The sequence below is a fragment of the Zeus faber genome (genome assembly GCF_960531495.2).
Source record: "Zeus faber genome assembly, chromosome: 10".
NCBI lineage: Eukaryota > Metazoa > Chordata > Actinopteri > Zeiformes > Zeidae > Zeus > Zeus faber.
The window spans coordinates 19,131,510-19,272,032 of record NC_137199.1 but is presented as its reverse complement, the minus strand read 5'-3'; the positions used below and the strand labels follow the sequence as shown (position 1 = coordinate 19,272,032).

At 47.6% G+C, this 140,523-nt stretch overlaps 11 protein-coding genes across 20 annotated transcripts; 6 read left to right on the top strand and 5 right to left on the bottom strand.

Annotated features, from left to right (window-relative positions):
• Window positions 1-9,969: 9,969 nt before the first annotated feature.
• Window positions 9,970-13,230, bottom strand: LOC307235824 (uncharacterized protein). Of its 2 annotated transcripts, XM_080008057.1 has the most exons (5): window positions 13,145-13,230; window positions 12,397-12,579; window positions 11,384-11,473; window positions 10,898-10,960; window positions 9,970-10,549 (listed from the first exon to the last, which is right to left on the bottom strand). In XM_080008057.1, exons 1-5 carry the CDS (start codon window positions 13,164-13,166, stop codon window positions 10,542-10,544), a joined length of 366 nt encoding a protein of 121 aa, XP_079864183.1. In that variant the 5' UTR covers window positions 13,167-13,230; the 3' UTR covers window positions 9,970-10,541. The 2 variants fall into 2 exon arrangements, with proteins under 2 accessions (XP_079864183.1, XP_079864182.1); XM_080008056.1 differs by lacking the exon at window positions 9,970-10,549 and having other exon boundaries at window positions 10,569-10,960.
• A 7,181-nt stretch (window positions 13,231-20,411) lies between these two features.
• pcdh20l (protocadherin 20-like) lies at window positions 20,412-23,887 on the top strand (the record flags this gene model as incomplete). Its single annotated transcript, XM_080008180.1, has 2 exons — window positions 20,412-20,459; window positions 21,362-23,887. The coding sequence occupies 2 exons, from the start codon at window positions 20,412-20,414 to the stop codon at window positions 23,885-23,887; spliced, it is 2,574 nt and encodes an 857-aa protein (XP_079864306.1).
• Window positions 23,888-28,733: 4,846 nt separating this feature from the next.
• Window positions 28,734-33,024, top strand: plp1a (proteolipid protein 1a). Its single transcript, XM_080008053.1, has 7 exons — window positions 28,734-28,785; window positions 30,648-30,834; window positions 30,940-31,096; window positions 31,660-31,828; window positions 31,918-31,991; window positions 32,085-32,150; window positions 32,569-33,024. The coding sequence occupies exons 1-7, from the start codon at window positions 28,782-28,784 to the stop codon at window positions 32,647-32,649; spliced, it is 738 nt and encodes a 245-aa protein (XP_079864179.1). The 5' UTR covers window positions 28,734-28,781; the 3' UTR covers window positions 32,650-33,024.
• Window positions 33,025-35,138: 2,114 nt separating this feature from the next.
• rab9b (RAB9B, member RAS oncogene family) lies at window positions 35,139-39,679 on the bottom strand. Its single transcript, XM_080008054.1, has 2 exons — window positions 39,616-39,679; window positions 35,139-37,938 (listed from the first exon to the last, which is right to left on the bottom strand). Exon 2 carries the CDS (start codon window positions 37,823-37,825, stop codon window positions 37,217-37,219), a length of 609 nt encoding a protein of 202 aa, XP_079864180.1. The 5' UTR covers window positions 37,826-37,938; window positions 39,616-39,679; the 3' UTR covers window positions 35,139-37,216.
• A 170-nt stretch (window positions 39,680-39,849) lies between these two features.
• Window positions 39,850-43,295, top strand: pofut4 (protein O-fucosyltransferase 4). 2 transcript variants are annotated; one of them, XM_080008050.1, is made up of 5 exons: window positions 39,850-40,191; window positions 40,454-40,765; window positions 40,929-41,309; window positions 41,414-42,036; window positions 42,229-43,294. In XM_080008050.1, the coding sequence occupies exons 2-5, from the start codon at window positions 40,454-40,456 to the stop codon at window positions 42,377-42,379; spliced, it is 1,467 nt and encodes a 488-aa protein (XP_079864176.1). In that variant the 5' UTR covers window positions 39,850-40,191; the 3' UTR covers window positions 42,380-43,294. The 2 variants fall into 2 exon arrangements, with proteins under 2 accessions (XP_079864176.1, XP_079864175.1); XM_080008049.1 differs by having other exon boundaries at window positions 39,850-40,765; window positions 42,229-43,295.
• Window positions 43,296-43,468: 173 nt separating this feature from the next.
• On the bottom strand, window positions 43,469-56,835 carry znf185 (zinc finger protein 185 with LIM domain). Its single transcript, XM_080008179.1, has 33 exons — window positions 56,709-56,835; window positions 55,771-55,838; window positions 55,339-55,462; window positions 55,128-55,235; window positions 54,996-55,022; window positions 53,758-53,823; window positions 53,608-53,658; window positions 53,428-53,508; window positions 53,239-53,319; window positions 53,053-53,115; window positions 52,975-53,000; window positions 51,889-52,444; window positions 51,726-51,791; window positions 51,526-51,585; window positions 51,177-51,251; window positions 50,840-50,914; window positions 50,537-50,590; window positions 50,343-50,396; window positions 49,898-49,963; window positions 49,075-49,125; window positions 48,923-48,967; window positions 48,643-48,702; window positions 48,397-48,462; window positions 48,192-48,248; window positions 48,010-48,075; window positions 47,610-47,708; window positions 47,250-47,297; window positions 46,747-46,782; window positions 45,579-45,623; window positions 45,414-45,488; window positions 45,237-45,302; window positions 44,581-44,686; window positions 43,469-43,674 (listed from the first exon to the last, which is right to left on the bottom strand). The coding sequence occupies exons 2-33, from the start codon at window positions 55,778-55,780 to the stop codon at window positions 43,573-43,575; spliced, it is 2,565 nt and encodes an 854-aa protein (XP_079864305.1). The 5' UTR covers window positions 55,781-55,838; window positions 56,709-56,835; the 3' UTR covers window positions 43,469-43,572.
• Window positions 56,836-57,844: 1,009 nt separating this feature from the next.
• On the bottom strand, window positions 57,845-61,755 carry nsdhl (NAD(P) dependent 3-beta-hydroxysteroid dehydrogenase NSDHL). The gene is made up of 7 exons (XM_080008051.1): window positions 61,540-61,755; window positions 61,183-61,344; window positions 60,895-61,041; window positions 60,658-60,786; window positions 60,360-60,502; window positions 60,164-60,266; window positions 57,845-59,261 (listed from the first exon to the last, which is right to left on the bottom strand). Exons 1-7 carry the CDS (start codon window positions 61,558-61,560, stop codon window positions 58,929-58,931), a joined length of 1,038 nt encoding a protein of 345 aa, XP_079864177.1. The 5' UTR covers window positions 61,561-61,755; the 3' UTR covers window positions 57,845-58,928.
• Window positions 61,756-62,411: 656 nt separating this feature from the next.
• cetn2 (centrin, EF-hand protein, 2) lies at window positions 62,412-66,519 on the top strand. Its single transcript, XM_080008055.1, has 5 exons — window positions 62,412-62,624; window positions 62,785-62,949; window positions 65,051-65,179; window positions 65,369-65,506; window positions 65,600-66,519. Exons 1-5 carry the CDS (start codon window positions 62,622-62,624, stop codon window positions 65,687-65,689), a joined length of 525 nt encoding a protein of 174 aa, XP_079864181.1. The 5' UTR covers window positions 62,412-62,621; the 3' UTR covers window positions 65,690-66,519.
• Window positions 66,520-66,933: 414 nt separating this feature from the next.
• ogt.1 (O-linked N-acetylglucosamine (GlcNAc) transferase, tandem duplicate 1) lies at window positions 66,934-84,453 on the bottom strand. Of its 8 annotated transcripts, none has more exons than XM_080008035.1 (22): window positions 84,086-84,453; window positions 82,359-82,539; window positions 79,712-79,955; window positions 78,889-78,957; window positions 75,345-75,461; window positions 75,168-75,247; window positions 74,093-74,288; window positions 73,828-73,968; window positions 73,630-73,730; window positions 73,365-73,518; window positions 72,389-72,490; window positions 71,998-72,195; window positions 70,921-71,079; window positions 70,633-70,722; window positions 70,403-70,528; window positions 69,889-70,059; window positions 69,571-69,687; window positions 69,186-69,356; window positions 68,935-69,087; window positions 68,579-68,831; window positions 68,126-68,249; window positions 66,934-68,028 (listed from the first exon to the last, which is right to left on the bottom strand). In XM_080008035.1, exons 1-22 carry the CDS (start codon window positions 84,120-84,122, stop codon window positions 67,848-67,850), a joined length of 3,165 nt encoding a protein of 1,054 aa, XP_079864161.1. In that variant the 5' UTR covers window positions 84,123-84,453; the 3' UTR covers window positions 66,934-67,847. The 8 variants fall into 8 exon arrangements, with proteins under 8 accessions (XP_079864161.1, XP_079864162.1, XP_079864163.1 ...); XM_080008036.1 differs by having other exon boundaries at window positions 72,016-72,195; XM_080008037.1 differs by having other exon boundaries at window positions 82,359-82,509.
• Window positions 84,454-106,504: 22,051 nt separating this feature from the next.
• On the top strand, window positions 106,505-115,206 carry fhdc2 (FH2 domain containing 2; the record flags this gene model as incomplete). The annotated part of the gene is made up of 10 exons (XM_080008043.1): window positions 106,505-106,891; window positions 106,994-107,055; window positions 108,907-109,009; window positions 109,286-109,371; window positions 109,804-109,904; window positions 110,629-110,699; window positions 110,946-111,053; window positions 111,805-111,875; window positions 112,269-112,386; window positions 112,490-115,206. Coding segments are annotated over 10 exons (3,237 nt in total), but the record flags the coding sequence as incomplete, so codon positions are not given.
• A 1,189-nt stretch (window positions 115,207-116,395) lies between these two features.
• rhogd (ras homolog gene family, member Gd) lies at window positions 116,396-120,012 on the top strand. Its single transcript, XM_080008748.1, has 2 exons — window positions 116,396-116,421; window positions 117,028-120,012. The coding sequence occupies exon 2, from the start codon at window positions 117,054-117,056 to the stop codon at window positions 117,627-117,629; it is 576 nt and encodes a 191-aa protein (XP_079864874.1). The 5' UTR covers window positions 116,396-116,421; window positions 117,028-117,053; the 3' UTR covers window positions 117,630-120,012.
• The last annotated feature ends 20,511 nt before the right edge of the window (window positions 120,013-140,523 follow it).

Genomic DNA, 140,523 nt, shown 5'->3' with positions numbered 1-140,523 from the left:
GCCCGGAACGGCCCGGCGGGGTTTGTGACTGCCTCGACAGCACCGAGGAGGAACGCGTGCCAAATTATACTGTGCCACCCGGTGAGAGCGCAGTGCAGGTGTGTGTGTGTGTGTGCGTGTGTGTGTGTGTTTGTGTGCCGATGCCGCCGCCGAGAAATCTATTTCTACCGGTCGTGCGTGGTGTTACCTATATTTTCTCTCATCCTCTCCTCTCACTTCTTGTCTTTCATCCTCTCCATCTCTCCCGCGCGCGCTCTCTCTCTCTCTCGCTCTCTCCCTCCCTCCTTCATGTGCTGGGTTTTCACCTTCTCTCTCTCTCTCTCTCTCTCGCACGCACACACACACACACACACACACACACAGAAAAACACCGCCCGCCAAACTTCCGCCGCTCTCTCCTGGTTTGTGTCGATTCCCTCTGTTCCTCCTCCTGACGCTCGAAACATGTTTTTCCCTCTCGTCGCTTAACGTCCAATCTTCTCGTGTTGCAGTCGGAAGGAGCCGTCGAGTGGTGCTGGAATACTTCTTGAGCTGCGGTTTGAATTTGAGGAGTCATACCACAATTTGACAAAATCCAAAATAATCCATTGTCCTGTTATATATATATATATATATAGATAGATATATAGACATATATCATAGATATATAGATATATATCAAAAAATATATAGAATTTTTGCATCGTCTGGAGGATTTTTTTTAATATATATTTTCAAGTCTTTGCCATTAAAAACAAAGAAGGAAATCAGTCGAGGGCTTCTAGTCAATCTGATCTCAGCGCTGTTGTAAGGAAATACGTCGTATATAGAATGTACTTATAACTGTGTAACATAACAGAAATAAAAACACATCTATACCTGTTTTCACATCTTTTTGTGGCTGTGATGAGCGTGAAAAAAAACATTCAAAAAAATACGGGGCCCATTTTGCGACCGGGCGACGAACCAAGGGGCTCCTATCGAAACCTGCCAAGTCCTCTGTTTATGATGGCGTTCCTTGTGTTCTCCCCCAAAAAACTGGAGAGCGTCCCTTTGTAGCGAGTTCAAATGACTTCCTCGGCTCCGGCGGAAGCGGAGGCTCATCCCCCTTTATTGCGGTTTTCCCACCCAAATCCCAACAATGTTGCCGTCGTGACTGCCACGCCGTACAGTAGAACGCGAAAATGTAAAAGGTGACAGTGAGGGATGCCCGTGGGGTCCATGGGGGCGCCGCCTGTCGACTCCATAATGATCCGCCCTGCGTGAAGATGGATGGCCTGGAGATATCAGTGGGACCATTGAGACTGACCCCCCTCAGGTAACAATACCGGGGCAACAACAACAACAAAAAAAAGAAAACCTCTGAACCGCCACGGATCATTACTCTCGTGGGCGTTTATTTTTTTTTTGTTTGTCGCAAAACCCCTTCAAACCCGACGTTCTTTCGGTCTCTCCTTGAGGCCGAGGGACCCAAAAATAAAGGCGCCGGTATCTCCCGACGAAAATCCCGTAAAATCATCGACGGCGTTTAACTCGCAAATTGAAGAGCGATTTCTTTTCCAGATTACCGGAAGCCAGTCCCTCGCGGCTTATCTCCGGGTTGCATCAGCGGGCGGAGAACCAGGGGGACGGCGGCTCCGCTAAACGCCTTTCCCGGATCTGAGTTGCTGGTGGCTGGGGGGAGGTTGCGTCAGCGGAGCGGGCGGTGTCATCATCGCTCGCATCACAGGCTCCGACCGGAGAGAGCGGAGTGTTTTAGTGTTTCCAAGCTGATCTCCAGCGCTCATCTTTTACGTGATGTTCTCTGAGTTCAAATCAGATTTTTTTTTTACTTTTTTAAAATTAAATATAACATTTTTTTTACGTCTTTAACTTGCTTCTCCACAAACCCCCGATTCCTGCCCGAGCCCCGCGTGTTTCTCTCTCTCTTCGTAAACGTTCACGTGAAAGCTTGGGAACAAATAATATTCCACAGCTTCCTTTGGGGGAAAAGCGTCAACTTTTAGATCCCGCCTTAGCTGACGTCCGCATTCTCCTTTGCTTCGGGGGGTTTCCTAAAGAATTCCGCCATTTTTTCCCCAGGTTTTGGGTGCTCTTTAGCTTAAGCCCGATTCGCATCGAATCCGTATACGCACCACACCGTCGCTGTCTGTTGGATGAACTGCGTCTGGGTTCGTCGCGTCGCGAAATATAAACAAATGTAAAACGGGAGAGCTCGCCCTAGCTTTTCGCCCGCGGACTCCGACTCTCCGTAGGATTTGAGGGACTTCTGGTTTGTTCTCGTCGTTTGTCGTGTTTGGTGTGAAGCAAGCTGAAGCATCATGGGACATGGAGTGGTTAAATGGTCTGCCACGTGGAGGTGGGCCGCAGGAAGAGAGCTCCTTACTTTAAATTCTCACCCCCAAAAAACAGGGCTCCAAAATGGCCTCCGTCCTCAATGTACCAAATGATCCGTTTTTGAAGACTAGGTTAATGGCTTTGTTATTTTGCTTGATTTAAAAGGGACGAATCCAGTTTCCCGTCCAATCCTCCAAAACGGCAGGGAAACAGCTCGAGGCGACGTCAATCCATCTCCGTCTCTGTCTCTGGCGTTCGTGCGTGATTTAAAACGCTGGACATCTTTTACGGCCTGTTTTTCTGCTCCTTCTCTCCGGCGAGGCGGGGAAATTCATAACTTGCGCTCCGAAAAGTTTCGATTGGAAATGCATGCGGCACGGAGCAAGAAGGTCCCGGGTTCGATTCCTCGCCTGGGCACCGCGATCTCCCGATCGGGCGCCTTTCTGTCAGTAAGGACCCCCCACACACCACCAAAAACATGCAGAACATCGTTGTCTGACCAGCGATGGACGTTTCTAATTGGTCCCCGGGCGTCGCCGTGTGCCGCCCCCTGCTCCTGGCTGCCCACCTCCCGGAGAAAGGACAAGCCGGGGTGGGTTCCACGCAGAGAATGAGTTTCACCGGCCGCCATTTGAAGCCCGTGTGCGCTGGTCGCCGTTGTTGTGGTTGATGAACATGATTAATATGGGAGATGATAAATCAGAGAGAATATGACGATGATTTTTGACAATGATATTTTCAGCTCTTTGACACATTTCATCTGGTTTGTTTGAGTCTTTGAAAGGAGTTGAGGAAACACGTCTAGCCCGACTTGAAAGAGGAAGAGGGGGCGAAGTGGCGTCTGGAAATCTCCAGACAGCGGCTGATGTAATGCGTCATTTGAAGTCCAGAGGATGACGGTGGATAAAGCGCATTCTTTGAGAATGAGCATCTCTGAAAGGAACTCCGCTGGCTTCCTGTTCCATACAATGAGAGCGGCGGGTAAACAGGAACTGGCGACCAGTGGAAGCTCAGACAGTGCTATTCAGAAGAGTATTAAAAAATGTTCCAATGGTGTCACAGGGTTTAGAATTAGCAATTAGTTTTAATATAATGGAGGGTGACGGTCTCACACGCATACACACACGCGCGCACTCACACACGCGCGCGCGCACACACACACACACTTATATATTTTCTATATAAATTATAATCAAATTTTGTGACAATGGTGAATAATAAAAATGAAAGCGGTGTCAATAAAAACACGCGGCGCACAATTGGGGCGACATTATTCTGTTCAAAGTACTTCTTATTTGATATTCATCCCGCATTTATTTAGCTGGCACTTTATAAGAAACAGCCATTCAATAAACAGAATTTGTGTTAAGCTTGTGCTTCTCTACATGCGGTCTCCACTGTTGTGCAGGGGTCCGCCGGTGATCGGGCACACGCGAGCAGTTACAGGCAGTGGCGGTGAATTTCCTGGCGAGTCGTGGTCAGAAACATAAACAAGAACGGCGTATGAAAAGATGACGCAAACATGTAAGCATGCACGCATTGTTGAGTGTTTGTGAGTGCAGCCCCGAACCGCCCCCCCCACGCATTGTTGAGTGTTTGTGAGTGCATCCCCGAACCGCCCCCCCCCCCCCCCCCCCACGCGCCCAATCCCACCATCTGAGCGGATGGAGGGCAAGTGGGTGTTCAGCCCATTCGGCCTCTCGGTGTGATCTGATTTCTTCCCTCCTGTTGTGTCACCTTGTGAATGGAACCCAATCGCGCTTTGAGAAAGATGTCACATGGAGATACGCTATCATTTCATAGCTCCTTTTATGCTCCCATTTCCTTTTCTCGAGCTCTGCAACAATAACAAAGGAGAGATCTGAATCTGATTCTAGGACTGGGAGCCGTAATGTGAGTTCCAGTCACGATTGGACAGTACAGTGGGCAATGTAGTGTGTGTGTGTGTGCGTGTGTGTGTGTGTGTGTGTGTGTGTGTGTGTGTGTGTGTGTGTGTGTGTGTGTGTGTGTGTGTGTGTGTGTGCGTGCGCGTGTGCGTGTGCGTGTGTGTGTTGCGTTGAAATCCTTTGGAGAGCGTTGTTAAGCAGACCATTTGGTGCAGCTCTTGGGGGAGCGATGCTGCAGCGCTCCCTCCGTCAGGACGCCGGAGCTCATCTGGCCGGCGCAGTCTCGCTGAACCACTCTGTGATAATTGCAAGTGTCTCCTTTTTGCTATAGTCAATTGCGTCTTCATTAGGGGTTGTTAACTTGCTTAAAACAAACCGGCGTTGTGCATAGAGATATTAATTCCGTCTGACATTTATTACCTAGGAAGCCCAGAGTCTATAGGTGAAAGCTCCAAAGGGCACAGTGTGATCTTTATTATGATCTCATTTCCCCCAAGACCATTCCGCTTGCCTGCGTGATAATATCAATTCATTTCAATTTCTCAGTTAATTAACTCGGTTCATCCATCATTTTGGCTGTCTGCTCGCCAGATAAACAAGGCCACCGCTTGTCACGTCGGCCGCTCACCTTCGCGCGCTGCCAATCAAGTGCCCCCGCGACGTCGTAATTAGAAGATAAACAACGCGCAGGGCGTCCCGCGCGCCATATCAGATCACATCAACAAGCAATTTATCTAAAGATGATAAGAGTGCAACATAAACGGATGACGCCAATTCAATGAAATAACATTATTGATCAGGTCAGGGGAGCGCATGGTGGTGTCAGGCGTAAATATATATATTTTTATTTTAAATGAATGCCCCTCAGTTACGAAATGCAAACCAAACAGAGATAGTTGGAATCGGTGACATAATCCAAAAAAATTTGAATGATTTAATCGAAATACGTAAAATCTCTCCTGGATAACTTACTATTCTAAATTTAACAATTCACATTTTGTCCTCGGAAGCTGCAAAAAAAAAAAAAAGAAAAGAAAATGTCACTATGTTGGTGTAGTCTTGTAGCCCTGTCTTGTAGAAGGAAATTAAAGTGAAACGTCTGAAAACATTTGTCAAGCGCTTCAACAAAACCCTGTAGAAAAAGCCAGGCAATCAGAAGGGTTAATGTTCTGTGGTTCCCATCCGGGGGGGGAGGAGGAATGCTCCTTCCATTATGAGGGAAATGAGACAATAATGATCCTACAGGGTGACGCCTCAGATATATCTTACCAAGACATATGCGCCTGCACAACGGCAGCCATTAAAGCCCCTGCCTCTGTCATCCATTCAGCGCCGGGGCCCCTCGGACGTTTCTAATCACACGTTTCCGCGGCGACAAAGTGGAAGAAAATCCGAGAGGTGCGCGGCGTTTCCAGCACTCGGAGTTGCCAGTCCGCATGCATTCATCCAGATAGGGCACTTTTCTGTAGCGGGCGGGCTGGAAAAAAAAACGTGAACGACTTTAAAAAGCACTCAGGCAATCCTCAAAATAACAAATAATTGAGGGATAAGGTGCAGCCAGCCGCTCGTTATCGCAGAATTAACCCCCCTCAACTGTCCTGAGCACTCTGTCGGGGGTTAATTTAGGGTAATGTCCAGCTGGCTGCACACTATACCACTTATTACGCGGCTATTTGCCAAATACAGGAATACGTTGAGATGGGATTATTGATTTGAAGTGATTTTTATAACCAGTGCGCCGGGCCGAGCACGCCGCCGCAACAACGCAGCGTCGTTTTTTTTGTTTTGCGTTTTGGACGACATCGTGCCGGTCGTCGTGTTTGCGGCGGACAAATTAGTTTTCTCAGGAGTTTTGCTTGGTACCACTTTAACTGTGGCGTTCGCTCCCGGGGCGCTTCTCCTCCCAGCGGGCTTCGCGTTTGAGCCGTCCTGTATGTGCGTATGTGGTCCCGTTTCGGATCTCCGGCGGCCTTCGTTCACCATCCAGTTCGTTAGTCCCGTGTTTGTTGTCTCAGTGTACGCTGGAGATGTTATTATACTGGAAATGTTATTATATCGGGAATCTCATGGCTGCTTAAAAACGCTCACCATCTCTGCAGGCACTGCTGCTTGCATTTCACTGCGTACCTGCACGCGTGTGACTGAGACGAATCTTGAATGTTGTTGTAGTCGGAAAAAGATCCTTGTCGTGCTTAACGATTCCAAATTTTAAATGTCACAACGCTCGGGCATTTTGTAGAACGGTAAAACCGCTTTTTTTTTTTTGATAAAAAAAAAGTTGGAGGTCTTACCTTAGTCCGGAATCCCACCTCTGACACCAAGTTGTTATGATCATTTTCTATTAGGCCTGAGTGGTTGGCGTACGGTTATTATACATTTGAGGGAAGCAGTGGTTGAACAAAGGAGTGGGTGTTTCAAGCGGAATACACCAGTCTTAAGAGAAAGCGAAAACTTACACGGCGGAAAAATACTGGCTGGAAAAGTACAGACGGAGAGTAATCCCAACACTTAGTGTCCAACACTGCAACAACGTCGTTGAGTATTAGCCCTGCAAAAAAACAAAACCAAAAAAAAACAAAAAAACCCAACCTATTTACTGTTATTAATGTTAAATTGAGCATATCTGCACTCGTCTTTTCAAGTGTTCCGTTGCAGCTTCTGTGTCGTGTCACAAGATGCGATAGCCAGCGCTAGCATTAGCATGTGGGGAGGCGGCCGCCCGTGACGACGACTTGACCACTTGACCGCCGCTATCGACCCATCAGAATGCGGTATTCACGGAAGCCATGCGTGAATGCGTGATACGCTTGAACAGAACAGCCCCACCTCATCACAGATCACTGGAACTCCAGTATTACCGATTACATGTAAATGGTCACCGTCGAAACGAGGCAAAAACCGCCGTCGCGTTCCCGAACGGCCGCACCCTCGATGGCTCACCATTGGGGTTTGTTGGGAACCCCGCGTCCCCCCCCCCCCCCCGCCGTTCATATCCTTGATTCACCTTCTTTTTTTTCCAATTCATCCCGTAATCCCGTCGTTATCACTCTTCCATCTCACGTGTCGTTTACACAAGCGCGGGTTTGACTCGCGACGAAAGGTTCGGACCTTTTCTCGCGAGTCGGTCGCCGCCGAGTCGCTCGGTGAAAAGATTCATCCAATTTCCGATTTTTATTTTAACGTGTCGATCTGTCACACATTCAATTTGAATTACGTCAAAATGACCCGACCCTTTTTTTTTCCCACATTAATTTAATCCTCAATAATTAGTTTCAGTTGGCGAGTCGAAAATTCACTCACTCTCTCTCTCTCTCTCTCTCTCGCTCTCTCTCTCTCGCCCACTCTCCGAGTCTAATCTTTAGCAGCTTTTTGGGCACGTAGCCGAAGCCTGTGAGTCGCGACCCCCGAGTCCCAAACAAGAAGAAACAAACAAACTCAATTTTTTCATTTTATCTCCCCCCTCCCCCCCGCGCTGTCAACAGGCTGGGCGTACACATCCTATTTGTCTTCGATCCCAGCGCGCTTCGATCAGCTCAACATCCAATAATCACGCGTCTCCGAGAGGGGGGCGAATCACCACGGGTGAAACAAATACTGCATCTGTAAACATAGAACACGTATTTGACAAAACATAATTAAGTGGATGAAAATTGGAACGGCAATTACGGCACGCTGCCTCTTCCCGTGATATTTATAGCAAGAAAGGAGAAAGATGGAGAAACATGGGCTGTAATCAAGTGGGTGTTCAGGGGAGCGTGTGAAGCAGATGCTGGCGGTATGTGTGTGCACGTGTGGGTGTGTGGGTGTGTGTGTGTGTGTGTGTGATGTGTCCACCCGTGAGTGCACGGGGATTGGTCCCAAATAGTTCTGGCGTATGAGGTTTAGAAATACATCATAGTGCCTCCAAGCAGTCAGGAAAAGGCTTTGCAGCCACCCAAGGAGCCCGAACACTCCGGGCCCGGGGCCACAGAAGAACCAGGCGACTCGTTAGACGGAAGGACTCCCAACACCCCGACACTCCTAAGCCATTCAAAAGATTTGTTCCCCGTGCGCTTCGGATTCTTGCGTCGCCGATCGCGAAACCTGACTAAAGATGGCGGGCGAGTGAAATCTTTCCCCGGCAAAGAAGCTCCACCGCAACCTCCGCCCGCTGTGTCAGAAGATAACGCTGAAACCTGGCTCCATTGGAACGAGGCTCACCCAGCCGTGAAGAAAGCTGCCTTCACGCCCGCCATAATTGGATGCTTATCAATATTATTGCATGATTTGACACTGAAAGAATTGCTTAATCAATGACAGTGTCTCTCTCTCTCGCTGTCTCTCCCTCTCTACCTTCTCTCCTCCTCCTCCCCCTCTTTTCCCCTTGGCCCTTCCTAAGCCGTTGCCAAATCCTGTCCTGGTCCAGAACTTATGTCTGGCCAGAGAACAGAGGAGGGGCACAAAGTGTCTTCTAATGAGACATAAACCGACGGAGGAAAAGTGCATAGAAAGTTCAGCCCTTCCTTTTCCTTTGGATTGTCAGATCTGGTCGGGTCGTATAAACTAGGATTTTGTAAAACGAAAATATATACAAAAGTCGGTGGAAGGGATAATGGGTTGTATCATTCCGAGTGTTGATGGAATTTGAGCAAAATAAAACAATTTGCCGTTTGTCTGAACCGGTTTTTCAAAGCAGGAGAGAGAGACCGCATTTCTTTCGGACATCCGTCGTAAATAATGAATAAAGCTTTTCAAAAATGAAAACAAGGCATCGCAAAAAACGCCCCAAGAAAGTGTCTGGAGGGCGGCCGCCACCGCCAGCCTCTCAGTTGCCAGCGCCGGCTAATCATCGGCCAGATCAGTAGCTGGCTTCGGCGGGGACATAGCCTCCGCCAACTTCTCAGGAGTCTTCATTTTGCCCCTCACCCCGCGCCCTGCCAAAGTGGGATAGTGCGCCTTATGTTTCCCGCTGGTGAAATTCAAAGCTATCTCCCGTGTCATCCTTCAGAGGAGAAACGCGCAGCCTCGTGAAAACCAAACGGCATCTGTTCCACCTTGTGCCGCGCTAAAAAAAACAAAAAAAAAACAACGCAGAACATTAAACAATAAACGCAAAGCGCCATGAATATAAAATGCGCATTGAACTCCCAAGACGCTCCTTTTACGGGCAGGGAAGACAAAGGCAAACAGGAATTTCCTTCCGTCATTTGAAGGCAGTACTTGATTAACTACAGCGATAAAGTCAATAAAAGTCAAAGCCCTTGCGGCAAGAATTTCACAAAAAAAAAAAAATATATATATATACTGTATATATATATATACATAACAAAGAGTACATGAAGCATTGTATCAACCTGACCACAAATGACGCACTTCCTAACCTTCACTCTCTTCAGATAAATATGTGGATTTCCTGAAAATACAAGGCATTATCCTTTCATCTGAAACATACACGTGGAACATAAATGTCCCTGTGAGGGACTCCACATTTACCAGGTTTTCAGAACAGAGGGTCCTGCATAGTGGACAGTAAGATTTCAATTCTATTTTATTTAAACTTCCCCTTGAATGAACCATACAGGGGAAGGAAAATGTTTATTCATCTGAAATTAGGTTGTTTAGTTGGAAATTATTATAATAGTACAAATAATGAAATATTTAATAATGTATAATAATAATAATATCCTTAATAAAAATATATTATTATAATATATAATATAATAATAATAATAATAATAAAAGGCAATAATCATAATAATAATAACAACAATTAAAAGCAGTTTTAATAATGTTTGTTTTATTTAATATGTACACTCCTCAGTCCACTGTGCATTGTTGTGTCAAAAGCATTGTCTGCTTGGCAACAACTGTACAAAACTATACAATATAAAACACCATGAACACTATTGACCGACACAACACAGGATCCAAACATCATGTAAAACAGTCCGAAAAACAAGCTGGAAGATTGAGACAAATTCATCTCAAAAACATGGCGGCGGAGGGACTTAGGGGCAGATTTACTGGCACGGTATTTAAGCGAATTTCAAACAAGGCGTAAACAAATCCTCGCTCCTCCAGACGCTCCGTCCTCCACTCAGACGCCCTGGTGCTCCGGCGCCTGGATCCCTTTCTCTCTCCCGTTCCTTCTGAATATTATGTTGCATTCCCCCGGCTTTGACCGCACGAAAGGGTGGCTTTTCTTGACCCACCCCTCCCTCCAGCCGGGGGTCTGGCGGTGTTATTACGTCGGGGGAGGCGCCGGTGCCCTTTAATTCCTGGACGTTAACCTTTTCCTCCCGGAGCAGCCAAGGGGGTCCGCTCCGGCCCCGATCCCACCGCCCCGCCCTCGGCCTCCGTTCACATCTCTGTCGGATGAGACACCAGAATTAAGGAAGCGAGGACACCGGCAAAAACCCACAGTGGGCTCCACATGGGAGCATACAAATAACCATTCCCTCCGCGCTCCGGGAACGCGGCGTCCCGTGCGATATTATCGCTGTGCAGCGCGAAGATAGCGCACGCCGGGTCTCCAGACATTTCACTTACATACGAGAGGGTTAGTTAATAAAAGAAAAGAAAGATAGAAAGCGATGCGCTGACAGGGGGTACCACCGGGAAACTCGCTCGCTCCGTGGCGTCAACGGGGTGAGTGAGGAGATGTAGAGTGATAGAGGTGGTAATCCTTGAAAAATAAAATGAAATAAAATACGCACCGCTGAGCTCCTGTTCCAAGCTGTCGATGAAGCTCTCGAGTTCCCCGGTGTCTCCCGGCTTGGCTTGAGGAAGGAAGGAAGGGATATTAAAAAAAAAAAAAAAAAAAAAGAAGAAAAAAAAAAGATGAAATAGGGCGGGGGAAAAAGCAGCTAAGTTCGGTGGTGTTTTCCCGAAAAAGCTAAACTAAATCCCAGGATTACATATCAGCCAGATTGCTTCAAGAGTAGAAAAAAAAAAAAGAAAAAAAAGACATTGAACTGATTCGGATGAAATCACTCGATTCTGATAAATCCAGAGGCATAAAGATCCCCCAAGCAGCCTCTCGGGATCTGTTTTGCAACTTAATGTGCGGATATAAATAACTAAGAGTCCTGCAACATTTGGGGCTTTGTTGTGCTAAGCATCAGGGGCTTTTAGAGGGTCGTTGATAGCAATCTCTGCGGAGTCAGGGCGACCGCAGATGGACGGATGGAGACCTGGAGTACCTTTTGGTGCCGGGATTCTGCCTCCCACGTAGAGCTCCTCTTCACTGGTACTCAAGCTGTTTACCAAAGACGAGCCGTTCCCCTCGCTGCCTGAGGGAAGACATGGGGAAGAAACGCGGGGGTCAGACCGTGGGACTCAAACACAAAAACAAGGACGACAGCGACCACCACCACAACGACGACGACGACGACGACGACGACGACGACGACAACAACAACAACAGCGACGACAGCAGCGGCGACTGAACACACCGCGAAAAAATAATAATAATCATAATAATGTGCAATAAAAATCAGGGCCAGCCGTCCCGCTCGCTGTTTTGGGACTCCCCAGCGTGAGCTTTACACAAGCCCGGGCTTCGCCTGACGAAATGGGGAGAAGTCGAGCGAGCTTCCATAATGACTACACATGGGAAAAAGGGGGAAAACACAATTGCTTCTTTTATATCATCACGACTGCAGACAAACACCAAACAAAACCACAGTAAGGAATTTGCCCGCCGAACAGCGGCAGGTTACGGACCCTTTGATAATTGCGGCTCGTTCGGGCGGAATCGCTATTGATTACGGCGAGCAGGGCATTGTGATGGAGACGTCCTGGGACGTGTATGCCGTCGCGCTCCTAATTGTATGTGATGTGATAATGAACAGGAACGGTGTGGAGCTGCCGTCGCGCACCCTGATAAGGCGGCGCGCCGGCCCCCCCGCGGGGACCGAGGCAACGAGTGTGACCTGTCGAGCGAAGTGACTCTCAACAAAGCAGACTTTAAAGCTGTGATTTAATACGTAAAATATATATATATATATATATATATATATATATATATATAAAAATAGATTTCTTCTGACTGTCTGTCATCCTCTCAGCTGTGGGTATACAAAGGGAAAATGCGCGCGTGTGTGTGTGTGTGTGTGTGTGGGGGGTTATGCAGTCTACAGGAAACGCCGCCACTGAACTCGATAATCCTTTCACCGAGTTGTTCTGTTATGGAGTGATTTGTGCGGCTACTCACTGTAATCCCAGTCACCGAAGCCGGCATCGCTGAGGGCGTCGTCCTCGTTTTCCCTGCTGTGAATTTGGGTCTTTTTCAGGAGGTGCCGGTAAGCGTCCGGATTGTTTCGGGGATTTGACGGCTTCAGCTCCTCCGCCACGTCTCGGAACTCCCGGAGCAGATCTTCCAGCTCCGTCTCAATGTCTGGTGGAAAAATGGGAGATTTGCTCGGGGTTGATAGGTCACTTCATTATATTGAAAAAATAAATAAATTAATTAAGCTATGTCAGCAATAAAGACAATACAAGATAAGATAACCCTATTTATATACTATACTACTAATTCAGGGAATAATAATAAAAAAACACTAGGGAAATAATATTTTCAGAGAAATGATATATAAAGGCACATATAGAGACAGAAGATGGTGAATTTCTTTCCTTTGTTATTTATTTGGCGTTGTATTTGTATTTTCTGCCACTTGTCTATGGAGCACAGTGTCACAGTGCTCTTTCAAAACGTGTTTTACTTACTTAATTACTTATTTACTTACTATATAAAGAATTCATGAAATTGTGATGAATGTAAAACGAATTTGTTTTATAGTTTTGAGTCTAGCTCATACATAATAAATACCTCTGATAAGGTTGGGGGGAAAAAAATAACAAAACCAATCATTAAACATCAAATATCAAACATATATTTGTTTGAAACAACTAAACAAGTACATTTCTATATGACACATACTAGGTGACTAGGCTGCACTCACCTGCGATGCATGTGGTGGTCATTTCTGAGCAGTGGAATGGAAAACAACACTATGAGCGTGAACAAGTTTCCCTCTGGAGGTCGAGGTGAAGAAAGGGCCCTCTGCGAGCTCTGCGCCGTGATTGGCTGTCGCAGAGACGCTCCTTCCGCTCCCAGCCTCCCAGCCAATCGGCGCCCGGAGCGCGGAGCCCCGTCCGCGGTCGGAAGCGCAGGAAGTTTCCAGGGGGAGGAACGTTCGTTCTGCCGCAGCAGCCCCGACGCGCACAAACCCACACACAGCGTCAGATGAATTGGCTGGACGTGAAAAGTTGACAGTAATTATAACCGTATGATACACTGAGAAGGTAATACACAAGAGTATGATGTGATACAATATGATATGATATTTATTACAGTCATTTTTTGGTTTGCTTTTTAATATTCTTCATGATTTATCCATTTATTATTTATAAGTTAATCTCTTCATGCTTCTTACTTAAAGTAATCTAGTAATAATAGTACTAAAAGTGGTAGTAGTAATAGCAGCAATAGTAGTGTTGTAGTAGTAGTAGTAGTAATAGCAGCAATAGTAGTGTTGTAGTAGTAGTAGTAATAGTAGTAATGGTGGTAGTAGTAATTGTAGTAATAGTAGTATAGTAGTAGGAATAGTAGTAGTAGTAGTAGTAGTAGTAGTGGCAGAAGTAGTAGTAGTAGTAATAGTAGTAGTAGTAGCAGTAATAATAATAATAATAGTATAGTAGTAGTAGTAGTAATAGTAGTAGTAGTAGCAGTAATAATAATAATAATAGTATAGTAGTAGTAGTAGTAATAGTAGTATAGTAGTAGTAGTAGTAGTAGTAGTAGTAGTAGTAGTAGTGGCAGAAGTAGTAGTAGTAGTAGTAATAGTAGTAGTAGTAGTAGCAGTAATAATAATAATAATAGTATAGTAGTAGTAGTAGTAGTAATAGTAGTATAGTAGTAGTAGTTGTAATAGTAGTAGTAGTAGTAAAAGTAGTAGTAGTAGTAGTAGTAATAGTAGTTTGGTAGCAGTAGTAGTAGAAGTAGGAGTTGCAGTAGTGGTAGAAGTAGTAGTAGTAGTAGTAGTAGTAGTAGTAGTAGTAGTAGTGGTAGTAGTAGTAGTAGTGGCAGAAGTAGTAGTAGTAGGAATAGTAGTAGTAGCAGTAATAATAATAATAATAGTATAGTAGTAGTAGTAGTAATAGTAGTATAGTAGTAGTAGTAGTAATAGTATTAGTAGTAGTAGTAGTAAAAGTAGTAGTAGTAGTAATAGTAGTTTGGTAGTAGTAGTAGTAGAAGTAGGAGTAGCAGTAGTGGTAGAAGTAGTAGTAGTAGTAGTAGTAGTAGTAGTAGTGGTAGTAGTAGTAGTAGTGGTAGTAATAGTTGTAGCAGTAGTAGTAATAGTAGTCCTTTTTGATTCTATTAATGTATAACACTATGAGTTGCATGTTATGTATGAAAGGTGCTAAACAAAGGTTAGGTTATATGGGTAGAGTATAGGTATAGGTTATGATGATGATGATAATACTAGTACTACTACTACTACTACTACCACTACTACTACTACTACTAATAATAATAATAATAATAATAATAATAATAATAATAAAAATAAATATAGCTGCAGGCAGCAATACACAGGTCCAGTTTTGTTGTGTTAGGTACAGTACATATGACAGTTTTCCAGATTCTTAAAAAGTTTCCAGTTTCTTAAAAGTTAAAAAAATGTAATTTTTACAACCACTCCACGAACCCTGGATTTATATTGCTTCGGTTCATGATGTCACAAAATGACTGTGCTCTCACAATTTTTCGGCGAGTTTGTAAAGTTTTACCCATATTTCCTGATACAAAAGCAGATCGGCGTCAATCAAACTTGTACAAGACGTATGAAAACGTTCCCGTTGTTGTTCGGGGAAAAAGAAGCGGGAAAACCTACAGCTTCATTCATTTCGTGTCCAGTGACGGCGCAGGGCTGTTGCTTCTGCTGCTGCCACAGACAACATGGCATCAAAGTGCTGCTCTCCCCCTTCCTGTGCAACGTCAACTGCTAAGCATTCCACCGTGTTGTTTATCACTTCATGTTTCATCAAGATTTTCATCCTCTCACGATTAAATCCGCATTTTCAATATGATCAATGCAAATACATTCATTAGTGTTGATTGTGGTTTTTGGATCTTCTCCTATTTTGTAAAGAGGATTATTCCATTCATCGTTAAATTCTGCCTCCTTATTCCGCTTGTTTTGTATTCTCAAATACGCCAGCGCTGTTTTTATCTTATCTGGATGAACATATTGATATTTATAATGGCCTTTGTAAGTTAGCTACCTCTTCAATTTGACATGAATCACAAGGTGATGATCATCAGATCTTGGAACTACATTGATTACATTGGTGATATTTGATATACTTGATACTTGATATACTTCACCTTTTGGTGAAGCCAGTATTTTCAGGAATGGAATAGTCCTCGCGGATACTTTTGCATTCGATGACCTCGACCGCGTCGGCGATTTGGGTCACATTTGTCGGTTTTCACTCATTTCTTCTCCGTGTGTGGATCGATTTGGATGAAAGTTGACCCACGAGATGTCTGTGACAAACATCAAACCAGACGTAACTTCTGCCGTTGTTCTGTTTCAAATAGTTTGAGTCTGAAAAAGTCTGAGAATTTTTCCGGAGCAACTACAATGGGGGATCCAGCCTTCAGGCCTGGACCCCTAATATAGCCGCAGGCGGCAATACACAGGCTCCGGTTTAGTAGTGTAAGGCACTAATTACAGTTTTCCGAGTGTCCGTAATGCCGGGATCAGACTACACAAATTCAGCCAGATTTCAGCGCAAATTTCCAGCATCGGGCTCGAATAGGAACGTCGGGAATGACGAGCGGGTGTCTTTACCCTGTGTCCTGTGACTTGATCAGAAGAAAGGTCTAGTGTTTTTTGTATTTTCTATACTTTTATCTAGTCTGAGCGAAAATGAAATGAACTGTCTACAATGGAAAACAATCTCGTTCTAATGGCAGGAAATATGGCTTTGACTATGAAATATAATGCTTATTGTAGACTTTGTCATTTGACTTCATATCAAAGTAAAGATATAAATGTATGTAACCGTATTCACAGACGTGCATTCTCTCGCGTTGTCCTCTTCCTCGTCGCCACTCTCAAATGGCCGCCTCCTTTTTGAAACGGGCCCGTTCGCCCGTGGCTGTCAACCAGGCTTTGCCGTTGCTCTAACTCCCCGCGATGCGTGTGTTCACACAGCCGAGCTCCCAGAGGCAGATGTACGACGTGTCTGCGTCGGCCGTCCACAGGTCCGGCCCAGGCCCAGGCTGTGCCGCGAGGTCCTGGATGCTGCCGTGACGGTGACGCTCTGGGTTCTCCCCACGTCCCGGGGGGGGGGGGGGGGGCGCGCGACTCGGTCGGGTCGCGCCAAGGCGAAAACCTGCGGTGATAGAGGGCCGCTCCCAGTCCCGCCGTGTCCACGTTTTGGTCGGGTGGAGGGATGCTGTTTTTGTTTTTGTTTTTTAAATGTCGATTTTATGTTGTGGAAAATAGACATGTTTACGTTAAATGAAGCATCTTATCTTATTACCACTTATGTAAATGCACAGTGATATCGACTAACGGCAACTATTAGGCTGGAATTAAGTATGTGACAAATTGGGCGTGCGATATAGTCTAAGAGCCATTCTAATCAGTTCATCATCTATATTATCAATCCATGGTTGTTTGTCATTACATCATGCTTACTTTATTAACTGATCAACTGTTTTCACTTTTATTTCACAAATTCACATTTTTTTTTTTTTTGTTAAACCTGGATAAGCTCTTGTCCCAGGTGATAATTTCCTTAATTTATGTGCCTTTCTTGGGAAGTCATCGTTCAAGCAATTTGCAATTTCCTTTGGGTTTTGTGATAAAGGTGCCTCCACACCCAATAACCGTAGGCTGTGAAAGGGTCGTTTCTTCCCGTTGTATTATCTAGCGCACCCCAAAGCTTTTTCCCATCACTCTTTGTTCCGCTGACGTGTGGAGCGCAACATCGTTCCTTTTTCTTTCGATTGCGTTTCGTAGCATAATACCTCGGCTGACTGTATTTTTGTCCGCACAACCACCTTGCCGTGCCGCTTCCGTCGCCTCGTTCCCCTGACACGTACGGCCCCACGTACGGCTCGACGGGTCGCCGCTGTCAGTTTCCCGGCAGGCGCGCGTTTGTCTTTGTCCGTTGGTCGACACCTTTGACGAAATAGTTCTGGTGCTCCACCTGGTTCTTTTTCACTGTGAATGTCTGACCGACATACAGCATATGACTGGCGTCCTCCGAGAACGCATCTTGAGGAAGCCCCGTATAGGACCTTCCGTACCCCTTGCGACCGCTACCACATCGCGACCGGCTGCACCCTGCTGGGACTGATACGGCCTCGGTACGAAAGCCCCCCCCCGCTCAAGTCAACACGATCGACACGAGATGATGCGTTGATACCGTCGCCGTTCGCGCTTAATCTAGTTGCTTGTGTCTGCGTTCGTTTCAAACAGCATCAGCGTCAGTTATAATCAGTTGATGTTTCAGGGGACAGTGATGTAATAGCCAGTCAATATTTAAGTCTCTCCGTAAAAACAACTCCCATATTCAATTCACATATTTTATCCGGCATCTCACCCATAGCTTCTAAATAATTACGGTTGGAGCTTGGTGGCCTATGGCAGCGGCCCGATAAAATAGATTTAATGTGAGGTAAGTTAACTTGAAGCCATAATACCTCAATTTCATTACCCATAATATCCCACCTAACTTTCACCGGAATACGATTCGGAACATAAAAAGCTACACCGCCCCCGATGCATGGCCCTGTCCTTTCTGCAGAGATTAAACCCTTGTATGCACACAGCCTCCTCATCAAATGTCTCATCCAAATGGTTTTCAGATATTGCAAAGATGTTGACCGTGTTTGAAAACAACAGATCGTTGATCCCACACACGTTGTTCCTTAAACTACAAATATTCAAATGAGCAATCATCGAGCTTTTCTCCAAGATGTAAAGCGGCAATAGACAGGAGACACGAGATGTATTTTCTACCCCAATTTTACCTTTAATGCCGTTTGTGGATGATAAGCCCGTCGTAGCTTAGAAAAACAATGTCCCCTCTTCCTCTGGCAGCTTTCATCTTGGGAAGCAGCTCTTTTCTCCTCTGCCGAACTGGATCGGGACGGTCCTCATTTATGAAAAATGTTTGATCCTCTCAGCTTTTTTTTTTTTTTTTTTTTTTTTGCATTGCTCGAAACTACGTTCCCGTACTTAAGCCTGGGAAACGTCACCATTAGCGGTGGAGGTCTACCAGAGATGCCATCTGCTGCTTTAGACACTTTTCCAGCCCGCTGAACCCGTCCCGTTCCCAGTGGCGTGGGGATCCAGGTCCGGTTTGTCCTTGAAGAAAGTCAGCACCTTCCCCTCTGATTCTGACCACCCCTCGCTCTCAGCCTCAGGGATGGCATCGATAAAGGCGTTGTGACGCCTGGACCGACCATCAAGGGAGTCCGCGTTGACATCTATTTCAATCATTGATTCTGCCAGTTTGCGCTGGAAACAGCTTCATTTGATTCATAGCTTGATGACAGACTGGTACTGGCAGCTTTCGGGTCATCCCCCTGCTTTTGTGTAAATTGGAGGCCGACTTTTGATTCCTGCGGCTCTTTCAAAACGGCATCCGTTCTTGTGGTCGTCGCATCCATGAAGATGAGGTGAGCCCAAGTTGCTTTCCTGCTGTTGTAGTAGCTCTTCATGAAAAAGCTTTCTCAAGTAGTTCGCGCAGCTGTTCCTGTGCGATGTGTATCGGTGATCCAGCGTGTTCTCCTCTCTCCACTGACAGTTAATAAACTCCTTGTATTTCAGGAGTTCGTGTTTTAAATTCCCTTTCCCTTAAAGACCCAAAGAACGGTAACTTGCTGCGAGTCGCTTCCGATGTGCCGTGTCGCGAAATGATGATGCAGTGACACAAGGGCGCAGTGACAATTCACTGTGACCAATCAGCAGTCTACAGAGTTTCCACGTGACCTTTTGGCATTTCCAATGGAGACGAGAAAACACAGTTTTTTACCAAGTGGAGACCGTTGTAGATCAAACTTAGACAACAGTGTATGTGGACTGCCCCGAATACAAATCATATAAAATAAATATATATATATATATATATATATATATATATATATATATGATGGAAGGCCCATTGACGGCCACAGGAAATACATTATTTTTGAAGCTTTCTTTGCTTTTGTACAAACAGTCCCTTTGAGTTGTTATCGAATCACGTTCAACTAATTTAAATAAGGATTTCCCTGTCAAATCAACAAAGTGCATTCAAAAAAATTGAAGGTCGAAACAAATCTTGGTATTTAACGCAGGTAAATACTTTGCAGTCCCTTAATCAGGCGACAGGGGGCGCTGGCACAGTATGGTTAACTGACAGCATGGACGGTTAACTCCATTTATTGTCACATCTTCCGCCTGCCTGCAATACAATCATTTTAACTCAATAGTACTTTTTAAATGCTATTCATCTAGAGAAAGATTTATGCCGTGCTTCACAATCAGCAGCTAAATTAACATGGAAATGAAAGTGGGTGTAAGTGAGTGATCTAATATGGGGGGGGGGGGGTAGGAAAGGGGTAAGGTTATGTCAACAAACCAATTTATTTTAAGGTCAGTGGAGAGATTAACATCATTAGAGAGGAGCACGTCTGTCTAAATATAGTCTTAATAAGTGATTGAATTGATGATTGATTCTGAAAGATATTGCCCAGAGACAATTCACACTACAAATCTTTTTTCTTTTTAATTTATTGTTCAGACTTTAAGGTCTAACTGATGCTCCCCAAGATATTGAGGCCAATTCTGACAGAGAGCTTAGCGGTGGGGGGTGTGATTCCACCCGCCAAAGATATCTGTACAAGTCCAAAATATCAACGTTAAAAGCATACCCCAGTCATTCTAAGTTCATTTGAATTGTTCTAGAGGCCTCCGATTTGAATGACACTTGAGCAGTAGTTGATAATTCCACGGTGTGAGGTTACTTTGAACTCTGGACAAGAATGCAGGGAAACCTGCTGGGCTGATTTGCCCTGCAGTGTCCGATCGCCATGAAAGGGTAGCTATTTTTTGGGGGGGGGGCGTGTTTCCAGCCGTACAGGTGCAGGTTACTGCCTCCGTCCACAGCAAACGCTCACTCCGTGGAAGGAAACGGAGGTAACATGCTCAAAGGAAGGCTATGGGCCATGGGACACCTGATAACATGAAGTGGGCTGGAGTGCTGCAGGTCAGTGGTGAAAAAATACAAAATATAATCTTATGGTGTTAAATAATTTAAATACATTGATATTCCTGTTTTTACATTTGTTTGGTGCCCAGGATTATAAAGTACAGAATGCAGAAAAGCCAAAGAGTTATTAGAGTTACAATAACAACACACTAGGGCAGTGTTTCCCGACCTTTTTTTCTGTCACAGCAGACGTTTTACAATTAAATAATCCCACGTCACGCCACTCTCCTGTTAACCACAACAAAAACTTCACAAGCACGTAGAACTGTGCTTATTATTGTGGCCTACTCATAGTTCTAACGTTCAGTGCGCATCTTGGGCTAATTGTGGTGAACACAGAGCTGCAATTCTGGCTGGGACGGCAATTGGTATAGCCTTGCAATTTTGATCTTGCAACACAAGAGCTAATTTCCGTTATCTATTCATTTTAATTGGAATTTGAAAATCTTTCACGGCACACCTGGTGAGCTCTCACGGGACACTACACAGTGGTTGAAAAAACTCATACCCTCTCTGGACCTAATAGGTAATTAGGAAAGAGATGTAATGACAATAATTGCCCAAAAATGTGTGATTTTTTTTTTTTTTTTTTTTTTTTTTTTTTTTTTTTTTTCAGAAACACGAATGACATTCTGTCCTTGGTGCTGCGGGATACAGTAATTGGTCTGTGTAACTGATGGGATTCACATTCAACTCTGCACAGACCCAGCTTTTAGAAATGCTCACTCAAGTATGAATGTTACAATTAGAACCATATCACTATCCAGGGAATTTACCACGACACATTTCCGTCCAAGTGCAAATACTAGAATGTTTAATCAAGACCAGTAGGTACCGTATGCGCTGCTGTGATTACATTAAAATAAATGTTTTGCCATATGTTTTTCCCCCCTCTTTAGAATGTCCTTGTTCTGGTTCATCTCGGGCAGGTCCTATGCGATCCTTTCCGCTTTTCCGTTCCAGAGGAACAGGAGGCTGGCACTCAAGTCGGAACACTTGGTAAACACTTTCCCCCTCCGTTCATCCTCCTCAATGGTGATTATTTGTGGATGGATAATAGCACGGGAAATCTCTACACCGCCGAGCTGAGGATGGACCGCGAGGCGCTCTGCCCCGAGCAGACAGCCGGGGAATGTATCATCCCACACAACGCCATCGTGGGGCCCTCGGGAGACCTCATACAGATCCATGTGATCGTAGAGGACATCAACGACAACGCGCCTCATTTTGAAAACAAAGAGATCCACCTGAGTGTTCCTGAGGACACGGCGGTGGGGACCGGTATCCTATTGGACGACCAGGCCCAGGACAGGGACGTTGGACGCAATGGAGAGTTGAAATACTACCTACAGGGTTCCGGTGGGTTTTTTAGTTTGACGGTGGATAAGGGTGCTGTGGTTATGTTGGTGGTGCAAAGAGTTCTGGACAGAGAGACTCGCGAACAGTTCCGCATGTCTCTGGTGGCCACCGACCGCTGCTTAGACCCGTTGAGCGCGACAGCAACTGTGATTGTCAACGTGACGGACGTGAATGACAACTGTCCGCGGTTCATCTCCGACAGCCCCCTCAGCGTTATCATCGGCGGGGAGACTCGCAGGGACACGGTGGTGGCCCGGGTCAGAGCGGTGGATCCGGATATAGGCCCGAACGCCGCCATCGTCTACTCCCTCAGCCCCAAGGTCTCTGAGCGGGCAAAAAAGCTGTTTAGCCTGGACAGCGACAGCGGGCTCATAACACTGACGCAGGACCTCCTGAGTGACAGGACCGAGGACCTGGTGCTGCAAGTGTTAGCCAGCGGCTATCACTGCCCTCCAACAGACACTCAGGTAACCGTATCCGTGCACCCCTCAGAGAACCAAGTCCCGGCGATTGAGATCGGGTTCATAGCGGAGCATCAGAACCAAAGTATAATGTTACCTGAGAACCAGCCCCCTACTGTCTTGGCTCTCTTGGACCCGGGGGGGAATGGTGGCTTTAAGGGCTCATCTCTTATCATTGAAGGTGAGGGGCCTTTTTTGTTAAGCCCACAGAACGGCAAATATCTCCTTTCCACATCAAAGCCCTTAGACTACGAGATGAAAAGGGAATATGATCTTTCTGTGGTGGTGTCTCGGCCATCAGCAGGGGGCTCTGCGAGCACCGGCTCTAGGCGAGAGATCAGGGTGCGAGTGGTGGATGTCAACGATAACGCCCCCCAGTTTCCCCAGTCTCACTACCGTCTGGAGGTGGAGGAAAATGACCACCCAGCAACCCCTCTGTTGACGCTCCGCGCTTCAGACGCAGACAGCGGGCACAACGGCAGGGTCACCTATAGGCTAGACAAAGACACGGCTGCCATATTTAGAATGGACCGCCTGACCGGGCAACTGTCGGCAGCGGTCCCGCTGGACCGGGAACAGCAGGACGTGCACACCATCACAGTGTTGGCGAGCGATGGAGGTTCCCCTCGACTAGAATCAATGACCACCATATCAATTTACGTTCTGGACCAGAATGACAATGCACCTTTTTTTATGACTCCTCACTTCATATTCTTTATATTTGAGAATGTTCCACCACTGGCCCAGGTGGGTAAGGTGGGAGTGACGGACTCAGACATAGGAGAGAATGGTATTGTGGAGGTGCACGTTGTAAACAAGAGTGTACCCTTCGTTATGGACAATGCCCAGGGGGCGCTACGATGCACCGCTGACATAGACAGAGAGAAGGAGGACCGCTACGAGCTGCAGCTGCTGGCCAGCGACCACGGCCACCCCTTCACTTTGACCTCCGTCGCCAGGGTGACTGTCTTTGTGGAGGACGTCAACGACAACCAACCAATGGTGATTCTCCCCAACAGCAACCTGTCCTGCCTTACCGTCTCTCTGGCCACCGCAGCCGGCACAACGCTAGCAAAGATCTACGCCACTGACGAGGACACGGGGCTGAACTCTGAGATCACGTACACCGTCGCTGCGTGGGAGCCGCCCCGCCTCGGCGGCCCCTTCCGGCTGGACCCTCGGTCGGGGAACCTCACCCTGGCGCAGCGTCTGGTGGGGAAGGACCTGGGAATGCATCACCTGTTCATCGTCGTCAGCGACGGGGGTAAGCCCGTACCGCTGCACACCACCATTTGGGTTAACCTGCTGGTTAACGAGAGCGCCGAGCCCTGCCACCTGGACAGCGTGCCCCGGCCCCTGCCTAACTGGCTCGCACACACCCCCTCGCAGGCCCCCATCTGTGAGAGCGAGGAGGGGCCCGCCGCCAAATATGCTCAGCTGATGCTGCTAGCGGGCCTGGGTGCAATGCTGGCGTCCATCTGTCTGTTTGCGGGGACAGCTGCTTTATACTTGAAATGGAAGAAAAGACACCTGCGACGGAGTAGGAGAGGACTAGTAGAAGAGAACGCCATTCCACTCAGGCTCAAAAAGAACTCTGATGAGTAATATGAGACAAGAGGGAAACTGGTTGTTTTGATTCTGATTTGACAACCTTGTTGTAAGAAGCGAGGGGATTCATTGCGTTTTTTATATATACGTATATATTTGCACTTAAAGTTCTTGTCTACTGTTATATAAGATCGTATCAGTTTTTTCGTCCCTTGGGTTGGGGAGTTCATCATGTCTGGCATTGTAGACCAACCCCATGTTCACATTGTTTGTACCGAGCAACACCACGACTGCAGAATGAAGATTACATTTATAAATCCATGAATATACATACATACATAAATACATACATACATACATACATACATACATACATACATAAAAGATAGACCCAATTTTCAACTGGCACTTAAAAAAGACAACAATAATAGTGCACTACACTGCACTTTGTGGAATATATACACAGTTTTAGTCACCATACGAAAACATATTCCCTCATGTAGAAATTGCAATACCACAATGATAAAAATACAAATTTTTACAGACATTTTTCAAAAGAGACTTACAAAGCGCTTCACAGTCAAAATAGTTAAGTAAAAGCACAGATCAGTAAAGCAGAAGCAAACTGCACAGTAGTCGAAACCAATTGTAGTAGATATAAATGTAAAATGAGAAAAACAACAGGTATAGGATGACAAAGACAGCCCAAGAAAATAAGTAGTCGGTAACTTAGCCTCTCATCACCGACGATTACTCTCCATGCCCACGGTGGAGAGGAGAATTAAACACTGAGCTAATGGTCTCGCTATAGTTGATTGGCTCTTTCTCAGGTTTCCCACTCTGGGTGATGGAGATTCTCAGGTATTCAGCGACGCAGGGAGGGCTCTAATGTTCTTCCTGCAGGGTGGGCAGGTGACGAAAGCCGCCGAAGGAGCAGTTTGGAGAAGGAAGGGGAGAGCGGGCACACCGGCTTCTCCGGCCTCGGCCTCTCTCCCTCTCGTTCTCTCTCTCTCTCTCCGCTGTCACCCGATCGCCTCCCCCCTCACGCACATCGCGCTGGATCCCTCCCGAAGGCACAGAGCCTATTGTACCACGCCACGACGCACACTGTACTTAAAATGAGATCAAAGGCACTTTAATTTCTCCCCGAACGCAAGCTGCGATCTCCAATTTGAATTTAGGAATGCTTTATATGAAAAGCCCCATCCCCTAAATTTCAAGGGTAGGCCAATAAAGAAATAGCCATTAGAATGTAGTGTGAGGGTTATTCAACTGCATTCTGAATTCTGATGGGGGACAGATTTTCAACCTGTTACTGACTTCCTGTAAAAGAAACCACCTTCATTTTTTGCAAATTATCTTCATCAATTCTCCAAAATTCTTTAGGGCGTGCATTTCTAGATAACATTCTTAATTTCTCTGTGTTTATATGTTTAAAGCAACACTATGTTACTGTTTTCTTACCTTAAAATAACAGCCCCAGCATCATTTTGACGGTACACTGACTTGTAATATGGGGACCGGCGCCACAGGGTTTGTTTCAGCCTCTGACTCTGAATCGCGTGCGATTCCAATCTGCCGGGCCGAGCACATCTTGTACCTACACCGGTAGCAGGGCGCCGATCCCTGCGCCCTCCCCTAGGAGCCGCGGACTGAGTGCTCGCTGACTCCGGGAAGCGGCGAGGTCCGTGGAAGGGGCGCTGTACCCCGGGTGTACGTTATATCTGCATTTGTAACATGGACTGTTAATGAAACATAACCGATAAGGTTCAAATTTGTCCAGTAAAATATATATTTTTACAGACACCCGAGCGAGTTTTACGCCAGTGGTATAAAAGTGCAAAAAACTGTAGGGGCACAAATACCAAAAGTTACATAATGCTGCTATAAATGAACGTAATTACATACCATTGTTACCCTGCTAATTAAGTCAAAGGGCCAGTCTGCATTAATACAAAGGCCATAATTGGCCCCCAGGCCATAAGTTGAATAGGCCTGTACTACAATGCACATGAATTTAAGGGTAGGTCTGCCATTTAGAAACTACATTTATAAAAAATAATTTTTAAAACATCCTTCTAGCAATATAAAGTCAGCTAAAATTTGAGAAGATCACTCACAAAACTGACAAAGATACATCACACATGCAACAAATGTGGTTGAAATGTGGTGAAGTCTCCACATCAGGATCTAAATCAATATAATTTCCCCTTTTTTATTCCCTCTCTAGCGTTGCATTTGTAGGCATGGCGGTCCACGTCCCCCAGCTGGGGCAGAAGCTGCTCTCCATCTAAAAAGCGACGTTACGTGTCACAATTAATTGATGCAAAAATTGACAGGTCGTCAGTCCGAGAATAAAAGTAGGCTTTCGATCCTCGACTTCCTGTCAGCAAAGTGCAGCTTAATTGCGGATAATATCGTTATGGAGTCCAGCCCTTCCCCGGCCTGCCGTTGTGCTGGCTGTGCAATAATAAGCACATCGAGATTAGACCACTGCACTGTAAAAATGCTTTATTGTCTCTCCATGTGCATAAAGGCTAAGTAATATTGAGGTTGTCATGAAGCCAGCCACGGAGCAGCGCCGAAACACAGCGACAGTAATCTCACAATAACTATTTACGTATTAATTTTGCACTATCACTTCTTAGTTCATTAAGTATATGTACTAGACAAACCGCATTCCAGGCCGCAAATAAAACCCTCTAAACGCCGCCTTGTTCATCACCGTGCCGCCTGGATATGGATATACAGTGTTGTTCTGACGGCGGCCTGGGGGGCGGACATAAACGCACGCATGGATGTGAAACGATGGAGCTCCAATAGGCGTGTCGTTCCTGATGGGAGGCGATAGGCGGCTCAGGTGTTCCGCTCTGGGAGCGACAGCGATCTGCTGCACAGCGGCTCCTGGTGACGACTTTCTCCGCAGCGCTGCTTTCTGCATTGTCGTCCGCGCGGGCATCTCAAAATGGCGTTGCCGAGAGGCCCGCCCGGCAGGAGCCTCCGCAGCGGGCGAACCGCAGCAGGCCCTCAGGCATGCACAGGGGGGGCCCAACGCCTTTGGGAATGGTCGGTTGTTGGAAGGGACAACGTGTACGTCGGCGTCCAGTGCAGTTCAAGTTGGATCGAGTTACTTGGAGACACTTCCAATATGGAGCTCGGCCGTTAATGTGGCCGCGACCAAGGACATAAAACTTTATTCCTGTTTTGAACAAACTTAAATACTGGTTAAAATCCATGTTCTCTTAATTGGTTGTTAAAGCTATGACATCAATATTTTCGATTAACAGTTGTAAAATGGAACGGCATAATATTTGACATTATTATTATCAAGCTCATTGTGACAAAAGAATATAATAATAATAATATTAAATGATCATAAAATGAATAAATAAATAAACTAAAATTAAATAAAAACAATCACAATATAGCATGGCTCCGGTGTCAACGTGTGTGCCTGCAGATAATAGCGCAATCTCGAAAATAAAATCCTAAAAAAATTGTTATTTAATTACGCCAGAATTCAGTTCTACATGCTACTGCTGCAGCACTTACATCCTACACTCGTCATGCACAGTGAGGTCGTGTTGTATCGAGGAGGGAAAAACAAGTGATAAGAGATCAAATAATAAATGATGTCTCAATCGATTCAACGTGATCTCGTTTATGTGCAAAACTTCTTGGATGACAAGGTTTTTTGATGTTAAACGTAGAATGTGGCGCCATCACCGCAGCGCTCCCTCCGACAGCCACAGGCTCTCTACTGCCATCTCCTGGTCAAGGGCGGAAGTCATTCCATTCCGTTTCCGGTGTTCGACCGGAGGAAGGGCAGGATATAGATTTATATTTATTTATGTCGTTTTTTGGGGGTTTTTATTTACATCAAGTTCCCCTTGTCAGACTTGACACCCCACCCCCCCCCCCCCAAAAAAAAAAAAATAAAATAAATAAAAATATATATAAATAAATATGAAATAAATAAAATAATTAGAATTATCTACCGATGATAAAGTGTGGAGAGTTGGTGGAGAGCAACATCAGATGAGCAAAAAATAATAATAATAAATGAATTCACTTCATTGGTGAGGGTGATTTAAAAATAAATAAAAAAACAAAAACCGAATAAACTAATTTATTTTTATTTATTTATTTATTTATTTATCACTGCGGATCCCCTGCAGTTCCTCCACGCTCCCCCTGGGGAACCGCGACGCCGGATTGGGAACCCAGCACCCTGCAGCTCTTGCAAGCCTGTAGAAGTGCACTTTTCCGTGTGTGTGCCCGTTTTTGTCGCCCCACACGGAGCAGACAGACAGGCAAATGGATAAAAAATAAAAAAATAAAAATAAAATGATTCTACTCAATCCCCATTGCCTGCATCCACAGGTTTAATTTAGTTCCACAGCCACAACTTAATTCACGTCATCCAGTCGAGAACACACAGAAGTGAGGTCAATGTTTGACGCTCATTCAACAGAGCTTTTGTTTTGTTTCGTCCCTTTTGTAAGGCATTTACATCGCGAGGCCTTGAATGCAGCCTTGTTTGGGCAGCCACGAGCCACCACCGGCGCAGGGAGACAGCTGTACATTAAATGGACTCGCCAGTAACGATCACATGCAAATGAAAAAAAACACCCAACGCGCCAACAATGAACTGAAGTGCGTCTCGGCCAGCGCCAGAAAACCTTGACCCTCCTCGTTCATTCTCAAGACTCGGAGCCCGGGGCCCCGCGGTCGGCTGAAAGGCCGCATTGTTTCTTTAAGATCGGACCTACGGCCATAAGCAGCTCTGTCCATTGTGGGTGGTGGTGTTAGGAGAGGTGGGGGGCAGAGAGAGAGAGAGGGAGAGAGAGAGAGAGAGAGATAAACAGAGGAGAGACACCACAAAGCTGCCCATTCCACCAGCGGAGCAGCTGCAGCGCGGGTCTCCATCATCACATCCGTCCGTCCAGACATGGGTGAGTACGTCCGGCCTCTCCGGAAATCCAGCTGTATGTGGGCGCGATGGAACCGCAAGTTTATTATTATTGTTGTTTTTAAACACCCGATGCTGATAGCCTAAGTGACTGACTTCCAGAAAGCCTCGTCAGCTTGTCTCTCCTTTCTGCCTGATTTTCAGCCGACTTTCAGAAAGAAAGTGTTTGACCTGCGGGTAATTGATGCTTTTCACGGCAGACATTTTGACGTACGTGTGTGAGGAGGGGTGTGTGTGTGTGGAGGTGTTCAAACACAGCTGAGGTTAATAACACTAACCGTGACCCACAATTAACATGATCGACTTCAGATGCGTGTGTGTGTCTGTGTCTGTGTGAGAGAGAGAGAGAGAGAGAGAGAGAGAGAGAGAGAGAGAGAAAAAACAAAACTCGGTCCATCGGCTGTTTATGCTCCTGGACCGGTCACTCACGTCGTCGAAGCAAAGTAAAAAAGAAACAAAAAAAACCCTCCGTATCGGTATTTGAAGCGCCCATAAACCTGTTTTCCGAGACATAACTGACCTTCATGGATCAATGTTAATCGATATGAACTTCACGCTTTTAGACATGTCGCGTCCGTGTGCTACAGGTGTGATCGTCCTCTCTGCAGGACAAACAGTTTTGAACACTGAGGCTCGCGCCGTTCAGTCAGTCAGTACGTGGTGTCTAATTAAAGCACCGCCCGGCCGCCCCCTCCCGCCGTCTGTGCTGCGCCCGCTGTAATGGTACCATCCAGTCTGCCCGGCGCCATTGTGCACCCGTACGCTGGCACACCCGTGTGCCTGTGTGACGGCACGCCGTGCGCACAACTACGCCGCTTGTAAACATGTCCGTCGCCGCTGCGTCCGTTTCCAGCGGCCGTCCTCGGCGATCGTTTCCTTACACCCCCGAAAAACAGTGTTGTGTGTGTGTGTGTGTGTGCGTGTGTGTGTGAGGCGTCAAGCTCCTTCTGGCCTTTGTTTGCTTGACATTGGTGGCCCTTGTGTCCCCAGGACGCTGGGAGACAAAGCCTGTTGTCCCTGGAGTCACAAAAGCAGCCTCTCTCTCTCTTTCTTTAACTCACCCCCCCCCCCCCCCCCCGCCCCCGCCCCCCTTCTTTCTCACACTCGGCCGAGGAGGTGAATGGAGTCGGGGTGAGAGCCGGGGTCAGTGCAGGCACACACCCCCGCCACATGCCTTTGGTACTTGGCGTCCATTGGCGACTCCCGGCTCCTAAACTTTTTCGTCCCGGCGGATCCAGAGTTCTTCCTGATCTCCAGGTCTACGTAGAGACGGGGGTCGTGTGGACGTGACGATAAATCTATAATCCCACGCCTTTCCACTGGACACCTCCGCGCTTTACATTTCAACGCCTAAAATCCGAGTGTCTTCCCTTTTTAAATATCTGATCAATTTCGGATGTGGCTCTTGGTATCCTGTTCATGGGGATGTTGGCGGACGTCCCCTCTTGGGACCGGTGGTTCTCAACACGGGGGGGCTACGAGAGGTACCCGGGGGTCCGCCAGCCAACACGATCGATAGTTAAACTTGACGGTTGTTTCATTCCCAAGACGTTAGCGCCACTAAATCTTATCTATCGATAAATATCGTCTCAGATGGAGGGGCCCTCGAGACGAAATATTATCCAATTGGGGACCGTGCGTATCGAATTGAAGGCCCCTGATGTGGGGATAAAGGTTGAGAACGGCCGCTTTAGAGCGCGTAGGTTATCACATATTTACCAGGCGCGGCTCAAGTTTCTATTCTCTCCAATGACGCCCCCACCCCAACCCCACTTGTCCCCGAGCCGACGTGGGGCGGTGCCCGCGCCTTTTTGAAAAAGCGTCCGGTTGTGACGGCTCCCGCAGGTTGCTACGACTGCTGCATGCGCTGCCTCGGCGGCGTGCCCTACTGCTCCCTGGTCGCCACGCTGCTCTGCTTCTCCGGCATCGCTCTGTTCTGCGGCTGCGGACACCAGGCGCTCACCGAGACCGAGAGACTCATCGAGAACTACTTCGCCCGTAACCTGCAGGACTACATCACCCTCGCCTACATGTGAGTGCTCCGGTGTCGAGAAGGAACCGTGTGTGTGTGTGTGTGTGGGTGTGGGTGTGGGTGTGGTTCTCTGAAAGTCGCCTCGTTTGCCTTGTATTCTGCCAGAATCCAGTACTTCCAATATGTCATCTACGGCCTGGCCTCCTTCTTCTTCCTCTACTGCATCGTGCTGCTGGCCGAGGGCTTCTACACCACCAGCGCCACCAAGCAAACCTTTGGGGAGTTCAGGAGCACCACATGCGGCCGCTGCCTCAGCTCTACGGTGAGCGGCGGAGTGGTTCCCAGATTTAGCTGTTTGTTTTTTGTTTTTTGGGGGGAGGGGGGGTCACGCGGTGTTGCCGCGGGGTGCGGTTCTGCGTCTCGGGCGACGGTGCAGCTGGGGATTCTTTGGAGCTTTCACGTGCATTTGGGAGGAAAAAAGGCGTTCTAAAGCCGCAGATTGGGTTGAGGGGGAGGGTGGAGATAAGGAGGATGTGGACGCGGTTGTCGGCGATAACGAGAAGGTCTCCAGGGCAGGTGTCTCCGGTGTACGTTTGCTGTCAGTAGCTTAAAGGAAATAACCCGGCACAGCAAACAAAGTACTCTACCACGATATTAGTTTTCACGGACTTACTGCGATTCCCCGCTTCACTCACATTATAAACTAATGGCAGTTACCATAATAACTCTGACTCTGCTAATCGGCTAATTTTACTCGGCTTATTTGGTGAAGTATTAAGAGTACATAATGGATCTAAACGCAGGCTCAGACTTTGCCCTTCCCTTGTTACATGTTTGTTCTGCTATTCCCGGTATCAGTTCGGCTTCTGTTTCCTCTCCGCGCAGTTCATTGTGGTGAGCTACGTCCTGTCCGTGCTCTGGCTGCTGGTCTTTGCCTTCTCCGCCTTGCCCGTCTACTTCTTCTACAACATGGACGCCACCTGCCACACCATCGAGGTCCTGACCGAGACCCCGTCCAGCATCAACCAGCTGTGTGTGGACGCCAGGCAATACGGTAGGGGAGGGGCACCCGGCGGGGCCGCTTCTCGTTGGGAAACCGAAATGGGACGGGCGGCGATAATGGCGGTGCCGTTCTCTTATCAGGACTCCTGCCGTGGAACGCCGTGCCGGGGAAGGCCTGCGGAATGACCCTGTCCAACATTTGCAAGACCAGAGAGGTGAGTGTCGGGGTTTTTGTTTTTTTCTCCCGGGTTCCCAAAACGAAACGGCCTGTCCCGTTGATAAGACTGACTCTGGTCTCATCCTTCCAGTACCGAATGACCTATGAGCTGTACGTGGCTGCCTTCGCCGGTGCGGGCATCACTTTGTTGGCGCTGGTGAGTGACCGCCACTTTGGATTTTGGAGCCCACGCTCGATTACAATGGTGTTGTGACCCCGTGTGGCAGCGTGACGCTCACCGTGTGGGCGGCGAGGCATTCCAGGCCCCCATGACTGATGACTCCGGCACTATCGCTCTCTGTTCCCTCAGCCCGGGGCCGACGCGCGGCTTCACAATGACGCCGTAATGTCTTGTTATTTTTCCCGGACGGGCCCGACGCGACGCGCCCCGTGGTTCTCACGCGCTCCCATCACGTGAAAACGCGGCGTGGGCGTCCATTTCAGATTGAGCCGTCAGGGTTGAGGGATCGATCCGCATTGGTTTCACTTTCTTTTTGACGAGTTGAGTATAATTCGTTTTTCTGTCAAGCCCGGTCTCTCTCTCTGACTCTTTGCCTCCTTCTCCCCATCTGCAGCTGACCTATATCGTGTCCACCACCTATAACTTTGCGGTGCTGCGGTATTTGGGCAGAAAGGGCATAGGCGCGCGGTGCTAAGCTGGTCAGCGCCCCCCACCACCACACACCCTGCTCTGCACTTCAAACACGGGGACCCGAGGGGACACTCTCTGCTACCACTTCTCTGCGCGCCGCCACCTGTGGTGCCGTCTCCCGGGGCCCATGGACTACGTCACTTCTTTCATCTCTCTTGTCTTTTTTCATCAACTTCATTTTTTTATTTTTTTTCCCCCTCTCTTAAAATGTTCTGGTTGCTAGGCTCACGGTTCTGGAGTTCAGTGCTTTTATCTATTTTTTTTTTTTCTCCCCATCACACCTAAAATGTGTGTAAATATTTGTCGTGATGTGGTTGGTGTGTAAAATCTATTTTGTTTCACCGTCATTCAAAACGCAGGTGACGTATCGCTAATGAAAATAACGGTATGATGTAACGTAATAACCAACAAACCGTGAATTTTTCTTTTTTCTTTCCAAACGAAAAAAATCGTCAGCGAGTGGATCACAGGTTACCATGGCTACTGTGCTTCACATCTGGTTGCCATGGTGGCAGACAAGCATGCATTTTGCAGTCTCACTTTGACCTCAGGACTTTTTCTCACGGGCAGGAGAAAAAGCCCGGACAATAGCGGGCGAGTCTTTCTTTAAAAAAAAAAAAAAACATGACCTATCGGGGGCCGGGGGCCACCTGCGCCGTGGTTCTCTGCCGGGAGGGGGGTCGTGTTGCGTGTCCGCGGAGAGGGTCCAGACAAAAGAGAGGGCGAGGCTTCTGGGACGTTTGAATACGGCCCCACAGTGACGGCGGCCAACCACGTCAAAACGCACACAGATGCGTGACGCCCCCCCGCCCCCGTAATGGTACGGACAGATTTGAAGCAACAAGTGATGGAGTTAAGGAATCCCAATATTTGACTAGTTTCTTTGCGAAATGAGACGTACTTGTAATGATCTAGAAAGGTCTGAAATTGTTTTCTCTCTTCATTTTGAGATGGCCCGGGTACCGTGAGGTGCTTCCTTAGGTAGCAACCTCATTATTAGATTATTAGAACACATTCTCGAAGCGTAACTCCCTGACTGGCCCACGCTCGCCGTTACCGCACGGCCCGAGGCGCCGCTACAGAGACAGGACAGCTTGGTTTTGTCTCTTCGTTCTCTAGGAGTTTTGTTGTAGTTATTGTATAACACATTTTTACTGACTGTAGATGGAACTAATGAAGTGCGTTACACTTTGGATGACTACTAACCGACCTATCGTAATATACTTTGTAGAGTATTTGGTTTGGTGGAAGCTTTACCCAGCAGCAAGGCTCAGATGGTTAGACTAGCTGCTGGCTGTGTTTTTTTTTTTATTATAATTTTTTTATTATTTCTTTAGTAAATGTTCTTTTGTCATTTTATAATAAAATGGAAAAAAAAAAAAACGCTCTCGTTGCACTTGCAATCTTGTACGACTCAATGCAAGTTAAAAGTGCGTTTACCGCGCTCCACGGGGGACCCCGCTTTGGCCCAGCGCCGCCTTTTCAGGGCCAAGGTGTTTTTGAATTCTCTCCCCCTCCAGGTGCACTACTGCCTACTGTTGGCCGTGGGCCACGTGCACGGCAAGGAGCTGAGGCACAGATGGGAGGATGAGAGGAGAGGCTGCGACCTGTACGGGAGGCTGCAGAGGGACCGAGCGGGAGCACTGTGCTCTCCCTACCCTGCATACTTATCTGAAACGCCGCAGCCACATCCTGAGGAGCCTCCGTAGCCACGGGCGGGGCCGGAGGGCCCGTCAAAATGAGACGGCGGCCTTTAAGCGTACCAATTTATCGGTAATTGAAGCGGTCTTGTTTTGTGTAATTTTTTTTCTTATTTTTTCTTGTTTGGTCGACCTTTTTGGCTTAATTGTGTTTAAATGTAGGTCTTTGAAGAGAGCCCATTATAAATGATCAAAAATTAGTGATTGTACAGAATGGGCCTTTTTGGAAAAGAACAGACGGATCCAGAGAATAGTTTCTGCGTTAAGTTGGCATCTAGGCCAACTAGTAAGTCAAATCATGCATCGACCCCGTCGAGGAGAAGACATTTTTTGTTACTGCGGTTTTGTCTTTTTGTTTCCTCTCTGGGCCTCTCTAAATAAACTGTGAAGCTTGATATTGTTTTGATGATGTTCGGTGCTAATGTCTCAAACGAAAAAGAAAAACTCAAGACCAGTCTTTTTGATGTTGTTTTAATAATAGTACCATATTGGAAATTATGACATTGGTCTTTTGAACCAACCAGTCTTATTGTCCATAGTGCAAAGAGGAAGGTGTAAGGGACGAGGAGTAACCAAACGCTCTGAATGCAACAGCAGAAAAAATGGGAAACAACCTCCCATACACACTGCTAAAGGCAAAACAGTTCAGTGATTTGTTTTTGTTCAGTGTCAGTTCATACAGTATTACAGATTTTATTATTTTTATTTATATATATATATATATATATATATATATATATATATATATATATATATATATATATAAATAAAAGATAGATATATATGTGTGCGCGCCACCTGCAAAATGACATTGTTTGTTACAGTGAAAAAAGACGTGAAATGAATGTTCATGTGTATGTTAAACTCAGAAAAACAATAATATACATACATGTGGAATTTATTTTCCCTTCAGGTAAATTGCAGGCTATATTGTGTTAAAATTCCCTACTCGTTCACATTTAGTAGATCTTAAATACTTTAAAGGTACCTCGACCCAAAACATAATACATAACTCCTGTAAGGTAATACTAAGAGTGACCTGCCACCGTGCGTAACTAAACCTGACAGCCACACCTGCTTTTGGTTCCTCTGTGAAAGTGAACCTCTTGTGATGCGTCCAGTTTCTTCTGAAATAAAAATAGTCGCGGACAGGGGTTTCGTTGTGACAAACAGGAAGAGCAGAAGAGGTAAGAATACATATAACTCAACCATGAAAAATGAGGAACGACCCAACCGCGTAACACAACAACCAACGAAGTTGTTCAAAGAAACTGATGACCTCGTGCCGTCTAGTTATCAAAATACTGAGAAATGAAATGTTAAAAAAAAAAAATCTGTCTGGGGTTCCAAAAACGGGCCCCGGTTTTTGCTGAGCCCTTAAATCCAGATTTATCACAGAAAAACCTCCGGCCAACGGCAATAAATAGGCAACAGGACAATGGTCTAACATACGTGTGGTGGTAGGTAAACATGTATGCACATATGACATGAAGTACCTTTCACCTGCACACAGTTAAGCCTCAGAGATTTTCTGATAATACACCACTGCTACATAGAGGAGACGCAAAGCACGCGGCACACACGCCGACGTTAGTTTTGTGCTCAGGCGCGTTCACATTCAGTCGACACTGAAGGATGTGCAAACTGACAGCACAAGGCAGACGCTGCATACGTCACGCTGACAAACATCGCAAAAATGCTTAAGGGGCCGATTTCAGTATTAACGACAAAACTTCCTCTCTGTGTCAAGAAGGAGGGGGAAAAAAAAAGGCCCCAAATAGAACACTTGACTCAATGCTGCACCCCCAAGTGCTGTTGTTTAACACCGGGGGGGGGGGGGGGCTGGTCGCAAGCAAACATGTTTGATAGGAATGAAGTCCCCAGGACTTTGACCCAGTAAACAGGACCGTTGCGCCTCATACCGAGTGAATTCAAAATAACTTAAAAATGGTATGCGTGCACCTACAACGCACCGTTCAGAACTCGCGTCCGCGTGCCCTTGTAAATACATATAAATACCAACCTGTCTTCCCTTTCATTATTTCCATGAGGATTTATACCACCTCAAAAATCGTACATGTCAATTTACGTGTATTTATGTGGTAACAGGAATCACGGCGATACAAACGGAGTACCGCGTTATATCGTACCTACCGCTTTAAAGCCAAAAAATATACAACAAACATGTTTTCTTCCCTTTATGAAGCAGCAATAAATGATCCTCCCCATCTCTGAATACGTTAATCATTATATGGATGTTGTCCATTTGCAAAGCGGCGTGCCTGCCAGCAGAAGAGGGCAGGACTGCGTTCCATTAGCTATCAGATGACTGGGGAAAGGTCTGGCGGAGAGACGGACGGATGCGGCGGCTTACGGTTAAAGAGTGCCCCGCGCACACATCACGAGAAATACGAGGCTGTGCTTTGGAAGAGAGAACGGGAAGAATTTTGCCAAAGAATGTTCTCTGGTCCACTGGATTAACAAGAAACAAATTTAAATAATTACTGTAGGTGGGCTATTTAATAAAAAAATAATAATAATAACCCGTGCAGGCAGACAAAGCTTATGCTGGCTTAAAGTGTGCATTTCATGTGCAACACTGCGGTAAGCAGAGAGTGGGAAGGATAGCTGTGCCAGTTACAACGTACCTTGGCTGGATCCGTAATCCAACCATCTGAAATGCCACCTGAACATGTGGCGCCAAACTGCTTAGGGCAGCGGTTACAAAACCACATCATCTTGAGGGTGTGCTGTTCTCAGTAGCTCGTACCAACATGTACCGCAGACAAAAGCTACAGCGGCTCGGTAAAACTCAGAGAGCCGGGCTCCGCCGGGGGGCCCGGGGGACGGAAGCGATCCCGGTGAGACCAGTCAGCAGCAAGGGGAGCGGGGCGCTTTGCGGTTACCGTGCAGATCGATGGTGCTGCTGAGCAGAACGTGGTCGATCTGGTCCTCGGCCGCCAGCACCTCCCTGACGGCCGCCTCGAACGCCGCCGTGACGTTGGTGTCGTCCTTGGCGCTGGTCTCGAAGTAGGGGCAGCAGCTGTTCTCCTCGCACCAGGCCCGCGCCTCGTCCTCCCCCACCTCCCGCGTCTCCTTGTCCACCTTGTTGCCCAGAACCACGAAGGGGAAGCGCTCCAGGTCCTTCACGTCAGAGTAGAAGATGAACTCCTTTTTCCAGCAGCTCAGGTTCTGGAAACTCTGGACGTCGTCCACGGCGAAGGTGAGCAGGCAGCAGTCGGCGCCGCGGTAGAACGGCGTGCGCAGCGACTTGAAGCGCTCCTGGCCCGCTGTGTCCCATATCTGGAGGGTGACAAGACGCCCGTCCACCTCCAGGTCCCGGTTGAGGAACTCGACGCCGATGGTGTGGAAGGACTGGGAGTCAAAGCGGTCGGTGACGTAGCGGTTCATCAGGGAGGACTTGCCCACGCCGCCGTCCCCCAAGAGGATCACCTTCAGAAGGAGGCTCTTCCCACTCATCACGCCTCTCCCCCACCCAGCTTGGCCCTGTCACTGGGTTACTGGCTGCCAGGACCAGGCCTCCACACCGGGCGGCGGCTCACCAGGGTCCAGTCAGCCCGGGGGAGGAAGGCCTAGAAAAGAGTGATTGGGCAAGAGGTTAAAAACAAGGCGAAGAAAAGGCTTGCTTTAATGATATACTAGTTATGAGTTTATAATATAAAATACCTTAATGGAAAGTACTTACTGCACGAGCAATGCCAAACAATTGCGTACGTTCTGATGAATCGGCGACTCGAAGTACATAAATAATAATGAAAGGCGCACAAGGCAATTGTGGCGATATCTCCGCCGATCACAGGCGAGTCCTGATCCCCACCAGAGAGAACATTCTGACGTCTGACGCCGTGCCCCGACCGGTTTTAGCGACGCACGGACAAGAAGGGTGAACGACCCAGAGCTCTGCCCCGGCTCTCAGCTACGCCGCTCACGGGTTTTGGCAAGTCATGATGCAGATATGAGTTTGAGATAGAACACGGGTGTTTTCCCTGCGCGCCGTGCCCCCTCCTGGGCTGACAGCGTCCCAACACGCCACTAAAGACATGAATAATGGCCGGATCGCTGTGGTGACTGAACGCATCACTGAATGTGCAGCGGTGCCATGCGGTCTTTGTAAAAGAAAAGGTTGGTTTTTTAAAAAGGGAGAGAGAGAGAGAGAGATCAGTGGCGGTTAGGGATGAGTCAGGAGCACCTGACTGGAGGACAAGCTAGTGATGAAAGCTTTGACTCTTTTTTTCAAGATTCAGTTCCTGGCAAGTGACTCAGCAAAAAGAGGAGTTCAAATTTCAATCCCCCCCCCCCCTTGATTCAGTTGTTATAATGCACTGCGAGAGAGGGAGGACCAGCTGGTGATGAACCACAATCAGGATGGAACTGAGAATGGAAGGCAAATGGAATTCTCACAGGAATCATTTAATTCTGTGAACACTATTTGTATCGGCAGCAGAATGCAGACTGTCGATCCAAGGAAATCGCATTTATGCATGATGATCGCATGATTTATTCAGCACATCGTCTAATTCTTTCTAAATTGTTTATTTTGACAGAGAAATGATGACTGTATTATAATATATTATAATAATTGTGATATTATAGTTTATAAATTATACATTTTGATGGGACGAAAAGTGTCAAACCGTCACATTCAAAATGACGTGCCAAATGCCTCGGCCTTTTCCCCCACATCGATGTGGTCTTCAGTCATAATGTTTAGTTTGTGGCGACTCCAGATTCACGAACTTGACTCGGGCCGTCTGCGAAGTCGGACGAGCGAGCGACTCGTTCCCGGCGAACGAGTCGCTCGCTGGTCTGCCTTCGCAAACAACACTGCGCCTGCGCAGGGAGGGAGCAGCTCCCAGCTGGGCTTGCTGTTGAACGTGGCCGTGCGCAAGAACCGCAAAGACACCGTGTCGAGGTCTCTGCGCAAAACGCACACACAACCCACGGCGCCAACGCGCAACCCGCTAAACACAGTTGCCCGCCGTCGTTAACAAGCAGAACGCGTGTCCGCCAGTTTTGAAGAAGCGCACAAAGAACGCGCACAACCGGCGCCGACATCACTGGTTGTTGACGTCTTCGGGTGAGGACGCCGTCCAGTTATCCACGCCGATTAGTGGATATACCGGTCCAACGCCGAGCCGAACAAACCGAACCCGCGGGGGAAACAACGCAACGCAACGCAGCGAATTCCCCCCCCCCCCGCGGCGGCTCGCACCGGCACGAAGTGTGTAAATGTTTTGACTGTACTTTACCAGTTCACGACGCAGCGCCGCCCGCCCAGCGCCCCTGCCTCTCGGGGTGAGTGACCGCGTCGTGGGCGGGGCTTATTCCCCGGAAGCGGCCCGGGAGGTCCCGGCGCGCGCCAGCGTCGGCGGAGCCCGCCGGGAGCTTCCGGGCGCAGGCCCCGCCCCCGAGGAGCGACTCGGGGTCCAGGGGGAAGAGCGTCCCGTTGCCTTTTCCTTTGTTTTCGCCCATTTTAAAGACAAGCTGCGACTGTTTCTCGGCGCGGCCGGAGCTGTGATCGCGACAACGCGCGTCCTTCCCACAACCGCGCTGCGTCCGTAGACGAGTCGCGTTCGACCGCCGCGGAGTGACCGAACGCCACCGCGGACCGCTCCACTCCGGTCCGGCGGGTGGCGCCGGAGAGCGTGCGGCGTTGGCGCCGATCGGAGCCGCTCCGGCCGTGTCCTCTCTCCGCGGCGGCCGCGCCGCGGGTGAAACCGCCCCGCAGCGGCTCGCCGCCCGGAGGGTCGTCATGTTTGGGGAACGTTGGAGCGGAGCGCCGTGACCGCGCGCGCCACAACACGCGAGCAACCGCCCCGATCACGGTAGGAGACCGTTTGTTTCGGACTGTTTGGATGTCGATGCACGGAGTAACAACACCGTCAGCCGTAGCGGGTGGTGTGTTGTTGAAGTTATTGGCACACCCACGAAGCAATGGCTTCCACCGTCAACTACACTAGTTTATCACTGGGAGCTTTAAGACAAGGTCGGGGAGTGAAAGGCGAAGCTCCTCCCTCCCTCCGTCATTGTCACCCTCCCTGTGTCCGAGTGATCACCTGTGACTCTGCCCTGTGTCTCCGTCCCCAGATGGCGGCGAAGGGGAGACTGGTGCCCTGCGCGTGCCTGGGGCTGCTGGGGCTCCTCTGCTGGGTGTGGGTCTCCTGCGCCTCCGCCCCGGACGCCGGGGACCTGGGGGCCTTCCAGCCCCAGAGCGCCCTGGCGGACATGGAGTTTGCCTCCGTGGCCACGTACCGCGGCCCGGGCAACGGCGACGCCCGCGGCAGCGAGGAGCTGCCCGTCCTCCTGTGGTGGAGCGCCGGGCTCTTCCCCCATTTCCCCGGAGACACGGAACGCATCGACTGCGCCGCCTCCTCCTGCCTCGCCACCAGCAATCGCAAGGTACAGATAATTAAAAAAAATCTGGCCGGGTGGTGCCGAGGTGCGTACACACAGTGACGACGATGTAAATCCACGGCTCCTGTTAGTGGGGTGGTTTCAGTGCGGAAGACTGATTTCCCCACCGGGATTAACAAAGTGTATCTTCTCCCTCTTCCCCTGAAAGGTCCAGTTTTCTAAGCGTACGACGTCCATCATCTTCTACGGGACGGACTTCCGCGCCTACGAGGCGCCCCTCCCCCGCCTCCTGCACCAGACGTGGGCGCTGTTCCACGAGGAGTCGCCCATGAACAACTACGTCCTCTCGCACGCGCCGGGGATCCGGCTCTTCAACTACACGGCCACGTTCAGCAGGAGCTCAGACTACCCCCTGACCCTGCAGTGGCTGCCGTCCCTGAGTTACCTGCTGCAGCCCGTGGCTGTGTCCCTGGAGGAGAAGCAGCGCTGGCGGAGGGGCGGCCTGGCCCCGGTGCTCTACATGCAGTCCCACTGCGACGTGCCGTCCGACAGAGACCGATACATCCAGGAGCTGATGAAGCACATCGAGGTAGTTTCTCTCTGTGCTCTTTCAGGGCGGTGTTTAACCGCCTCCCATCCCAACCCCTCCCATCCATGTATCGTCCTACTCATCTCTGTCTCAAATCTCTCTAGGTGGACTCGTATGGGAAATGCTTGAACAACAAACCGCTGCCGGAGCGCCTGGAAGACACCGCCACTGCCACCGGCGAGGATTCCCAGTTCATGAGCTTCGTGGCGCGCTACAAGTTCCACCTGGCGCTGGAAAACGGCCTGTGCCCCGACTACATGACGGAGAAGCTGTGGCGCCCGCTGCACCAGGGCTGCGTGCCGGTGTACCGGGGGTCCTCACTGGTAGAGGACTGGATGCCCAACGACCACTCTGCCGTCCTCATCGACAAATTCCCGTCCCCGAAGGACCTCGCCGACTTCCTCAAGTTCCTGGACGGGAACGACGAGGAATACGCGCGGTACCTGGAGTTCAAGGATCCGAGCCGCATCAGCAACACCCGCCTGCTGGAGCGCCTGAGGACCCGGGAGTGGGGGGTGAACGACATGAGCAAGCCCAACTACCTCAACGGGTTCGAGTGTCACGTGTGCGACCAGGAGAACGCTCGACTGGCGGCGGAGCGGGCCCACCGCAGAGCCCCAGAGCTCAACCCACCGCCGACACCGAAGATGGCCAATAACTCTCACATGGGATGCCCGTTGCCTGGCCCAGGGTATGGCGATATCCGAGACCTCCCCCCAGACGACGGGTAAATTTGTCTTGAATTATTAACCGCGCCAAGTGTGTAAATGAGAACAAATTGCCGTCCAATTTACTGTGGGATTTTTCACTCTCGGGGACATAATTTCTCCCCTCGTAGTCCTGATTAATTGCCATTCTCATTAAAAAAAAAAAGCCTCTGATTTGATGAGCCTAATCTGTTTGCGTATCTGTTTCGCAGATGGTTGCAAATATGGCCCCAGGATTACTGGCAGAGCCTGGACCAAGCAGAAGGTCTGGAGTCCCTGATAAGACATAATGAGTCGGACCCTTCGCTGCTGTGGCAGCACATCCAGAAAATTGCTGCGACGAGAGCCAGAGGAAAACACTGACTCCCAGACAAATGGACGACGGAGCTCGGCCAGATTTACAAGGGTGTCCCGTACAATTACGCCCTCTGTGAAATGATGTATCCCCTCTGCTACATTGAGGACATGTCGCGGAAATACCTTTTTTTTTTTTTTTTTTTTTTTTTTTTTTTTTCTTCTTCGTGAGCCAATATATTTTTATGCTGCTAAGAAATGTAAATATTTGTTTGTACATTGTATTCAGATAGAAAGCCACTCGGAAAAGTAGCTGAAAGGTTTAAGATGTCCATATAACTTCACCGAAGCAGTATTACTCAACCTGACATACATTTCCCAACTCCACTTTCATATCCTTGTTAGTTGCATGTAAGTACGGTTGTTTCAGGGGATTATGTTCAATAGAGCGTCAGATTTTAATTTGATTCGACTACCAGTCCACCTGTGTGTAATAAGATCATCGAGGCGCAGATATATATTTTTTTTTACCTGAAGTACATTTTCAACTCCTCCAAGGGTGATGTTTCTGCAACGAAAACACCGTTTGACATCGACATATTAGGAAAGGAGTAAATGTAATATTTTAAACGCCAACTCCAAATTTCCATTACTCGTTTCCCAAAATAGCGTGGAAGAGCAGCTCAGTACATTTCTGTGGCACTGAACTATGTAATATCGCCCCGAAACAATTTTTCATTTGGAGATCTTCTGCTACTCTATCCGTAGTTCACCATCTGTGCAATATGTTAATTTCCAAATTATGTCTTGCCTCTGAAACTGGTAGCCTGTAGAGATCTCAAGTCTCGCAGTACACCCACTTTTATATCACACATTTAATTCCACGTTTATATAAATCATTTAATTTTAAAACAAACCTTCCAAAGAAAAACATTTTGTACTCAGAACAATAAAGTGTAACATTTTGAAACAATTGTGTTTTTGGTATCCCATTTTTTCATATTTACCATATTGTACCCGACAAGCAGTATCATTGTATTCACAGCCCCTTTTTTTCTTTTTCTTCTCAATCGTATAGTTTTACGAACAAATCCTTCATCGTTTACTGATACGGACACTACATTTGGAAAAAACAAAAGTCGACTAGAACTCGCAAAGATTCAGCATTAGACATCGTTATTATCATAGTTTTGTTTTTTGATAACCCCAGAAGACCGTCGCCTAGGTTCAAATATGATGCCGGTCCGAGGAATGCGGGGCGCTCAGTCGAGGACCTTGTTGTAGCAGCTCTCACAGTGGACAGTCCCACCGTGGAGGAACATGTTGTAGAGGAGGTCTCCCATCGGTTGGCTGCATACTCCACACTGAAGAAACAGGACAGCAAGAGTAGAAGAACGCAGACATACTGTTTAACGGACAATAATGATGAGAATAATATTGATGCATTTTATTTACAGAGTGCTTTTCTCAACTCAAAGCACTGTATGATCAAATAAAAGCAGATCCTAAAAACAACCCAGAGACGAGGTCAACAACTGACAACTCATTTACACAAGCATCAAAAGAGCAGATCAGGCAAAAGAGACATGGAGAGTCAGTGGCGGGTGTAGGTGAGGGGGTTGGGTCGTGTTACTGAAACATGGTGATAAAAAAAGTGAACGCGCTTCACACCGAATGCGTAGTCACAATCTGACAGTTGGATCCCCCCCCCCCCTCATAGTGGCCGTTAGGAGAACTGCGTCTGAGTTGCGCATCCCAAAATACAGTATGTCAGGGAAAGTGGGAGAGCGGGTCGTTTTCAGCTGGACATTTACCATGTTCCAAGAAGGAGAGTTTACAACTCCCTTTATATATTATATATAAAAACAGATGTATTGATTGTGAATATGGTCAACATCCGCGGTTAACTTTAATAATAATAATGTCATTATTTTGTAAACATGACTTATTAGTGACTAATTTGTTTCAAACACAGTTCCACTAAAAGACTATACTGACGGCACTTCCTGACGTGCTGTCGGACCAAAACTTGTCGCATGAGTTAAAAAGTTAAAAACTGCAATTGAGCGTTGAATGGACGAGGCGGGCGCGGTATCCAGCCATCTACATAGGAATAAATGGGCGTATGGTTTGATCTTGGCCGTTTCTGGTATTCAGTGTGAATCAGGCTTTAAGGGCTGTTATAAAATTGTAATAGCATGTAAATGGTGCAACACACTTTTAAGTTTGTATCAGAAGTACTACTGTGAGAGGTGAGACGGGTCGGGTACCTTGAAGCAGGCCGAATGGCAGTTGATGTTGAGGTGCTCGATGGTGATCTTGGAGTCTTTGCCCACCGGCTCTCCACAGTAAGTGCAGGAGGACGACGGGGAACCTCTGTGGACACGGAGAGACCATTATTGGGCGGTTTCTTCTGATCTAAGACCAAATCACACTTTTAAATCTGGACTAACTGAAATGGCCTTTCTCGGGCTTGGTTTTGAAAAAAATCGTATTTCCAGAAGGAAGATTGGAGCATACGTCCAAGTGAAGGCTTCAATAAAACCCGGCCAGAGGCAGGTTTATCTTTGGATTAATGGATGTGGCCTCGACCTTGACATTAGAGGAAATGGATGATCTGGACTAAGGCCGGCACCGAGACCAGAAAGGAGGAGCTGACTAGTCCTTCATCACTAGTCTGGAACTAGTTCATCTTAAATGAAGCAACATCTCCGAAAGGCATTTTTAAATCCTGGATTCATTTAAGTAGGATTATTTAAGTCCCGATAATTAAAGGCACTATGGCCCCTGTGGCCCCTAACTCTCTTTCGCCAAAGCTTATTTCTGAGGCCGGAGAGGGGCTTTGGATGAACGTCCGATGGGCCCGGGCGCCAAAAATTAAACATGTTTTTTCAAGCGCGGAAAAAAGGAAAACGCAGGGCAATACCTGGAATACGCGGGGGCGCTGCTGAGGCCGTAACTGGAGGAGGTGGAGGTCAAATACTCCGATCCGCTGTGGGGAGGAGGGCAGCGACGGGGTTAGTAGTCAGTCGCTTACGACACAGCGCGTGAATCATCTTTGGAGCGACGTGGTGCGGAACGTGTCCAAAAAGTCAGCCCTTGCCTTCCGTTGTCGCCTCGGGCGTTGTGCAGGGATGTCTCCATGGTGTTGACGTACTCCTTCACGTACACGAACCCCCTGGTGCAGAGGGTGGCGTGGTTAGGAGCGGTTAGGAACACGTAAAGTGACACCGCGGGTTTTGGTTCGGGGGGGGGGGTTTGGACTCACTTTTTGGACTCGGGCCCCGGCGAGCTCTCGCGCTGCTCCTCCTCCCTGGAACAAGTTTTAAGAACACAGATAAGGCGACTACTCCGGCAAGTGGGCGGGTTAAAGACGGAAATGAAGAGGTCTACATCTGTTAAACGTAGATTAGGAGAGGTAATGACTTGCTCTCATCACTTGTTAATAGCGCGCCGCCTTTTAACAGCCAGCGATTCAACATCAGGGAAGACGACTCCAATATACATCATTAATTTAACATATGGGGACTGGCGGCATTGATGATGAGGGAGGGAGGGGAAACGGGAGCTAATTGAAAGATAATGGGGTTGGGGAAGATGAGGTCATTTGAGATCAGTGGAGAAAAAAAAAAAAGTCCGCTCCAAACTCTTCCCTTGCAGGTAACTCTATATCCACGCCGGGTGTGTTCATCCGCCTTCCCACGGGGCTTTGTCCTAAACCTCTTCTTAGTTTCACCCTCTCAAGGTCCACAGATCGGGCGGGGGTGTAACGTGGGTAGGAAAGACGAGTTCAGAAAAATACCCAAATACACAGCACGCCTCGCCTTCACTTGACTTGCACTAATGCAGTTCATTAAACGCGGATTTCGATGTCCATTCCACTCGTGTTACAATAGGTAAGGACAGCGGTGTTAATTATCAAAGCATCACGGTGTGATTATTTATGTATAACATTATGTATGACACATTATGTTTTTAAGTCTCATGTGGCATAAATAACACATGAGGGAGGGAGGGAACGAGCGCGCCGTCGAAGAAACGGGGCACGGCGCCACGCGAGGGAAGGTGAACAAATAACACGACACGCTTGCAAAGAAACCATTGGTGAAATTCATATACGTTTTACTGTGTTAGGGAATCACTCAAAACAAAACGCAACATAAAAAACATATAACATAATAATAATAGCTGTAATAATATAATAATAATAATAATAATAATAATAATAATGATATAATATAATAATAATAATATAATAATAATATAATATATAATATAATATACAATATAATAATAATAATAATATAATAATGATACATAATATAATATTATAATAATAAAATATAATTATAATATAATATAATGTAATTATAGTATAATATAATATAATATAATAAAATACAATACAATACAATTTAGAAATATCATAAACTCACTGCTCCATAATGGGCTCCGGCTCGGTATGGGTCTCCCTGGAAAGAGAAAAGGTAGAAGAAATGCTTTAGTTGTATGGTTTCACACCTCTGCAGAGTGCCTTTTGAAGCAGGTGAGTGGGTCCCTGAACTTTTTACTTGACTAGGTGTGATCAGGTCGCCTCCCTGTAAGCCCTCCTCCGATTCCATTTCATCGAAGTCCCCCCCTTTTTTTTTCAGATGTGAAGTGGTTTTTAGGCTGTCTTTCTACCTATACCTTATTCATGTATATATTCAGTCATTCATTCTATTTTAGGTTATAGTTATTCAAGTCTTTGTCACTAATCCCAAAGGAGCCCAACTCTAGGATACATATCGTATATTCTATGTATATCCTCTTCTATTCTATCGTATTATTTGTATTATCTTATTCAAATATGCAGAGCAAGGCATTCTGATGTGGGTTGTTAATTCTCCCTCGTCCTCCCTCTTTCCCCAACTCTTGAAGGGGTAGGAACTCTCTCTACCTGACGGTGGTGACGGTGGTGATGGTCTGCGTCTCCGTGTCCTGGGGGCTACAAGGATCAGAACATTCTGGCATCGTTATGCCGAACACGGAGCAATAAGAGTGGCGCTGAGCAGCCGGGCGTGCTTGAGAGCGTCCATGGGGCTTCGGAGGAAGGGGCTCGACGGCAGGACGTAGTTTAAAAGTGAGCCGAGTTTGGTTTGATATATATTCAAAATGACAGATACTCAATTACAGGGTTCTGTAGAAACATGTCACTCAGTTCTATACTGTGTGCATGTTAAAAGGATGTGGGTTTTATTTATTTTTTTTTCGTTTTTTGGCGGGGGGTGACAAGTTGATAAGATTTGAACGGTGATACCTCTCCTCCTCCTCCTCCTCCTCCTCCTCTTCAGCGGTGGTGATGGTATAGACGGTAGGTGATGTCCATCTGTCCCATGGAGAATCGTTCTCAGCGGATCTAGGTCACAAACATGAAAAGTCAACCCCACCATTGTCCCGGTGGCTCCCGGTTTCACGGCATTAAGCCCGTGGACCCCCACCCCCACCCGCGCGCGCACACACGCACAAACAGCAAAATCGGGATCCGTTCGCCTAAGAGAAATACACACAGTATGACCTATTTCCAACGGCTCGGCTGCACAATGTCTTCCGGCCCAACGAGCCCAGAGTCCACGTCGATTACTTCACCGTGGAAAAATAGAACAGGGAGGAGGGGGCGGCGTGTCAACCCAGAGCTTTTAAACAAAGACGTGACTTACTTCCTTTCAAACGTGACCAGTGTCTGCGGGTCCCCTACATGGCCTGCAGGTACGTGGTCGTCCTCTCTGGGAGGGAGGAAGGAAGGCAGGAACACAAAGGGGAAAAACGGCTTTTAGCGAGGAACGGGTGGGGGCGGGCGGCCCGGCCCCATGTGAACAACATGACGCGAGTGGGCCATTACCCGGGGACTGCAGACACATCGGTGTCCCACGTGCGCGTCCACGTCCGGCGAGAGAGGCTGAGGGTGGGGGAGACGGAGCAGAAGTTACGAACGAGCGGGAAGTCAGGCGCCTCCGTCAAAAGCGTGAAGGGAAAGACGGACGCCGTCGTGCCGTCGTCTGGAGTCGCACGACAGATCGCCCGGCCGCCGGTTTGCTTTTTAGTACCTGGTGGTGCCGGTGTCTATCGGGATGACGTCTTCGGCGAGGGCGTCCGGCGCGTTGCCGCCGTCGCTGTCAAACACATTCGCGAGACATCATGAATAATTTGCGTCACCTTGCTAAGCCCACGGTCACTTAAAGGAAATGGGGCCACCTCCACGTAAGGCCGAGCGCACTATCACGCTGTGGATGACGGAATAGCTCAAGGTGTTAAAAGCAAAAAAAAAAAGTTCCCCCGGTGCCGAGCCTCACCTGATTCCCGGGTTTGAATCCTCTTGCTCAACGGCAGTGGGTGTCATCAGATCTACAGAGCTGGGCGACGTAACGTCAACAACATTATTAGACAATGACACGTAACGTCAGCGCCTCAGCAGCTGCTATGTCAATGTAATAGCCACTGATAGTCATTTATTGCCGAAGCCGCGCGGCGCCGCGCTGGCAGCGACGGCCGCGTCGGCTTGTAGCCTATCAGCGGCGCGGGAAAATGACACGACGCAGAAAGCGGGAATTTGCATTCCCGTCCCCCCCGTACCTGTCGATGGGACGGGCCGAGAGGGGCGGGAGCAGGTCAGGGGAGCTGTGATAAAGAAAAGAGGCTCCTCATCAGAAAGCGCTGCATTATGCATGGCGAGATGGCATCTGGCTCGCTGGGAAACAGTGACAGCTCCAAACCAATATGATTACCTGTTAGGGGATGTGCTCCCTATCGGATATGGATCAAACGGATCAGCCGAGCTGAAAAACAATTTCACACTGATTTCACTCTCAATTGTCGGCGCGGCCCCGTCATGTGTCGGAGGAATTCTGATCACACTGACTCGCGCTGGAAAGATTTAATGCACTTTGAATGGCAAACAGGAACACAGAGGGATCCCGAGCCAAGCCCAATCCCAATCAGGGGCGCGGGGGCGTCTTTGAGAAATGCCAAAATAATTCCTTGGCTGGGTGGTGAAAGCTATTACTTTTCTTTACACACCATGATCGCTGGTCAAAGTCCATGATTAACAATTAAACTCTTCGTGAAACGTCGATATCGCCCATTTGATTTCTGTCTGTTTTCGCCCTTCTCAAGGTTATTTCAAGAAAACAAGCCCTCCATTCAGGTCATTCTGCCAGAGTCAGGGAACGTTATCTGCTTTCGAAAATAATTCTTGACGGATAAAAAAAAAAAAAAGGTTTTATTTTCATCCAATGTTAATCCAGGCAATAATGATTAATTATTCACCAAATAAAAGAACTAACAGACAAACAAATAAACAAACAAACTACTAAATACATTTTCATAAATTTTAATAAATAAAAAAAACCCTCAAGACTCAAGAATAAAGACGTATTTCCTGAGGCAGATAATGTTTGCTGAAGTTGTCAGAATAACCTGAATTGGGGGGGCGTTCAAACAACCTTGAAACGCGGCGGAGACAGACAGGAAGTGACACAATTAAATCAACAAAATAATGAAATATGGCTTGGCACAGGGTTTGAGAACAGTTTTCCCCACTCAAATGACCTGGATTCGATGACCGTGGCGGTGGTGGTCACGTGTGAACTCTGCGTCTCTGGAGAGTTTTCCAAGCTGCACGTGGGGGGGAGATTTACAGCACCGTGGGGGGAGGAGAGGAGGCAAACAGGGGTCACGACGGTGGGGCTCCTCATGCACTATTTAAGGTTCCATTTCTGTATAGAAGCTCGTAACCCACTAAACTACTGGTGAGGGTGAGGTGCATCAAGAGTGTGTGTGTGTGTGTGTGTGTGTGTGTGTGTGTGTGTGTGTGTGTGTGTTTATGATTATGTGTATTGTATGATGGGTCCTTCCTGCTACATGATGAAGCTGCTTCATTCAGCTCTGTGTAAAAGGCAGGGACTACAATTACTTTTTTTTGAATATATATATAAATAAAAGCAACACTGTCCTCCAATATGTCACTTCCAGTCTAAATGTGTGTTGTTTGTACCTTGTCTCAGTGATGACCCTGTGTGTGACGGTAGTGGTGATCATCTCTATGGAGCTGGTGGAGAAATGGACAATACAAAGTTTATCACGGTGTTGTTACATTGTTATTACAGTGTTATTACAGTGTTATCATAATAGAAGCCTTATCATTAGATCTATTGATCAGGAACAGCCCTCGCCACTTCCTCCTCATACCTCTCAGGGTTTGGAGCTGTCTCCTCTTTCTCTTCCGTCGGTTCGGCGCCGAATCTGGACGGGGGCCCGAAAAACAAGAAAATATGAATCAGAACGGGAACCCGCCGCTCGACCCCATTCGGCGATGACGTTTGACTTGCTGCGTCAAAGCGCTCTGTTCGCTTTTCCCGTTTGGGCTTCGGTCACAGGGGGTTTTAGGGGATCCTTTTTAAAGTGCCTTAAAGGCGGGGACTGTAGGCGAGGCCTCGGAAGGTCTGCCCCCCGTGTCACCCAGTGACATTGAGGAGGCGGCTTTCCTTCTACCTGTCCGGTCCCCCGAGCAGATCCTGACTCCAGCGTCCCGGGCTGAACGGGGCCGGCTCCACCTCCTCCTCCGGCCTAAAGAAGGTGGATACGGGACGAGAAGAGGAGGAGGAAGAAGAAGAGAGGAGGACGGAGTCAGGATGTGAAGGACTCAAAGGGGCATTTCAAAGGAGAGTGGAGGTAAACCGGGGGGGGGGGGGGTTTCATTCTAGATTCAACAGCGCCACCCTGTGACCCCGGACAGGCAGACAGGACGTTCCTTGCTGCTGTCATTGATACACAGGAGCACATTTTTTTTTGTTATTGAACAATTGATGAGAATGCATCTTCCACAAACCCTTTGGCGAGAGCGACCAGGTCGTCCGTCATCACGAGGCAGTCGCTGATCTCCGGGGCTGGTCCTCGCTCGCCGCTGCAGAACAGGAGAAACAGAAACGGAGACGTGAGGTTCACCTCATCGAGCTTTTCTTTCCGGAGACGTCATCAGGTGTTCAAGCTCGCAGTGTGACTCAGTCGGACGTGGCTTATTTCCAAGGGGGGTGGTACTGGATAATGGATTCCGTCAAAGTGAATGAGGAAGTAGGAGCTTGTTTTTTGTTCCCTTTCAGCCGACCTGCATTGTTGCAGACCGAACGGATCGGCGCGTGAGGGTTTCGAGCGTGGCCGCAGGTTCAAGAAGGTTTTACCTGTGTGCGACCGGAGCGGCGGCTTCAGGCGGATCGTCATCGTTCCGAGCGTCCAGCAGGCTGCGGGGGGAGAAAAAAACGAAACAAAAAAAGTAAATAAAGGCGTCAGAATGTCTGATTAACGACGCGCCGGTTTCCCAGTGTTGGCCTCAGAGCGACATGCTCCTCAGAGCGACATGCTCCTCCGAGCTCCGCTGTACCTCGTCGAACTTGGGCCGAAGGAGATGAGCGTGTCGGACAGGGCTGCCAGCGTGTCGGCGGCGGAGCTGCGAGGGACAGACGGTGGGAGAGGAGACACGTGACGGGAGGCGGGTCCTATGCAGATGTAAACGAAACAATCTTTCATCGGGGAGGGGTTCTAACCTCTGGTTCGGGGACGGCGCCGCTTCCGGGTGGGTTTCTGCGGCTTCCTCCAGGGACCCGGTGAACATGAGGAACTCGGGGGCCGGCGGTTCTGGGACGGGCGTTTCCGCCCTGGGTACTTCTGGTACTGGGGATTCTAGGACCGGTGCAACTGGGTCCAGAACCACTGGGTCCAGAACCACTGAGTCCAGTACCACTGGGACCGGGGATTCTAGAACTGGTGCCACTGGGTCGAAAACCACTGGGTCCAGTACCACTTGGTTGAGTACCACTGGGTCCAGAACCACTGGGTCCAGTACCACTGGGACCGGGGTTTCTAGAACTGGTGCCACTGGGTCGAAAACCACTGGGTCCAGTACCACTTGGTTGAGTACCACTGGGTCCAGAACCACTGGGTCCAGTACCACTGGGACCGGGGATTCTAGAACTGGTGCCACTGGGTCGAAAACCACTGGGTCCAGTACCACTTGGTTGAGTACCACTGGGTCCAGAACCACTGGGTCCAGTACCACTGGGACCGGGGATTCTAGAACTGGTGCCACTGGGTCGAAAATCACTGGGTCCAGTACCAATGGGACGGGAGACGACGGGACAACAGGCGACGGCGGGGGTGTGTTCACCTCCTCGGGACCCTCCCTGTCTTCGGCTTCGGGTTCGGGGTCTCCGGAGACGTCGACGACGACATTCCCGGGGACGAGTTGGGGAAGAGGCGTGTCCACCTTGGTGCACCCGGGTTCCACGTGGGCGAAAGGGACTTCTTCTAGAGGTGACGGGGCGGGCCCTGGGGCGGCGTCCTCTTGTTTGGGAGGCGCCGGCTCTTCGGTTTTGACCTCGACCGCCGTTGTGATGCTCGTTTCCGATCTGCACGTCACAGAAACGCATGGGGATAAAAAAAAATAAAATAAAAAAAAAGAGAGAGACGGGACCGAAATGCCTTGGCCAAATTCGGTGCAAAGAAGCATTTTACCTGGTCTGCGCGGTGGGCTCCGGGGAAGAGGCGGCAGCAGGAAGATCGGCGGCGACTGAGGGAATCTCGTCATCATCCGTAATCTCCACCCTGGTGGGGAACATTATTTATCCGTGTACCTTGATACATGGAGCCACGTGGAGCGCTACGCACACAGAAACACACATTTGGTCATCCTCGGTTCCGGCGCCTTTTACCTGGTGGCCACAAAAGACGGACTGGTGTTGACGGACGGGAAGTCGAGAGCCTTCTCCGCCGACCTTGAGGGGTTTGACACAAGAAGAGTGAACACCAACCTGGAAGCCAGTTCTTGATGCCGTCGCAGCTTTTTTTTTTTTTGCTTTTTTCCCCCATTGAGCAGGGTTCATAAAGGCGCTACCTACTCAAATTTTTTGGCGGCGGAGAGCACATAGGAGCGCTGTCGGACGCTGGATTTCTTCAGTATGTCGCTGGCGGCTTGCCTGCTGCGGAAACGAAGGACGGTTTCAACGCGATGTGTGACCGTCTTCCCGTGGGGGTTCACAGACGGGGGGACGGGGGCAGGGGGTGGGGCATGGGGGCGTCAGACTCACCGTCTCTCCTGCTCCTCCAGGCTGAGCGGGGCCTCGCTCTGCACCGGACTCTCTGAGGCGGGTCGCACGGTGTGAGGGGCTCTGAGGGACGTAAACACAAGTGAATAAAACACTTAGACACACGCGCGCGCACACACACACACACACACACACACGCCGATTTATCTGCATTGCGCTCACATATTCTTGTAGCTCGCGGAAGGTTTCTTGGCGGTAGCGTTGGCTGTGCTGCTGGGAACAGATGCAAATAAGAATGAGGGAACCTGAGAGGCGACTCTGACAGATTTGCAAACGATCGTCCAGCGCGTGAGAGGAACATTTCCCCCAAACCTGAGGCCGTTCGGTGTCGAGGTGGAGGGGGAGGCGGGTTTGCTGTCTGTTTTGGTGAAAACGCCCCTGGGAAGAGAGAAGCATTTAATACAACTGCTCCAAACACAACTTCTGCAAATGTAAAGAGCTTTAGATCACACTTGCTTTATTTGCTGTTTTCTGTTGACTAGTCATTGGTTTCAGTTATTTCTACTCCTAAAATCAGATCATTTTGTATGCTCAAGGGTTATATTCAATGTCGGGTTTATTGTACATTCTTTCTGCTTCACTGTTTATTTCATACGTTATTTTACAGGACCGGTTATTTCATTTTTGAACATGACCTTTTATTTTTCCGGTCTTTTCCATTTGTATCTTTTATCTTTATTGTTTTTTTTTTTTTAGGTTATACAGTGGTACCTCGACTGACGACTGCATCTACTCACGACTAATCCAAGATACGAGCAGCGATAGTTGCGAAACTTTGTATCGACTTGCGACCCACTGCTCCAAGATACGACCGTGGAAATTGCAGTTGGCGCATCGGCGGCCAGTCAGCAGTCAGTCGGCAGTCAGTCAGCAGTCAGTCAGCAGGCGACCTACATGGTGTGTGCACGTAGTTCGTGGCTTATCGATATTTTTTTCATGTTTACTGTGTTTGTGTGTATTTTGTTTATTTTCACCGTTCATGATTTCATAATTTATATGGGAAAAATTACCTCGACATACGACTGTTTTAACATAGGACCGTTCTTATAGAACCAATTAGAGTCGTAAGTCGAGGTACCACTGTATCTGTTTATCATTCGGTTTAGTTTATGGTGGCCATTTTTCTTTTATTGTGTACACTTGACTGTGGCAATACATTTTTCCATATATTGCCATTTTATTTTTTCATATTTTTATTGTATTTGCTTTATTATTATTTTGCCTATTATGTTGAAGTGAGCTTCTGGGGCATTGCAATTTCCCTTTGGGGATGAATGAAGTATATCTATCCATCTATCTATCTGTCTATCTGTCTTTCTATCTGTCTATCTATCCATCTATCCATCTATCCATCCGTCTATCTACCTATCCAACCGTCCGTCTGTCCGTCTATCTATCTATCTATCTATTCATCATCCATCCATCCATTTATCTATCAATGTATCTAATGGTTAACGGTTTCCTTATTTTTAGAAACCGCCCAAGTTTGAGAGTTCCCTGAGTTTCTGAGGGTTGTGTGATCTTCAAGACCCTAGAATCCCTTTTCTTACCTGATCAGGTAGCCCGAGGAGGGCGCTCTAGATGGGGGTTTGGGGAGAAGATGATACTACCGTCAGCATATTATCACAGTTTTGGGAAGTGGGCTCAAACAATGGAAATGAAGAGCGGAATCCGCGCCTCACCTCTGTGGTGTGGCGTTGTCGGGCGAAGGGTCGGCTTTGGTCGGGGAGGAAACTGGACTTTCCTCCTGGGAGGCCGAGTTCAGCTGGCGGGCCCTCACCTCTGCCATCCTAGGACGGACAAGTTGGGAGGAGTTCACAGAAGCCGAAACCGGGCGGAGAACGCAGAGCTCTCCTCGTACGCGAAACTATCAACTGGTCAGGCTGCTCCTACCATGGTTTCTCCTCCTGATCCTGGGGCTGGGGCTGGGACTCGCTGCGGAGCTGCATCCAGCTGCAGTCGCCCTTCAGCTTGGTCCGCACCTTGGTGGTGCTTAACACAGTCGCTCTGGCCCCCTCTGCGCGCACACACACACACACACACGCACACCAACACGCACGCACACACACCATCACATCTCGTCCTTTTTACGTGCATCGTAAACCACCCGCTCTCCCCGCCAGCCATCCATCTGCCCAGGTGTGTGACAGGCACCTCACACCCACGGTGACGAACTAGGCTCGAGTGATGGGAAAGTGGCAGCGGGCTCTGTGGAATCCGGGGCACTCATCGGTGTGGAATGAAGCCGCCTCTTTTTTTGGTTTTTATGGGCGGAAACACGTAATTTCACATTCAGATCTGCTGATTGCATCGGGGCCTCCTCACCTTTTGACATGGCTGCTGGAGAACTTCCCCTCTCTCGTCTCGGTCTTCTTTCTTCGATTTGAATACACCTATATTAGACAACACGAAAGCAGAACCGGGTTAGAGGCCTCCGTCCAATGGAGATTTTCGGAATACACAGCGATTCGTTCAACGGTGAGCTGGAACGAGCCAGGTGTCTGTGCCCGCCCCTGCGATGAGGAATTTGGGCTTTGTTAAGCATTCCTCAGGCTCATCCTTGAGACATGTTGAGGATCCTGTCCTGCTACTTTCTCACAAGTACCACCGTGCTCAAATATGGATTGATTTGGTGTGTGTGTGTGTGTTTGTGTGTGTGCGCACAACAAAGCAATTAATGATTTTAAGCAGCTCCACCTTAAAACCCAAGCACAAGTCATTGGTCATAAGCCTCGTCCACTGCGGCCGGGAACAGCCCAGTGGACAAGACTGGATGTCGCTCTTCCCAAGCGAAAGCCTCTTTTCCACAGGAGGGTTGGGAAGAGTAGGGAGACCACCAGCAAACCGTCGGTGTCAGAGTAGAATGCATGCAAAACTGCCGAGAAGCTGCCGAAATTCAAAATATAAACACAACTTGTCAAAGCGCCTTCGGCTGTGCACTCGCTCCTTCTAAAAGCAAAAAAAACGAGGTTTCGCCGCGTCATATCAGGAATGCTGGAGCGTAAACGAGGACTTTCATCCTTGACCCCTTTATCCCGTACAAGGGTTATGTTTGGTGTTAGGCGGTGGTAAATGATTAACCCGTGGCGGGGGAACAGGAAAGGTGACTCTCCTGTCAGGTTCCCATGACATGGAAACACAAATGAGTGGGCAAACACGTTAAATCCTCGACCTGTCATCGGCAAACAGCGCGCAGGTGCGTTCGAATAACCATTAGACATCAGACTACAGACCCAAGAGAGCCCCTCGGTGAGGGCACCTACCCCACGTCCGGCGAGGCGTCTTCCTGGCTTGTTGGAAGCACGACGTCCCAACAGGTGAGTGCGGAGAGGAACCGTCTTTGGGGAGTGTGTCCTGTAAAGTGCTGTCAGAGTGAGAGTGAGAGTGCGAGTGTGTGTGTGTGTGTGTGGCGGAGGGTTGTCAGACAGGAGTCTCCCTCCCCAGGCGAGGCGACAGGTACGGGCGTAAGCACTAACAAGCCTAGCCAGTCACAGAGGGAGGGTAGGCGTGGGACGTGGGGGTGTGTCTGTATGTGTTTGTGTGTGTGTGTGTGCATGTGTGTGTGAGCCTGAGGAATCGTGGTTGCTGGTAGGAACTGCCATTTATTTACCACATCCGTGCTTTTGTTTTGTGCGGGTGAGAAAACATAACTGCCATAGAGCGACGAGTGACTCAGAGTGAGAGAAAGGATTGAGGTAAAGTGTGCGGTGTGCACATAAATTAACTGAGTCACCACATCCCCGCCCCCCGGGACATCATCAGCACACGTTGTCAGGACGAAACCACATACACACAACACACGCACACACACACACACACAGTTGTTATAGCAAACACACACAGGGAAGAGATATCGAATTAGATTAAATAGATTTAAAAACACATTCAATAGATAGACTATAATTTTTCAATGACAGAATTTCCACAGCAATAATGATTATGATAATAATAATAATAATAATAATACGATGATAAGGCCCTAGCTATTTTTTTTAATAGACAATTTTTTATTATTTCATTTGTATAAGTTATTTAAACATATAACTTCTCAATGGCAAAATAGCCAGAGAAAATAAAAAGCTGGAGTTAATACTACTTCAGTGCTAATGCTAATGCTGACTTTGGGATACCAATCAATCCAAGCAAACACACACACAGGGGACTAGACATTAACTTGTTTCATATTGTTCAATTACACAGAATTTCCACACCAATAATAATAATGGCAATAATAATAAGTAATAGTAATAATAATTATAAAAGGTCGACATTGTTTGAAAATAAGGGCAACTTATTTAAACAGTTTCAATGATCATTTATCTCTGATGAAATTAAATAATAAACCTGAAGTGTGGGTTTGGTTAAGACGTTGGGTTCAAATATTAAAGCAGAGACAGAAATGAAAAGACGTCATTATCTCTGACACTTTACGACGTTTGTTTTCTTTATTGGATCCAACTCTGCCAAAATAAAGGTACAGAAGCCTCACATCAAAATTGGCTGTGGATGGATTGACGGCGCAACACGTGTGGAACCTCGGGGGAAACCGACTTGGACGACGGGGAGAGACGAACCGACACCGCCGAGTGGAAACCGCAAAGCCTGCTCCGTCCCTCCCCGAGCAAACCAGTCCGACGGGCCTCCACAGTTATTTCCACTCGGGCCGTGGGGCTGCTGCTGCGCCACCAGCTAAGTATTGAGGAGGGAATGTGAGCTGTCTGAACCCCAACCACACGGCATGGGAAACACGCATCCGAGTTTTCTGCCAAACCATTTGACATGCTTTACATGACGAAATACCTCTGACAACTAAAACTTGTTTCTCTCTCACAAACTTTTATATGTTTTCAAAAGCAAATAAAAAATGTGAGTGTTGACATTGGAATGTGAATGGGGCAGGATGGCGGCATTCTGATTTGCCCATCCCACTATTGTATTATTTGGCAATCTCTCAAAACAGTATGACAGTCTGAGCGGAACATACCATTCTGACCCTGCGTGGACAATAATGTGTGTGTGCGGTGTTTAATTTTACTCATAAAAGGCTCCAGTCATTTTCTTCCCAAGAGCAGTTATGTTTAACAGGAGAGGAACAAGATGTTACGGAGCGCAGAGAGGTGCGGGTGGGTGGGGTGGGGGGTGGGGCATTGTGCCGCTGACATTTACCGGCTCTTGTCAAAACCCTCACAAGGCCTGTCTGCTGAGTCAAGGACTCACTGCCGCCACCTGCTGGTCGGACAAACACGAGCACGAGAGAAACGACCGTTCCAGGCACAATAAGGTCAATTCACACTGATGGATCTTCACAGTTGTTAAAGGATTTTTCTTTTTTTTTTTTTTTTTTTTTTTAAACGAGGGTGGAAAATCTGCCCGAAGCTTTTAAAATGACACACATCGTTTATCTCATTGCCTCCCCTCAGTCTGGACCCATGCGTGGCTGTGTCTGTAACCTCACACATTGAGCATCCATGAGCGGCCATCGGTCAGGCGCCATGCCGGAGGTGGGGGTAGCTCTCCACGGTGCGTGCGATCCCGTCCTTCACATTCACCACTGGCTTGTAGCCCATGTCTTCCTTGGCCCGCTCACAGCTGTAATAGTGGTGGGTGCCGGCGAGGGCCACCCTCATGGGTGTGAAGGTGGGTTTGAAGGCCACCAGGGGGCGTAGGATCAGGGCCAGCAGCCACAGCAGCAGGGCGAGGCCGTACACCAGGGCGTAGGGGAGGTGGTAGCGCGGTGCAGCGTAGCCCAGACCCACCAGCACATGGGACATGAAGTCCCAGAAGCGAACCGGCTCATCGTTTGTGATGTGGTACGGCTGAAACGGAAGAGAGGAATAAAAATAAAAATTTTAAAAACAAAACACACTGATGACATTCAACATCCCTTGAAAGCCTGTGTTCATTGCAAAATAAATTAATTAATTCCACAATTGTAAAACTGTCCAAAACTAATTAGAACTATCATAACTGTCACCCATAGAAATCCCTTTTATTGAAGACTTCTAAGGTCTTCACATCTTTTTGAATCCGCCACCAGCTCTTACAGTGGGTTACTTTGATTCACAAGGCTTTTGAAATGAAAACAGATGGGCCAAGACACCGTCCTCTCTTTATTCTCAACATAAACAAAAACTTATATTGGACTGTGAGTGTATGAGGAATGGAGTTGGCACATCAAGGTAAGAAAATCCTTCTTTGATAACGCTCTGTCTCCTCCGCTTAGACGAAGGGCAAACGCATCACTCGCTCCGTGATGGTGTCAGTAATCAAGTGTCATGTCAGTAAATAATATCAGGCCCGGCGCGGCGACAGACAATTTAACATTGGATTTGCAAGGAACAAGTGGCTTCAACTCTGCTCCATCATTTAAACAATAGCGACTCCACTCGGCCAAACTATTCAGTTCCAAGTAAAACAGGATAATTCGTATTGCAACAAATTTGAGGAAATAAAAAAAAAAAAAACTGAACAAAAAAATAACTTACAGCTCCCGGACATGGCAGCAATTGCGAAGAAAACGTAAATACCTCATGTTGACTGATAGCAGTATGCACATTTAGCGAGGGAGCTAAATCTGCTCACTAGTTGTCACTCCAGACACATTCTAATGCTGTGTGTGATGGCCGGCTCTCTCAGACACAATCTAAAAATATGTGGATGAAGGATACCGGGTCTGAGGAGCAGAGCGGCACCAAGGTTGGCTCTGGCTCTCTCTCACCTTGCCACATATGGGCGAGTCTGATCTCAGGCGCTCAGCGGCCAGGATGTGGCCGTGAACTACGTTCTCCACAAAGGTGAAGTCCACGAGGTTGGTCCCATCACTATGGAAAGACGGGAGCGTTACCGATAAGGATCCAGGTTCCAGTTAACCTGTCTGTATGCTGTCTAATGCACGCGAGGCCTTCTCAACTCACCCAATGATGAATTTCATCTTCCCCCTGCGAGCGGCGTCCACTAGGATGGGTACCAGCTGTGGGTCCCGGGGGCCAAAGATGCCATGAGGCCTGATGGCAACAGTGAGGAAACCCTTCTCTCTGTCACACGCCTCCAGGACCAACTACGACCAACGGTAAAAAAAAAAATAAAAAAAAATTATGGAATTTGATGAACGATGAGATGATCCATCTCCAGTGAGGGAGGCAAAATGTATTTCTCTGGTCAGATAGTGAAACACCTTGGTAAAACGGGGGCGATTTGAACCGAGTTTTTCACCTTCTCTTGTTGAATCTTGGTCTCTGTGTAGTAGTCGATGGGCTTCATGGCGTAGGGCAGGTCCTCCTTCCCGTTCTTTATGTCTGTGCCCTCAAACACCACACTCGCACTGCTGGTCAACACGAGCTTCTGAAAGGAACAGAAAGTTGGAAACACATCAACGGCGACTCCCTGCATCGGTCGTCGGGGCGGGGGTGTCGGGTGAGGGCATTACTCCGCCTGCGCCGACGCTCCCACCTGCGTTCCGGCCTCCGCACAGGCTTCAATCACGGTGCGGGTGCCCTGGATGTTGACCTTCTGGAAGAGGGCACGGTCGTCACTGGCGGGAGCCGGGGACGCACAGTGGAACACCAGGGACACGTCCTTCAGCGCCGGGAGAAGAGCCTGGTGGGGGGGGGGGGGGGATGGAGAGAGGAGGACTCATTGAGGAGGGGGAGGTGCCCCGCATGTTGTGAGGACTCTGGTAAACCTGGTCAAGATGGCCTCCTGTCGTTGTTGTTGTTGTTGTTATTATTAAATTATAACCTGTTTGTCGCACAAGTCCCCCTGGTAGAAGGACACACCAGGGAGCTCGTAGCTCTGACGGATGTCAAACACTGAGACGGCGTAGCCCCGTTCCAGAAGCTTCTCCACCAGGTGTCTGCCCAGGAAGCCGGAGCCCCCTATCACAGCACAACGCTTACTACCCTGAAAGACAAAGACATCGATATCGATTTTTATTTCATATCTAATACCTTATATTGGATTTATTAGGCACGGCTGTACCTAATAAATCAAATAACAACAGAAACAATCTAAAGAGTTACTGATGTGCTTATCAATGTAAAAACGTAGATAGGATAAAATAATGTAAAATAGTGTAAAAATGTAAATAAAACTTACCGCGCGAACACGTGTGGCCATTACTAGATATCAACAGCAGCCTCTGTGTGACACAATGTTATGACCGCAAGACACACACACAGGCAGAATAAACTAAATATAAACTATATCATCGATTATTAGTCGGCAAACTTTTGTATCCCACCGCGTTGAATGAGCGTTTTCAACCTGAAATACAACATGTTCACTGCGCCCCCGCCGAGGCGCCGCGGCCGCCTCCACCGGGCGACGGATCCGCGTCGAAAATCGACGGCGTATCAGCTGATGGCGGAAGACCTACGCGATTGGCTGAAACCGCGCTCGGCACCCACGGTGAGACGCGGCCGCAGCCAATGGGGCGGGGGGGTACGTCAAAGAACGCCACAACGCTGACCAATGAGGGGGGGGGGGGGGGGGGGGGGGGGGGGGACGTCGAGCAAGGTAGCCACGCCCCAAGTACTTGCTGCCGGTGCGGTGCGGCGCCTGCGTTCGGACGCGACGACAGAACTAAAAATAAATAAAATCCGCAAGATTAAATGTGTAAATCAGTCAGTTTGCCACACGCCTTGGCCATATATGCCCCCACCCCCACCCCCACCCCCAGGGCTTTAATTTAGCCCCTGAGTAATTATTTCGAGTTCGGGAGTCGAAGATCTTTCCCTTTCGTTCGCGGCGAACGAGTCGTTCGCGAGCCTCGCAGCGCTCGCCCGGTGTCTTCGATTCCCGCCACCGCCCGCACCGGTTGAATCCCCCCCGGTGTCCGTGCCGTTCAAAGACTGCGACCCGCTCTCCGGCGGGACACGGCTTTTTCGCCAACCGAGCGCACCGACTCCGTGACAACGTCGTTGACCGCGGCCGTAGTGTTTTCGCCTTTCCGTGAAATTAACCAAAAGCAGCTGAAATAACGTCATCCCCGTGTCGACTGCCTCCGATTCGTCGACGTAAGCGCTGCGACCGATGCACCGCGACACCGTTCCGTGATCCCCCCGCCTCCTGCGAACGACGGGGATGCTGTAGCGTCGCCACAGCTCCCCCCCCCCCCCCCCAGTGTCTCGCTAAACAGGCGTTTTGCTTTATTCCCGATTCCCACAAACGGACATCTAATGGTGAGTGAGGACGCAATACCCGATTCACAACATATCCAAATGTGCAAAATGGACTTGTGTGCATCCCTAGGAGTCTGGGGTGGAGCGCCGGGTCCGACGCCGCCCTAAGCAGACGCTCAAACCCCATCCCCCGCGTCGCCCCTTCTCTTCCGCCCTCCAGGCCACCACCGCCAAGCGGCCGTCCCTGCAGGGCCCCGTGCCCCCGCCCCGCCGGAAGACCAGCCCCAAGCCCGAGGTGAGCGAGGAGCTGCGGCAGGAGATCCGGGAGGCGTTCGAGCTGTTCGACACCGACGGCTCCGGGCAGATCGACGTCAAGGAGCTGAAGGTAGGAGTGGAGGTACCCCGGGCACAGGATGACCCAGTGGAAGTAGATAAGTACTTGCTGTCAAATCTATTAAAAAGTATTAAAAGTAGAAATACCTGTCACATCCAGTGCCCTGGTATAACAGAGCCCATAATAACAGGAGCCCATAATAACACGAGCCTATAATAACAAGAGCCTATAATAACAAGAGCCCATAATAACAAGAGCCCATAATAACAAGCCTATAATAACAAGAGCCTATTATAACAGAGCCTATAATAACAAAGTGCCTATAATAACAAAGTGCCTATAATATAATAACCTATAATAACAAGAACCTATAATAAGAGCCTATAATAACAAAGTGCCTATAATAACAGAGCCTATAATAACAAAGTGCCTATAATAACAAAGTGCCTATAATAACATAACCTATAATAACAAAGTGCCTATAATAACATAACCTATAATAACAAGAACCTATAATAAGAGCCTATAATAACAAAGTGCCTATAATAACAGAGCCTATAATAACAAAGTGCCTATAATAACAAGAGCCCATAATAACAAGAGCCCATAATAACAGAGCCTATAATAACAAAGTGCCTATAATAACAAGAGCCTATAATAACAGAGCCCATAATAACAAGCGCCTATGATAACAGAGCCTAAAATAACAACAGCCTATAATAACAGAGCCTATAATAACAAAGTGCCTATAATAACAAGAGCCTATAATAAGAGCTTATAATAACAAAGTGCCTATAATAACAGAGCCTATAATAACAAAGTGCCTATAATAACATAACCTATAATAACAAGAACCTATAATAAGAGCCTATAATAACAAAGTGCCTATAATAACAGAGCCTATAATAACAAAGTGCCTATAATAACAGAGCCTATAATAACAAAGTGCCTATAATAACAAAGTGCTTATAATAACAAAGTGCCTATAATAACAAGAGCCCATAATAACAAGAGCCCATAATAACAAGCCTATAATAACAGAGCCTATAATAACAAAGTGCCTATAATAACAAGAGCCTATAATAACAGAGCCCATAATAACAAGCGCCTATGATAACAGAGCCTAAAATAACAACAGCCTATAATAACAGAGCCTATAATAACAAAGTGCCTATAATAACAAGAGCCTATAATAAGAGCTTATAATAACAAAGTGCCTATAATAACAGAGCCTATAATAACAAAGTGCCTATAATAACATAACCTATAATAACAAGAACCTATAATAAGAGCCTATAATAACAAAGTGCCTATAATAACAGAGCCTATAATAACAAAGTGCCTATAATAACAGAGCCTATAATAACAAAGTGCCTATAATAACAAAGTGCTTATAATAACAAAGTGCCTATAATAACAAGCGCCTATAATAACAGTGCCTATAATAACATAACCTATAATAACAAAGTGCCTATAATAACATAACCTATAATAACAAGCGCCTATAATAACTGAAAGTTATTCAGTTATAAAGTGCCCATCGTACCTTTTTTCTCATTCATATGATTACATGAAAATGTATATAGGATATACTTGTAATTTATATTATAATTCAATATTAAAAGTATAAATGACAAGTATATCCTATCCTATATCTGAAGTATATCCCATATACATTTTCTTGATGTTTTTTTGATAACTTAATTAGATCCAAGATACTTACAGCACATTGCGCAAAACAAAGGTAGAGTAATAATAAAAAAAATAATAATCGAGTCTGAATCAGGAAATTGTGTGTGTGTGTGTGTGTGTGTGTGTATATATATATATACATACACACACACACAAACACACACACATGCAAAAAGTCTATGCTTTTTGTTTATATACTTTGCTTGTATGTATATATAATATACAGTTTATTGAATATGATGACTTTTATTATTATTAATAATAAGTAAGCAGTATACAGTCTCTGAAACAGAATATACTTATAAGTACAGATACTAGAAAAAAGTACTAACATATTTTGTTAGTTTCCACTACTTGGTCAGTGCATTGCACCACTATCAAACATTTCGTAACGGAGAAACAGTCGAAGCACCACATGTACCACCCCTTAATGACACATGATATTTCTCATGCCCGGCAGGTTGCCATGCGAGCCCTGGGGTTCGAACCCAAGAAAGAAGAGATCAAGAAGATGATCAGCGAGGTGGATAAGGACGGCACCGGGAAGATCTCATTCGGGGACTTCCTCGCTGTCATGACGCAGAAAATGGTCATTGATCCGTCCGTCCCCCCCCCCCCCATTTATATTAAGAGCTTTGTGAGAATCCCGCTGTAGTGATGGTTTCATCACTGGTTTCATTTGAGCTCTAGTTTTCATTTTGATTTTCACTGCTCATATGTGTTAGGGTTATGACCCAAGTAAGAAAGTCAAACGTTATTCTTTTTTTGCCCCACGAAGGCAGAGAAGGATTCCAAAGAGGAGATCCTGAAAGCCTTCCGCCTGTTCGACGACGACGAGACCGGGAAGATTTCGTTCAGGAATCTCAAAAGAGTGGCCAAGGAGCTGGGGGAGAACCTGACCGACGAGGAGCTCCAGGTAACGCCCCCGCCCACATAGAATGCGAAGGAAGTAATTTACGGTTTCATGGGCCCTTTAATCCGATCCCGCGGCCGCTGTTCCCCGCTGAAGGAAATGATCGACGAGGCGGACAGGGATGGCGACGGGGAGGTGAACCAGCAGGAGTTCCTGCGCATCATGAAGAAGACCAGCCTCTACTGAAGCACGTGCACCGCGCCGGGGCTCGAGTTCGGGACCAACGGGAGCAAATGGGACCGCCGGTGGCTTTAAATGTTACGCTACAATAACCAGATTCTTGCGCCATGACTTTGTCATTTCATTTCGAGGGTTTCAGGTCCAGTCTCTACATTAGAAACACGATGTGAAGTACTTTTAACGACAGCTTAGAGTGTCTGGTCAAATGCCAAATAACCTTGCAGTCATTGACGAGTTAATTTGCCAAATACAACTTTAGTCTGTCTTTGTCGCTCACCCTGCAGGGTGAGCGTGTTCTCGCCCAGCCTGCTCCCCCAACACTATTTTATATTGTCCTCAAAATATTTACGCTTCAACATTTAAATTCACAGTGCCTGCCTGATTATGGTTACCAACACAATACATTCCAAATTTATTTAAAATGCAGTTGAATCCTGCTTCGCTGTGTCTCATTACGCCCTTATATCACCGTCTCCTCGTGTATTCAACAGTTTACCTCATGTTTAAACATACTCGCGATTTCCATAGATACAAATGTTTCTGTCGCCGTGTTGGCTTAGTCCCTGCTCATTCGTCCACTCTGCTGCATCTCACCTCAGTGCTACCTTTGGATTTGTGCCTGAGCCTCATCAGGGGTGATCAGTCAGGGAAGATGCCCCAAACCTCTCTGAACACACCGCCCTCCTCCCTAGAAACTCACAGTGACCTCCACCTCTGATCGTGGATGTATTTTTTCCTACCTGTATTAGATATTTGTCATTCTTTGTGTACGTTTCTCTTGAACGTTTTGTAAAAATATATAGCAACTGCATGATGAGCAGATATATGAATATTTATGGTACAAATAAAAGTTCTTTAAGCAGTTGTCGGCTCCATTTTCTGCGCAACATACAAATCTGCTCTGTTCAGTTCAGCGTCTATTCTGGTCGTGTACCGTCCTGTTACTTCCACACTACGAGAGCGAACGCAGGAAACCTGGCCGGAGTCAAACCGGACAGGAACGTCAAAGACATGCGACCGGGGGTTTAATACCCTCGTTGACCACCTGACCGAGACACCGGCAACAGAGCTGGAGTTGGTCCCCGGGCGTGGCACCGCTGCTCCTAGGTATGGATGGGTCAAATGCAGAGGACAAATTGCTGCATTCTACATTTACAATGACAGAGATATTCTATTAATCGTGATGGAAATAAGTGATTAACTTTTCACAGAACTACACCACAATTAAGATCTCGGCGCACGACAAGAGCTCAGAATGTTTCCCCATCTTTATTTGTTTTTAATCAGAGCCTTGCAGTATCATCAACAGCTTCCAGTTTACAGACAATACAAAATAAAATTGAGAAAATACTTACCAGGCTGTTCCTGTCTCAATAATTGAAACAAAAGTCTCTGAATGAATGACAGCAAACGTGAAATATAAACCCTTACCAATGATCACTGACAAGCAACTCCTTCATCCATTCTCTGTCCAAATGTCCCTTGCAAGCATAGTGTGGCATTAAAGGACGATAGCTACCAAGAGTGTTCAGACACAGACAAGAAAAATAAATCCTTAAAAATTGCAATTTGGTGGGGGTGGGGGGGTGGGGGGCGGGGTGTCCCTCAACAAGAGCTACTGTACATCAAAACGCACACACCACTTCCGCCGTCAGATTTAGCGACAGCTTAAGACAAAAATAAAGAGCGGACTGCTTCCAAGAATGCACATTAAAGCTGATTAAACTTAAAGAATTACAACTTGCCCACTTAACACTCAGAATATTTCATCCCAATAAAAGTAGATAAACATTGTGATTTGGGGGGCGGGAGGGCTCTGTGTCTTCTCAACAATAAGAAAATAATATGGACTGATAAGTTCCAAGCATTGGGAAGGAGTGATCGTAGGCGTGTGCTCGCTCCGTCACTCACCGAGCAGAGCCTCCGGGGGGACACCGCCATGCCGTCGCCATGGCAACGTAAAGGAGGGCGGAGCGGGGACACCTCTAGGCTCTTCAACAAATAAGAGTCCTTTTTTTAAACAGGAAAAGTGAGAAGGGAGGGTCGGGGGCACGTGGGTCAGTCACCGACATTCAAGTGGGGACGAATGGAGGCAAGGCCGGCACGACGGACTGGAGACAGCGGGGGGTGGGGGGCGGGACTGTGCGGGGTGACGGTGCTTCGTTCAAGCCGTGTCGCCGCTGTCAATGTGCTGCAGCTTGACCAGGTGCTCCGGCTTCCCGCCGCTGGCATGGTGCTCCCACATTTGCAGGTAGAGCTTCTCCAGGTAGTCAGTGTACTGCTTGGTGTTGAACAGCGGGCTGCAGATCCGCTGCTTCCACACCCGGGCTCTGATCATCTTCAGGCTGCGGAGGGGAAGGGGGGGGGGGGGGGGGGTTATGAGGACGCACTACGCCACGTGTCCACAAAATACAATTTTATAGAGATTACAAAAATTCTTACTATTCCATGTCTGAGCCGAGCTTCACCGCTACGTCCTCATACTCCTGGCGACCGTCGGCGATGAGCTCGGGACAGCCGAGACACGTGAGCTGCGAGGCGGCGACGCGGGACGCCAGCGTCTCTCCTGCAGAGGAGGAAGTTAAAAATATTAACAAATCACCGGATGTCATTATTTATGAAATGTGCATTTCACAGCGCATTTTCACACCAGCATTAGTCGTTAGCAAGGTAGAGAAACGTATTGTGTCACCCAAATCCTGTTATCTCTGGGAGTTGGTTGATTCAATTAAAATATGTTTTTTTCTTTATAGTATTATAGTGTATATATATATGTGTCTATATTAAAACTAAAATGATACAGTATACAATGCATTTGCCATAGATGCATTTGATAAAGATTTTGCCTTCTCTCTACTGAAAGAAAATTAAATACTCCAGTCGACAAGCTCTCACCTGGCATTGTGACCATGGGCGTTCCCGCCCACAGGACGTCCATGCCGGTGGTGTGGCCATTGCACAGCGGCGTGTCCAGGCATACGTCGGCCAGCTGGCCCCGCCGGACATGCTCCTCTTTGGGGGCGACGGGGGAGAAGATGATGCGCGAGCCGGGCAGACCCATGTTCTGGGCGTACTGCTGGATGTTGGGTTCGCCCACAGCGGGAAAGCGCAGTAGCCACAGCACGCTGTTTGGCACGCGCTTTAGGATCTAAAGTAGAAAGAAAATGATAATATTATTGATATTCGATGTGGGAAATACATCTACATCAAATGCATTACATATCTGGATCCATATAGAAGTGAGCTCTTACATTGGCCCACATCTGCAGTGTGGGAGGATCGATCTTGTAGAGCTGGTTGAAATTGCAGTAGACGATGGAATCCTCGGGAAGGCCATATTGAGAGCGGGTTGTCACGACGATGGTGCGTGGAACCTCCTCTCCGGTGGCAGCCTTGTTGTTGATCTGCCATTAAAAACAAGATGGCGCTCAATTATTACGACAACGCTCTAGTTTCACAGAGCTACCAATCAGGTGTGACAGGTGTTATGTCGCGTGCCTACCTGCGTGGTAGCCAGGCCGTTGCTGACGGTAAAGCCGTTGATGGTGACTTGGATCTGTCCCTGGTTGATCATGTTGATGATGGCCTCCGCCGCCGTGTTCATGGGGATGACGGGCATGGACAGCGCTCCGTTAGTGTCCACCGCCGAGTCCTGGTTGTTGTCACACTTCATCTGGCAAAATAATTAACGGGTTAATGTGACGCACAGAAACACATGTACATGTATATGAACAACACAATCCTGGAGATTTTACATTTTTAAAACCTTTATACAGAACCAATAAGAATACTTTATCCAAGTGGAAATTAATTGGTTGAACATAAATACAACTCAATTAAAGTAATATCATATGTGGAATAATATTACAGGTTTTTCCTTCACCCACCTTTACTACCTTCACATCGGGGAGACTGTCCAGGAAAGCCTTCAGATCGATGCCGTTGAGCACAATGCGGTTGTCGAAAATATGTCCATTCGACTTGAAATCAATGACAGCCTTTTTCTATTGGATCAAGAAAAAGTTTTGCATGTAAGAAAAATGGAAACCATTGCATTGATCACATAATCATTTTAACACATGAAATTTGATTTTGAGGTCCAAACACCATTTTTTGATCCTTTACAAGCCATAATACAGACAAAACCAGCAAGTCGGTTTAAATATGGATCCAGATCAATATTGTGAGACAAAACAAAGTCAAACCTTGAGGTGAGGGAACATGTTGGCATGGTCTCCAATGAAAAACGTGTTGGGCATGTAGGCCAGTTTCTCAGAGTACTGCTCCGCCACTTCGATAGGCGACGTCTCATTGTCGGAGATGATGTAGTCCATGAAGGGGGCTCCGCTGGTCCCTGGGTAGCCCAGCCACATTGTCTAAGGGAGAGGGGAAACCATGGAGGAACCAGTTACCCATCAGGTGGAACATTCCAGGTTCGGAGAATAAAATTTCCTGTCGTGTTTTTGCTCCAAGCAAGCAATGATCCAGCTCCCTTCACTCATGAGTTGGGACTCCTGGATTTGCGATTTAGCTTTCTGAACCCGGATTTTACACGGAATGTGAATGCGAACAGATGTGTAAGCCCGACAGGGCAAGGAAAATTTTGTCCCGGAGATAGTATCAAATGAAGGCATTGGTTTCGGTTCTGTATACTGGTCAATCATTCGTGGTTGGCTACTGTCCTTTATAAAGTTAACAAATGCAACGGGAGAAAGCTACCTGAATGGGTGCAGGGCGGAGGGCAAACAGCTCGTTGCGTGCTCCCTTGGTGTATCCGTTCATGTTGACCAGGATGTGGACTCCATCTTGGTGAATGCGGTCAGCTGCCTTCCCGTTGCAGGGAATCTGATTGGAGGAGAAAAGAATCAGCATTACGCGGAGAAACCTCAGCTAATCCACAACTGATGTGAACGGTACCCCGGTGGCAAGTGGAAAGATGGATAAACAACCTGCGAGAGGTCAGTGAAGTGATGAGCTTCAGCGACCACTTTCACACGGAAGTTGGTGCTGTCGTCCGGGCTGAGGGCGTAGCAGAACACCTTGAGGGCAAAACAAACGAGTCAATTCACAAAATCTAATGCCTGACCACATCCTCGCACAAACATCCCCACCCATTATGGTTATTATGAAACAAAACATCCGGGGTAGAAAGTGCTTTGGACATGTTCAATTGAAAATGAAGTCCAGAGGTTTCAATCACAACACCCTGACAAGGGGAAAGTTAAATGTCAAAGCACCTCAAACTTTTCAGAGTTGTGCATGCCGGGGATGGACTGCATCAGGTGGGAGGTGGGGTGGTTTCCAAAGTCAGAGCTGACGTAACCGACTCGCAGACGACCGCCGCTGGCCTTCAGATCCTTAGGATGCTCATACGCGGGCTTATGCAGAGCATTGATCTGTTGAACAAGTAGGAGGAGACTCATGAGATTAGAGCTGCAACAGGCACACTGGTTAAAAGGAATCATGGTTAATCATCAGAGCGTAAGCAGTGTTTCCCACGGAATTAGATTCTATTTGTGGTGGTAGTTGACCGGGGGGGGGGTTGACTGAGAGTGTCCCTGTTACGCACGGTGCTTTAATTGTTTCGGTAAATAATCAGGATATAGAGTAAAATAAAATACATCTTAAATACAAACACAATATTTATATTAGCTTTATTTAGAGGAACGGCTCCCTCCCCGTCTCCACTACGCATATTGCGCCCTGATCGCTCCCTCTTAACCCCGTTCACAGAGGCATTTGGGGGGCTGGTTCAAAGCTGGTGCCTAATCCTGAACCAGTTCTTTGCATTTCAACAGCAGAAGAACCGTCTCTGAAACCGGCGCCACACGATTGCTGGACAGGAACCAAGAGCCCCAAACCCGACCAAAACAGTGTGACCGCTATTGTTGTTACCACTTCAACAGTAAAGAATTCATGGACATAAAATCTGGTCCATGGCGCTCTGAAGTGGACATACTGTAAAATTCATCAAATTTCAGTGAGTTGGAGCACAAAAATTATTTGAACGCATTACAAAATGCCAGAACGGCATCGGCTGCTCTTTTCAACATTCATAACAATATTATACTTGTTTTAAGTGCGTTTATCATGTTCTGTCCCACTCAAATATAAACAATGTACCACGCAACATAAAGCGATAATAATTGTCCCCCATCCTGATGAAAAAAGGTGGAAGTAGTATGCAGACGTAAAAAAAATTATCCCACAATATCCCAGGACAAATAACCTTCCCCTTACCTAGAACATGACTGAGGCAGAAAGCCACAGCATTATCAGCAAGTCTAAGAGGTTAGGATTCAAAATGTACTTGCTTTTATCAAGGCGTGTACCTTGTCCAAACAAAGGTTGCCATGGCGTTCGGCAATGGCCTTGCGGAAGCCATGGGAAAGAGGGTACAACATGCTGTGATGAGGGTGCACTGACGGCAGGCGGTTCTTATCCAGCTGGTCAGCTACGATGCTCACAAGCTTTTTCATCCGCTCATCGTAGTCTGTCCAGTCACAGACAATCTGTTAAACAGACCAGAATATCACAAAGTGGAGACATTTAATCTCACCTACCACCGTGCTAAAGCAGAAGAACACACAGCAACAGTCATATGAAGTAGATTCAAGATTCAAGAGGTTTATTCGTCACATACATACTTTCATACATATCTGCAGTGAAATGTAAAAGTAAGGACTGACGGTGGATAATGCTTACCTGTAGGCAGTGTGCCAAGTTGCAGTAGGCATCAGGGAAGTCTGGCTTGAGTTTCAAGGCTGTGCGGTACGATGCAATGGCCTCTGGGATGTTGCCTGAATCCTAGGAAAGGCAAATTTATTTGTATAGACATCGCATATACGACGGCAATTCAAGGTGCTTTACATTAGGCATAAAATATATTCTATAACAGCAAAGAAAAAAAGCAGACGCAAAAAGCTAACAGATAGACGTTGCAGCACACACACACACACACACACACACACACACACACACACACACACACACACACACACACACACACACACACACACACACACACACACACACACACACACACACACACACACACACACACACACACACACACACACACACACACACACACACACACACACACACCAAAATTATGAATCTCATTTCGGCTTAAATTAAATACCACCATAATTGTGTATTAGACAAATTTGTTATGTGAATAATTTATGTAGTGCACATCAGATGGTATACTGTAAAGTACGTTGCAGTTCCCATTGTGTATAAAATATCGATCCAGAATCGTATCGAATCTCATCAAAATCACATTGAATAGATATTGAATCAAACTGTGAACCTTTGTATCAAAGTTAGAGAAGCACCGTTTGCAATTGTCTTGGCCGACACCCGATTTTATTTTTATTTTTTTTAAAGTCTGACCTGCCGATTCTGATTTTTTCTATCTACGAACTATAAATGACAAAATACAAACATTGTAACTTTTCTTAAAAGGAAAATCGAACTGTATGTCCATAGTGAAACATTGACTATTTAATAACTTATGTTTTCGCCAAAACTGCACCAGGTTACTGGACCTCCTCTCACTGGCCGATTAATCGGTGCACCTCTAATGAAGATCGAATGAGGAGATCCTGCCCAATACCCATATATATTTAGAAACTTCCACCTCAAAGACGATCAGTGGCGAAAACCTCCCATCTACCTTGTGGATCGAGGCCAGGTTACTGTGAGCGTCAGCAAAGGCGGGGTTGATCTGAATGGCACGGGTGTAGCACTGCAGGGCTCCCTGGACGTCCTGCATCTCCTTCAGCGTGTTGCCCATGTTGGAGTATGCGTCGGCGAACGTGGGACTGATCCTAAAGTGGACAGAAACACAAGGTCACAAATGCTGAAGCAGGCAAAAACGTTTGAAGATAATTTGAGCACTGAATCGTTTTATTGAATCCACGGTCGGCCGTGCTTCTAACCTGATGGCCTCCTTGTAGTGCATTAGGGCCTCTTGGAGTTTTCCCTGTTGTTGGAGGACGCTGGCCAGATTAGAGTGAGCTGCAGCAAACTCTGGGAAAACCTGAGTAGAAAGAACAACCCAGATCAATACCACAGACAAGAAAAATATTCAATAGTGGGTGATTAAGACATAGTAAATATCCGGATACGCCACTCACCTCAAGGGCTTTCCTGTAGAGCTGCACTGCATCCTCAATGTTGCCCTGCTCACGTTTGATATTAGCCAAATTGTTGAGCGAGTCAGCATGGGTCGGGCAAAGACGCAGGGCTGTGTTGTAGCACTCTTCTGCTTCAGATACCTGGCGAGAAGACATGCAAAATGCAGTTTAAGAGAAGTGCAGAAATATAGTGTGACCATAATAAATCCATGCATCCATACAGCAAGGGACTGAGTCCATACAAGAGCATAATCCTAGAACTTACATTGCCCTTCTCCTTCAAAGCGTTGGCAAGGTTGCAGTAGGCATCAGGGAAGTGGGGCTGCAGTTCAATGGCACGGCGATAGGTATCAATGGCCAGATCGATGAGTCCCTGCTCGTAGTAGACGCAGGCGAGGTTGCCATGGACAACGGCATGGTTGGGGCTCAGGCTTAGGGCTCGCAGGTAGCCAGCAACAGCCCTAAAAACAGATCAATTGATTAAAGCTGTTATTATGGCTTACTTTACTTAATCTATTAGAAAAATATGCAAACTCAAAAAGCTAATTGCGAAATTAGAACAAATTCATGGGTATCAAATGAAACACAAAGAGCAGCTTAAAGCTACAATCTCAAATATTTTCATTTAAATAAATGTCTTTTATGTCCCTATCTATTTTCTAATGTTTTAACACAAAGGTGATCAAGCTCATGGCCCACTGATGAAAGCCCTGGCATTTGCAGTATTCTGAGAATTAGAAGACTGAGTGTAGTGTGGCGACATTCTTGGGGGGGGAATAAATAAATAAATAAATAAATAAATAGATTGATTAAAAAAATCACAAGCAGCGCTCAGTTAGTGATGCCTTCTCCATCACCGAGCAGCGGTTGGTCCAACAAAAAAACATGACATAAAAGAAAGGCTTCTAGTGTCAGTTGAGACCAGGTGATCAGCTATTGATAACTACAGATCATTGATGTCCGCTGCCTGACAAGTATATTATACGTCACACTAGATACCGGCGTTGTTGTGTTACATATCACGCCCCATGATCACGCCAGAGTCCGGAAAGCTGGCATGCTATTTAAAATCACATACGGGGGCGGCATTATGCCACCTTTGTTTAGCTCAGTGTGAAAGAGTAAAGCTGTGACATTGACAGGTCTTCTTTACTGCAGTATTACAGGATCTCTGTATTAAAGCGGCTACTGGTACACAGTCGGTTCCAAGTACAGTGCGACAATGGAATCCAAGTTGTGCAGCATTCCTGACTGGTCTTTCACAACAAATACAGGTTGTGTTAGGAAGGTGTGTCTAGTCACATGTCATCTCCTCCGCATTATGTTCAGCACACACTTACCTGTCAAAGATACGGGCCTCTTTCAAAACATTGCCCAAGTTAATGTAAGCATCAAGGAAATTGGGATCCAGAGTCACTGCCTACAAATATAAAGAATAACGTGAATTTAATGACAGGATAAGATACAAGATGGATTACTGGAGTGTTAAACACTGAACAAACAATCAGGTGGCTGACCTTTTCAAAGTGGTGTATGGCCAGCCAGATCTCTCCCTGGGCGTTAAACACACAGCCCAGGTTGCTCCAAGCCACCGCAAAGTTGGGCTGAGTCTCGATGGCTTTCAGGTAGCATGCCTTTGACGCGTTAACGATGAAAAAAAATTTTTTTGAAACGAAAGAGGACAAGGAGAGTAGGAAGGGAGAGGTATAGTGTGTAGAGAAGACAAGGGGTCATAAAAAAAAAAAAAAGATTGAGAATAAAAAGGAAGAAAAGAAAAAAGGGGCAAAGGGGATAGAATTAGTGATCGCTCTCCCCGATGGCAAAAAGCGAGTCTGCAGCATGGGCTTGCCTGCGCTTTACTCTGCTGCGCTAAGCTGCAATGCTTTTTCCTACGCTGCGCTGATCCAACCAGCACCCACACGCAGGGCCTCATCCTCCAGTTATGATAAATATCACAAATCAGATATCACAATATCCTCCATATCACAAAAAAAAACAACTAATGACAATAAAAAAAGGAGGTGGCTAAAAGTTCCTTCCTATATTTTGATTAATACGACATTAAGCAAAGAAATTAACCACATCTGAGAGGTTAACCTAGATGTGATGCAATGGGTCAAATTTCTCACAACCTCGGATGTTGGACACTGCGTGCCAGTGGAGGTTCCTGTAATGCGTGCGCACAGGTGGATGACTATCACCGTCTTCGCGTTGCGCTGCGTACTGCTGCGTGTGCGACCGCCGCTGCTGGCAGCAGCCGTGGTTTATTCGCTTGCGCTCGCTGATTGGCCGGGTGAGGCGGCTGCAGACTCAGGTTCCCCAGGAGATTCCTCTCAGCACCAAACTGACACATGTCACGACCCGCATGGTATCTCAGGACAGTGAGGTTGGGAGCAGGGCCAAATTGTGAACAAAATTTGGAACAAAAGGTGAATAACAACAATTAGAGGAAATAGTCGCGGAACCAAAAAGATTTTGTTCTGAAGTTGGTATTGAATGCCAATTTCTATCTTGTCCGAGGTGCGGGCAGTTTTGAGTGAGAGCTGGCAGAGAGTGGGGAGAGGTCTGCAACCAACAGGCCAAGGGGGCTGGGGGGGGCGAGGTTTTTTGCTTGCGCTTGGCGCCTCTTGGGTCGCTGGGAAGCATCGCTGCGCAGCCCCTGCGCTGCTGCAGACTCACAGCGCGTCATCTGCATGATCATCAGAACGCTGCAACTCCAAATAAAGGAAAAATAAATGAAAATAGGAAAAAAATAACCAGCATGTAAGAGTTAGAGGGTTCTTACTTGTTTTTGCACGTCTATTGCTTCCAATCCAAGTTTTTTTTCTCTACTTGAGAGCATTCTTTCATGTAGCATATTTAGAAGGAATTCTTAACTATACTTTCCCTTTTCTTTGTAACTTTTTCTTGTTTTGATCTTCAGAGGAAGCCACAAGACACAGGAGCTCAAGCATGGAGTGAGGTGCTTTTTTTCTTTTGCTGGCAGTTACAAACCCGTTACCATATTTTTGGACTTTGTCAGAGTGGCGGCCGCGGCTGGCTGGAAGAAGAGGAGAGGACTGATGCTGCCCCTAGTGTTCCTTTCCGCCAGGCACCTACGCAGGAATAGTGTCACCCACCTGAAACCTTCTAAATAACAATATCAGTCATGGAAGAAACCAAAAGAGACAAAATCAGAAAACAAGATCGTTAGTATAACTTTGCAAATAATACATTGTTTTTGGTGTGGAAATAAACCATAAAATATTCAACACAATTTGTAAGAGACTTCTTAGATTTCGTCCATGCAATGAATGTTTTTCAACAAAATATAAGAATGCTCAAAGGGGTGGCGAGGGAGGGAAGAAAGGTTCTGCTGTATTAAACAGGTTTGTTTGGTTGTACTTTAGTCCATTAATTAATCTTAAAAACTACATTACAGTTTAGGAGGAAGGGTTACTGACTTGATCTTCCCCAAATGAACTGATCACATTTCTCTGGTTATATCATTGCATATTCAAAATGAAAAAGGTAAGAAATTGATTACTTGTGTTTTATTCTCTTTTTCCCTTGTCAGAGAAAATTTGAAATACTTTATCCTGTCCTGCTTTCTTGACTCCTGGCCAATGGAATAGGGGGGAAAAGTTTAATTGTATCTAGAAGCCTCCAGAGCTCTGAAATAAAGAGGTCATTGCTGTTGCTCTGCACGGTTCATTCTGTCTCTCTATCGCAGCGTCTGACACAGGCGGTGGAGTGCAGATAAAGAGCTGTCTGCCTGGCGCAGCTTCGGCCACTCCACGCACTCCTAAGAGATGACTCCCAGACAAAAACTGTAAAACCCACGTTCCCCCAGCAGATGTTCAAGTTCTAGTTGGGCATAAATGTAAATAATATCTACAATTTGGGGGAATGCCAGCAGCAGATTTTGAGGACAGCGAACGCTGTGGGGCCTTGTAGAGCCGTGACGGGGCTCAGCTGAAGGGTCAGGAAGACAGCTCCAAGCGCGCACACTCCACCAAGCCTTGGCGAGCGCGCGGGGGGGTGGGGCGACAGAGTAGGGGGAGCTGGAAACTCCCCAACGCGTCGCCCCACTGCTTAACCCCCCTGTCGCACCAAATAAGATGGCCTTTAACCAGAGAGACCGCTCCACATCTCAATCTGTGAGCTGACCCAGGGATTGGGTAGTTGTAACTGATAGAGTAAAGATAATACTAGAGACTAGTAAGACTAGACAACTTAGAGTAGAAAAGCAAAGCTACAAGTAACTATTACGCTGAGACAAAAATCAGCATGAATTATGTCTTTGTGGATTTATACGAATATTGGAACAGAGTGTAATGGTTAGAGACCGTCTTATCTTTTGCAATGCATTGATAAGCTAGATTCTCATCAGTTCATTTATTCCTCAAAGACCGAGTCAGCATTTTCCCTCCAAGATCAGCTTCGCTAAAGTGCATAGGAATAAAAAGTTCAAAAGTTAGGATGAATTTAGATCACCACCATGAATTTGAAAATAGAATAAAAATCCAGCCTTTCTTCCTGGGTGGGAAGGGAAAGACCTCTGGTTAGAGGTCAAGGGAAAACAAAGGATTCTCTGACTTAAGAAGTCAGTGGTGAAGATGTAGAAAAAGAAAATGTGTGTAACTACACTACAAAAAAAATTTAATAAAAGGAATTTGTCTGAGAAGTTGTAGACAGAGGGAATTGGCATTGGGGGGAAAGATAAAATAAATTGTAAAATGTAATTTATTATCAGCATCTGTCTTATACAAGAAGTACTGACTAATGTGCCAACACTTCCAAATATTTTTGGTGTGTTAGGAGTGAAAAGTTTACTTTAATTGGAGTGACAAAGGGGAAGCTACTGTTCCAATTTCCTTCACGAGGCTTGAAAGGCTGCAGCTAAGCCTGGGCGAACAGGGGAGTACGGGGGCCATGGAAGCACAGGGGAAGGGCTTGGTATGGAGGGGGCTTAAAATGTGTCAAAGATACAAAGAAATAATAATTCTGAAAAAATAAATAAAATAATAATACAAAAAGGATTGAAAAGATCAGAACACTCGTAACCCCATGATGACATACCTTAGCCTCTTCCAATCGCCCGAGGGCTTTGAGCAAGTTGCCCAAGTCACTACGCACACAATAAAGATCCTGAAGAGAAGGGGGGGGGGAAGGCAAATTTTTAAAAATAGCTCCACCCAAAATGGCTTCATGTATTTGTTGCCCGATATAATTGTAAAGGGCAATCCATAATGCATCACCTCTACCTCAGCTGCAATGTCAATCGTTTAAACTGACAGCTGGAGGACTTCTGCTGCAGAGCGGCACTGCCGACCGCAGCCTCTACGGCCTTTGAAAACGACCATTAAGTGTTGAAAAGTGTGTGTTAAGTTATTTTTAGAAATTAAATTAATATAATTACAGAGAGCTAGAAACTAGTTCCATTACATTCTGTGCGTAGTAGAGCTAGGCGTGTTTTGAGAGGTTGGTCTTGATTTGAAAGTGACGTTTAGGGAAAGTTGTAGCAAGCAAGCACCACGGGTATTGTTTTTGTCTTAAGCAGGTTATCTGACCTGTGTTTGGGAAATATCTTCAAGCAGAAATGATTTTCTACTGCAGGCTGGGACCAATAATAATAATAATAATAATAATAGCTAAAGGTGCCAGTTATGTAAATAGTGCCGGTATGGTAATATTGCCATCCACAGCACTTTCAGTCCTATTTGCCATGCAGCGCAGTGAAAAATAAGCTTGACAACGAATATCTACATGCACGCAATGCGATGCTGTGTGGCTGCTCAGACCTGTTAACATGAGAATGACAAGCAAGAGGCCACCACGAGGTATAGGCAACGCATGGGTGTAAAATCGTCTCCACTATTGAGGCGGGGGCCAGGCCACTTACTGGGTTATACTGCAGGGCGGACACGTAGGCCTGCACCGCTCCCTCCATGTCCCCCGCCGCCACCAGAGCCGCTGCCAGGTTGATGTATCCATCGATGAAGTCCGGCTTCAGCCTCAGGGCGTGCCGATAGTGTTCTATGGCTTCCTGCAGCTGCCCGCGCTCCTTGTAAACGTTCCCAAGGTTCGAGTAAGCCTCAGCCAGCATTGGGTTCTGTTTGATGGCCAAGGTGCTGAAGTGAGCTGACCTGGGGAGTCAAATGGATCATAGTTGAAGCCACTTACCCACTGGACTGGCAAACAATACCGTGTAGAGATCAGGAACAGTGTGTCTGATCTGTCAATCTGCTCAAGTGTTCCTTGAATCTTTATGGGAATATTCGGTCAAACTATGAACTCACTATGCTGCCAATAGGCACTGTCATGGGAAAAACCCAAAAGTAGAATATAACTTCTATGCATAGGAGATCTAAACTAAAATAATGTGCATTAACTTGGAATTGAGTTCTTATAAGTGAAGTTGGTTTTTCACAACAATATAAAAATGATCTTGGCCAGATCAAATGATTTTCTCATTAAGGAAAACTTCAGACAACCAAGTTTGAAAGCCCAATAACTGTTTTTGCCATTTCCCAATAGGAATTGCACTGGCATGAACAAAGAAGTAGGGGATGCACCAATCATGATTTTTCATGGAAGATTCCGAGGTTTTTGGTTGTTGTAGGTTTTTTTTTACAAGCAAATGGGCCGATTTTGAAGGCCGTTTTTTTTTTTGCCTTTTTTAAACAACAGACAAGCAAAAAAAAATAAAAAATCTGTAGCCATGTAAAATTTGACTCAACTGCATATTAAGCACAATGAGCAAAACAAAGACCCTACGTACATGTAGCATCAGAAGCTATTTTGTTTTTAATGATATTGTATAATTTCAATATTTAAAGCAAAAACAGAATGGTCTGACTATAGCCTTGTTTTGGCAAATGTAACTATAAAATAAGGAATCTCTGAGCTCTGTCCTTCGATTATCTGGACAACGACCGTTCATCCGACTTACTTTACACTTGCCATGTGTATTGCTCGGGAGCCAAGGACATGCAGTGTCAAATTTGGCACGATTTGGCCACTCTAACAAGCAAAAGAGCGAAAGCCTGCCCTGTGCAGCAGTGGGAGGGGACTCTGCGAACAGCTTTCTGCCAGTGTTACGCATGGGTGTTCACACAACATGCTTGCAGAAAGGATCTCCCGTTCACCACACAGTGATGGGCACCAAGCAAGCGCAAGTACAGAAATATATTGAGAGAAACTGATCCCTTATTTGGTATTGGAAAACAAGACGCAATATCGGTAGCATCGATACTTTTGGTATCGATCCGCACCTACAAGCAGCCCATTCCGAAAATGTATGTTTTAACAGGCACAGCAGTCATGATTCCAATGCAGCTTGTGTGCATGGAGTGCAGTGGTGCCACTGGGGGGGGGGGGGGGGGGGGGGGTGTGGATCGCACAGGGTGACAGGGTAGTGACACCAAAATGACTTGGCTATAAAATCTCTGCAGTGTTTCAGCAGAAATGTATTATGTAAAAATAAATGTTGCACACATACGTCCGTTTTGTGCACGCAAGTAAATGAGCTTTCACCCGCTCCGAGCGCTTTGCGCCGCCGTCCGTAGCACTCCGGTGTCTGTTTCGGCACCTCCCCCCAGTGACGCCACTGGTCTGTGGCAACGAGTATTGCGGTCTGTAGACTTCTGCTCTACATCCACTCTTCAAGCTTACGTGCTTCAAAAGCACGTAAGCTTTTGAGTCCGCTTAAATCTACTTTTAACTACTTGTTTGTGTACTGTGCTCCCAAGCGTGGGTTTGTGCAGCCCCTTGAGTCTGTTTTGTGATTACGGGTTATATTAATAACCTTGACTCCCCTTTAATGGAAGTGGGCTCATATTAGAGGCAGGCTTTTATATGTAATTCCCTCTGTTGAATAAGTATATTTGATAATCTTTTAGTATCAATTTAAACCAAACTTCTTCTGGGTGCCATGCAATGCAGGGAGTGCTCGGAGCGGGGCATTTGTCCCAAGAAGCAATCTGCTATGCAGCAGTCGGAAATGGATGGAGTGCATTAAATACATCTACAATAAAAAGTTTTAATTTGCTTTGGACCGCGCACGGAACAGTGATCAGAGCTCTGATCAATTTTCCCCTGTCTACATTTGAGGCAGGCATTATTTGTTTGTGTAGACCACGCCGCCGGCATTTATTAGAGGCCCAGTTTTTATTCGACTAATGGTCTATGTTTGATGAAATAGATTAAACAAAAATCCGACTGAAATAAACAAACAAAAAAAAAAGTTCTAACTGATGGCCGGTCAAGCGGTACGTCTCTACAAATAAGCAGAGAAAACATGAGCTGACTCTCAAACCTCACCGTGACACCTGCAAAGAAAGAGTGTGGACATCTGAAAGTGTGAAAATAGTGATTAAAGCCGTACAGGTGGAACCACAAATCACAGAGCGAGAAGGCCAAAGGACAGCTCCGCAGCCGCATCCAACTTCCCAAGCCACCACAGGAACGTGCTGTGAATTATCTGCGCTCCTGCCTCCCGGGGTTGAGTGTGCGTTGCGTTGAGCAGAGCCCTGCCCACGCCACCTCACCTGTCGAGTCTACGGCACTGGAAGTGGATGGAGGACAGGAGCAATAGCACGCCCGTGTTGTCAGGTTCCTGTCTCCACAGTTGCATGCAGTGGCGCTCTGCTGCCTCAAAGTCTCCTGACTGATACTCCCGGTGCGCCAGCTCAGCCAACCCTTGGAAGGAAAGCATACGTTTTGTCGGTTCTGGAGCACCAACACAGCCCAAGGAGGGGGAAACAACATGTTAGAGGTGATGGAAGAAAATGAGGCAGGCAAATAAAATAATGAATGACAAAGACTTCCTGCAAAAAAAAGAAAAAAAAAAAGAAAAAGAAAAAGAAAACTTTTAAAAAACACGAACGAAAACTGATAATGGTTGAATCAAGGAGGAAAAAAAAAATGAGCATGGCATTCGGATGTTTGAGTAAAAGAAACTGGGCTTTGATTAAAAAGAAAATTACAACAAAGGGCCATGCTGATGGGTTATGGTGCTATGATACATAAAGTTAGGAAACCAAGAAGGTTATTATAAGTCAGGTAATGATAGAAAAAGTTGATTTGCTTTTATTCAAGCAAATGAATTTTTTTTTAATGTAGTATCCTGAAACAAACAACCAAATATTCCATTAAGATGAGTGAAGTAATTTGTATTATATAAACTGATATATGCTGAATAAAGAAAGAACACTGTACACAAATATACCCTCTATCTGAAACTGTGAACAGTTATTTTACTTTATTTTAGAAAAATACAGATCTAAAATAAAGCACTCTAATTATTGCACATTAATTGCTAATAGAATGACTACTATCCTACACAACCAATATGAACACCTCCTTTCCAAAACAAGGTTATATCTTCTTACATTCAAAGGCCAGCGTGGCTGACATTGGATTAAATCCAATACAACAAAAGGTTGTATTTACTGGGTTGGGTTACTATTGTATATAGGCTGCACAATGATTTTATGATATGAACAACATCTCTTAATGTACAGACAAGCTTCTGAATAAGTTTACCGCCTTTTTAAATATGTTAAGAGAAAAAAGGTCCCCCCGGAAAAAAATAAAAACAAGCTTACGCCAAGACATTGATACTGGCTTTTTCGCTCTCGTTTCATACGATCCCAATGCGTGTATTTCCCCCCTCCTCGTCAACCAAATCAACCAGGGAACTTGATATCCATGCTAACATGATATAAATAGAACCATATTCATAGCGGGCAATGCATTCAATATTGTGGCGTAGCGAGGCCATAAACATGGGATGACCCTGCAGAATTTGGTGGATGAACCCAGAAATAAACACTTAAATCATATGGGGAAACCGAGCACACATATCTTTAGCAGCCTTTAGGCGGTGCTGTCAGAATCGTTTGCCATTTGAGTTCACGATTGTCACACAAATAATAACGCTTCACAAATAAACTGTCGGTTTGGTTCATTTCACGCCACTATAGTAAGTGGCATGGAATAACATGTATAATGCACGTGAACAGGGGTGATAAGGCACAAGCCGCAGCAAGGGAAACTAGAAGCGAGCATTAATCCGTTTATTAAACGACACCCATGACACGTTTCAACCCCCCATTAGTGAAGCTGACTGTACATTAAGAAATCGCAGGACCAGCAACAATACAGTTGAACGGCTTCATCTGCGGTGTCTGACTGCAGGTACTGGCTGTCTACACTCATGGCTGAATGCTAACGCTATCGCTACCAGCTACCAGCTAGTCAGATGATCATTTACCTGTGCTGTCAGCCACGTTTCCCACGGAGCTCGCCATCTCCTCGGTCTTCGAGTCCTGCGCGGTGGTCGTCAGTGTGTATTCTGGATAAATCACCGCCTTGCAAAGAAAAAAGCGTGTACCGCTGCGGTTGGAGCCGGCCAGCTAACAAGCTAGGCGAGAACCTAAGCTAACCTCGGAAATGTCGCCCGTCGGGAGAGAAGCGCGTATTCCGACGGGTGCTCCGACATTTACTTGCGACGCGTTTCGCTGGGCCCGTAGATTCAGAGCATTTTTTTTCAAGTAGCCGACGGCGAAACAAAACCCTGTGTCGAGTCCAACGAGGCTGTAAACGCCGAGACGCGAGCGCCCCGAGCTCGGTGTTATATCGCCGCCGTCTTCACAACAATGCGGCTGTGGGACACAAAATGGCGGAGCGGTCGGGACTCCTTTTCCCCCGACGCAAAATAGACCGCCGCGTATTTCAACGGGATCCGACGGTGGACGTGTCCGCACTGCGTCGTGGACGTCGAACCCGAATCATTTCTTGCGCGAAGCCCTCGGGGGGAAAAAAAAACACGGTTCCGCGAGACGCGCCGTCACAGCTGCAAATCAGCGGGTTTCGCACGAGGCCATGTCGCGGAATGCATTTTCGCGGATTAATATTTTAGTAAGTGGGGGCGGAATACGCCACAAATTGCGGCAAATGACTTGGGCTCCGTTCCCACGGGACGGACGCTCGTGTGTTTCAGAGGCAACGAGCTGCCGTTATTAAAATACACAAATGACGTTTCATTGTTGGACGTTTCGCACCGGACACGATCTAATGGAGAAAAAAAAAACCTACAACACATGAAACATCAATTAAAGTTGATGGAGACGGACAACGCCATTTTAGAAGTACCACAGAGTGTCCACCAGGGGGCAGCGTCCGCAAACATTTATATTGGCAGAGGCGGGACGAGAACTTAGAATCCTGACTACTACGATACTACTACTACTACAACTAGTAGTATACTACTACTACTACTACTACTACTATTACTGCTGCTGTACTACTACTACTACTAATAGTATATTACTACTACTATTACTGCTGCTGTACTACTACTACTACTAATAGTATACTACTACTACTATTACTGCTGCTGTACTACTACTACTATACTACTACTACTATACTACTACTACTATACTACCACTACTATTACTACTATAATACTACTACTATACTACTACTATTATACTACTATTATACTACAAATATTACTACTACTATACTAGTACTATAGTACTAGTATACTACTAAACTACTACTATTACTACTATTACAACTACTACTACTATTACTACCACTACTATTATGACTACTATACTACTATTACTACTATTATACTACTACTACTACTATTACTACAACTATACTACTACTACTATTACTACTACTATACATCTACTAATACTACTACTACTATTACTACTACTACTATGCTACTACTACTATTACTACTACTACTATACTACAATTACTACTGCTAATACTAATACTGTTACTACTACTACTACTACTATGACTACTATTACTATTACTACTCATACTACTACTACTACTACTACTACTATATTACTACTTCTACTACTATTACTATTACCACTACTATTACTACTACTACTACAACTATTACTACTTCTACTATACTACTACTACTACTATACTATTATTCATCTACTACTACCACTACTACTATTACTACTATACTACTACTACTATACTACTATTACTACTACTACAATTTATACTACTATACTACTATTACTACTACTACTAATAATAATAATAATACTATTACTACTACTATTACTACTACTACTACTATTACTATTACTACCACTACTGCTACTACTATTACTATTTCTACTACTACTACTAATACCACTACTACTACTACTACTACTACTATTACAATTACTACTACTTCTACTACTACTATACTACTATTACTACTACTACTACTACTACTATTACTATTACTACCACTACTGCTACTACTACTAGTACTACTGATAATACTACTACTACTACTATTACTACTGTTACGACTACTACCACTTCTACAAGTGCAGAGAGAATTTACACAAGTTAAACTTTTTGACAGTGGTGGGGAAGGTATATAGACCCTTTACTTAAAGGGTACAAATACAAATACCCTGACACAGAAATTACATTACTCGGGTCAAAGTGGAAATATCGAATTTACATTTCTACTTAAATAAAAGTACTTGCGAAGTAAAGGCACTTTAGCACTTTAGTGCTCTATATTTTCAAAATAACTCAGGAAACAGTGTGAGTACTGATTCTACTCAATATGGCATGACTACAGGTGAAAATGTACTCAGGTACTGAATTGAGAGTCGTTGTAACTACTTACATTCCATCTCTAGATACAGGCATGGAGGACCAAATGACACGAAATGACATTAAATCAGTCAATAATTGAACCGAACAATAATTAAATCTACCCCTTTATTTTGAAATGTCCTATGAAAACATTTCATTTATTATCATCAATATTTCATCATAGCACTTTTCACAATTACACGGCCACATGTCATTCCTTTTTCATTCAAAATAAAAACTCAATAAAAGGTATTTCCAAATGCGACCTTTCATATTTCCCAATGAACCACAACACTGACTTTGAGTTGATGAGGCGCTAGGCCGCGCCCCCTTACGGTTGATTGACGTTTGTAAATATGTATTTTGTAAAAATGTATTTCGTCGAAAAGGTGTTTTGTTAAAAAGTATTCAGTCGAAAAAGTATTTTGTAAAAAAGTATTTCGTCAAAAATGCTTGGCGTGTATCATTGTGAAATGATGCCTATTATTTTCTCTCAATAACAAAAATAAAAATGAACATATTATAATGATGGGGTATTTGGAAATACATTTGTCATTTTATGATGACATTTTTTTTATGAATAATTGCCAAAATTGCAATTATGAATTATTTACAATAATAATTGGAATGTTTATATGGGATGACTCAAAATGAAATAGTCCGTTCAATTATTTATTGATGTAATGATTTAATTTTGAGTCATTTTGACCTGCATGTACAGGAATTGTAAATTACGAACATACCTCCTTATATATCCAAATAAAGAAAGTCTTGCTATTTCCATTTTCCGCTCAGCAAAATTATGGTTACCTCAAAAAAACAACAACCACTCTGTAATTTAAAAAATACGAATCGTGTGGGAATACATTCCGTTGTCGTTTCATAGCTTGCTGTTGAAATCCAGCAGGGCCAATTGTTTGGCTGGCGTGGACCAAAAAACAGCACAAAACATACTGTAGATCTGACTGTGCCTTCCCTCTCGGGCCTGATTACGTTTTTTCTCAGGCCTGATTAAAAACAAAAAAACAGCACAAACATATCTTCACGAGCCATTGACTTCCCTCTCGGTCCTGATTACGTTTTTCCCGGCGCCCCCTCCACAGCGGGCCGTTGCTGACATCACCGCCCATGCCGGGGCGCCGACGTGCGTCGGGTGCGCGGAGGCTCGAGGGGTTTTGCGTGCCCCTCCACACGTGCCCCCCCCACCACCACCACCACCCTCCACCCCCCGCCCCGGGGGCAGAGAATGATGTCAGGGGTACGACGCCCGGCCCCGGGGGCGATTGCATCTGACATGCTTTATCTTTGTGCAGGCCGCGGCGGCCGGCCGTGGTCGGGGCGGGCGGCGGACCCGTCTCCTCAAGCCCGAAGTTCCAGTGGGAAACTTTCCACCACAACAGAGGCCGCTTTCACACAAGCTATTTTTGGAGACACGTGAGAGTTAGGGGTGGGTGGGGGTGGGGGGGGGGGCTTTGTCACCGGGTCACTAGGGTCGTCCTCCCCTTCAATTACCACGCCGACCATAACCAACACGCTCTTCAGGACAAACACGATTAAACAACAACGTCTTTGGATGACTTGCATACCAACCTGTTTTTTGGTTTAATCAGCCAATTGACAACGCTGCACAGTATATCAGCGGCCGCCCTCCAAGCCCCAGAGCAACGAGGGGTGGTGTATTATTATTGTCCAGATGTACGCCACCGCCCACCCACCGGACCCCCAAATCACACCTCGGAGCCTCTTACTTTCCCGTTCCCTTTGAAGGAACGATGGCCCGCCCAGGAAACGAGTGGCTCCTTTTTCGGTGGCGGTGGTTCTTTGTGACGCCGAACAACGTCTCTTTTAAGGCGCTTTGAAGGGACGCGTCGGGATTCAGATCAGCACGGCAGGAACTGAAAGTGTTTTCCTTCCACGCCAGCAACTTGTGTCTGGTGGGCGGGGGGGGGTAAGGAGGTGAGACAAGTGCCGTTGAGCGTCTCGCCTCGCTCTCTGCGGATTTAAAAAAAAAAAACAGAACACAGGCATATCGCTCTGAACTAAAATAAAACAAATCGATGTCCATGATTATTATTGTTATTGCACTGTTGTTACTCGCGCCCCCTAGTGGCCGTCGGATGAACCGTGTGGGCGTTTCTGTGTACAGTATGGGTCGGGGAGGAAGTACAAGTAGTTTGCTCAGCTGGACATTTTGCATTTTCCACGGATGAGAGTCGAAAACCGCATTCATACAGGGTTTGCAAAATGCGTGAAAAAAAAGAAATACACACAATTTACTTACATAGAAGAAAAATTGATTCATTGATAGTGAATATGGTGACATCCAAGGTTAACGTGAATAAGGTCTTTATTATATATACGCGACTTATTCTCTTTGTCTCAAGCCCAGTTCCAAAAAATGACGTGGGCTTTAAACAGCGTCTGACGGTATGAATCCTTTCAAAAACGATCCCTGACACGCCGACACCGCCGGCTCACATCCACACGTATGGGAAGCTGGATTGTCGATCATCACTCTATTGACTAGAGTATAATTTCTTGGAATGTGTTCTTTTTTTGTTTGTTTTTTTCAGCTGTGATATAAGCGCAGAATATCCACGGCGCGGCAACCTCTCCGGCGGGGAAGAAACGCGAGCTGGCGCGGCGGTAATATTGGATCTCCGAGTGCCAGACCGCCTCCCAGGTTCTTAATCACCAGGTGCCGTGGGCTTGATTCACGGACCCGGCCTTTTATTTAACACGTTTGTCAGGTGCCGACTGGTGCGCGTGTCTCGTAACCTCACATTTTGCGGTCTGGAGTTCCAGGCCTCAAAACAGCTCGGCGGAAAAAAATGCACGCCTGTAAACCGTTGTTTTTTTTTCTTTTCGTTTGTTTAAAGACTCGTTTCTCGCAGAGAATTAGTCAGCGTTTTGGAACAGTACATGAGGCTTCCATCTGAGGTCTCTTTAGTGTCGAAAAAGCGTCATCGTGAATCATGAATTACCGGATTATACCGTGCACTGGTTTACAGTGGGTGACTCCACCCAGAGATCCTGGTGACACGGCGGGGTTTTTATTGAGACTAACAAACAAAAGCCTCGCCGGCCAAAAACGTGAAGTTAAAGCAATAATGGCATGATCAGAGTCCGGGGCCCGATCTGGTCCGCGGGGACCCGCACCACGCCGTCCCCACTGCGCTTACGAGGCTGATTGGGCGGGAAGGTGCCAGCGCCGTCGCCCGCAGACCGAGGCTTAACCCGCACCCCCTCGTCTGCACGTCTGCATTTTCATTTTAATTGCGTCGTATTCACGCGGGCATCTGTGTTTTTGCAGTCAGTATATTCGTGGCAGGATTCACCCTCGCACCGAACCCCACCGCGAGCGGCGAGTCCGTCAGCGGAAAAAAAGCAAGACGACATGTCGGGGCCCGGCCTGAGCATTATGTGTCAGAAGGTGTCGGGACCCATCCGGCGCCTCGCCTTAAATCTTCCCATTCATCACCTGTCATCCCTCTCCTACTCTCTGACCCCCTCTCCTCCTCCTCCCGCTCCTCCTCCTCCTTCTCCTCTCGCCGTCCCCCCCTCCTCTCCCTTTCAGGGGGGACGGTGACACCGCGGGCCGGGTGACACCAGTCGTGACAGCAGCCGTCAGTCTTCGCCATCAATTAGGCTGATTGACTGGCGTGCCTGTCACCCGGGGCCCTCCCGGGGCCCCTGGGAGCCTCCTGCTCTTGCAGCACTTATTCCTAGGGCCTTTCACATCCGGGAGCGGTACAGCGCCATCCCGCTGCCGGTGCAGACCATTACAGCTATCCCATTTTTATTTTCAACCCAGAATATTTACATCATTTATTTGGCATCGCTCTACGGTCGATACGTCCTTATGTCGACTGTGTACAATTTCCGGCTCGGCGTCACGTCTGTTCAGATCCTTTTCATTTAGATCCCCCGAAAGCGGTGTGCGATCCCAGAGACAAGGTGTCTGGGTTGGAGGAGGATTAAAGGAGACCCCCCCCCTGGGCAGGCTAAGGAAGCCCTACCAAGTGTGTGTGTGTGTGTGTGTGTGTGTGCGTGTGTGTGTGTGTGGTGTCTGACACATAAATACCGGTACTTTCCATATCCAGTGTTGGTAACTGTATAATGAACTTCAATACATAAACAGATGTTTTTATTTTATTTTCTCCATCAACATGAAACACTCACATTGCCCCCCCCCCCCCCCCCCTCCTCCCCCTTGACTTTTCTCACATAATAGAGTTCACTCCTCTTCTCAGCGCAGTATGTGCTTTTACACGTCCCTCTCATTTGTCTGAGATGAACCCCAAACACTTCCGACAAAAGCCCGTTAAGCCTCCTGACAACCTCGTAATTACCCGCGTGAAGGCAATCGAGCGAATTACATCAACTGACGGGACGGAGACTTAGCAGACGCCTTTTCACCGCCCAGCACCGCGGCCGCGCCCCTTCGTGTTTCCCAATACCGCCGGCTCTCCCTCGAATTCCCCTGGTTCCTCCTTCCCTGTCCTCCCTCTCTTTTCGCCGCGCCTCGCTCTTTGTGCCGCCGGCGGAAGTTACCGCATAGTTGACCTGCGGCCAACCCGAGGTAAAGACCCGTGCTGTTTCCCTTTCTCGTTCGGCAATCAATTTGTCCCGAAAAGTGGATCTCGTCCACCGCCACCACGCCCCACCCCCACCCCCCGCCACCACCACCCCTCAACCCCTCTGTGGACAATCCTCCGCGTTGCGTAATAGGCTTTACCTTGTGAGTCAGGAGTAGCTGGGGGTGGCGGTGGGCGGGTGGGGGGGGGGGGGGGTTACAATACATCACTGTTTCCCCCACCCCCCCAAACGAACCCATGGTGTCACCCTCCGCCAGGCCTCCCAGGGGCAGCCTCGCGGGGACACCGCGCTGCCGAACCGCACCTGTTCTCATTACGGCCCGATGGCTGGGCCGTCATGATATTTTTTCCCTCTATCTGTGTGAGAACCCCTCCGCCCCCCGCCCCCCGCCCCCCCGTGCCTTACCGACGCCGTTCCAGGTTATGTAACTGTGCACCACGCCACAATAAAGGATTAGGCCAACTATGAGAAGATAAGCGCCGGCGAGGAACCGCAGAGTCTTACCGGCTCTGAGGTGTTTTGTCTCTAAGGGGGGGGGGGGGGTTCTCTCAGCCGTAGATGCACCGCCTTGTGACTCAGATCTTTCTCCGAAATGTCACGGCCAGATCGATAGCCTGGAACTTTTCTGAAGCCCCGGCCTCGCTATCTTTTCCCACCCTGCTTTCTTCCTCCCCCGAGGTATCCTGTTTACACGGCACGGGCCGGTCATAGAAATATTGTGGAAACCCCGGGAACCATTTCAAGAAATGCACCTTTGTACTGTCATGTGCACAGGAACTCAGTTATTTAGTCACGTTTGCGCTTTTTTTTTTTTTTTCTTTTTTTTTTTGACGGCGCAACTCCAAAACACACAAACGTGATCTGCCTGCGTCTACATTTTAACTGGGATTCTGATCTGTCTTAGTTAATGGCTGTGTTGCGGACTATTCAAGCATGTATATATGTATATGCATTGTTTTGCCCACACACACTGTACGCACCCTGTGGTAAAGGACCGAACGCTCCTTGTGGACTGACAGCCAAAGTTTTCTCTTGGCCATGAGCAGTGCAACTTTGCTTCCACGCTCTGTAATTATGAGGGATATCGGAAAGTGAAGCTGCTTGGAAATTTCCATGCTGTTCACAGGCCGGTATCACTTTTGCATTTGGCCCCAAATTCAATATTTTGTATGATGTCACAGACCTTGCATTCAGTCACAGATGACTGAGGATGGATATACTAATATACTACAGACCCATAATTAAGACGTCTTATTCATAACGTAACTTGTTCAATGTTATAGATTTAAATCGCATTTCGATTAAATAGGGGATTGATCCATGACCATTTGCATGTTGAATTTCCCCCTGGGAATAAGCAGTTATCTTATTCTTGTTTTAACTGATATTGGAATAAAATTCCATACAACAATCACGCCGTGCTCGTCCTCTGGATCATTTCACTCCACCGGGAGAAAGCATGAAGGCACAGCTCTGGTAACATGGAAACAACTCTCGCCTGAAGGTGACAGAAAAAAAAATTAATTTACTGTACGGGCGAGGCCACAGTAACGCACACTTAAATGAGTTTAACACCCACACCGAGAAAATGCGTCGTATCACGCGGGCAACGCATTTCTTTTTTTTTTTTTTTTTTACACGCCCTGAACATTTATCTTCACACTGTCGGGTTCAGGGGAATTCTTCCTCTGCTTGTCCCGCTTTATCTCCCATAAAACAATTACAGGAATTACAGGGGCTTTTGCACATCTGCCTGTGTGAAAAGGAAAGTGGAAACAGTGAGGATATGTAAAACACTCCCCGCAGTCAGCGTTTTCCGCACTGTGCCAATTTTTGATGGCGCTGCGATGGAAATGTGTGGAGCACACCGTACTCACTGGCCAAACGGGATTCTAGATGAGCAGCGATAGCCCAAATATCCGATACGCAAATACCTCGTACGATTTGTTTTCACATGCTCGCAGAGATGGAATTCCCTCCAAAACACTGATGAGGGGCACTATGCACTCAGTATGCTGCTTCTGTGCAATAAATTGTATACCACTGTAATAATATAATAATAATTTATACCAACTCATTGTTATCCATGCCTGTATTATTATACTGTACAGTATATCCATTTATTCATATCCATAATTATATTTTAGACCCACAGCCATATTAGCATCCATACTTTTTGTATATTCTATATATTTTTGTATGTTTGTTTTTTTAAGACTGTTGATCTTTTTAATGCTGATGGTCTGTAACGCCATACAACAATCCTTACCAAGACAACCTCCTTGTATATGAAAATGTACTGATTCTGATTCTGATACTCCTGGAGGAACCGTAGCGATAGACAGACATTTTGCTGATAAAATCAGCAAAAATATAAACTTTGCCGAGCTGGCCAGAAGCCCAGCATTGTTTCTTATTAAATATTTACTATGGTATTGCTGTGTAGAAGAAAATGTCAATCGCTACACTGAATGTTAAAAAATGGTGTAACAAGTGCAATGCATTGTGCCGAAAACCTGCTGAATAGTTATTTTATTAGATGAATTAAATAACAGGAGAGCTGCACTTCCACCAGCCTTCTTTTGGGTGTGGGCCCCTCCATGTGAAGCCGCAGGTGACGGGTCCAAAACTCAAACTCGACTCAGAGCGGATTTCGACGCAGAGGCCTTTTCCAACCATCTCCCCACGGCTTTGGCGTCCTGCCTGAACAGGTCAGGGGTCATCGACGCAGCAACAAGGGTCAGCGAGGGAGTGGAGCGGGGTGGCGACCTCTGACATCACAGCCACAGAGACACAGACAGCGGGTCTAACCCGCCGAGCGACCCAAACTCCGGGCACCCTCCAAGTAAAAAATCACTCTCAATGTCGCCGTCCTTGCATGTAAGTTTACTTTTTACAAAAGGTATCTTGGAAATATTTTGCACCCCAGAGTGACCTCCTTGCCCTCTTATCGCTTTTGTGGGGTTTTTTTGACAAAATAAGCAGCGGGGCGACGCTTTGTACCGACCGGAGAGACAGAGAGCGTAGCGAGCCTCAGCAGGGGAAGTACATGCACATTAAGAAATGGATATTGGCCGAGGCCGAAGTGCTGATTGCGCTACGACCGAGCGTGTTCGCTCCAGATAAAGGCCGTTATTTTCTCTGACGAAAATATGAGAACAACAAGAATGAAAGATTGTTGGCTGCCCTGGTCCCGCTAAATGAGAACATATTGCAATAACAACAGAGCGGGGAGGGCAGATAACAACTATTGAACCAAATGCGTGGTCACTTTGAAGTGCTGCTCAGATATATATTTTTTGGGCCGATGCAAAAAAACGCAGAAACAAGTGGTTGAGGGACAATGTCCTGTGATTGGCAGTCATGTTTGTTGTGGTCTGGTCAGGCAGCTTGGCCGTACAGTGAAGGGGTGGATGGAGTCCAGGTCTGGCAGGGAAAAAAAAGGCCAGAAACCATTCACCCCTAAGAGAGAATAAAACAATCAGGGAGGAAAAGACGTATCCTATAGAACAAAGATGGAGGGGGGGCAGGCTGTTGGTATGTGGACATATTTAAGTTTAAAGATGCCCACATTCATTGGTCCCTCAACTGATGAATGAAGGGGGGGCAGGAATTATTCATTCCTTCATTCATCCATCCATTCATTCTTAGTAAATTCTGTGGATCACAGGTCCAAGTCCAGGATCAGCGTACTTTGGGTTTGTACTTGTGCAGTAGTGGCTGTGACGGTGCTATTAGAGGTTGCCGTGATTCAACAGGAACGGCGACACAGAAACACACACTTTAACAAACATTAAATGAGAGCAGGCTCCGCGTTTTGGGATGAAGTCGAGCAGAATTGGAGCATTGATTCAGCAGCACAACCTGCCAACAATCCAGACAACAGGCATGTACACAGTGGACCCGGTCCAGGTTTTCTGGCCTGGCCCGGGGGGCTCGGGGCTTTGTGCGCCACACAATGCTGAATCAACTGACTCATAATTAGCAATGACCGGTAAAGACCACGGCCTCTCCATCTTGAATAAGAGGAGAGGTTTGGGGTAAGTGCATGGATGGCTGCTCCAAAGACAATACGTAAAGATGAGGGGCTTTGTTCCTTGACTGATGGTCTGGCTAAGTTTTGATTCCCTAGACCCTAAAAAATAAAGTCTGTGGACGTTCATAGGGTGATGTTGAATGGTTTTTATCCTTGGACAAAGAAATCATGCCTTGAATAAATAAATCTGCTCTCAAACCGCTCGGCTGTGAGCCTACCGCTGTGAGGGGATGGGTTTGTCATTGCTGTCAGTTATAACAAGTACTCTCAACTTCTCGTAAAAAAAAATAAAAAATACAGCTTTTTTATGAGACCACTGTGTTATTATGTGCCGTGGAGTTGCTCAAGTTTGGGGACCTTCCCTGTTTTTATGCCCCCCATCAGGCACCTGGTGGGAAATACTGAGAGCATTAAAGTTGAAACTCAAAGGTGTCATTACAACGGCAGGTTTACTTTCATTCATCAGCTTTCCTTTCATCAGCAGTAGCAGAAGCATCCCAGAACATGGGGAGTGGATATGATTTGCTAGAAAGCTGCCCCATATACAAATATGTGGCTCTGGTTGATGGTTAATACAGAGCAAATACAATTCAAATGTATTGCAATCAGAATGCCTAGATGATGAAAATACAACAATTAGAAAGAACAGCGTACGGATCCAAGTTTGCTATGATAAACAACTCAATAGGCATCATTCTGATCCCAACTAGAGTGCATTGGATCCTTGTTATGATTTGGGGTCTTTGTGAGCTCTGTGATCATGTGATCATGGGGGAAGAGGGGGGGGGGGGGGGGACAAAGGGTCCATTTGAACCCTGTTGAAAGGCATCATATTTAGCTTGGGAGGTTAGTCCTCAGCGACGAGTTTTTTCAAAGGCATCGCCATGTCAATCGGGGTTCAAAGTGGCCTGCGTATGAAAGAGCTGGGCCCGTGCCCCTGGACCCTGCAGCTCTGGTGTGCCGCATACTGGCACCCCTCCGTAGCTTGATGCCCCACATTGTCACTCAGCCCTATGGGAGTAATCAGGCATGCGCTGTTTACTCTTGATCACGGCCCCTGAGATTGCGGAGCATTATGACCGCCACGTTATATATGCAACCCCTTTCGCGGGTCACTGGGGATGACTGGGGTCAGCCGAGGGCTCACAATTGGGGTCTCCTCTGTGACAAGGAGCAAAACAAACGGTGATGCCAAGGAAAAGCCTTGGAGGCACGTCTGACATGGAGCCAGCTGCTGTAATGGTGTCTAATTGGAAGTGAGTGCCGTTTGTAATGATTCCTACGGACCAATATCAGTGAAGGACGCTCGCGGGCTCCCCAGAACAAAGGCTGAAGTCCCAAAAGATTTCCTGTTTCCAAGAAATACGGACAATAAGCACATGCAACATGTGTATTTTAAAATGTGCAATTAAATTATGCATATTTGCTATTTAAACGTGAAACAATCACACACATATAGTCTTAAACGCAAGCACTTCCAGTTTTCTTACTTTGCCATGTTATCATTAACCTTCACGCACAAATGTAGAAATGCAAATTCCTTGTATGTGAAAAGGTACTTTGTCAAAAGAGATTAAAATTGGCAAAGCCTTCCTCTCCTCCCCCTAGGCACTGCCACTCCCCAGCCCCAGCCCAACCTTCCACACTCCCTCCCCACCCTTCCACACTCCCTCCCACTTTGAACACGCAGTATAGTTTTTCCCCCAGTGTGATATACGTATTAGGTAGGGTGTTAAGGGAGAGCCCTTCCATTATCATTCACATGGACGTGAGAGTGGCCTTTGTGTGAGTGTGCGTGTGTGTGTGTGTGTGTGTGTGTGTGTGTGTGTGTGTGTGTGTGTGTGTGTGTGTGTGTGTGTGTGTGTGTGTGTGTGTGTGTGTGTGTGTGTGTGTGTGTGTGTGTGTGTGTGTGTGAGACAGAGTTTAAAGGGTTCATGCCTGCCATGGTTACACTAATAACTCTTCCCAGTCCCCGGCATGAAAAAATGAGTCCCCTCCACGTCCTGTTTGGGGCTGAAGTATAATCAACCGGTTCCTCCTCCGGTGAGTTTCATTGCTCTCGATAGACAAACGAAGCACGTCCATTTTAACTCTTTACACACTGTGGGATCCTGAAACAACAGGCAGGTGTGACCACTAACAACAGGATGAGAGGGTTCAACACCTCCGCGCCCAACTAGCTTCCTCTCCTTCACACACCCTCCCTCCACACGCAGCCACACCCGGCGCCGCCAGGAACACAATCAAACTTATGTGTATTATTATTATTTTAATTTGTACGGGTGTGACGTTAGTTCATGGAGAAAGTGAAGTGTGTGTGTATGTGTGTGTGTGTGTGTGTGTGTGTGTGTGTGTGTGTGTGTGTGTGTGTGTGTGTGTATTTCTGGTGTGTGTGTATTATTGTGGGGCTTCTATGTTAGAGTGGGATCTACCGCTTGGTCGGCATGATGTTTATATTGCCCCAAACTGGTTTTAACCCCTGGATGCCGATGCTCGCTGGGTTAAGCCATCTGACTGTATAAGTGCTCATCTGCTCAGGCAATTGTAACTAACCCCAAACAATTGGTGATAACCTCCGAGCCTCACCTGCGACCTCCGACCTTAACCCCAGGGCTCTTCAAACAAGACTTTGGCCTCCGGGGATTCAAGGGCTCTCCTCTCGTTATATGTTTCTCTTCCTCCAGCTCTGCCCCCCCAGCCCCACTTGCTCCAATGGTTTATGGTCGGAGCTGGTTTTGTTTAATCCTCCGAATGTTTGCTTTTCCACTAGGCTCAGTTTTCACAACAGAAAGATGGAGGGTGATGGAGTGCAGCACAGGAAGAGCAAAGAGTGTCTAATGTATATTTTTATTTCGTATTTTCCGTGCATTATCAACAGGATACCTACTTTGAGGGTATTTTCACTCCTGGACTTACAAACATTCAAAAAAAGGAAAGCATTTTCGATTAAAACGTAGGGTTTTAAGATGTCACGCACACACTTGCTATCAATAGCCCAATGGTTACAATAAAATTACTTATTGAGCACAATTAAATCATATATCATGATGGCACTTCAGAAGTTGCAGTATTATGGAGCTTGGATTGAGAATGGATTCATATTGTTTTCATGCATGCTTATTTTGACCTTCTGCCTCTGCTCTGTGTGTGTGTGTGTGTGTGTGTGTGTGTGTGTGTGTGTGTGTGTGTGTGTGTGTGTCAGACAGTGGCCAGAGTTTGGAGGAGTTTGAAGTTTGGAGGATCAGATGCCACACAAAACTCCAGAGGCAAGTCCGTTGAAACGCGCGTCCGTTCCCGTTGAAACCGGTCCGTTCCCACCAGCTGTTCAGGGGAAACCCCTGAACAGCTGGTGGGAACGGACCGGTACAGTGTACCATCATCAGCATATATTGATGACGTACGACAAATTCTAAAATGATTAGGAGCCATGTAAATAATATTTGGAGTCAAGGTTTTGTACTCTCAGATAAATTCCTCCTGCATCTTCTCAATGCAGTTGTGTCCTACAGTCATTATTCGTCTCCCTGAAATGATTGGCTAATGCTCGAAGTCCTGCGTGCAAACATTAAATTTGGAAAATCAGATTTTTGTTTCTGTGCTGCAAACACTTGGAACAGTTTACAACACAGTGGCAGTTCCGCCTGCCATACGCCAGACCGAGTGGCGTTTTCAGGGCCCTCCGACACAGAGACAGGCAATGGGGTTCGAAAGTACCAGTTTTATTGTAGAGGGTGGGCAAGGTGGAACAAGCCTGGAGCATATGAAAAACATGTCACGACAAAGGTTCCTCCTATGTGTGTGGGGGGATGGAGGTTTTTACCTGTTGCTCGTTGATTACTCTAACAAGCAACAGGCGTTAAGCCACCCCTGATCCCTGGCCCGGTTACATAGACCCAGGACAGGTACGGCTGCTTAAACCCCCCCACACACACACACCACAAACGCACCTTGAAACTTGACACAATTATACCTGTAGGTCTACAGTATTTAGGTCCATGATTGCAAACTGCTCAGCACCCATGAATGTAACTGTTTTTAACTGTTTGACTGTGTTCTGTTGCTGTCTGTTGTTTGTTCTCTCATTGGTTGTTTTTTTTGTGTATTTATCCATTTATTCTGATGTACGATTTATTCTGATGTACGATTTATTCTGATGTACTCTCGTCATCACTGTAAATGAGGGTATGCCCTCAATGGTTTTCGAGAATGGGTTGAATGAATGAATGAATATAAAAAAAAATACAGTATTTATGTACCGACCAACCACCCTTTCTGGAGAAACTAGTGTTTCAACTTGACCATTCAGGTTTTTTTTTCAAGCCTCTTGAAGTGCTTTAGATCCCCCTTGACAGGATGAGTAGCTAATGGGGGCTGAAATAGGGGGGTTGGAGGTAATAAGGGGTAATAATACTAATTGATGGTGACTGCGCTCCTCACAAAGTGGTATATTTATGTGACTGAGCAGTGGACTGCTTCTTCTCAATGGGCTCGGCTGCTCTCCCCTTGCAGAAGCAAAACCTAGCAACAGCCTGGCCGTCCGTTTTGCTGGGGTTTTGACCAAATTACTCAGTTGGCCATCGCCACTCTTGCTTTGGTCACTCATCCTTTTGTTCCCGTCTCTTTTCTCCGGCTGCCAAACATGCCACTTCTCCTTGTGTCAGAGGGAGAGAGAGGGAAGGAAGGAAGGGTGGAAGAGCTTCGCACGTGATTCAAACTCACGCCGAGCTCCTAATAATCTGACCCTTCCTCTTATTCCATATTTTCTGAATGTCCTCTTCATATCAGGACACCAGTGATGAGATGAATATGAAGCGTGCTCTTCAGCTTCAATGTTTACGCTCCCTGCAACGCCTTGATCGCCGTCTCCCTATGTCTGTCGTGCATAGGAGCGGCCAAGGTGTGCAAGGAGGGAGGGGTCAGCTTTCGTCAGCGCGTTTCAGAAAGGAGAGGATATCATCTCGGGGACCTTCCTTTGTTGGGAAGACAATATTTCAAAATTCCTTCTCAATTGAACTGTCATACATTAGCCATTCTACCGTGTGCTCCGAATGTCCAGTCTCACGCGATGGCTACGGCTTTGGAAAGCGTGGGCTGGGGCTCCGAAATCGCAGGGGCCCAAGGGTGCCTTGTTTAACCAACGGCTTCAGAGCCTCGGCGAAAGACGGGCTGCATTGTTATGCAACAGTTTAGCGAGGATGAATAGGACCCCGAGCGGACCCAGCGAATGCCGGGTGGAAGGGAATAAGAGAGAATGGTTGCTGTAGGTTAATCCTAGGGGCATGTCCCCTTGGGCCTGGCCCTCACAACACCTCTGTGTTTTCCTTTTCAGCCTTAAATGCACCGGCTCCATCCGAGCAGGAGGAAGACGGGAACGGAGGAACTGGGGTTCTGGGGGTCCTGCAGACGAGGCAGGCAGGTTAATCCCCCCGCACCTCCTCTACTCGGGTCGGCCAGAACTCATGAGGGTAGATCGCCGTCACCCTCTCCGTATTAACTGTATCTCCTCTACAAAACGCTTCTTTCCTCTCTTCTTGCCGGCTCTTCGTATTTCTTCTCTCCGGCCTGCCTGGGCACTGGGCCAGCTGCTCCACTGTCTCTCAGTGGGTGACATCACTGGTTGGCACAGAGGAGCAGGGGGTGAGAAAGGGGAATAATTAGGTTGAGCTGGTTGAAGTACCAGCGTGCTTGTGTGTGTTTGTGTATGTGTGTGTCGATGTGCTGGGTGAAGCAGAAGGGAATTTGAAATAAGTTCGGCTGACACTCAAATGGAGACCAACGTAAACAGAGTTGTTACGCTTCATCAAAATATATTAGTTTGGAGCGCGTTCTATAGCACTTTCTTTTTTTTTTTTTACACTTTTTAAATTTAATTTGATGCGCGTATCTTTACATTGTGTTGTGCGAAACCCCATACACACCATGGCAAATAAAGTAGCTATTATGCTGGATGTGGCAATATCAAATAAATACATATGTTGAAGCGAGAAAGACATAATGAAGAGAATTGGGATGGACTGTGATGGTGTGAGAGGATGCACTGGTGGCCATGGTTTAGTAGCTCACTATGAACTCTCTACATGATCACCCCTGCAAGCCTGGCCCTTCACTCCTGCTATATACACAGTCTGTTTGACGACAACGCTTTGTCTGCACAACGCTCTTTGTCAACCTCTATTTAAGACCTTCTTTTAAGGCATCCCCAGCCTTTTGAATATTAACCCTGTGATCACTCTGGCCACACAAGAAGCCGCCCAGACCTCCCTTCCAGAACAACCCAGTATATTACTGCACCTGCCTTCACCTTGGAGGCTCCTATCAACCAATCGAAGGTCATTTGTTTTTCCACAGCTCGGCAGTCAGTCAAAATCTATTTTTAAAGCTGAGATCTAAATCGCGAAGGCGCTGTGGGAAAAGAGGGCGCTTCTCCCGTGTCTCTCCGTGTGTCATTGTAAGCCTCTACTGGAGTGAGACTGTGGCCCTGGCTAGCGCAATGACCGTGGCAACTGGAGCAGGAAGAGGTGTTAAGGGTGGGGGGGTGTGGGGGGTGTAGGGGGGTTAATTCCCGCTGCTTGTGCGAGCCAATAATCCCCTTTATTGAGTCTCAGGAAATCCTAATTGGAGTCGGAAGTAGCTCCAAGGGCCAGATGTGTAAAGACAAACGGATAGGAGGGAACCCCCCGCAGGACAACTGACCACAGGCTGGAATGCAAACAGCCACACACACCTCAGAGATAGCACAAACACACACACACACACAGAATTGTATGCACAAATATACATTTACACACCGCTATTACCTAAAGTATTGTGCCAGCAAACTGCCCGGTAAACATCCAGCCGTGATGGTCTACAGAGGCAGGCTTCTGGGAAAATAAATAAATGAAGGAGGAAAGATGGTGGGGTGGACAGATACCCCTATAGCCTCCATGGCAGGCCAAAATGATTCATCTGGCTGCTCTCTGATGGCTCCGTCCTCCCATGTTTCCATAATGTTCGCCTCACCGTCTAATGGACTGTTGCTGAACCCTTGCTGTTATGCCGGGGGTTGAGTGAGTCTAGTTGTGGGTTTCCGGTGTGTCTCTACTGTATGTGTGTGTGTGTGTGTTAGATAGATAGATAGATAGATAGATAGATAGATAGATAGATAGATAGATAGATAGATTGTCTCTTGCTGTCTCTTCTTATTATCCCCGGAGTCTAACCAAAGCCAGAGATCCTTGTCAGCTTCTCCTTCCTGCACGTGATCGGAATGCGGCCAGGGACCCAGAAGAGATCACAGGAACCTGGGTTGGATTAGTAAGGCCCCCCCAGCCTTACGTTCCCAGTCGGGAATCAGACACAGGTGTGCTGGAATGTGTGTTTGCGTGTGTATGTGTGTGTGTGTGTGTGTGTGTGTATGTGTGCGCGCGTGCATGCGTGTGTGTGTGCGTGCAATAGTATATTACCCCGAAATACCCACAGCCACACTGACCTATTTAGTCCAAACTATGAAAATGGCCGAGCCCCAGGAGGCACCAAAGCAGACCAGAGTAGCACGGGGGCTTCTCATGAAGTCATACCCCGACTTTCCCGTAGCAATACTTTTTAACACTGACGTCAATCAGCCGGAGAGACTGGGCAGCTGGACAAAACATTACAATTCCAGTGGAAATTGCAATGATCTCTTTAGCTCCCCTTTCATATCTGCGGTGCGAAAATCCGTTTAAAATTCGAGTTGGCGGGATGTTATATGGTTTGTGAAAGTTCTTTTCTGTGAGTGTGTGTTGGATTTGGTGCCCCGTGCTTGTGTGTGTGTGTGTGTGTGTGTGTGTGTGTGTGTGTGTGTGTGTGTGTGTGCATGGAGGAGGTAAGGGAGGAGGAAAACTAATAGCCTTCACCTTTACGTAACCCTTCTGGTACTTCAAAGGAGGATTAGGAAGAAAGACGGTTGTGGCACGGGCTGCAGCCGCCACAACAAGCGAAGCACCCCGGGCTAGAAAGTCTACAGCGGAGGCGATTGGGGTCCAATGTGGTAAATGTGTTAACCCTTATTTGTTGGCGGAGATGGAGTGTGTGTGTGTGTGTGTGTGTGTGTGTGTGTGTGTGTGTGTGTGTGTGTGTGGCAGATCGGGGGGGCTCATCAACACGTCAGAGAATTCCCACCCTCCTGATGCATCAACACCCCCTCCCCCCACCCCCTTCCAAGACACCGATGTACTTCACTTCCCCCTGCCGTGCTCCTTGATTGTCTCCCCAAAAAGAAAGAAAAACACAAAACAAAGCAAAAAAGCACCATTTCTCCCCGCTGCCGACGTCATACGAGGGCCGACGCGGAGCCATTTCACTTGAATGTGCTCATTCACAACAAAACAGACTCCAATTTGAGATGCTTTTGCTCACGCACGCACGGAGGCTCACACACATGGACACCATAGACCACATTCATTCTGCAAAGAAAAGGGTCCGGAGAAAACACAAGCTCTATGTTATGCAAAAGAGGGTATGGGCGGGAGTGGGCCTGTAAACACATCAGAGAGCAGTTTGTCTCCCATCTTTCAACTGTCACGGTGAAATAAGCGCAGGGAGGCTAAATTAACTCCTTACTCCAGCATGACACGATTGCCGTGGCCGCGCATAATGTGTGCAATTGCGCGGAGCTGTTCGACCCTTTTCGTGGCTATAAAGCGACCGTATCCCAACAGTGGCATTTCCTCTTATTCTGAGAAGTGAACTGTACACCGGGAGAGCGAGTGGCTGAATAGAAAGTGAAGTTTCCTGAGAGAGGTTTATTCTGGCACGGGCACACCACAACATGCCCTGGTGGACGGGGACAACAATAGCCAGATCTCAGGGGCCGTGACTCCCTAATTGCCGCGGAAACGGAGGTGCTGAAGAGCAGCCGACAGCAGCGCCTGTGAAGGTGGCTACCTGAGCCCGGCGGGGGGAGTCCCGGGTGACGGGGGCCAGCAGAGCTCTAGCACTTTGGGTGAAAGGAGCACGTCATGGATCTACACCCCATCGCGTCAACAGCTCCCCGGCCGTTTCAGCACCCCCGTGGGACTCAGAAGGACTTCTAGCTTCTCCGCTTTCACTACGCTCCTCCCGTATCTCTTTCTCCCAGCGGATACTGCTCAGGGTGGAGAGGAGTGGACCCCATTTCCCATGTCTGATAGCCATCTGCTCCCTCTTTCAGGTTCTTTATAGTATGGCCCTTCTCAGACTGATCAAGGCTGTTTGCAGGCAATTACAGATCGGATTCCTGCACGGAACCCCACGATGATTAATCTGGGAAAAAAAGCGCTGTCAGGACAACTTCTGACTGAGAGAAGATGAGCTTTCATCTATGGACTTATCTCTGTTTAACTTACGTGGGAGTGTCTGCAACAAAAAAAAAAAAAAAAAAAAAAAAAGAAAAATCAAAACGATCACGACAAGCCCTTCAAATATAAAAAAAAGCGAAATCTGCCGTAACTTTCACTCTAACTTAAACAAGGTGAACGGTACAAATCCGGGAGGGGCTGGGCTGGGCTCGTGGCCTTAAAGTCACCCGAGAGCCCCGTCACGCACGCCGGCCCGTGAAGGGCCCCGATGCCCCACTCCTGGGAAAACGGGGGAAGGACACAATGAAGGCATGTCTGCCTGCGGAGCCGCGCATGCGCGTTGCGCCCAGTGCGGGGGGGGGGGGGGGGGGGACGCTGAGAGAAGACGGAGCCGCTCGCAGAGCAGGGCGAGGATAACACAGTGGAACGGAATGAACCATCACGCCTCAAGATCAACCACGGCCTGGTTAAATGATGTAAAATAAAAAAAAAAGCCTACTTGCCTTTTGGAGACGACTCACCGGAGAAGGAAAACAAGTAAGTCCATTGTTTATTATGATTTTTTTTTTTTTTTTGTTGGTTGTTGTTGTTTTGTTTTTTTTGATAGTGAGCAGTGAAAATGGCTTTCGGCTTTTTCATAGATGAATAACTTTTTTTTTTTTTTTTTTTTGAGAAATGATATCCGTTTTTTGTTTTATTTTATTACGTTAAGGGAATGTGTTTGCCTTCCCTTTACGCAGAATTCCACACGTGCCAACTTTGTTGTCTGACAACTCCGTTAGAATGAGCCGCGTCGCGTCCAGGCGTGGTGTTGTGCTTTCGGACCGCTCTCAAGCAGCCCGCGTCAAGCCCTCAGGACAGTGTGTTGTTGGTTGGGTTCACTTCAAAATAAAGTTTAGTTTGACCCTGATCACTTCGCCCGACAGGTTTTTTATCGTTGTTTTTTTTTTTTTTTAATTTTCAATATTGCACAACTGGTGTCCTACCGTTATTTCCAGTCAAAGGTGAGCAACGACACGTCCAGCTCTTCCCACTTCCAGATATTTACGTATTGATCCCATTGAAAAAAATTTTTTGGGGGGGGGGGGGGGGGTTGTAGCGCCCTCATGTGGTATTGGCCGGAACAACCTTGGCAACCAAGTTCATAATGACACGTTGTTGTGATTCGATTGGAGAAGGGGTTTTCAAAATTCCAAAGTCGTGGAAGGTGAACTTGCTTTCCATGGGTTGAAAAGCTCGGATCCACACGCCATCCCGAACCCCGAGTCCAACCCCGAGTCCGACCTTTCCAGCCCCCGAAGGACTTTTTCTATCTCTGGAAAGGGGCCAACAGCAATCAGTACCTCCCAGAGCCCTGTGGTTACCTGTCCGCACTCTCTCTCGCTCTCTCTCTCTCTCTCTCTCTCTCTCTCTCTCTCTCTCTCTCTCTCTCTCTGCCCTCGGCCGAGATGTCTCCGTTCCATCTTAATTAGAAGGAAGAGGAGCGTGTGGCATAAGATGTGGTGAAACCTCGGCAGGCTTGGACAGGCTGTCCAAATAACCTGCAGTAAGAGAGCGAGAGAGAGAGAGAGGGAGACAGACGGCTCGTTTCACACAGCCGGGGCTTCCTCCAACGCTGCCTTGAACTTCCACGCAGAGTTGAACCTGGGATTCGGTTTTCAAAGTTCAGCCGAGGTGTCCCTGAAGCACGTGCTAATGAAAGGGCCTGGGAGGGTGGTAGGAAAAGCTGAGGTCATCACCTGATGACAAAGAAGGCCCCGATCGACCCAAGTGTTGTTTTACAATTCAACGCCGATACAAAACCTGAATTCCGTGGCGTCTGCTCTGGATCAATAATGAGATAAGATATAGTTTATTTGTCTTTTTTTTTTTTTCCAGAATGAATCCGGGGATTGGACCTTTGAACCGGAGCCCTCTGGAAAGAGGAGTGGGCGCCCTTGACTGAGCAGAGACCATTAGTCCAGGGGCCATAAGTCCTGTATAGACTGAGGCTCCATGTTGCAGTCCGGCTGAAGAACTTCCGGAACCTCTCTGCCCTCGCCCTGGAAGCTTCCGTGCTCGCCGACCCGGAGTCTCGCGCCTTTTTCATGGAAAGCTACCCGGGGCCCCTGTCGCCGTGGAAGTGACGGCCATGGATACGCTGCTGGCCCCGGCCGCCGCCCCCCCACCGCCGCCGCCGCCGCCCCCGCCCCCCCCGCCCCCGCCGCCATCCCTCTCGCCCTCCTCGCCCTTCCCCATCGGCTGCTCCGACAACGCCCGGCGCAGCCGCCTGAGGAAGCTGAACTGGGAGCGCATCCCCAAGGAGAAGGTGGAGGGCAGGAAGAGCGTGTGGAGCGGGGCGGCCACCGAGGAGGACGAGTTCCCCATCGACCTCCACTCGCTGGACGAGCTGTTCAGCCAGAAGGACAGCAGCAAGCACCAGGTTCGAGGCGGCGCGAGGAGGCGCTGCTCGGCCCTGCTGCGCTCCAGGTCACCCCAGGACAGCACCGCCGAGCAGGTCGGCAGCGGCGACAACCTGCATCACATTTCAATCTTCTGTTCTTCCAAATATCCCGGCATATAATTCATGTCAAAAATCGCTCACTTCGTCCCTTCACAGATCTCGTTGTTGGACTCCAAGCGCAGCATGAACATCGGGATATTTCTACGTCAGTTCAAGACGTAAGCCCCCTTCCTTCTCTCTGCCTATCCCGTCACATTTTCAACACGTTTCCAAGTTATTAGACGAAGCTGTTGCAACCAGTTGGTGCTCTTTCGTTAGTTGGAGAATTGTGCCCAGGAGACCGACACTTCACACTTCACGGATTGACGAGAGTGAATGGTCTCCTGTCAGGAAGGTGTGTGTGTGTGTGTGTGTGTGTGTGTGTGTGTGTGTGTGTGTGTGTGTGTGTGTGTGTGTGTGTGTGTGTGTGTGTGTGTGTGTGTGTGTGTGTGTGTGTGTGTGTGTGTGTGTGAGACGAGTCGAGAAACTTTAGACCATATTGAAGTGGGGACAGGTGTGGGAGAGGGAGAGGTGTTGCCCAGAGCAGCTGGATTTTGGCTCTTAGAGGAGACCGGTGGATGAAGGGCGGGTTGGAGGAGGTCTCCCCCAGGGGGTCAGAGTTGACACCTGCTGAGGCCCATTGGGAGCCTCCGAGGTGTAAAAACATCCCCCGCAGAGACAGACCCCACCGGGGGGTGCTTGTCATATTCATCGATCCCACGAAGCAGCTGGCCTCAGCATTTTTAACCCCATTGAAGCTAAATTACATTTTAATTTTAGGACGGGGGGGCTTTTTTGTAAGGATGTTTATGTCCTTTCATCACCGTGGCTCAAAGCTGGAATCTCGTCATGTCTGCACGTGTACGTTATTGCGCACCGGAGCGTCAGTTGTGCAAATTTTAATTGAAGAGCAAGTCTCCAGAGCTGGATTTGTCAAGACTTGCAGGGAAATCCATCCATTATGTGGAAAGCAGCCTCTTGTGTACACAAAAAAACATTTGCTTTGTTTAGAGCCTTTTTTTGTTTGTTTTGCTTTTCATGGGAAAGACGGTGGCTGCGCAGATGCACTGATTTTTGAAATATGGGCGTAGCTTGGAAGCGATTCGTCGTGTTGCATCCAGTGCTTTTGTTCGTCGTATAACTGACAAGCTGTGGATGACAACCACTCTCCTTTTGTTGAGCCCTTTGAGTGTCTATTAAAATAGTAGTAAAGAAGGATATTGTATCCTTTGTCAATCTGCTTTTGTTGATGGGGAATGTTAGAGTTAGACGAATAATTCTCAAGTGATATAGTAAGTGATAAGTATTGAGTTCAGTGTCTATAAAATACATGAGGAAATAAATCTTGTTGGCAGATGGAATATGTATATAGAAATATATATCTTCATGTATCATGAAACTGTGAGGGGTCCTGTGAGTGAAGAAAGAGTGGGAGAGGATAATCAAAGAGTGTGTGTGTGTGTGTGTGTGTGTGTGTGTGTGTGTGTGTGTGTGTGTGTGTGTGTGTGTGTGTGTGTGTGTGTGTGTGTGTGTGTGTGTGTGAGAGTTGTGTTGGAGTGGAGGGCAGATGTGTCACCCGCAGGAAATGAGACAGAGGTCAGGGGCAGCTTAGTTTCTGCCCTCCCAAAGTGACACATTGAACTCTAACTTGTGTGTGTGTGTGTGTGTGTGTGTGTGTGTGTGTGTGTGTGTGTGTGTGTGTGTGTGTGTGTGTGTGTGTGTGTGTGTGTGTGTGTGTGTGTGTGTGTGTGTGTGTGTGTGTGTGTGTGTGTGTGTTCTTCGCATGTGTGACGAGCCGCCTATTTGGCGTCAACATCCACCCACCCCACAGTCTGGCTGATAAGATGGGGATACGACTCAGTGTGTGTTTGTGTGATCGTGGTAGAACAAGTCATCTCACTACACACATCATGACCCACGATCTGGTTCCTCGTCGAGTTTTTGAGGCTCGACTGAGTTTAAAGTGTTGTTGTGTGTTCCAGGGTGATGTCATGGTAAAAACCAGGGTGTTGTCTCCTCCTCTCCCGCAGCCCTGCCAAGGAGATTGTGCAGGATATCCGCCAGGGGGCTGGCGAGCGCTGGGGGGCCGAGAAGCTCACGGAGCTCTGCAAGCTGCTGCCGGACAACGAGGAGGTAAAGTAAAGAAACGTGCCGGTGTGTTCTTGTGGCAGAGAGCTGACCCCCCTCAACCCCGCCATCATCTGGCTCTCATTAGTGTGATCAAGAGTTTGCCATTACACCACAGCCTCCCATGTGGAGCTGAAAGATATTGGAAGTGACTGTTAACGACATATCGGTTTCAGTATTTCATACTTTACCTCCTCGCATCCATCCATCCATCCGTCCATCCATCCGTCTGTCCATCCAGCTGCTTTCCAGATTTTCACCCAATTCCTTGTGCTCTGGCAGGAGTCCCGCCTGAGGAAGTTCAAGGGGGAGCGCGTAAGGCTGGGAGAGCCGGACTTTTTCATGCTGCTGCTGGTGGAGGTCCCCAGGTAGAACCACCCCCTCCCACCACCACCACTGCCCCCCACCACCCAGTACCCGGACATTTAGACTTTTTAGATTTTTTAGATTTTTTTTCTCCAAACTAACCACCCATACGTTCCAGCATCTACGACAACTTTGGCTCTGGTGACCTATAAGGGTATTAAGGGTTTTCATTGCAGGCTCATCTATCCTCTTTTTCTTCGCGCTGGCACTTGTTTGTCTGTTTATCTTTCACTTTGCGTCACCTTGGAACCGGTGATTGATCCAGCTAACCTTTTCCTCTCTGTCATCGCTCACCCCCCCCCCCCCCCCCCCCACACTCTCTCTCTCTCTCTCTCTCTCTCTCTCTCTCTCTCTCTCTCTCCCTCTCTCTCTCTCACTTCCTCCTCCGTCTCCTCATTGACCGCCCCCCCGCCTATTCTCCTGCCTCCATTTAGCTTTCGCTTGCGTCTGGACGGCATGATCCTGCAGCAGGAGTTTGACCCCGCGGTGACCTCTCTGTGTGTGGCGGCCAGATGTCTGAGGGAGGCGGCGAGAGGTAAAGTAGCAGCGGGGAGCGAAGGGCCTCCTCGCCGCCAATGTGCGACGCGTCCTTTTAGCCCCGCTTTCAGAGTGTGGAGTTAAGAGTTGAGAGGGGTCAAACGAGAAAAACGAAAATGCATGTGGCGCAACATGGTATCTTTTAAGTTAAATTTATTGCATAGAGTGTGGATAGGAAATGAGTTACATGAAATTCATGTACCCCTCTTATGTCAATAAATAGTTATGTAGTCAGTTATATAGTTTGATGGCTATATCCAGCCTTTACGTTAAAATGAACAATCAAAATGAGTTTGTTCCGCCAGGTGCATTTACATGTACGAGGGATTTGTCATTGCGATTATTGATGCGTTTCTACAGATGATAGCATTTTTAAAAATCTTGACCGTCCGAGAAAAAAATAAATATGTGTGTGTGTGTGTGTATATATATATATATATATATATATATATATATATATATATATATATATATATATATATATATATATATATATATATATATATATATATATATATATATATAGTTAAGTTAAAAATATTATTCAATAGTAATACAATCAAAAGTAAAATTGCCAAATATACACATACACAGTAATTGCACGATAAATCTTACAAATTGCAGCATTTTTCAATGACTTTGCTCATTTAACTAAATAAACTTTCTTGAGGGTGTCTGTCAACTTAATTTCCCCCGTGTCTTTGTTCTCTTCACTCCCCCAGAACTATTAAGCTGTCCTGAGTTGCACTCTATTCTTCGCCTGGTGCTGAAAGCAGGCAACTATATGAACGCTGTAAGTGCTTTTTCTCTCTCCTCCTTTATTTGTAATCTCTTTCCTTGGACCGGCGAGATTAAAGCCCCAAACAGTCCCTTTATCTTCGCACAATGAGCCGGGCTTCGCGGGATCTTGGTGTGTGTTCAGGAGCGTCGCTGTGGCGGCGCACCTGGGTTCTTTAACCGTGTTTGTCTAAAGACATCACATGCGGCGCTGTTTCGTGTCGTGCCGTGTTAAGCCCGACCTTGTGCTTGTCCTTCCCAGGGTGGATACGCGGGGAACGCCGCTGGTTTCCGAATCTCCTCGCTGCTTAAACTGGCCGACACCAAAGCCAACAAGCCCGGCATGAACCTGCTGCATTTTGTGGCCATGGTAAGACTGAAGGCTAGGTCGTAAAAACAGGGAACATCCTGTCATACTCAGCAGGTGCTGGATGAGGCAAGGGCAATAAAAAGGAAAACAACAACTGTTTACTCACTGTTTACTCACTATTCTCTGGTTCAAACAAAGAGGGGCAATTTGATGAGATGGGTTGTTTTAGGTTGGGTGATATAGAGGTTAAAGGTATGTCTCTGTTCAACGGCATGAATTGAAGATTATAGATGGATAGATAGAGAGAGAGAATAATCCTTGAGTGAATCTAAAAATTAACAAAAAAATTGGGAAATAATTTCCAATATATATTACAATAAACCTAAACAGTGACTAAATAAATGTACAGAATACAATAAATATAAAAGATAACAATACATTAAAAAAATAGCAATAATAAATATTCTCAAACTATATAGATTTAATTTTTATTTATAGTTATGTTTTATTTTTATTTTATTTTTATTTTTTTTTTAAGATTATTGCCCAGCCCTAAGAGGGAACAATACTTTTCCGGTGAATACTTGAGCGACGCCCACATCCTTGTAATTTACACCAGTTTTTTATGAGCGTATTTGTTTTCATGGAAAAATTCTCTCCCAGGGACTTAAGTTTGGAGTTTCAAGGAGTTTTAAGAGTTGAAAATCATACAAATTATCTGGTACGAGTGATTCCATCAGTACGAGTGAAACAAGGACTTGCTTCTCGTCTAAAACAATAGCTGGATAAGCGTTTGTTTCTGTCTCCGCAGGAAGCTGTGAAAAAGGACCAGGGACTGCTGTCGTTTCCCAGCCAACTAGGCCATGTGGGCTCTGCCTCTAGGTCTGTCACAAAATACCAATCCCAGCAAACGCAATAGGGGAAACCTGACGTCTGACGGGGAAACCGCTCAATTCCTGTCTAGTATCGATACAAGCCAAATGACTAAAACACGCCACATATCTATTTCACGAAACGGAACCCAGCTATGAGCAATAGCTAGCCGGCCGTCCGAAAGTGGGTCATGACAGCAGTGATTTTTTTTTTTTTTTTTCCTTTTCCGAGCCGAGTTTTGGCTCTGCTGGAGTTCACCCTAGTTATCCCAAAACATTTCCCACCCACGAAAAAAAGAGAGAGTATTCACTGTGCTTGAGTTGTGATCAGTTACACACACATTTTTAAATGCCGTGACCCATCCAATACTAAAATCCTAATTGTGTATTTTTCATACTCAAGGTTGTGTGAAGAGTCCGTGTATGAGGATTTATCCAAGTTGCAAGGCCGGGTGGTGGCCCTCAACGTCGACATCCGGACGGAGGCGGAGATCCAAAAGCAGACGCAGCCCTTCCTGGAGGTACCAACCACATGGTGTCCTGAACCAATCTCAGGTGTTTTAACACCATGTTTGACTTCTGAATTCACCTCTTCCCCACGTCTTTTTCCCTGTTTGTCTTTAGGTGGCCGAGGAGCGCCTGAAGGAGGTGGAGGACGAGGTGGAGGGCATGCGGATGTCCAGCCAGGCCCTGGTGGAGTTCTTCTGCGAGGACGACAGCACGTTCAAGCTGGAGGAGGCGTGCCGGGTGTTCAGCTCGTTCTGCCACCGTTTCCAAAAAGCCGTCCAGGAGAACGCGGAGCGGGAGGTGAAGGAGCAGAGGCGGTTAGAGCGCGAGCGGGAGATGGGGGAGAAGCGTCGCTCTGTCGCGGCGTGCTCGGGGCCGGAGCTCGGCCTGAGCCTGGCGAGGGAGGCAGGCGGCCCCGACGGCCAGGATGACCTGGAGAGGCTCCTGGAGAGGAACCTGAGCCACACCTGGAGCCGTCGCAGCCTAAGGAGCTCCGAATCCCGCCGCCACTCCCACCACCTCTACAACTACACGGCTCACCTCCAGACCTCCTCCACCTTCAAGACCTTCCCGGAGTTGGGGAGCAGCCCGACGTCGACCGCGGACCACCCCGTCGACATCTCCGACCACCGCGTTCCCTCTGTGCTCTACGGCTCCTCCGAGGCCGACGGCAGAACTTCCCTTATTGAGCCAAAAATGGCATTTGTTGGAGGGAGCGCGACCCAGTCCGGTCCATGCCAAGTTGGCTCCCAGAGCGTGGCGGTCTTCCAGGTCCCGTCCGTTGCAAAGTTTAAATCTCAGCGTGAGGGCACCTTCATGGTCCCGCAGCGAATGACCGACGGCGTTTCCTATGAGACACCGCAGACGTTTGAACCCAAAAATGAAGTGACTCAGATCTCGCACGGACTGGCCTCAGTGACGGATGAAGCTTCGCTCGGCCAAAGCTCCGCTCCCGTAACCGCCTCGGCCGCCCCCCTCGGTGTCAAAGGTCAGAGGTCCGCTGTGAGACACAAGTTTGGCTTGTCCGTGAAAGATGCTCCTTGTCCGGCTCCGATGAAAACCAAGTCGAAAGACTCTCCCGTCTCGGAGTCAGCACAGGACTCTATTCATATCGCTGGAATTTACTCTCACGGCGGGACCGGGCCTGTGACTTACCAGCTCTCTGAGAGTCAGTTTGAATCCTCTGTGGATGCGTCTGATGTCTCACTGCCACAAACTCAACAAAGTGCAGTTGACCATAGCATACCTCCACCTGACATGGATCTAATAGAACAGAGAGCCACACAAATGGCCTCCACACCTGTTAAAGAGAACTGGATACCCTCGGGTCCGCCCGAGCTCAGCCCCCAGCGGGCCCACGAGTACCCCGAGTTGCCCAATCCGGAGAGTGAGATGGAGAGGTCGTATTCCCGCGTGGGCGAGACCCTGGAGTGCCACACGCTGGTGAAAGGCCTGCGGTCCTACGACGCGTTGTCACCCCCGACCTCGCCGCTCCAGCGCCCGGCACCCAGCCTCTGCTCCAAGTGGAGGAAAGAGCGCGAGGTCGACCTCCAAGAGGGGCCCGGGTCGGGGTCTCAGATGGTGAAGGAGGAGACGGGGGCCTCGAAAGTCCCCGCCCGCAGCGGCGCGGGGGCGAAAAGGGGACTGGTCCAGCGCGTAGGGCCGTCCAATAGCACCGGCATCCCCAGGGTACGCTCTAAAACCGAGCCTTCCGGTGGAATCCCTCAATCTGCCGTCGATCAAACCCCGGCACCTCGCCCGGCCCGCCTGTCAGTCCCCCGTAACAAATCCATGCGGTCGTCCCCTATAGCCAAGCCCGCTGGCGATCTTGCGGAAGTGAAACGAAGCAACAGCACCAGGGAGCGGGTGCCAGCGAAAAGCGAAGCGCAGCAGGCTCCGGGGAAACCATCGCTGGCCCGCAGGATGTCTGACAGATCTCTACCGGAGAAGGTCTCCACTGGCAGTGGCCCGGCCCTGTTCGTGAGAGGCTCTCCGCTCCGGGTGTCCAAGCGGCTGGCCCCGACCTTCCAGGGCCAGGCCGGCGCCCAGCCGCGCACCTCCCACAGCCCGTCCTCCGCCACGGCCAAGACCATCCGCACGGCCGTCATATCCGCAGCCAAGGACAAGGCGGCAAAGACGGCGAGCGCCGATGTTCCTGCCGCTGCCGGCTCTAAAACCCCCAACGCCTCTCGCATCCCCGGCCCCAAAATGCCTCGACCTCCTGCGGCTCCTCCGCTGTGGAGGTGATCCAAGCCGACGTGGTTCTCCTACAAGTTTTAGGTGTAAAATGACCTGCAAACAGGGCTACTCCATTCAATTTCCATGCCACCCACACCTCTGTCGCCCATTTATTTTTCTGCGTACACAAATGCGATGGCTCTAAGTGTAAAGAGGATCTTTTCGCTACATTCTACCTCTGTACACCCGTGTTAGTGTCCTGTGCCGGGAATAGGACGTGACAAGTCGACCCAGCGTCAAGTTCAGTGAATTCATCCAAGTAAAATGTTTTCCAGCATCTTTGCTTGAGATCTTGAGTTCTTGTTGTGCACAAGAGCTGTGTTTCTTCAATTGTTCCCTTCAGTCGTCGACGTTAAAAGTATTCTTGTTTGTTTGTCTTTAATTAAGAAAAAAAGTATTTCTCAACTTGTTTAAACCTTTGGAATATTGCGAATGGGATGCAAAGTGATTCTTTTTCTTTATTTTTTTGATTTGCCTTTCCTTGCATGCGTTTGTTCCAGTCAGTATGATATTGAACTATGATATTAACGGAACATCCTCATCCCGAGAGGCTTCATCACTTTTAAAGCACTTTACAAATTTGAGAGGTGGCCACACAGACAATTATTCTTATTCGTGTTTTTTTTTTTTGGGGGGGGGGGTTTTGTGGGTTTTTTTTTTTTTTATAATATTGAAAGCATCTCATAATTTAATTGAATAACATTTGTTATTTACAAGATGTGCATATGTAAATAAAAAGAAGATGAAAAATAAAGATGAAATAAAGGCTGTAATCAAAATAGTTGAACGGTGTCATGGTCGTCAGCTCAGTGTTTGGTAAGAATCACGGCTGTTTTCTTTGTTGTGGCCTTTTGAAAGCATCGCAATTTGGAGGCTTTGTCTTAAAATACCATAATACACACATTTACAAAATACTGTGAGTGTGACGTGCGTGTAGGCAGCTGCCATTTGAACCCTGTCTTCACTCTCTTCATGCCTCGACTGTATCGCTTGACTCCCTCCCTCCCCGGTTTGTATCCGTTGCCGTGGAGACGCCGCAGGCTTCCCTGGGACTCCGCTCGCCGAATAGCCGGGTGTGGGGGTCGGGGGGGTCTGTGGGTGCAGGGCCCCAGCAGGAAATCTCTCTCTCTGAGGGCCACGGTGACGCCAGTGCCCCTTGGGAACGGCAATAAACCGGTGCCCCATTGTGCTCCCGAGTGTTCTGCTGTCGGCCGGTTTTTGGCCTCTGAACCCGTGACGTCACGGGTGGGGCCCCCGGGAGGGTGCGGGGCCCCTGGGGGGTGCGGGGGCCTTCGGGGGGGAGGGGGGCCCAGTGGGGTGCGGGCCCAAACACTCGAGAGCGGTGCCTCTTCTAAGCGGCTGCCGTGAAGTCTTCAAGTGGCCATGCATTAAGTTCAGACATAAATGAGACCAACATTTAAAATGTATTTACATTTTTTTTCCTGCAACGTTCACTGTATTTTATGTCCTTATTTGTACTTGCATGTATACATATTTTATATATATATATATATATTTTAGGTTATATTCCTCACTTTTTTGTTTTCAATTGAGCACTATCATTTTTTTATTTCGATTTCACAAAGCAAAATGTCGCGAGATGGAACGTCTTCCCCAAATGAAAGGCTCAGCAGCACCATCTAGTGTTAAGAGGGATGATTGTTATTGATTCGAGAAGGGGGGGGAGACTACAAATCCCGTGATGCTCTGCGCGGCGGCAGCGTCGAGGTTACGTAATGGTTACGTAAAGTTCCCCGGATGCGGCTGTGAGAGACTGTTCGAGGCGAAAAGAGCTTGGAAGCTAAGTGGCGGTAAGTCGTTAAACTACTTCAAATGCGCCTGCAACGTAGAGCCCGGCAGCCTGAGTCATAAAACTACATTTATAAGGAATATGTGAAAGGCTTTTTTTGAGGGCGCGAATATATTACACCAAGTTTCCCCACAAACTTACTTTTAACTTGTTTGCTAACTATGTAGCCGCTAGGCTAGTTCCTTAGCTTGATGCTATCGTTAGCTAATGAGGGAACGCCTAGTGACCTAGCTTGGGACTCTAATGGGTGTTAACGCAGCCAGTGCAGTGATTACTGAAGTGCTTATAATAATTGCTGTTGTTCACAGTTAGTGCAGTAAACAACCGCATTTCAAGCTAACAGGCCAGTCAATGAACGTTGCCTGCGTTGCCTGTCTCATTCGTTAATCAGTTAGCCTGGTTAGCGCCTCAGCTCCACAGATCCACAGGGTGTTCACAGCACCGGGTGATGTCAGGTTTCCAGACATTTGTGGTCACATAGCCACAACCGCAACTCTGTTATTTAGGTCAGTTGATGTAATGATCTGTTTAGAATCTGCTTAATGATCTGTTTAGAATCTGTCTTACCTGCACATTGGTAAACCCGGGCCCTTATTACACTTTGCAGGTGCTGCAGCCCCAGCAGTTCGTAGGATGCAGACCATTAAGTGTGTGGTTGTGGGTGACGGGGCGGTGGGTAAAACCTGCCTGCTCATCTCCTACACCACCAACGCCTTCCCCGAGGAGTACATCCCCACAGTGTTCGACAACTACAGCGCCCAGATGAGTGTGGACGGCCGCACGGTCAGCCTCAACCTGTGGGACACGGCCGGCCAAGAGGAGTACGACCGCCTGCGCACGCTGTCCTACCCCCAGACCAACGTCTTCATAATTTGCTTCTCCATTGGCAGCCCTTCCTCCCATGCCAATGTCAGACACAAGTGGCACCCGGAGGTGTCCCACCACTGCCCCAACGTGCCCATCCTGCTGGTGGGCACCAAGAGGGATCTGAGGGGCGATGCTGAAACAGTGAAGAAGCTGAAGGAGCAGGGTTTGGCCCCCACCACACAGCACCAGGGCAACGCCCTGGCCAAGCAGATCGGCGCCGTCAAGTATATGGAGTGCTCCGCCCTGCTGCAGGAGGGCGTCAGGGAGGTCTTTGCCGAAGCGGTGAGGGCGGTGTTGTACCCCGTCACGAAAAAGAACACCAAGAAGTGCGTGCTGTTGTAATGAATGATTCCTGGACTCGGACTGCAGAGGAGTGCAGAAGGGCCTTCTCCCTGCCTCCACAAGCTTAGACATTGAGTTCAGCTTCTCTGTTACTCCTCTTCCCTATTCATCTCCCAGAGGATTTCATTCCATGGCCATCATCACCAAAGTGACTATGCCAAAATGGGGGAGAGGGGGCTACAGAGTGGATTTCCTCTCTCGGTCTTGTATCTTTTTAACGTTTGATATTTACACCGTTTTTATTCCAGTTCCATCAGTTCTAGATTAATAGCTACTCTGCTTTGCCCTATAAAGTCTCATGCTGATCATGTTTGTCTCAAGCCATAATAATAATAGAAGAAACAAACAACTAAATTGCCCTGTTGGAATGGAGAGCAGGGGGAGAGAGACAGAGAGAGAATCTGCCTTTTTTTCCTGGTAGAGAAATAACGACTACCTCATACTTGCATCTAGGATGCATTTCAACAGCCTTGAGCAACTTCACAAGCTAGACTCCCTCTAGTTTCCTGTTCGGGCGGAGGGAGAAAAAAATTAAACAAGCAGTTCTTCTCATTTCAAGCCAATCGGATCTCGACATGTGTTGATGTGTCCCAGGTAGAAGCCAGTTCCCTCTGATGAGTGTGGTGAACGGTGACGCTCAGCAGAGCGCCTTTCTGTAGCCGTGCCCTTCCAGCGCCAGCCACGCTCTCTTGTTGCCATGGTCGGGGGAGCCAGCCGGCCCCCGGAGATAAGCGGAACCATTAAAAGCAGCCGACCGTTTGCCCTCCCCAGTAATGTAGGCGCGGTTGTCCGTATCGCTCTGCTATATTAATCCACATTGGCACAGGGTTCTCTGAGCTGTCACAGTAAAGGAAAATAAATCGCTCATTCTCAAACTAAAGTACCACTCCTCCTCTGTCTTGTGCCGGTTAAACCACTCTTCAATGTAACCCTTGGTCAGGAAACGGTTATCACGTCGTAACCAATCTATCCCTGAAAAGGTTTTTGTTTTGTCAGCAATGGTATTTCTAACTCATGACTGGTCAAAACCAAAGTTAAATATATATTTTTAACCTATGTTGAATCGATCAGTGAATCGTATGTTTTGTAGTTAACACTTTTGATAAACAGGAACTTCATACATTTTTTTTCCTCCAATGGCCATTAAATTATTGCCTTGCGTATTTTAAGTTCAGTATATATATATATTTTTTAAATTGCCTCTAACATTGTTTTTCCCCAATTGTTTGTATCGCCCAAATTTGTTTTAACTGACTCGATCGGCTTGCGCTAGGCTTCAGAGTGCTCTGTATCAAACTGTATGGGTTAGCTAAACATCCTTTCATCTCGCAAAACGCATTGTGCAAGCTTCGCCTGCCGCTTTGTGCCAGTTTTCTGCAGCAGCAGTTTAGCTCCGACATCAAAGGTGCCTGGTGTGTCGGGTGCCTTATCTAAACCAAAGACTGTAGCCGTGCCTCCCATCAAGATCAATAGCTCCTTTTACTGCGCTACAAGTGCCGCCAGACAGTTCTGCAAAGGAGCAGCAACCACTTCTGGTTTTGCTTTCACACAGATTTTTGGAATCTTTATGCAATGTTTCCTGCCTTTACACACTCGGCTCTTTGCGACAGCGGTGCTAAACAGACAAGCCTGAAGGGGAAACGGTGGCCCGCAAAATCTTCAATAGGTTCAACTGTGTTGCCAGCTCCACTCGTGCGGCAGCCTTGTCCTTAAATATACAGCATGGCCGGGGGTTGTTATCGGAAAGTGCCTTGCTCCCCTCTATTTTTAGGAATGTGATGCCTTTTTTTACAAAATGTTTTTAAAAATGCTAATTGGTTCCTTGTTGATACCAATAACTGTCAGTAATAACAGTAAGTATTACTGTATCTGTTTTTTTTGTTTTGTTTTTATGTGAACAGGGCATCTTATAAGTAAGTCATGAATGTGGCCTGTGTACATTTTTGAAAAAATGAAGCATGACACAAGTTGTCTTTGTGCAACCGCAGCGGTGTGTTTTTGTCTGAGGTCTGTGGAAACCAGCATCAGTTTTCCCCAGGTCAGCGTGATGGTGGTGAAGTAAATGGGATTGTGTGATGTGGCAACATGTGAAACTGCGGTCGCCTGTTATTTCTTTTATTTGTATTTTTTTTATTTTTTTTTCCCTCCTCAGTTATGTCCCAATTTCACTGATTCTCTGTCTTAAGTGGAACACACACCTGTGGCCTTTGTTTGATGTCCCGGAGCTGTCTGTACGCTACCGTGTGCGTGGTACTACACTTTTACACTGGGAACTTGATTTGTAGAAATCTTATTTGTAATTTTATATATAACAAAAGCATATTTGTATAAATGAACTAACAGTGAGATGATTTTAAATTATGCCAAATAAAATGGTAGTTAAACCCCAAATATTTTTTTCTACTTTTAGATGATTAAAGTTTTCACTCTATCTGTCGAAGATATGAGCATTTAACACAGTGATGACGGCAAAGCAAGATTCAAAATTATCTTTAAAATTCAGCCAAAGCCAGTCCGTTCCCCATTTGTCATGTTGTTCCTCTTGTTGATCCCATTACCAGTCCTGAACACTAGATGGACACAGACCTCTTTGTTAACTCCCAGCTCTATGTTGCCCGTCCTTTATCTCTTTATTCGGCCAGCCCATTCAGAGTTAATGGACTGTGGCCACCCCGCTCTCGGGGCCATCATTCAACCCGGACACCCACAAGTTCAATCGGTCGTAACGGCTTGAAAACTCAATATGCCCGAACTGTGAAAGATCCCTACAATCTTTACAGGCGGCTTCTCTTGACACATGAGATATTTGTGTAACTCCACTGCAGCTGTGTTCGGGCCCCGTTTCCGCCCTCCGACCGAGAGGTAGTCCTTAGACGTCTTCATTTCCAAGGCATTGCCGACTGCAGAAGTTGTTGGTTTTATAATCGGCATCATTGGGCGGAGGGTCTCCTGGTGAACCTGAGTGGAAGTGACGGCCCAGTGAGGGGAGATTGTGGAGGATCCGCTTCTACAATACGCTTAAGCGGGAGGCGCCTTCTAAGACTTGCAACGGGTTAGCTAAGGTCATCAGTTTTTAGATTAGGGAACGACTAGCAGAGGGGATATATCGGTGTTATCCGCACTCGACCTCGGAAGAAATGAGCTCAGGCGTCCAAGGACCTTGGGTGACCTGTCTCACTTATTCCTCCACCCATCATGGATAATGAGGTTTGAACCAGTAAATAGCAGAACTCATGCACTTGGAACTTCAATCACTCCCTGATAAAGTGGTTTCTGCAAATAGTTTAGCCATGCAGGTGTATATTTATTCTCTGAATAAAAAAACACATTTGTGATTGATTACTTTTGTCTGATTGAAATGCTTTGTAATTTAAGGTGTTGACGGCCCCTCATTCCACAAGAGGTAACTTTTCTCTATTTGCCGAACCGTGACTTCCACATTTCCCCCACGAAACACGAGCCGTTGGCGTCACGCGGCAGCGACGACTATTCGTCTTTTTGAAAAACCTCTTGTGATCGTGGCCTGTGAGTTTCAGCTGCGGTCTGACTTCTGTCAGAGCGCTATCCACCAAAAAAACAACCTAGAATTGACAAATGCAGCGTTGTATAGATGGTTTCATTGAGGCTTGGTAAGGTCCGTTCCAACACAAACAAAAATCAAAAAAGTTAATATTGCACCACCACAGTGACGACATTAAGTGTCCGAACGATTCAACCGCTCGGCTCCCCTCAGATCCGCCTAGGGCCTCATCCGTGCGGACGTACACCCCTGTTTCACATCCGCCTCCGTCTGGGGAAAAAAAATCAAAGCAGCGAGCGAGGACGAGCGCAAGCCTGCGGAAAAACCTTTCCACCGCGTGAGTCATCGGTGCGGAGCGAGTGGGAGGGCTGACCTCCACCGGAGCCTTGATCTGGGGCCTCTGTCTACCACCGCTCCGTCTCCCTTGTTCCTTCCCAACCCCTCGCACCGTGCGTTTGATGACGTCCGTGGCGCGGGGCCGGCGGGACGGGCGGCCTCCGGGCCCCCCGTTCAGCCAAAGTACGCGGGAGGCCCCTCGCCTCCCCTTTATTTTTTACTCAAAACGAAGCGGCGCGGGGCCTTGGTCTTCGTAGACAGCCTGCAGCACGAGAGATAACTGGGAGAGACGCGGCTCCGCATTTCAAATCAAACCGTTCCAGCGGGGAAGGGGGGGGTGGAGCCGCTGGACGCTCCCGACGACTGGGGGAGGAGCGGGAGATAAGGGAAGGAGAAAGGGACGAGCTGACCCTAACCCGCCCCTCCCGGCGCCCGACAGGTGGGTTTTTAAATGAGCTCTTTATTGTCACATCATGTTTTCCATTAGTATTCCAGGCGGGACGGAGTTTAGGTGGGAAGGGTCAAATTGGGAGAGGGGTCGGAGGGTGGAGAGCGGCAATAGGGCGGCGGAGCAGCATTCGAACGGGTCAAACAGCCTCCCAGTTCAGAACGGCGCCTCTGTCGCCTGAGAAACATCTGATGAATCAACACTGGAAGCAGGGGGGGGGAAAAAAAAAAAAAGCAAACATGATTTTCTTCCCGATAGCGTTCCCTCTGTTCATCTGCATATGCTAATTGGGAATTAAACCGGGCTGATTAGATTTTTGCTGTGTGGGCCGTGCAATATGCGCCCCTTTAAATCCACAAGCGGTTTTTCCTCATGCTCGTCGGCTCACGGACGTCTAATCAGGTGCGGAGAGGCCAGACGGCACGGCGCTTTAAAGCCGGTTAGTGCTCACACACTTCAGATCGACCGCGGACGCCAACGCCGCTGCGGACCGCTGATGGCGACGGCGGCGGCGGAAGGGATAAATGTACCGTGCAAGCGAGCGGATGAGACAAGTGAACTGTTTTAAACACAAAGGCGTGTGAAGACACCCCCCCACCAACCCCCAAATAAAAAAATACCCCCAGCGCGCGGCCTCCTGTCCCGTGGCGGCCACCGCCCAATTAGCAGCTGCATTCTCCGCGCAGTGACATCCTCTGTCTGAGCTGTCGAAGCGCTAAAACAACACGGCAGCCCGAAAAGCCAACGCCGCAGAGCCAAAAACAAACCACATCCCCTCGCCCCCCCCCCGCCCGCCCCGCCCCGCCCTCGCTCTGCCTTTGTCTGACTCCACTGGCCTGCGTCGGCGTCAGCGATCTGAGAGCTCCTTTTCACAAAACTGTCAATTCAGTCCGCGAGCGATAAGGTCACCCGGCTGTTCATAGCGCCCGGCCGTGATCCGGCTTGGCCCCCCGAACGCCGCGCGGCCCGGGGCGTGGCCCGGGGCCCTCTGCCGGGGAAGACGGCCCGTCGGCACCCTCGCCCGCCTCGCTTTCAGAGCGCCGGCTTTCGCGTATCAACTTGTGATTGCCCGGTCACAAAGGTGTACTTTGGCCTCCTGTGTTTGTCGAGGCAGAACCTCCTGCCGCTGCTTTGGTTACAGCTCCCCCCCTTTGATCGCCCCCTTTTCTCCCTCCCTTTGAGAAAGGGATTGTACCGTTCTCTCTCTCTCTCTCTCTCTCTCTCTCTCTCTCTCTCTCTCTCTCTCCTCTGTGAAGCCGATTGTAGGGCTTAACCCGGGACATGCGTCGCAAAAAAGCAGCATCTGGCCTCGGGGGGGTCTTTCCGGGGTTGTAAGCAATGAACTTCACAGCGGGTCTCGGCCAAAATGACGCACGACACACATTCCGCGGCTTCAAAAGATATTTCCCCCGACCACTTTGGTTTGGCGGGGCTGCCGACGCCGTGGAGGCGGACGACACTTCTTTCGGAGCACTTTCAGATCGCAAAAGCTGTGAAGGAGCGCGCTCACATCCCAAGGGCTAATCCAATTGTCTTTAGTCCCATGTGAGGAAAGGGGATTGGATCCTGTGCGTGCGTGCGTGCGTGCGTGCGTGCGTGCGTGCGTGCGTGCGTGTGTGTGTGTGTGTGTTTGTGTTTTAAAGGCTTACTGAAGGGTTGGGGGGCGGGTCAGCCTGTGCGGCTGAGCCTCCTCTGGACACAAGACATGTGACGAATGTTATGCTTGGTGCACAGTACACAAACCCGCACAGCCTGTTATAACTAGTTAAAAATAAAACGTTGGAACCTAACACGAAAACACACAAGAGGAAACCCGGTGGCCCGTTCAGAAACTCTGCTCTTGTCCCTGGCGGCTTATTTCACCGCTTTCCAATCGGTGGTTGCTGGTCTTTTTGAAATCCCCGACCCAAAGAAAAAAAGTGTTTCCTTTGCATCTGTTCCATTGCTACCGTTCTTTTGCAGCGCCCGTGTCCGTGCGGTAACATCCAGGTTTGTGCTGTTTTTCTTTTCAGATCATAACAACGACGACTCTTACCTCCCTTGCAATATTGTCAGTCTAGCAGGAACCGTCCTCATATCTGTGGGAAACGGTTCGACACGCACGGAAAAAAAATTAAAAATAAAAAAGAGGAAGAAAAATTACAGAGTTACAAGTTTTTGCACGTCACAAGGTTGTCGGGGGACGGCGGCTGGAGTCTCCGCGTGTCTGCCGGGTGTAGCAGCGTGTGGCGGCGGTGCTGGTGGTGGCGGTGGAAGACCGACAGCTTCCCTGACTGTGACCATGGAAACAGTCGTTTCGCCGCGCACGTTGGCATTCCGAACCCAACGGACTGAGTGCGGATGAGAGCGGAACTGCACGCAGACAGGTGAAGGGGGAGAGAGAGAGCGAGAGAGAGAGAGAGAGAGAGAGAGAGAGAGAAAGAGGAGGAGAGAGGAGAGGAAAGAGAAGATGAAGAAACGAGAGAGGGCGAGAGAGAGAGAGAACACTCTCACACACATTATCAGTGTGTGTGCTCCATCATCATTCATCTCAGCCACGATCACACCCCACCTCCCACCGCCCCTAAACCCTGAAAAGAAGAATGATCCTCCTTCTCCTCGTCTATCTATCTATCTATCTATCTATCTATCTATCTATCTGTCTTTCTATCTTTTTCCTGTTGCATGTGTCTGGGGGTGGGGGAGGAGCACGCTGGTGCAGTAATTGGCGCCGGCTCCCACTGGGTTTAAGTGTTAATCGGTAATAAAGTCTGACCCCTCACCCCGCCCCCTCTCCCCTCAGCGGCTTGACCCCTGCCTGCCCTCTTGGAACTTGCACACTGTAATCCCCATAATGACGGTCAGAGACACACACACACACACACACACACACACACACACACTCACGCACACACTCACTCACGCACACACGCATACACACGCACACACACAAACACGCACACACGCACACACACACGAACACACACACACACATTGTACTACAGTGGTACCTCGACTGCCGACTGCATCTACTTACGACGAATCCAAGATACGAGCAGAGATAGTCGCAAAAATTTGTATCGACTTGCGACCGACTGCTCCAATAAACGACCGTGGAAATTTGCAGTTGGCGTGTCGGCGGCCAGTCAACAGTCAGTCGGCGGTCAGTCAGCAGTCAGTCGGCGGTCAGTCAGCAGTCAGTCAGCAGTCAGTCAGCGGTCAGTCAGCAGTCAGTCAGCAGTCAGTCAGCGGTCAGTCAACAGTCAGTCAGCGGGCGACCTACATCGTGTTTGCACGCAGTTGGTGGCTTATCAATATTTTTTTCATATTTATTGTGTCTGTGCTGTGTATTTAGTTTATTTTCATGATTTCATAATTCATATGGGAAGAATTGCCTCGACATACGACTGTTTTAACATACGACTGTTTTAACATACGACTGTTCTTATAGAACCAATTACAGTCGTAAGTCAAGGTACCACTGTAGTATTAAAGTGAGGTCTGAGTAAATACATCTGGTTAGTGAGGACCAATGTTTCTGTTGCATTACTAAACCAAAAAGTAGTCTATTCGGAGACCAGCGCTCACAAGCGCTTACAGTAGAACACACGCACGCACGCACGCACGCACGCACGCACGCACGCACGCACGCACGCACGCACACACACACACACACACACACACACACACACACACACACACACACACACACACACACACGCACACACATACACACACACACACAGTGTACATGCTGTGATATGCTGACACATACAAACAGAGTAAGGCACGCACAAACAACTTATATATTGCAATAAGATTGTAATTATTTACCTACTCATCCATAGTTACCAATGCCTTTGTATTATTGGATGCATATTTGTTCATCCTGTACTGAAATATCACATTTATATTTATATATACATCCATATCTATTATATTTACAGCCACACTAGCAAACATACTGTCGCTTAGCCCCTGCCGCAGCCTTTCATTCAATGCATCCTGTGCATAGAACCACATTCTGCATATTCTTCATATTTTCGTAAATATATTTTCGTACACATATTCGTTCCTCTTTTTTGTTTGTGCTATTCGTCCGTACAAGCAAGGCGCCAATCCCTCCCGTGACAAATTCCTTGTCAAAATGAAAATGTACTCGGCCCCGTAAACACATTCCTGTTGATTCCCACAGGGCGAACGTTGACGTTCCGACTCCGGGTCGACACACAGCTCCGCACGCACCGGCTCTCCACGGACGCACGGACCTAGAGCACGACCCCCGCCGGCCCCCGCCTGGAGATTCACTCAAGGCTTTTTTATTTTATTTATTTATTATTACTTTTTTTTTTTTTTTCTAGTTTCGAAACGCCCTCAGTTTCCTCCTCTGGGGTGTTCATTTCACAGAGAAACGGCTCTATCCAACCCCCTCCGCCGGTGAACGAACGCGCTTTCGTGCTGAATAAAACATGGAGTCTCCCGGTTCCCCGACGCCGACGACGCTGAGCCGAGCAGAATCCCGGCGTCGGCGGGTAAAACGAGGACCGGGGCGGGGTGGGGAGGGGAGGGGGGGGTCCGGGGTTGCGGATCCGCGGAGGAACGAACGGTGCACGTTGAAAACGGACGCTCCGATTCGTGAACCCCTGGCCTTTCAGAGGTGTTATTCCTTCCGATGGGCGATGGTTGAAATTGTCTGTGTGTGTGTGCGTGCGCGTGGACCTGTGTGCCTGCTTCCATTCCCTATGGAAAATGTCACTGCGCAGTGCGCCGGTGCGTGTCGATCCACCTGCAGAGCCGCTCTCCGTAGGAAACTCCCCTCACCGGCAGAGACGACTGTAATTACACCCTCTGCTTTTCTTCTCTCCCAAACTAAAATAGAATCGTGATTCACCAGCCCACGCGGTGTCCACACACGCGCGCATGCGCGCGCGCACACACACACACACACACACGCGCACACCCACACCCACACCCACACACCTCCATCGCAATCAACCCTGATGGAAAGCAATTAATATCCAATTCCCCTGCCTTTGGTTTAAGCTGTGGATTTAGAAATGGGGGAAAAGGAATGGGAAGCTCTGAGGGGAATCGACTCATGAAAACCAATATTTTCTGTGTGCGATGACGTTGTCCGCCCCGGGTCAGGGGATAAAGAACCGACGGCCCCCGGGGGTCCACGCAAAAGTCCTTTGTGCGGGGAAAACAATGAGTCTGATTGAATGCGGAATGAGACGCCTTGGGCTGTTTTTGAGAATACATTTTACATTTTTAAAAGACACGGAAGTACACACACGGAACTAAATGGGTCACCATGACACCATGCTCTTTTTTGTGTGGGAATCAATTAGCATTCAAATAAATGAGTTATGAAACAACACTTTTTAAAATTTCATTTTGGGTGTTTTGGGGCTTGAAATTAAAAACAATGTCAACCGTGTTTTAGACAGTGAAAAGGCCGATGAGGCTTACGGTTGTACCGTCAACGCAGTAGTTGAATAGTTGAATAGTTTTCATGTGAATAAACAAAGTAGAATCAGTTTTAGAATTTCTTTATTTCGCCAGGTGCATTTACATGTAGTAGGAACGTGTCATGGTGATGATTAGTGCGTGTAGACCAGTGGTCCCCAAACTAAGGCCCGCGGGCTGTATACGGCCTGCCTCCACATTTGGCCCGGCCCCCTGAACAATACCAGAGACGCATTATTATTTTTTTTTCAGTCTGGCCACGCGAATCCTAGACTAGCCCCTGTCAAATAGAATGGAATAATGGCGAATAGGTTACGTAAGAGAAAAATTGATTCCGAATGCAGGGTATTCAACTTGGAGTGGTCAAACGATCCTTTTTTCGTTCAATGCAAAGAAAAGGCTGTTTGTCTCATCTGTCAAGAGGCGGTGGCGGTATTCAAAGAATACAATCTGTGCCGACACTATGAATCCCGTCGCAAAGACAAGTATGATAACTTGCAAGGCCAAATGCGAGCAGACAAACTCTCAAAGCTAAAAAGTGGACTGTTAGCTCAGCAGAATACATTTGTACGTCAAGCTCAGCTGAACCAGTCATCCGTTCGGGCCAGCTTTCGGGTTGCTCAACTGATAGCAAGCAGCGGTAAACCTTTCACTGATGGGGAGTTTGTCAAGAAATGTTTGAATGCTGTCGCGGAAGAGGTGTGTCCCGAGAAGAAAGATGTTTTTAATGCCGTGAGTCTGTCGGTGAGTACAATCACCAGACGCATTGAAGAAATCGGGGCTAATGTATATGCCCAGCTGCAGCAGAAGACGAAAGAATCTGAAGTCTCAAAGGGACTACAACGGGGGAGGATATTTTCGGCAAAATATGCCAAACCATGGAAGAGTTGGACCTAGACTGGTAAAAGCTTGCCAGCATCACGACTGACGGGGCTCCTAGTATGGTTGGCGCGTCTCGGGGTCTAATAGGACGCATGAACCGGGAGATGGAAGAACGGGGTCTCACCGCCCCGCTACAAGTCCACTGCCTAAATTACCAGCAAGCACTGTGCTGCAAAGTGTGGAAGTGGGATTCTGTCATGAAGGTTGTGGTGTCATGCATAAACTTCATCAGAGTAAAGGGACTTAAACACAGGCAGTTCCAACAATTCCTGTCTGAACTGGAGTCTGCGCACGGCGATGTGCTGTACTACACAGAGGTCCGGTGGTTGAGCCGGGGCAGAGTTTTGAGGCGTTTTTACGAGCTGCTACCCGAAATTAACGCATTTCTTCATTCGAAAGACAAAACGGTCCCAGAGCTGATCGACCCAGAATGGAAATGGCACCTCGCATTTTTAACAGACGTGACAGAAATGCTGAACAGCCTTTACCTGCAGCTGCAAGGCCAGGGGAAACTCATTTGCGACATGTATTCTCACATAAAAGCATTTGAGGTGAAACCTGCGCTGCTTTTGGAACAAGTGAGAAAGCACAACTTCCTCCATCTCCCTGCTACCCAAAACCTCTCTGCAGAGAACCCAGCGGTCCCGTTCCCAGCTGAAAAGTGTGTGGAAGCACTGGAAATGCTGAAGGCGGAGTTCGGTGTGCGATTCCGGCAACTACATGTTAATGCAAAAGAAATCCGTCTTTTCCAGAACCCCTTTCTTGCCGACATCGATGAAGCCCAGCCTTCTTATCAGTTTGAGTTGGCCGAGTTACAGAACTGTGATGTTCTGAAAGACGCATTCAAGCCCAACAGTCTCATGGACTTCTATGCCGCCCTCCCAAACGACACGTACCCTAACATAGAAAAACACGCAATGAAGATGTTTACACTTTTTGGCAGCACGTATATCTGCGAGCAAACCTTTTCACACATGAAACACCTGAAAACTCAGATGAGATCAAGATTGACAGATGAACATCTGTATCAGTGTTTGAGACTGGCTGTGACTGGAATGGAACCTGACATTCAACTTCTCACCAGCCAGATGCAGGCCCACAGTTCACACTGATGAACATACGTAAGCTCACTTTTCTGACTTGAATGAGTCATTCTGAGTATAAACAAATGTAATCATAATAAAATCTACTGGCATAAAATCCATCTCCACAACCATACTGGTGGTGAAATGTATTGTGCTGTGTAGGTGCTGTATCACTTAGTTCGGTTTCTCAGCCTGCGTGCTTTGTGGTTTTCACAGGGAAGTTGATGAGAGAGAGCTGCAAACAGCGGCGTCTACAAGCCTACCTGAACCTACAAAAGGATTATTAGGAAGGAACACAAGAACTTTGAGAGACTGCTCATATGAGTCATTTGAGTAAGAGATTCTGCTCTGACAACGTAGCTAAACTTTTACCTGTTAAGATTGAGCACGGCACAACAGAAAGTTATTGTTCAATGGACTTTTTTTCTGTGAAGAACCCAGAGAGGGTTATTTGGTTATTATTTATTTCATAAATAGTGTTATTATATATTTCCCGACTTTATTTCTTCTGTGAAGAACCCAGAGAGGGTTATTTGGTTATGATTGATTTCATAAATAGTGTTATTTATTTCATTAATAGTGTTATTATTTATTTCCTGACTTTTTTTTCTGTGAAGATCTGTGAAGGTTATTAATATTTGGTTAGGTGTGGCTTTCTGGAAAACAATAAATGTTTACATTTAGGCACCCCTGCGATCGTCATACTTTTTCTGTTACAAACTGACCCCGGCCCCCATCAGAGAAGGGAAAAGTTATGTGGCCCTCACAGGAAAAAGTTTGGGTACCCCTGGTGTAGAGAATCAGCATATAAAAACAGTTGAACAAATAAATAAAAGTAAATTAAAATTAAAACAAAATAAATAAGTAAATAACAATTTATTAATTTTCAAAATAAGCTGGATGAATCTCATCTGCAATTTTTCCTCTCTATTTTTTTTCTCCGCTTTTAAAACCTCGTTGCTTACCGCCATTCGCCCAAATCCATATTCTTGTCTTTGGGATTCTAGAAACCACGGGTGACGCCTGAGCGCAGACCTCGGGTGATAAAGCGACTGCTTCCCCACTGTTTGTTTGGGAGTTTTTGGGCTCGGATCACACTCCCCGCGCACGAGGGCGAGGCAGCCCCCGAAGCCTTCATCTTCACCGGGAAAGACAAGGCCGCGGCGGGCCTCCAGGCAAAGTGTGTGCGAGTGTGTGTGTGCGTGCGTGTGTGTGTGTGTGTGTGTGTGTGTGTGTGTGTGTGTGTGTGTGTGTGTGTGTGTGTGTGTGTGTGTGTGCGCGCGTGTTCATAAACCCCGTCTGGTTTCGGCCTTGAGCGCAGAGTTATGAATGCGCTGCTGTTTGTGGCCACTGTTGTTTGACATCCAGATAGATTTGCCGGAGGTTAAAACAAGATCAAATTGATGGGGTATAAAAAGCTCTCGCGCTCGGCTGTAATCCCCCTGTTTGTGCACAATGGCTCCAAATGGGGGTTTTTCGACAGCTGTAAAGATATTATTCTTTTTTTGCCTCTTTTTTTTTTTTCTCGAGCGAAGCCCTCAAGCCCTGTTGGTACCGTTGACACAGGGGTTCTATGGTCATTTCAGTTCTGTGTGAGCTGTCATCGCTTTTGATCCGTTTTCTCCCACTTTTCCACAACTTATTTCAACTGCTTTCCTGGTAGAAAGCTGCAGAGCCTGAGGGAGAAGGGCTGGCGAGTGTTGCAGTGTTTTGGGGTTAGGGTTCTGCCTCCACTGGATGTAATAAAGCAGCCCGGCCATCCATCCATCCACCCATCCACCCATCCACCCATCCATCCATCCATCCACCCACCCACCCACCCATTCATCCATCCATCCACCCATCCATCCACCCATCCATCCATCCATCCATCCATCCAGTCATTCACCCATCCATCCATCCATCCATCCAGCCATTCATCCATCCATTCATTCATCCATTCATCCATCCACACAGAGATGGAAAGTGTGCAACGGGAGTGATGCATTGTTCGGCAGGTTTTTTCCAAATCCTTCATTCACACAAGGTAAAGGATCTCGCGAAGTTCGGTTATTAGACTTTGATGTGTGCCTCGCATATCACACAGATGTCCCATTAGGGCTAAAACTAATCCCGTGGGAATAAAGCCCCGGCACTTATAATGGAGTCTGAATCACTTCTTAGGCCGCGTGCAAGCCTAATTCATCACAGCGGAGCCATTTCCATCGCGCTCAGATTGAAAAAAAAGGCTCGAACAAAACTTTATCGCAAATTTCCGTGCGGCGTAAAAGCCCGTCATTTCCTTCTCCTCTCGACGTATCTGTCTTTTTTCAAGCACCCTCTCCTCCGTTATCAGCCTATCCTCCCTTTCCCTTTAGTTGCCACGGGAGATGGATGGGCGGCGATCAAAAGACCGAGGCGCCCTCACCCTCCACCCCCTCCCACCGAAGAGACCTGACGGGGAGGAGGAGTGAGCCATCACTCTGGTAATGAGGCGGTGGGACAGCGGCCATATTGTTCCGCGCGGGGGGGGGGGGGGGGGGGGTTGGCGGTGAGCGAGATCGGTACCAGCCAAGGTCAGGCCTGGAGGTCAGAGCGGGAAGGGGAGGAGGTGGAGGTGGAGGTGGAGGTGGAGGTGGGCGGTCATAGAGATTCAGTAGCGATGGAAAAAAAGACAGAAATAGCAGAAACGTGTCTGGGATGGCTAACGCATGGAGCTCAGTGTGTGTGTGTGTGTGTGTGTGTGTGTGTGTGTGTGTGTGTGTGTGTGTGTGTATGTGTGTGTGTGTGTGTGTCTGGCGGACCCCCGCCGCCCTCCAGGTAAGCGTCGCAGGGTGGCGACGGCTGATGCTACCGTGCGGCTTCCGGGCCGGCTGCTGGTGGAAGGCTAATGAGAGCCGCCCCGCTGCCCATGTGTTTGTTTAGGGGGCGCTGGGAAGCATTTAATTAATGCCAACCCAGAAGCCCCGGCGAGGCCTGCCCTTCTGTTCAAAGCATCCGGCGAACCCAACTGTTTCCACCCGCCCGCGCTGCCCTGGGCGAGCCCTAAATAATTGATAAGACTGGAAACAGGAACGAGAGGAACAAGGGGGGAAATAGTTCAGGATTTCCGGGCAGGGCGGGTTGGGACCGGTGCGTTTACAGTCCATGTGCAGGGGAAGTTGGACTACGTTTAGGGTGCTAAAAAAAAAATAAAAAAAAAATGGCCCCGAAAAAATCCTCGCCCCGGGAAGGAGAACGTCCTTGATAACGGGCTCGGGTGGGGGTGGGTGGTGGTGGTGGTGGGTTGGGTTGAGTGACAGATGCACAGAGCGAGTGATGACGGGGAAAGAAGAGCACCGCGGGTGTGTGTGCATGTTTGTCAGGATGCAGGCGACCGTCAGACAACAATTAGACACGAGGGAAGGGAGAAAGCAGCCAGAGCAAACCGAAAAGTTGAAGAGATAAGAAAGCAAAGCGGGATTTGAAAGAGCGTGAAACGTTAAGTGGGGAGCCTGGGAGGAAGAAGGGATTCTGCGACTCCTGAACCAGATGCCTTTTTTTCCCGACAATAATTCCTTACTTCCACGGCGGCGGCGGCGAGCTCAAAGGAAGCGGAACGAGACAATAAAGCGTCGGCCGGCGGAGAAACTCCATCCTCCACCCGAGTTCACTTGCGAGTGGCCCCCGCGGCCGGCTGGGACCTGAAGAAGCGTGCAAGATTCTGAGGTGGATATATTTAAATGTATTGCCAAAAATGCGCAACAAATGTTTAACCAAGCCCGTGTCCATTGAATCAGTTCAGATGCTGCGCTGTCTTTGGCAGGAATCTGTTGATTCCTGCCAAAGACATTTACATATCCTGTACTTTAAAGGGATTTTCCGTGGTGAGGATTGAATTAGCATTGAAAAAGCTTAAAATAGACAAATACACAAAAAACGCCTAAAAATTTGACAGAGCTAATATTTAACTTGATAAATGAGATAGATACAAATTTGAATTCTATACCTATATACCTATACTAGGTATGGCTATATACAATATAATCAACACACAGATCAGTGTTTCCCTGTATTTGACGTCAAACCGATCCCGAGTAAAACACTTATAAAATTCAGCTGTTTACAAGAAGACAGATGCAGCACTAATTTGACAGCAATAAACAACGCTGCCAGCGCTGAGTTACCCTGAAATCAAACAGATTGCGTGAAACCTCCCCAGACTTGAAACCTGATCAGTTTTGCATAAACTATAAAGTCTAATTAGCCTTTGGTGATCAGATGGTGCGCCTTTCCCTTTATTTATTTTTATTTTTTTTATTCCCCTTCTCTTTTTATAATCCCATCCCTGTCGCCAACTCCCCCGCTTGTGTCTCGGCTAAGTCATTAGTGCCATAAATCCCAAAGGGGGGGACCGAAACTACCTGCCTTAAACAAAACAAATAGCTTGTTTCACGCATCAGCCGGTGAGGCCCGTGGGGCACGGCAGCGAGAATGAAGTCTGCATCCGGCTGCTTCTGCTAATGTCTTTTTAATCACCTGTGTACGGCGTATGTCCTCCGGCCCCGCCAGAAAACAGATGCAATAAGTCCCAATGCCGCCAACACCGCCTTAACAATACTTATTGTTTGTTTACCGTGGCTTCCCGACAAAAGTGGTGAGCCGCACCAGCTTATTTGGATGTAAAAAAAAAAAAAAACACATGGATAAATCCAGGTGGAGAGAGAGCAGCATGCGATGGTGGTGCACCCTCATATAGCACCATCATATGTTTTCCAGCGCCTTATTGGCCGCATCGTTGTCAAAAGCGGTTCCTTAATAACCGAGCCTGGGGGGAATGATGGAACAGTGAGAAGAGGATAATCATGGTTCAAATTAGGGGGGGTGGGGGTCCCCCTATTTAAGACTTGGACCCCCCCCAAAAGAGGTAAAAACAACAGGTTGGGGCGGGGTTGAAACATTTATACGTCCATCTCCATCACCTGTAATTGTAAACATTTCAATATATTTCCCATATTCTAACCTGGAAGAATCTTGTAAAATGATTTCAGACACCCCTAATATGGACCGTACCATTACACTACTCGCACTCCGGAGCATCTTCGCAGCAGAGGCCGCGATCAGCAGCTCAGATCAGAGCGATGTTTTTTCCAAACAAAGCAATAAATAAAAACAGTGTGTTTTTATTGTAGAAGTATTTTTTTTGCCCTCCAATTGAAAGAGGCAAAAAATGACCCTTGTGGCTTGTTTATTAGTTTGAATGTGCCCATTTAGCAATTAATTACAAAAAAAAGACCCAAATCAAGATCAAAACACTGCACGTTTTAAGGTGACCCCAAAGGAAATCACTCAAAGTAAACTGTTTCCTATGCAACACACATACAAGCAGGTCGGAATACATCAATACCACCTTAAAAATTTGTACCAGTGGTTTTCGGAAGAGTAAACGTTCTAAAACGTGCTGGAAAACTAAAGCAGTATTAGGCATAGCCAGTGAGCAGGTCTTCCCATGTGCCCGCCATTGATTCACATCACCACCGGGTCGCCGGCTGTTACCCACGTCAATAAACACAGCGCTGGCATTTACATTTTAGGGCTTTTGCGCCGACCAGAAGCAATCTGTTCCACCTCAGCCGGAGACGACGCGACCTAAACGAACACGAACGAGGCAATGCTCAAACCCGCCCAACGCGCACCCGCACACACACACACACACATGCACACATGCACACACACGCACACACACAAACGAACACAAGAGACTACAATGTTGTCTGCGCTGGTTGTATTTCTCTCATGTTTGGAATTAAAAAATACTGTTAGAGGGTTTTTCCATCTGAAAGAGAAAGGGTTATGAGGAAGACAGAGCAGAGATAAGTCACCCTGAAAACAGATGGCAAATTATATGGACGGGAAAGCTATTAGTCAAAGAGCTTCACACTGAATATACAACTCAGTAGAGTGTGAGTGTTTATGGGGCTGCACGAAAAAGGCAGCGTGATACGACAACGGCAGCCATGAGATGACTGAGATGACACGGACACGCGAGAGATTTAGCCGAGTGATGGAGTTTTTTCGGAACAGCGGCGAGCGCGGGCCAGATGTTTCCGTTTGTCCCCCCCCCCCCCTCCCCCGGGCCGGCTTGAGCCCAGAACCCCCTTGAAGCAATCACCTTGCGTTACCGCCAGGCGTTGACGGAGAGGCGCCACACGACGCAACGCCTCATTAGCCGAAATCCTCCGTGGCGGGCCGTGAGGTCTCTGTTCAGACGAGGCGGACGGGAAACGGGGTTGTAGTGGCTTTTCCCAGGAGACGGAGGGGTTCGGTTATTGCTACATGTTCATGTAGCAATAAAATCCAACCCACCTGTTGGATCGGTTGCTTTCACCGTCTGTAAACGCCGGCAAAGGCCGTTCACCTCCTGTCTGCAGGAGATAGATATGCAAACGCAATTTACTCACCCCGGCTGGACTCCCTAATCCGGCGTCGATGATATGGATGCAAAGGGCTCGACAGCGGGGCTGTTAGGGATTTACACCTGGACACGCATCTTAACGCGCTGGGTGCGACGGGTGTGCGGGGGCGGGAGCGGGGGCGTGCGCGCGTGTGCATGCTAATTCGCTGCGTTCCCCGCGCCCCCCTCGCCGTCCTCCGTCAACCGCGACGGTGTCTTTGGCGGGCGTGACCGGGGAATCACCAGCCGAGGAACGAACCCGAAAAGCGGTCGAGTTTATCAGTTCCTCGGCTGTCGCTGCCGTCCGTTTCTGCCGGGGTTCCCGCTTCCACTTCCACCGCGGGGTCCCACGGTCCATCAATCTGCTGGGATTATGGGAGGATGTCGTTCAGACGCCGTTTCTCCATTGTATCGCCCCCCCCCCGTGCGCGGCGCTGCTGAATGGGGCTGTGTCAATTTCCTATCTGTATGCTAAGCCCCGTTGATGGGGCATGTCGGCCATATGCGTAGGAGACGGGATTCCAGATGTAATCCACTCGCCACTGTCTCTGCGGGCCCATCTGCTGCCCCCCCGTCCCCCCTCCCCAGGAACTGCCCCCCAGGGAGAGACGCCAGGCACAGGGCAGGGGGGGGTCGAAGAGTCGGTATTGACGAGTGGATGTGCTCGCTATGGATTCCCTGCCTGTGGAGGCGTGGGGGCGGCGGGGGCGGCGGGGAGGGGGCGTCACTGTGACCTTTCTTCATTTCGAAACCTTTTGACATTCCGCAGGCTGACCGATCCGTCATTATTTTTGCGCCTGGAAGTGAATAAACCGCGGACGTCTGATCCGGAGGAATGTCGGGGAGGTCAACTCAAGTTCGACCTCCGCTGGCCGCGTTAGACACCGCCCTCCCTCCCCACCGTTTTGCGTAGGAGCCAAAGTGGAACCAGAAAAAATGTCGGGGGGTTCAGGTGGCTGCGTTTGACGGATGCAGCGCCTGTTTCCCGAGAAAGGCGAAGCCAGGATGGATGTTGGATATTGGACTTTTGACTCTGAGGATGTTTAGCTGTAACTCTCACACACACACACACACACACACACAGACAGACACACACACGCACACGGCTGGTTTCACTCCTGGCACTTCGCCGCGTGACACTCTCATGTAAACAGCGGAGATCAGGATGCGAAAGTCTTCCTGTTTCGACTCTCCACCCTCCCTCCCCCCTCGACTTTCTCCCCGGCGCCTTTTTCCGGCCGAGCGGAAGAAACAGGACCGCCGCCCAGGGCATCCCATTTCTCCACCCCGGCTCTTTCCTCCGCCATGTTTCCTTCCATCATCTCACGGCTTTTGTTCACACTCCGTCCCCCCAAACCCCCACTCGCTGAGAGTTTTTGCCTCAGGGGGGTCAGCACACATACACACACACACACACGCACACGCACACGCACACGCACACGCACACACACACGCACACACACGCGCGCACACACACACACACACACACATACACACACACGCACGCACGCACACACACAACCAACTTTCTGCTATTTAAGTTTCGGAGAGTGAACAGATACACCAATTTCGCGCCTGCTGATTCTAAAGAAAGGTGAGGTGAACTTACTAATATGAGTTTGACCGCTCGCCAAAACCCCCCACCCCGACCTTCCCCTCATACATTCATTTTTTAAATTAAAGAAGAAGTAATGAGAAGAATTACTAACATTTTGTCATCATTCACTGCATTTTTACTGAGGTTACTGATCATGTGACGCAACTTTTCACGAGTCGTCTGCCAGGTCCGATAGGGGTGTGATAGGGGTGTGAACGCAAAATTGGGTTCACACGTTCACACGCAAGAATTCTAATTTGGATCACAGTTAATGATCTTTCATTTATCATTAGTGACGCACTTGCGAAAGTTGCGGCGACCCGTGGTGAAACACACTGGGGAATGGTAAAAATCACTAGGGAATGGAAAAAAAAACACAGGGGAATGGTAAAAAAAAACCACTGGGGAATGGTAAAAATAAAATCACTGGGGAATGGTAAAAAAATCACTGGGGAATGGTGAAAAGAACCACAGGGGAATGGTTAAAAATCATTGGGGAATGGTTAAAATCACTGGGGAATAATAAAAAGAAAATCACTGGGGAATGGAAAAAAAAACCCACTGGGGAATCGTAAAAAGAAAATCACTGGGGAATCGTAAAAATCACTGGGGAATGGTAAAAAAAAAACACTGGGGAATGGTAAAAATCACTGGGGAATGGTAATAAAGAAAACACCGGGGAATGGTACAAAAAACACCAGGGAATGGAAAAAATCACCGGGGAATGGTAAAACTATAAACATATTAAACAAGGGACTCAGTCGCAGACCTGAAGCCCCGCCCCGCTGCTGCACAGAGCTGAGCGGCAGAGGTCTGAAGCCCCGCCCTGCTGGGCTCGCTGTTCGCTCGTTTATTCAAAGCTTATTAATATTATCACGTGTTGCGCGTCCAAATTGCACCAAATTGGACACATGCATGTCCTTTGGTCCCCGGCGACGCACCCGCCAAGTGTGAAGTAGATCCGACGAACGGTCGTCGAGATAATCAAAGTAAATACAGCCAGACGCAGACACAGAGTCCTTCCATTATTAGCTAGTTTGAGAATTAGATGCAACATTCAACTACGTCTTCACGAAGATGGAAGATAGATAGCTGACAACGTGCTAATTCAGCTGCAAGTAAATCTGAAGTGTGTGTGTGTGTGTGTGTGTGTGTGTGTGTGTGTGTGTGTGTGTGTGTGTGTGTGTGTGTGTGTGTGTGTGCGTGTGTGTGTGTGTGTGTGTTTGTGTGTGCACATGCTGCCTTTCCATATGGCAAAGTGAGGCAATTGCCCGGAGCCTCGTGCGCCAGGGGGCCTCGTGAGTTTGTTTGGATTTTCTGTTTCATTAAAAACTCCGGCGATCGGCGCTGTGCATCGCTCACATCCCATAAGTATTATACCAATAACTAGAATGAGAAAGAAAAAATAGGCCGTTAGAGAAGGTACAGAGCGGACACGGACATGGTGGACGGGGGAGAGGAGACGCTTTTTTAGAAATTCTCACAGGCTGCAGGGCTTCAAGAGTTTTAATTTTAGCACAGCACAAATCGACCAGGTGAATAAACAAAAGAAACATCAATACAAAACCTATTCTGATAAATTAACTGTTTTCCTTTTTCAATTATTATGAAATGTAATTAAGAAATCGATAGTGTATAAAATTACCCATAATTGCTGCAAAAAATATATATTTCTCCATATCTAGTCCTCAAACAGACACATCGAACACAATACCCAAAATGGGTTTTAGACTTAAACTCTAAAACAGGTTCAAGTGCTGATCTTTCCATCCGAGACCTGTTCATTGAATCAAATGATTGGAGCGGACGACCCGGCCGCACAAGACTGTGCGGTTCAAGTAGATCAGTCACTGGATGAGAGCTTGGACTCGAGGGCTCGATGGCAGGTGGTCTTCTGAAAAGCCGGCCACACGAGGTTCGAAGGCGCCTGAAGACCGGGGCTCAGGTTCAAAATCCCAAAATTTTCCCACCCGAGTCCCGTTCGCTGAATCAAATGATCGGAGGAGCCCACCAAGCTCCGCAGGACTCGGTGTCGGAGGACTTCGGGGGTTTGATGCCAGGTGATCATGTGAAAGCCGCCAAGACGAGTGCCGGTTTAAAAACCCCCGGAGACCGGGGCTGGGCGTGAAGGTGACCTGCCACTGGAGTGGTGGTTCAGACGCTGAATTCCGGCACCGCCGTCATGGGTTCTCAAGTCCTGATTTTGATTTTTTTTTCGTCCATGTCCCGTTCCTTGAATCAAGTGACTGGAGGACACGGTCACGCTTCGTTAGACTGAGCGGTGCAAAGCGCTAAGTAGTTGGATGAAAACGTCAGCGTTGGAGGACCTGAGGGTTCTACGTGTGGGGACCTTTTGAAAGCGGGCACCAGAGACCTTGCATTACGTGAGGCGGAGGAGGGCCGAACATTGGACCTGCGTGGGGCCTCCAAATCACTCAGACCGCCCCTGTGTGTGTGTGTGTGTGTGTTTGTGTGTGTGTGTGTGTGTGTGTGTGTGTGTGTGTGTGTGTGTGTGTGTGTGTGTGTGTGTGTGTGTGTGTTAATTAAGCATCACTCCAAAGTCATTGTGCAGCATTGTGTTGTTGTGGCGGTTATGGTATGTAACTGTAATTTGACCGGGATGCAGAAGAGGCGATATGGAGGCCCTTAAAGACAACAGCCCCGCATTGATTATCATAGCAGGTAATTGCCCAGAGAAGATAGAAATCAAAATTGTGACCCCCCCCCAGCGGGCGTATAAAACGTCCAGCCGCGCCAAGCGAGATAAGCTAAAATGGGCCAAATCAATTCCTGCTGTGTGGTAATTACTTTTCCCTCCATGTCTCAGCATATTTCAAATGCAAGCGCCGGGTTGTTTTTATATATATTTATATACTATTGATTCAGTTGATTCAGAAATGCTTAATTTCCCAAAACCTTTCTATCCGCGGGGACGACGCGAGGATGAGTAAGTCCAAACACCTGGGCTCGGCCCAAAACGGGGCCCCGGACGGCGGGAGGACGACGTGTGCGTGTGTGTGTGTGTGTGTGTGTGCAGATGAATGATACGACTCAACAGATCCTTTCAGCTTCCAAGTGACTCCGGGATGAGATCAATGAGATCAAGGTCACATTGGCTCACACGCTAATAGGGTCTGAGCGAGCGCACGTATAGTGTGTCCTTCCT

Coding starts and splice junctions, on each gene's coding strand:
- LOC307235824 (XM_080008056.1), bottom strand. CDS start 13,166: ATGACCACCACATGCATCGCAG. Junction 11,474..12,396: donor CTTCGGTGACTGGGATTACA/GTGAGTAGCCGC, acceptor GTCTTCCCTCAG/GCAGCGAGGGGAACGGCTCG. Junction 10,961..11,383: donor CAGAATCCCGGCACCAAAAG/GTACTCCAGGTC, acceptor TCCTTCCTCAAG/CCAAGCCGGGAGACACCGGG.
- plp1a (XM_080008053.1), top strand. Junction 31,829..31,917: donor TGTGGACGCCAGGCAATACG/GTAGGGGAGGGG, acceptor TTCTCTTATCAG/GACTCCTGCCGTGGAACGCC. Junction 31,992..32,084: donor ACATTTGCAAGACCAGAGAG/GTGAGTGTCGGG, acceptor TCATCCTTCCAG/TACCGAATGACCTATGAGCT.
- rab9b (XM_080008054.1), bottom strand. CDS start 37,825: ATGAGTGGGAAGAGCCTCCTTCTGAAGGTGATCCTCTTGGGGGACGGC.
- pofut4 (XM_080008049.1), top strand. CDS start 40,301: ATGGCTTCCACCGTCAACTACACTAGTTTATCACTGGGAGCTTTAAGA. Junction 40,766..40,928: donor TCGCCACCAGCAATCGCAAG/GTACAGATAATT, acceptor TTCCCCTGAAAG/GTCCAGTTTTCTAAGCGTAC. Junction 41,310..41,413: donor AGCTGATGAAGCACATCGAG/GTAGTTTCTCTC, acceptor AAATCTCTCTAG/GTGGACTCGTATGGGAAATG.
- znf185 (XM_080008179.1), bottom strand. Junction 50,915..51,176: donor CTGGTCGCTCTCGCCAAAGG/GTTTGTGGAAGA, acceptor CACCTTCTTTAG/GCCGGAGGAGGAGGTGGAGC. Junction 48,076..48,191: donor GATGTGTCTGCAGTCCCCGG/GTAATGGCCCAC, acceptor CCTCCCTCCCAG/AGAGGACGACCACGTACCTG.
- nsdhl (XM_080008051.1), bottom strand. CDS start 61,560: ATGGCCACACGTGTTCGCGCG. Junction 61,042..61,182: donor GGGACTTGTGCGACAAACAG/GTTATAATTTAA, acceptor CCCCCCCACCAG/GCTCTTCTCCCGGCGCTGAA. Junction 60,267..60,359: donor AAGATGAAATTCATCATTGG/GTGAGTTGAGAA, acceptor GTCTTTCCATAG/TGATGGGACCAACCTCGTGG.
- cetn2 (XM_080008055.1), top strand. Junction 62,950..65,050: donor TCGACGTCAAGGAGCTGAAG/GTAGGAGTGGAG, acceptor CATGCCCGGCAG/GTTGCCATGCGAGCCCTGGG. Junction 65,507..65,599: donor TGACCGACGAGGAGCTCCAG/GTAACGCCCCCG, acceptor TCCCCGCTGAAG/GAAATGATCGACGAGGCGGA.
- ogt.1 (XM_080008035.1), bottom strand. CDS start 84,122: ATGGCGAGCTCCGTGGGAAACGTGGCTGACAGCACAG. Junction 73,731..73,827: donor TCTACAGGAAAGCCCTTGAG/GTGAGTGGCGTA, acceptor CTTTCTACTCAG/GTTTTCCCAGAGTTTGCTGC. Junction 69,688..69,888: donor ACATGTTCCCTCACCTCAAG/GTTTGACTTTGT, acceptor TTGATCCAATAG/AAAAAGGCTGTCATTGATTT.
- rhogd (XM_080008748.1), top strand. CDS start 117,054: ATGCAGACCATTAAGTGTGTGGTTGTGGGTGACGGGGCGGTGGGTAAA.